Source organism: Vitis riparia, chromosome 14 (assembly GCF_004353265.1).
Source record: "Vitis riparia cultivar Riparia Gloire de Montpellier isolate 1030 chromosome 14, EGFV_Vit.rip_1.0, whole genome shotgun sequence".
In the NCBI taxonomy this organism is placed as follows: Eukaryota; Viridiplantae; Streptophyta; class Magnoliopsida; order Vitales; family Vitaceae; genus Vitis; species Vitis riparia.
The window spans coordinates 22,234,317-22,378,495 of NC_048444.1; the positions used below are offsets into that span (position 1 = coordinate 22,234,317).

Consider the following 144,179-nt stretch of genomic DNA (forward strand, 5'->3'; position numbering starts at 1 on the left):
TGAAATTAAAAGTATAATAGACATTTTAAAGTTATATATATATATATATATATATATATATATATATATATATATATATATATTGTGTGTAAAAAATATAAATTTGTTAAGTGTACATTGATTATTAAATTATATCAAATATTATTTGATGATAATATTATGATATATGATTATAATATGTTTAATTTTAAAATCTATTTAATATTAAAATTATGATACACTATGAAGAAAATTATGATATATTTTACTAATCAATTAAATGAAAATTTTTCATTCAATTATAAAATAGTTATAATTAGTTTGTTCTTTAAAGTGTTTTTTTTTTAATATTTTGTTTATATCCTAACTTTTGATATATATTTGTTTAGTGCATATTATATACCAAAGGGTGAGCTTGCCTTAGTGGTGCTTGAGATAAATGCTAAATATTTTGTTGGGGGTTCAAATCCCCCAACAGCAGCAAGAAAATAGCTCAATTTTGAGCCATGTGTCCTAAGCAGGCAAGGTCATGTCATGGTGCCCTCTTAGTCACATAGGTTTGGCCTTCCATCTGCATCATGCGCTAAGTGTACGCAAGCACAGGACGGATGCGCACGTGGGCATGGGACAGATGCGTGTGTTGTGCTTGTCTGATGTAATACACACATGGCCTGGCCTAGTACGGTGCCAGTCTCCTCATTTCACTTCCTGGGCTTGAACCACCAAATCTCCTCCTCTCCCATATTATAAAAACAGTTTTTCTGTTATGATTTTTTCTTAATAGTTATATTATAAGGTTAAACAACTCAAATTTTCTAAATCTATTTAATAAAAATATAAAAAATAATTGTTGTAATATTTTCTTATGAAATCTTTATAATAAAAAACATAATAAATTTACTTATTTTAATTGTTGAAAATAATTTGTGATTAATTATTATATTATTTATATGTATTAGTATTAATATTATTTTTATTTGATATGTTATTTATAATGATAATAATAATTAGAAAATACAAAGTAAGAAAATGTTTGATTTTAAAGTGAAAAGTGTGATCGTATATTTGACTTTTTGTATTTTAAGACATTTAAAGACCTATCAAAGTAAATGATCCTTCAAGGTTACTATCACACCCAACCCACCTTATATGGTGATTTTCCCATGAAATAATGTTATGACTCATAATTGTTTCCAAGAATTTGAATTTGGCCCATTTGCCAACTGGCCCGAACCGAGCTAACTTTTTTAGTCTAAGCCTAACCCCTGGACTAGCCCAATCCGAACCAAACAGTAAAGCCCAAGAATTTATGCTTAATGTATAACAGTTATTATCACACCCAACCCACCCTATATGGTAATTTTTCCATGACACTATGTCATGACTCGTAATTGTTTCCAAGAATGCGAATTTGGCCCATTTGCCTACTGGCCTGGACCGAACTAACTTTTTAAGTCTAAGCCTAACCCCTTGACTAGCCCAATCCGAGATAAACAGTTAAGCCCAATAATTTATGCTTAATGTATAAATTGTTTGGTAAAACTTAATAATAATTTTTATATTAAACTGATTTACCAAAACACCTCTTAAAAACAATTTTATTTAAAATCGATTTAAGTCATTAAATAATAAATATCAAGCCTTACTTAACACCCATTAAATCCTTTCAAAAAAAGAACATCAAAGGTGATAAAAGAAAGAGGAATACAAAAAATAAATTACTAATAAAAAGAGGAATAAGAAATGTGAGAAAAGTATTATTTTTTCAATTATTTATTTACTTAAATAAATAAATAGATCATGTTGATAGATTATATCCATATTGTATTAAAACTCGGATCTTCCACTAAATAAATGGATCCTCATACATCATAAAATCCGATTATTTAGAATTAGATCTTATCTCCTCAACATGATATTTATGACTTAATTAATATATTTATTCAAATCAAAATTTAAATGAATCAATTAAATAAGTTATGATTATAATCACTTTAATCAACACCATTCTTAAATAGATTAATTCAAATCATATTTATGTTACCGGTTTTCATATGAATTTGATCTAAACACAATTATACTCAACTCAAATCCAAAAAACACGTAAGCTCAGAAGAATGAGAAATGATATCAAAAAATTAAATAACGAAAATCTTCTATCAACAGCAGGGCAAGGGAATAAATATTCAGCTCTCCAAAAGTTTCAAGCGAAAATAAAAAAAAAATCCCATAGAAGCCGAGGATAACTCGAAGTACAGAGAGGGTTCACATCCTCCACTTGGACAGGAACTGTCCTATAACCTCTCCTCTTAGCCAACAAAGAAAATCCACAGGAACCCATTTTGGTATAGCAAATTCTCTCATAAAATATGACAACTTTCTGGATTTTCCAAAACCTCTAGGCACTGTGAGGTTGTGAGTCAGATGCATACTGCGGAATTAAACAGTTGTGGGGGATCCTTCTTAAGTAGATCCCCGTCCCAGGAAGAATTGTCACCAACTGGCAAGAAGGCAGAAACCGTTGAACTTTGTTCAGAGAATAAATCTTCCCTCAGGATCACCAACTAGTGTACTAGAGCTTTGAAGATAGTAAAATCTAAACCTCACCAAAAGAAACTTAATGGGATGAGCACAAAAGGAATCAGGTTTAGGAAACGGTCAAAGCAAACCCGGGAAGTTGAATGCAGGCATGATCATTACCGGCTAAGTAACAAAGACCTTCAAAATCTCCACTAGTCTACCAAAGGAAATACATGAAAATGAAGATATCAACTGGACGAAAATTCCACTAGAACTAGTTAAGTTAAAGCCTAATTTCACGGATTGATTAACAAATTTCTCTAGCTTGAAGAAAACGTTGCTCCAATGGCTCTAGGAACTAGCAACTTTTGTACTTGTTGAAATCCATTTCTCATGACCAAAAAATCTACTCAACTTTATCTTGTTTATACCCTAGGTACCACCATGTTTACCTTAAATTTGCCTCCAAAGGGAGGTTTCCACAGCAGCAACCCCAGAATATCATACAAACTTCAAATCTGAATCCATTTCTATAAGACTAGTTACCATTAAGAAAACGAGAAACAAACAAACATGTTGATGTTCAGAAAGGTTTGAAGCATCATACAAACACAATCACATCAGCAAGCATATAACTACATTGCAGTCAAAAGCAAATCAATCATATGGTTTTACTAATTGAAAGCAGGCCCCCACCAGAAACAGAACATTAAGTAAATGATTATTTGAACACAATCATTCAAGTTTATTGCAAGCATGTAAAGGAGTTTCCTGTGCAATGATCAACAACAGCAGAGAATGGCAAGATAAAATGTCTGTACTGCAGCTAATTAACAAATTCCAAATATATACTACTCATTACATGGTGTGTCAGTCTCAAATAACACAAAGCCCCCTCATTTGCACTCAATCTCAAATACCTAAATAATAGTTACACAATCATTTTCATGTCAAAAATACAAAGCAGGGCCCCCACTTCCTGCCAGATTTACGATTCATCTAAAAAAATTTGCAAGTGAGTAAGCCTTCTTTCTTCCACGTACAAATATCAACAGAGCATTGAAAATCCAACATTCCAAAAAATGTCACCATACCAACAAAGAGCAACACCATGTGCCCACTTTCAGCTGACAGCTGCATTGCTTGCTTCAAAATCGCTAATAACTAAACCCAAAAAGACTAAATTGAAAGAACTCTAAGCTTTTGACCTCCTGAACTCAAACCAAATCTCATAATGATTGAAGAGTAAACTATCATGTGTATGCTTGGCAACATACTCAAGTCCTAAACTTGTAAGCCTCTTTGTGCACTCCTCTCCTCCCAAACGCGAGCAGAACTTTATATTATGTGATACAAAGATCCGACCTTCATAAGGTTTCAATTTATTTGCTAGCCTCTCCAATCCAACCCAAACAAGCTTATCAGGCATATGAAGAAATACAGCACTAGCATATATCAAATCATACACAACTCCAGATCCAAACCTGCTAAAATCCATATCTTCACCTCTCACAATCAGAGGACGCTTGTACAACAGGCCTTGGGAAGGAAGCTCATACCTGAATGCAGCCATTAGGGAAAGCTCATCCCTCTCTAGACAGTGGTAGTGCTCAGGGTTCAGGTATCGAATGAAATGCAAGCCAACACGAAGTGTCCCACACCCAATCTCGAGGACACGGGAGTCAGGACTGAGGTGTACCGACTCAGCAATGAACTCAAACACATCTCGGCCACCTGCCCAGGGCTCACCATAGTTGCTATGGTGCTCTTCTACAAGTAGCTCACCAGGACATGGGAGTGCCGTATGGTTGCCCTCTTCAGGTTCTTCATAGTGAGATATGCCTTTGAATCTAGATATTTTAGGAAATTAAGTCATGATTCAAAGCAAATATGTGATAAATGTGCAGAAATTTGGGTTTGCAAGTTGAAAATTAAAAAGAAGAAGAGAAATGGAACCCAATCACAGTTCAAAAACAAAATTAGTGTCATTTAGCAACTAAAACTGGAAGAGAAAAAAGAAAAAGGGAAAAAGTGGATCTGCTAATTTCAGTTGTTTTTTATTCGCAGACACAAAAATCATCTCAACCAAGCAAAAGCGTTGTGACAGATCACAATTGTGTACAGTTATTAATTTTCTCTACTTCCTGAATTCCAATTACTTCATTTTCTTTTCCCAGGTTTGTCATCATCCAAAGAGACCCTATACGATACCAAATTGTAACTCGAGCAATAGATAGATAGGTCGATAAAGTTATGGTTTTTGTTTTCAATTTTTTCATGTTTGTGTGCAAAGAAATGAAGAGATCAACTTATCCAAGCCAAATTGCTGCATTAAGTTAAACTGAGTGAAATTATATACTTTTGCTCTTCCTAAATTCTAGTTCCTTCCTTTTTCTTTTCCTCGCATTTCTCAGGAACCAAACAGACACTCTGTGAGAGAGATACACTAACCGGAATACACACTAACAAATTTTCCTTTTTTATTTTTATTTTTCGTTTTTCTATGGGGAGGAAAATCTCAGTAAAGTCAAGCTAAATTGTTTTATTGGGTTAGGTTAAATGAACTCGCTGGTTTTCTCCCAAAATATTCAAGATTCAAATCATAGTTTTTCTTTCCTATTGTTTTGGTATACCTGCCCCAAAACCAAATGAAACCCTATGTCATAACACCAGGCAGTACAGATACAAATACAGAAACAAACACGCATATACGAAGAGATGAGAGAGTGAGTGAGTGAGAGAGATTACTCAATGAGATCTTGGAGCTGCTGCTGGCGAGTGCGAGGATTGATGCCCTTACGCAGCACATTGTCCTGCATTCTCAAACCATTCACTTTGATCTGACCTTTCACCCACTCCACATCCTCCGAACTCGTCGATATCCGACCCTCAAATGCCCCACTGCCGCCGCGGCCACCACCACCACCACCATCACCGACATCGCTGCCGACGGAGGAAGGAGCGGGGGGGATGGGGCAAGAGCAGGAGTAGAGGGAGGAGAGGAGGAGGAAGAGGAATACGGCGGCGACAGAGATGGAAAGAACGAGAACTGTAACAGTGCTCACCCCTCCCTTCGATGATAAAGCCATGTCTTCGTCACTCCCAATTCAGATCTCCCTCACATCTGTGTTTCGTGGACTAGTGTTTTCCCAAACGACGTCGTTTTGGGATTCGGGGGACCATGTTTTCTTTGTTTATCGGGGAGGAGATGGGCCGGTGAATCATTGTTGCTTCGAATGTCGCAAGGGTGAAATAGAAAATCTGCGAGAAGGGTTATTATGCGGGAGAGCTCATGGGACTTATCATGTGCTCTACGTTCACACCGCTCATCTATAGCCTGAAATTATTTTTAGCTGCAAGAGCCACCGACGGTCCAAATGGCCTCCAACCACGAAAAGAAATATCATATGCAAATTATCATTTGACTTACAATAAGGAATAAGTATGTCTCCAACACTCTTAATAAAAATAATTATAAAATAGAAATCTTTAAAAATAATTCAAATTGCATGTAATCATCGGATCAAATATAATATCTAAAATAGTCAAAGTAGTACAAAAAATGCATAAAATGTTAATAATTTGATAAAGGTAAAAAAAAAAAATAGATATAATGATAAATTAATTTGATATAAAATTATAATTTAATTTTGATATGAATAGAAAACTCAAGAATCAAATGATAGGCTTCACTATAAACTACAACATAAAGTCCTTAACGATTGAGGGTTTATTTGGTAATATTTTTAAAATCAATTTTTTGTTTTATATAGAACAAAAAACCATGAAAATATAGTTAGCAACTAAAAATTATTTTCTATTTTTTATTCTTAAGAATAGAAAATAAGGTATTTTTATAAAACATATTATAATTGTTTTTACTTTTTGAGAACTGTTTTAAAAAATGATTATACAAACTTGTACAACGATTAAAAATAAAACACTAGATATAAAATTAGTTTTAAAAATAGGTTAAAAACATTTTAGATTTTCAAATAGACTTTTGTTTTACAAAATATCAAATAACAATTTTTTTCAAACAGAGTTTTGTTTTACAAAATATCAAATAACAATTTTTAAAAATTGTTTTTTAGAACTGTTTTAAAAAACAGTTACCAAAGGCAAGTCTCTATCTGTCCTTTGCTTTAAGTTCACTGGGAACACAAGCCAAGGAAAAGGCAACAATTTTATGGGAAAAACAGAGGAATGAAATCAATAGGGTCAGAGAACCTTGAGAAAGGTGAATAAGCAAAATAATGAACTGTGAAAAGCAAAGACATATACCAGACTAAAAAGATAACTTTTTGAGTTACATAATTTCAGGATGTATATAATGAGAATCTCAAAAATAAAGGAAGCCAATGTTTTTTCATATATGTTTCAATAACATGATGTCAACAAACCTATAGGCCCTATGTGGGCTACAAGACAAGGATCATGTAAATGAACAATTGACAGATCCCAAAAAGCCTAAACAAACCATGAGAGTTAAAGGGATCATGTAAACAAATAATTAACAGATCCCAACAAGCCTAAAAAAAGAAGAAGAAGAAAAACCACCCCTTTAGAACAATGACACAAAATCAATCATCCTATATAAAAACCACTGTTAATCAAACATGGACAAAAAAACATTGTACAGAAAGCGCGAAATATCATTAACCAGGAGCAATTTACCCTCTAGATAAAATCAGACATCCTTCTTCTGTGACGGGAAAGTGTAACTCTCAAGTTTGGATTGGAAGAAGTGACAATCTTGCTCCGAGGCATGGAGGTTGTCTTAGAATCCAAATCACTGCATTTGGGACTCTCCATGGCAGGAGTATTCGTTTCCCCGTATCTAGATTTTTTATTTGATCTTAAAATGGATTTGAAACGAAGATCTGAATAACTAAGGGACTGGGAACCTGAGAATTGGATTGAGCTTCGAGTCCCAGTTCTTGAACTGTTTGCTCTGCTATCAATTTCTTTTTCTGCAGCACCTAGCCTTTGGCGACTTGCCACGGTGGAATTCATGAATCGAGGCATAGAATTAGAAAATTTTCTTCTAGTCGTTTTCTCAAATGTTAGAGATGCTCTAGAAACTTGTAAAAGATCTCCCTTAGGGCTTGCAGGGGCCTTTCCTTCATCTTCAGGAGGCTGATATGTGGAAGAGAAGAGCCTTTTGTTTTCGTTTAACAAGAACTCAGCCTTTTGTATTTGATTCCTAACTTTCTGACATTCTTCTTCAGCTTCTCTCATCTCTTCTTCAAGCTTGGCAATTCTCTTTTCCTTTTGCTTCTTTAAGTCCTAAATAAATGCATAGAGATCAGTAAGAGCTTTCAACATTCATACTCCAAGGACATTGGTAGCTAGCAAGAAATTGAAGAGGAGTACCTCAGGGAGCTCTTTAGTGGACTCCACTGCTCTTGCTCTCTTTGCAAAGCTCAAGGAATAGGTTGTCTCCCCGACATCTTCTTCAAATGGGCTTACATGCACAAGCATCAAGATCTTTGAACCATCCCCTAAAGCAATCAGATTAAGAAGTATAAGACATTTTGCACTTTAATCCATCGTCTTCTCAACAGTATTATAGAAAACAAATTCATCTTTTGGAATGGAGTCATCACAAAAACTTGATAATTCAAAATTGAGAGAGCCTCCATTTCTCTAAATCAAAGAGTTTTCACCCCTTCAACAAAATAAATTCATTTTAAATGCAATCAGACAAGTAAAACAATTTCAAGTTCTAAGTAAATCAAAGAGGAAAAACTTTAATTTCTCAGTGGCAGCCAAACAGCCCACAACTAAATTAGAACCAAGAATGCAGTGTCATACCAAGGGAATCCTTGAGAATTTGAGTTAGCTTGCTATTTCTGCAACCAAAGAAACAAAACCCAACCAGATTAGAAGTGCAAATCTCAATGGGAACTAGAATGTAAGAACTTACCTATAGGGGACATGACCTCGCTTCCTTCTCAGGGCTGCAATGACATCACCAAGAGCTGAAAGAGAGAGATTTATAGCCCTTCCTTCATCTAGTGTCTGACCAGTGGCACCTGTCTTTAACAATCTTTCACTTCCTCCAAGGTCAACCATCCACAGTTTGCTTACTTCTGCTTTAGCTTCCGAAGCAACCCCACGCCGAAAAATGGTGATCCTCGTTAAGCTAGATATATAGAACTAAACAGATAACGTAATTACCAAATCAAATTAATCCATCAAAGAAGTTGCAAAAGCCTGAGTAAACCTGGAACCCACCAATGAGACCTGCTAGATGCTTCATTCACGTTAGTCCATGAAGTAGATCTAACCCGTCTCCCCTTGGTATACCACCAACTTGCTTTTGTAAAATCAGAAATTGGCACTTCTGAGAGACCCTCAATTTCGACCAATCCCTTTGGATCTGTTTGAATGTTGAGATTGCTGTAGTAGGGTCAACAAAACACAGTACTGCAGTAAGCAACTCAGTTATCCCTCAAATTCATTTCTATTTCTGGGGCTTTAGGAGGTGTAGGAAGAAATATGATTACCATCTTGATATGGTTTCATATGCTCTGGAAAATGATTTGGGAGCCAGCAAATCCCTCAGACTACCCATGTAAACCTCCAACATGCTCATTGAAAAGGTATAAGACGATGATTTATCCAAAGAGGCATTATGGAAGAGCTGAACAAGGGCTCGAGGAGCAATTCCCAGCTGATCATTTGTACCATCCTGAATAATAATTGCATCACAACATTTATCCATAAGAAACAATGCAGTTTCAAATGATATGAGTAAAACAAAATCTTGATCACTAACCATTGTAAATGTCTTGCCAGTGCCAGTTTGACCATAAGCTAATATACATACATTGTGCCCATCCAGTGCCGATCTAAGAATTGGCTCGACCTCAACAAAAACATCTTCTACAGAGTTTTCAAAAGCAGGATAGAGTCTCTTACTACAACTGGAAACAAAATAAGATAATTAAACTTGAGAAAACAGATGGAGATTTGATACCAACCTTGGCTTGCTTCTTGTGGGAACACCTTATCAAAACTGAACTCTTTCCTACTTCCCCCCGATCTAACCACTATCTTCTCCAATTCAGTAGAGATGGGTTGGTGAATTCTTCTCCTATCTGTCAATAGAATTGGTCTAACTCGACAAAACACTCTAATGCTGCCTGCAGGTTAAAGTCAATTCTTCAATAAACACACTTGTATATACAGATGCAAGATAAACCCATGATAAAGCCAGCCATGACCAGCTACCTTTTATATCTAAGATCTTATTCAGTGCTTCTCTTCGCGTCCGGTCCAAAGACCGATGCTGCAACCTCAATCCAGCAATTTCTCCTGCATAGTTAAATTCAGATTCATATTAGGAGCTCGTCAAAATGCTCCACCTTGTGAATTAATGCCAGAAGACGGTACCTTCTAGAGTCGAAATTGTTTGCTCAAGCTCCTGCTTTTCTTGCTCAGGAACAACAGTCACATCAGTATAGAGGGCAGGAACAGGAACCGGATCGCACAATTCAGTACCCGCCGGAAACCCATTAAGGGAATCCGGGTATGATCCTGCTGGGGAAGTTGACTTAAATGACTCCCCCCCATTCTCCAAAGGCTGTGAGATCTGTTCTTTCTCAGTAGAAACGAACATTTCTCAGCTACCGAACAAACCAAAACCACGAACCCCTTTACAGAAACTTCAAAATTCATGCACAAAGAACACTCCTTATACACCCAAAAATCCAAAATGAAGTAGAAATCAAGCTAAATCTACTCTACCAAACAAAAAAAAAATAAAGAAATAACAGCAACTGCAGATCACAACAAACAACGAGCATAGATTTAACAGAGTATCACCACTCTGAAATCTCTCATTTCCTACTAAAAACTCAATGTTACTCGAACCAACCAACCTATAAAACAAACCCTTTCAAGAAACCCCAAGATTCACACACAAACAACACTCTTTACCCAGAAAAAGCAATGTTCAAACAAACCCTAAAAATTTCAAAAACCCTAGAAATTTGAGAAACCCCAAATCAGAAAAAGTGAAAAACAAAACTGGTAATGTTTTGATTTCAATGATTGATCACTCCACATGGACTCTGATTCAGAGGTTTTTTTTTTTTTTTTTTAATTAATAGTTGTTTCACTCAAATACACCAATGAAATAAAAATATGAAGAATCTTGGGTTGCTTCAGATCTAAAAATCAACCTGGAAAGGTTGATTTTTCTGACAGGAGCGTGGGAGGGGCAAAAGTGGAAATAAAAATATATGCTGTATCTAGGGCTTTTCTGGGAATTTTGGAGGGAAAGGAACGGGGAAATGAATCAGCGTCCTAGATTTTGCCACGTCGGGTGGACTCCGTACGTTATTAGCCAGGATATGACGTGGCAAGATCTCAATAGTGTTGTGAGCTGAAATATAGCATAGGGAATTGTAGCTTTTTAACGGAATTTCAGAAAAGACTTGCCGTTAACGTTAAAGGTGCAATAATGGCGGGGACATCAATTTTTTAAAAATTGGAAAATTATATTCATATTTGTTTATTCGAAGCTTCTAGATTATGAAAATTAAAGTCTACGTTCGATTCTCCAACGTTTGATGAAAAAAAAAAGGAGAAAAAAAAAATCTATAATTGTTTTTGTTTTATTATTTATAGAAAAGCTGAAGAAAAAGAATATAAAAAAATTATTTTTCTGACATTTACAAAGAAAGAAAATTTATATTTTTTATTTTATTATATTTTATTGTTTGTGAAAAACTACATACAAATGCACTTTTCTTCATCTCTACTCACATTTATTTATAAATAAATAAAAAATTAATATTTTCTAATTTTAAAATATTTTTTACATGCAAACACAAGAAAAGTAATCTTTATTTGCTAACTATTTTAAAAAATAGTTCGGTATGTTTTGGTAAAATAAAAATCTATTAAAAATATTGAAATATTATTAATTTGTTTTTAATGTTTTTAAAATAATTTTTTATATTTAATGTTTTATTTTTAATAATTCTATATGTTTTTATAATTATTTTTTAAAACATTCATAAAAAAATAAAACAAAACAATTAAAAAAACTATTTTTTAAGAATAAAAAAGAAAAGATAATTTTTTTAATTACTGAACGTGTTTTTATTATGAATGACAATAGAAGGATTAAGAATGAATAATTCTCATCATAAACTTGCTCGTTCCTATTTAATAAAAGTAATTGTCGTCTCTATCCCATTAAAAAAATTAAAAGAGAGAGAATAGGGTTGAAAGAATATGAATTTCACATTCTGTCTCAACTTGTTTAAATTTTTTTTAAAAAAAAATTTAAAATATTTTTAATTACATTAAAATAAATATATTTTCTAAATAATTAAAATATTACAATTTTGATAACTTATTTTATTTAAAAATATTTTTATTTTTATTATTATATATTAAAAATAAAAAAATAAAATTTTTAATTAATTTAATTTTTAAAATTGATTTTATATATAATAAAAGCTAAACAGAAGGCAAGACAATACCTGAATTTATCTTAAGTTTAAAAAAAAAATCTTAAATTTGTCTATAATTCGTTTATTTAATTTTCAATGGGACGAGATCCCTAGGTGTCTTTTCCGTTTGTTTTTTTTTTTGTTCCCAATAACAAAAAAACCATTTTTGAAAACATAATCAAATTTGCTCTTATTATTCTTAAAGGTTTTTAATACTTACCAAAACCCAAATTATCACATATAAATAGCAATCGACATAACATCATTTTTCTACATTCTAAGGAAAACGTGCCCTTTAATATCATTAAAAAAACACACATGTTTTTTTTAATAATTTTTGTCATCACGCTAATTTAATTAGTAAGACAAAGTGGGATTTCCCACTATTTGTCTGTTTGTCGGTTTTATTTAAATAGAATATGTCTTTTGTTACTTTCTATTATTGGTAAATTTTGGATAATAGTTTATTTATGAGTGACAGAAAATTAAACATTTGTAGTAAGTGTGGTGAATTTAAAGCATTTTTGTCCTGCTTTGCGGTCCATGCTAAGGTGGTCAGGTATGACAAACTCGTACTGATTTACAGAAGTTTGGATATTACCCTTTTTATGTTTTATTTTTTGAAATTATGTTGGAGTTGGATTTCAGCGCCTCGATTCCATACAACAAAATGAAAAATGGGAGAATAGTGTCTAGGAGTTAAAACTACTTAAAAATGGTAATTGTTTTTAAAAACTGTTTTAAAAAATAGTTTTTAAGAACAGTTTTTTAAAATTATAAAAAAAAAAAAAAGACAAATATGTAAAGTTTGAAAGTGTGAAAAGTAAAAAAAAAAAAAAAAAAAAAAAGGTAAATAGTGTTTTTTTGTCTTTCACTATGACTCAAAAGTAAACTAGTGGCTCAAATGCAACGTGATGAAAAAGAAAAGAAAGAAAAGAGATTTACCTTCTGCAAACCTCATGCTTCATACAGACAAGTTCAACAACAATTAAATTATACAAATCATTCCCTTCAACATCTAAGTCAACAAACAACAAAAATTTCTAAATTTTTGTTTTCTTTTGCCCCGGAAGGGAAGATAGGAGAAACAGAAACATTAACATCAAAATCCTCAAAAATTTCCTCAACTTTATCATCATCATCATCATTATCATCTTCTAAATCTTTAGAACAACCTTTTATTATTCCAATAAATGCTGCAAAATCAAATATTCAATTAGCTACACCAACAGAAATAATGTTAAAAGAAATACAAATTAGATTAGATAAACTCAATATTAACGGAATTAAGAATCAAATTCAAACTATGACAAAAGGAAAATCAGAAATAAATAAAATAGAAGAACAATTCAAAATGTCTCCTGATTCAATAGAAAAACCTCTTGCAATAGTCAATTCAATTTCATGCTGCAGGTGCCTTAGTAATAGGATTCACTGGTTTACTTAAAGGATGGTAGGATCATTATTTGAGTCAAAATGATAGAGAATACATATTAAACGCAAAAAAGACAATAGTCAAAGAAGAAGGAATATCAGTCCAATCTTATGAAGAAAATGTTGTCGATACATTAATATTTGCAATAACAAAACATTTTATAGGAGATCCAGTTTATTTTCAAGAAAAAACTTCTGAAATCCTTAATAATCTTAGATGCCCAACACTTCAAGATTTCAAGTGGTATAAAGATATGTTTTTGGTCAAAGTTATGACAAGACATGATTGTGGAAGTCATTATTGGAAAGAAAAATTTATATCAGGTTTACCCACTTTATTTGCAGAAAAAGTTAGACAAAGAATAAGAAATATTCATAATGGTAGAATTCCTTATGAGTCATTAATATATGGAGAATTAATTACTATTGTTAATAATGAAGGATTAGCCATTTGTACAGATCTTAAATTAAAAAGTCAAATGAAAAAAGAAAAACAAAATAGTAAAAAAGAATTAGGAAAATTTTGTTCATATTATGGTTATGATACAATAGTTGCTTCTTCAAAAAGAAAAAATAAACAAAATAAAATAAAAGGTAAAAAACCATACATATAGTCAAAATTTCAAAAGAAGTTTGTAAAATCTACTCCTAATAAATCAAAATCTTCAAATAAAACAACTTTAAAAAAGAAAACACCAACATGTTATAAATGTGGAAAAGTAGGACATTACTCAAGAGATTGTCAATTAGAAAACAAGATCAATTCATTAGAAATAAGTGATAAACTTAAAAATCTAATGATAGGATTAATGATTGATAAAGAAAATGAAGAATCAAGTGAAAATTATGACTCTGTTGAAGATAATCAAATACTAATAACACAAGAATTATCAAGTGAGAGTTCAAGAGCTGAGAGAATTGAGAGCTCAAAACAGAGAAAGCTTAGAGAAGTGCAAAAAATTGAGAGTTAAAAAAATTTTCTCTTGTAATTTTCTTCTTTCAGTTTGAGTCATCCCTTTGTTGTCAACCAGCCTGTAATCATCAACTCTCTGTAATCAAGGTATATTTTCAATAAACAAAATTTTCAAATTCAAATATTTGCGTTATTATGTTTAAATTTCTACAATAAATTAGACAGAATTAGACATTAAATATTTCCGTTTTTATGCTTGGAGATCATTAGACATAAAGTTTTTATGCTTGGAGATCATTATACAGAATTAATTATTGCGTGCATGAACTGTTGTATGTTGTGCATGAATTAATTATTGCATGCATGAACTGTTGTATGTCCTGTTTAATTTCTTTGACCAAACTAGTATGATGCTCAGTCCATGCAGGTGCATTTTTTCTAAGTCTTTTGTATAAGGGTTCACAAATGATTTTAGTCTTTTGTATAAGAGTTCACAAATGATTCTCAAATCTTTGAAGTAATCAGAAACATAATTTAAACAACCTAGAAATCTTTGCAATTGTTTTTTGTCTTTTATTTCATTAGGAAATTTATCAGCAAATTCTATTGACATACAACTGTTCATGCACGCAATAATTAATTATGTCTAATGATCTCCAAGTATAAAAACTTTCCGTCTAATGATCTCCAAGCATAAAAACGGAAATATTTAATGTCTAATTTTGTCTAATTTATTGCAGAAATTTAAACATAATAACGCAGATATTTGAATCTGAAAATTTTGTTTATTGAAAATATACATTGATTACAGAGAGTTGATGATTACAGGCTGGTTGACAGCAGAGGGATGACTCAAACTGAAAGAAAAAAATTACAAGAGAAAATTTTTTGAACTCTCAATTTTTTGCACTTCTCTAAGCTTTCTCTGTTCTGAGCTCTCAATTCTCTCAGCTCTTGAACTCTACCTCTTGAAGATAGTTGAGGCTCCATTTATAGGCGAGGCTTCGAACTTCAAGAGAACATTTGAGTCTTCGATTTTGAAAAATTTTGAATTCTCTTCCACGTGTATGAAGCATGAGGTTTGCAGAAGGTAAATCTCATTTCTTTCTTTTCTTTTTCATCACGTTGCATTTGAGTCACTAGTTTACTTTTGAGTCATAGTAAAAGACAAAAAACACTATTCAAAAAACGCTATTTTCCCTTTCTTTTTTTTTTTTTAACTTTTCACACTTTCAGACTTTACATATTTGTCTTTTTTTTTTTTTTTTTTTACTGGATAATTACAAATGTAAAAAAGATTCTTGATATCTCTTAACTGAGCATTTTTAAGAGATATTTTTCAAAAGTTTGTCTGGCTTCTTCTTCAAGAACATATTCCTTTTTGTACTTATCAACAAGATAAGTAAATTGAGTCTGGAAAAGAAGAGGGACTTCTGGAAGATAGATTGAAGAAATGATTTTTTGAATGTTGTCTTCAGCAATGAGATTATAGTTAGAAGAACTATAAATCTCAGCATCAAGATTTCTTGAAATCATTCTTGACTTCCAATGTCTGATTTGTTTTTTGAGGATGAATTTAATACAAGGCCAATGGGCTTTCTGTACCAAACAATTGATATTTTCTTTGATTGGCTTTGAGAAGGATGAGGTGTTGAGCAGGGTAAACTCCTCCATCATTCGACCATTCAGGAGGTTTGTTTTCTATGATGAGTTCAACTGATTTAAAATCCCTTATGAAGGCATTTAAAACATAGACTGGTAATTTTCTTCCAAATCCATCGGTTTGATCAGGATGAGAGAAAACTAGTTGATAAAGAACTCCATAATCCATGAGAAGAGAATGAGTTAGTTCTATTGACTCATTGTTGAATTTAATGATTATTGGTTTGTAACTGTCTAGGTTAATGTTGGCTTTGCAAATACTGTAAGTAAGAGCACACTTACAGTCATGTCTTTCTAATGGAATTTCCTTACACAAGGGATCTATCTTTGGACAATTATTATAAGTGTTGTCATAATAAGAAATTAAAGTGAAGCTCATCCCTTGAATAGTAATTCCAAAAGTGCTATAGTCAACAAGAAATTGCATGATATGCTCTTGCTTCGCTTCCCCTGTAACTTTAGCCTTTTCGCAGATCATCTGTCTAATGCTTTGAAGAAGATCCAAATTCTTTAGCTTGAAAAATGAAATTTTAGAAATTTGAAATTCTTGGCTGTCCTCAGAAAGTTTTGAATCTTCATTTTGATTTGAAAATTCCTTTTGAAATTCATTTTGAAAAGTTTTTGAAAATGTATCTTTGGATTCTTCTACTTTTTCCCTGCAAATGAAATTTTCAAGATCTGTATCCATTGGGATGCCATATATATCAGAACTTGAAGGGTTAGAAAAACTTTCTAATTTATCATTTAACTGTTTAAAATGAAAAGATAAGACATTTAAAGCTTCCAACTTTTGAATATCACTTTTTGCATTCCAAAGGTTATCTAAAATGCATTTTTGTGATCTGTCTACTCCTTCTATATCTTTATGAATCCTGAATGAGAGATTTCTTTTAGGAATTACAGGAAAAGTAAATTTCCCAAATGTAATCCTTTCTTGCTCCATCTGTAGACAAAATTCAAATTTTAGTATTTCTATTGAAGAATAAAACAAATATCTAATGGTTTTGTTTTTATCATACAATGCAAATCAAAGTAGTAGAGATGAAATATATCTTACTTTGATATATAATAATGAAGAAGAAATCAAAGAAGAGGGTTGAGGAAGTTGAGAGAATGAAAAATAGAGAAAATGAGATAAAGTAAGAAATTTCTTTCTTACTTAGGGATACATATTACAGGGCCCGGGAAGCCCTTTTATGGACTTTCCAAATGGCTTTCATTAATATTCTCATTAATGAATATTAATGGAACTCATAAATAACATTAATGGTTTCATTAATGAGTATTAATGGAAGTCATAAATAATACTTGATTAACATTTATTATAATTAATGCGGTGGCATGCATTACTTCAGTTATAACACTCCACATTGGATGTCCACCACATTGAAGAATATGCCTCATTAAAACCTTGCTAGTAAAAAACCCTATGGGAAAAACCTAGCGAAGAAAAAATAGTACAATATTCTTATAATTCTTTAAATTGCTCTTGGTATGTTAGGACTGCCTCGTTAAAAACCTTGCCAGTAAAACCCAGTAGGACAAAATTTGGACGAAGGAAAAAAGAGTACAGTACACTAACACCCTTTTACAAGCATACTCCCCATCATGTCAATATCGTTGAGTTGACGCATTCCAATCCTGTGTATTAACTTCTTGAATGTTGAGGTTGACAATGATTTTGTGAATAAATCTGCTAGATTATCACTTGAACATATTTGTTGCACATCAGTTTCACCATTCTTCTAGAGTTCATGTGTATAAAAGAATTTTGGTGAAATGTATTTAGTTCTATCTTCTTTAGTATAACCCTCTGTTATTTGTGCAATATATGCAACATTATCTTCAAATAATATTGTCGGGTCACCTTTGATAGAGGAGAGTCCACATTATTCCCGAATATGCTGGATCATAGATCTTAGCCATATACATTCACGATTTGCTTTATGAAATGCCAGTATTTCTGAATGATTTGATGATGTGACCACCATTGTTTGTTTGAGAGATCCATGAAATAGCAATACCATTGCAATTAAACACATACCTTGTTTGTGACCTACCTTTATGTGGATCTGAAAGATATCCTGCATCTGCATATCCAAGCAATTATTGATTTGATTCCTTTGAGTAAAATAAACTCATATCAGTAGTTCCGCGAAGATAACACAATACATATTTGATACCATTCCAATGTCTTTGAGTTAGAGCGGAATTATATCTTGCTAATAAATTGACAGAAAAAACAATGTCTAGACATATATAATTGACAAGATACATAAGTGCACCAATATCACTAAGATATGGTACTTCAAGACCAAGTAACTCTTCATTTTTTTCGCAAGGACGAAATAGGTTTTTTTTCACATCAAGTGATCGGACAACCGTTGGAGAACTTAAAGGATGCGTTTTATCCATATAAAAACGCTTCAAAACTTTCTTAATGTATGTTGATTGATGTACTAAAACTCCATTTGGAAAATGCTCAATCTGTAGGGCAAGACAAAAATTTGTTTTTCTAATATTTTTCAAGTAATTTGTTGTTCTTATGAGCTCTTCAGGAGTTCCAACAATATTTAAGTCATCAACATACATTGCAATAATTGCAAATCCGGTTTCTGATTTCTTAATGAAGATGTATGGGCATATAGGGTTATTCACATAACCTTCTTTTAGCAAGTATTCGCTAAGGCGATTGTACCACATGCGTCCAGATTGCTTTAATTCATACAAGGATCATTGTAACTTGATTGAGTACATGCTACGAGGCTTTGTACTATTTGCTTCAGACAATTTAAATCCTTCAGGGATTTTCATCATTATCCATGGATCCGTATAAATATGTTGTAATAACATCCATGAGACGCATATCCAGTCCTTCTGAGATTGCTAAATTAATTAAGAAACGAAATGTGATTGTGTCCATGACGAGATAATATGTTTCCCCATAGTCAATACCAGGTCTCTACGAGAAACCTTGTGCTATTAATCGTGTTTTATATTTTATGATCTCATTATTCTCATTACGCTTTTGTACAAATACTCATTTGTACCCAATAGGCTTTACATCTTCAGGTGTTTGGATTACAGGTCTAAAAACTTCTCATTTTGTTAATAAGTTTAACTCTGCATGTATAGCTTCTTTCCATTTTGGCCAATAATTTCTATGTCGACATTTTTCTACATTTCGTGGTTCGGGATTTTCATCATTTCTTATGATATCAGATGCCACTTGGAAAGTAAAAATATTGTTAATAATAATATTATTTCAATCCCATTTTTCTCCCATGTGTACATAACTTACTGAGATCTCATAATTTTCAGGTACATGTGCCTCTTTAGGGGCTTTCAGCATTATTTATACCTCTTATAGGGCTATAGATTCATCAATTTTAAACTGATCAGTCAATTTGATAGCCTCTTCTAGAGTGTCAAGTTTTTCTTGGGTTCTTCTCTTTCAGGGAGTTACATCATTTGAGTCGACAAGTCTACCACGCTTCAGGCGTATCTTAGATTCATTTGTTAACTGTCCTACAGGGACATCAATCCGTGCTGAAGTATTTGCAGTCGGGATATATGACTTTGTCACTTTCTTTGTATCAATGAATGCATCTGGTAATTGATTTGCAATATTTTGCAAATGAATGATCCTTTGAACTTCTAGTTCACATTGATTTGTACAAGGATCAAAATGGGTCATGGTAAATGCCTTCCAACTAATTTTTCGTCGTTCTTTAGGAGTCGACTTTTCTCCCCCTAATGACGGGAAAACACTTTCATTAAAATGACAATCTGCAAAGCAAGCTGTAAAAACATCGTCTGTCAAAGGTTTAAGATATCTTATGATAGATGAAGAATCAAAACCTACATAAATCTCAAGTCTTCGTTGGGGACCCATTTTAGTGCGTTGTGTAGATGCAATTGGTACATATACTGCATAACCAAAGATTTATAAGTGAGAGATATTTGGTTGTTTTCTAAGCACAAGTTGTGAATGGGAGTATTCATGGTAAGTTGTAAGTTGAATACGGACTAAAGCTGCAGCATGCATTATAGCATGTCCCCAGGCGGAAGTAGGTAATTTGTTTTCCATTAGTAATGGTTGAGCTATTAATTAAAGACGTTTGATGAAGGATTCTGCTAAACCATTTTGGGTATGAGTATGAGCAACATGATGCTAAATATTTATCCATACTGACATGCAATAGTCAATGAATGTTTGAAAAGCAAATTCGTCAGCATTATCAAGACGTATTGTCTTAATTGGATAATCTGGAAATTGTCCTCGTAATCTGATTATTTGTGCAAGGAGTCTAGCAAAGGCAACGTTACGTGTAGAAATGAGACAAACATGTGACCACCTAGTAGAAGCATCTATTAAGATCATAAAATAACGGAATGGTCCACATGGTGGATGGATAGGCATATGTCCCCATGTATTGTTTCTAAAAAGACTGGTGACTCAGATATGACTTTAGTAAAAGATAGTCTAACTATCAATTTACCTTGTGAGTAGGCAACACATGAATATTCATTGGGCAAAATAATCTTCTGGTTCTTTAGTGAATGCCCATGTGAGTGTTCGATTATTTGATGCATCATTAAAGACCCTAGGTGACCTAGTCTGTCATGCCAAATGAGTCGTTGAACTTCTGGTTCACTACAACATATGATTCAATAGGCTTTATAGTTGTATGATACAACCTAGAGGAGAAAGCCGTGAGTTTTTCCATTATAAGCTTCTGGCCAGATATAATGGAAGTAATGTAAAGATATTTTACATTATCTTCATCCATAGTTTTAATATGATATCCATTTCTACGGATATCTTTAAAACTGAACAAATTTTTTCTGGATTTGCTAAAATATAAAGCGTCATTTATATGGAATCTAGTTCCATTTGGCAACATTATGTTTGCTCTTCTAGAGCCTTCAACTAAGTTTGTAGTTCTAGATATGGTACTTACATTAGCTTTTATTAATGTCAATTCAAGGAAATATCTTTTATCTCGAAGAATTGTGTGCATGGTCACACAGTTTGCGAGACATACATCATCCTCATTCATCTTGAGACCAAATAACACATGGATTTCAGGTATAACTAAAAAAACAAGGCATAATGTAAATAACAAAAGAAAATCAGATGTAAATATAAGACATAATAATATATTATTTCATATATAAAGTAACATCAATCAATGTTAATTTTCTCATCATTTATCAAATGGTCTGTTTTTTCATTGGGACCTCCAAAGAAATCAATGTCATAATAGTTTAGGTCCAATCCATCATCATCGGTAAAGTTCATCTCTATCTCTTTTCCTTTTGCTTTTATTGATGCTTGGTAAAGGTCGATCAAATGTTTGGGCGTACGACAGGTATGCAACCAATGTCCCTTCATACCACATCTATAACAATTATTTTCATTGTTCTTAGGAGGTTTATCTTGTCAACGCTTCCTATTTTCTTGTTTTGCCTCAGTATTGTTCCACTTCTGGTGGTGCAAAGAGGTTTTCATTTTTTGAAAATTATTACTATAAGAACCATGGTATCTGGGATTTCTTCCATGACCACGACCACGTCCTCGTCCATGTCCACGAGTTTGGGACGATATTGCATTCACTTCAGGGAATGGTTCAGATCCAGTTGGACGAGACTAGTGATTTCTCATTAAAAGCTCATTATTTTGTTCAGCAACAAGAAGACATGATATTAATTCAAAACATTTTGTAAATCTACGTTCTCGATATTGCTGCTGTAGGAGCACATTCGAGGCATGAAACGTAGTAAAAGTTTCTCTAACATGTCTTCTTCTGTGATTTTTTTCTCCACACAGCTTTAATTGAGAGCTAATTTTGAAAAGTGCGGAATTGTATTCACTGATAGTTTTAAAATCTTGCAACCTTAGGTGCATCCAATCATATTGAGTTTTTTTGGAGAATCACAGTTTTCTGGTGGTCATATATTTCCTTCGAATTACTCCATAGAGTAAAAGGGTCATTTACCATAAGATACTCATTTTTTAAACCTTCATAGAGGTGATGGCGAAGGAAAATCAATGCTTTTGCACGATCCTACAGGGATGCTTGATTTCCTTCTTTGATCGTAGCTCCAAGGTTCATTGCATCAAGATGTATTTCAGCATCAAGAATCCAAGATAGATAATTTTTTCCCGAAATGTCAAGTGCCACAAATTCGAGTTTTGTGATATTCGACATTGTCAAATAACTTCATATATATGACAAAACAATATTATTAGAATCAATTATAATAACTTGATAGCATTGGTATAACTTTGATTATAAACAAAATCAAATAAATTTGTTTATAACTTTTAACAATATGTAACAAAACAAATCAACAATAATATAAATATGTAAAATTTTATTCTATATAAATAATTTCAAGTTTAAGATACGAGAATTACCTTCAGAGCAATTCGTACTGATAACGTGTTGTTAATCAAGAACAAATACAATGCAAATCAAAGTAATATAGATGAAATATATCTTACTTTGATATATAATAGGGAAGAAGAAATCAGATAAGAGAGTTGAGAAAGTTGGGAGAATGAAAAATAGAGAGAATGAGAGAAAGTAAGAAATTTCTTTCTTGCTTAGGGATACATATTACAGGGGATGGGAAGCCCTTTTGTAGGCTTTCCAAATGGTTTCCATTAATATTCTCATTAATGAATATTAATGGAAGTCATAAATAATACTTAATTAACATTTATTATAATTAATGTGGTGACATTTATTACTTCAATTATAACAATTCTTTTAAAATACATGTATTTTCTGAATTTCTTTTTTAACTTTTTTCTCAATTTTTTTAGGAAGCAAATAAATTTCAAATTAAACTATACTTGATATAAAAAAATTGTTAATTTTGAAAAAATGATTTCAAACTTAAAAACTAATTTAATTAGTATTAAAAAGTTATAGAACTCAATAACATTAGAAAGTTTTTTCTAGAATATTGTTGCCATGCGGTAAAAATAAAAATAAAAATAAAAAGGAGCAACTACATCAATTAAATATATCTTTTTAAATTTTCAAAATTTTACTGTTAAAATTAAAATATATAACAAAAAAAATGTATTCTAATAAGAATAAAACATATTATAACAGTTTTTTATATTTGATTTTTCAAACAAAATTTTGTTTTTTAAAACAATCAAGAATTATTTTTTAGAACTGTTTTTCAAAACTAAGGTTAAATACATTTTACCTCCTCGACATTTGGGATTTTTACACTTTGCCCCATCGTATTTAAAACTCAACACTTTGCTTTTGTTAAAATGCAACATATTACCTCCTAAACTTATTAAAAAGTTAATTAGTTGGTTAAGTAAAAAAACGATGCTAAAATGCAAAGAAAAACAACTGAAATGCAAAGAAAAATATCTAATATCCAAGTTCAACGTCACCACACTTTGCAATAACATGCAAAAATCACGAATAGTCATGCGAAGATCCCTCTAAAATAAAATTTCAGAACTGATAGCTACTATATTTTGAATGCAGTTGAGAAATTTCATTTTAAGATTAGTAATTCAAAGTTGGTTTTACTCAATTTCATACTAATATTCAAATCAAAGTACGAAAAAGATGAATCTCTTTCATAATTTTATGAAAGGTTTGTAATTAGAGGCAAGGTGTTTGTACTTAATAAGTTTATAGGGCAAAATGTTAGGTTTTGAACGTGAGAGGGTAAAATGTAAACATGCCAAAGATTGAGCGAGTTAAGTGTATTTAGCCCTAAAATCTATTCACTTAGCATTGTTTTTTAAAACATTACAAAACACTCAAGGCCCATTTTGTCAATGTTTTTTAAAAATTATTTTTAAAATAGAGAATAAAAAACAATTTTTTATAATTTTTTAAAAAACTAGATTGTTTGGCAAGATATTTTAAAATATTGTTTTTTAAAACAAAAAATAAGAAGTTTGTTTGAATGAAAGAATTTGTATTGTTTTTAAAAATAATGTATCACTTTTATTTTATAAAAATTTTATAAAATTAATTTATAATAATATGAAATCAAATTCAAATTAAGTCTTATTAAAAACTAAAAATTAAATTTACAACTATATATGAGTTAAAGATAAATATATATTTCTTAATTATGAAACAACTTTTTTATTATAGTGAAACAAAAATTTCTATAAGATAAAAATAATTTTAATATTTATTTTTAATACAAGTCAAATAAGTACTTCAATTATTTTTTTTTTTTTTTTTTTTTGTTTGATCATGATTTCTCATTCCTTTTTAGAAACTTTTTTTAAGTTAAAAGAATCAATTTTTTTTTTAATGTTTTATAAAATTAGGATATTTGGTAAGTTATTTTTATAAAAGGATTTTTAAAATAAAAAACAAAAAGTCCTGTTTGAATAAATTGTTTTTTTTTTTTAAAAAAATTGTTTTGATTTTGTAAAAACATTTTAAATTCAATTTATTTAATATTAATTAATTAAATTTAATTGAAGTCTTATTGAAAATGAAAATAATTTTGTAATTACAAATAAATTAAAAAATATATGGTTTTTAGTAAAACATAAATAATAATATTATAGTAAAATCATAAATTATATTTTAAGTAGAAAATATACTATTTTATTATATGTTAGAAAAATGATATTTTATTATATTCATAAATTTCTAGTATTAATGAGTTTACTATTTAAGTTTTAAATTATTTTTAAAAATTAATAGATTTGTTAACAAATCCAACACATTAAGTCTCGTCTTAATTTGCCTAACAAAAATAGAATTGAAAAATAATAATTCTATATAGGAAATAAGTAATAGAGTGTATGTGTCTTTTTATTGTTTTTAAAAATTGGTGAAAATAATTTTTACTTATTTTCTAAAAGGTGTGCTCTTTTTCACTTTGTTTTAAAAAAATGAAAACAGAGAACAATAACCAAACAATGCTATGAATTTTTAAAAATTGTTTTCTGTTTTTAAAAACTCCAAGCTCTTAAGTTTTCATAATATTTTTCTTTTATATAAAGAATAAAAGATTTTTTTTTAATAATTCTCTATTACTATTTTGTTATCTCTTACATTTTTTGCATATCATTTGAGATTTTTTTTTTCCTTTCTTTTTCTAATACTTTTCAAATACAAAGCATTAAGAAACTTGAGAAAGTATTTTGTTTTTGACATGGTATATATCCATTCATAATTTCCCACATCAATGTTTAAAATAATTAAAGAAAGAAAGTTATTAGGGTTTAAAAATAACTAAGAAATTTTCAATTATTAATAAATTAAAATTTGAAGTTTTCTTTTCAATGAAATAATTTATAGTTTATATTTATTTTGATAAATAAATAATTTTTCATAAAATAAAAATATATTAATGAATGGTTATACAAAATAAACCTCCCAATGGCTTAGCTCCCTTACCAAGTACTTTCCAAAGGAGAAAGATGTGCAGCAATCACTTTCTTCCTCACATGGTACTTGCCAAACAAAGAATATGTAAAATTTTTAAGTACTTTCTATTTTAAGTAATTTTAAAATAGAAAAAAAATATTTTCTCCTTTTTAAAAATTTAATCATTTTATTTATGAAGCCCCAAACCTGCCCCTAAAAAAAACCCACTAGATTTTAAAAAATAAAAAATGAAGGGTAGTCAATGAGAATCTCACTAAGGGTTTTTTTGGAACCAAATTTAACTAGGGTTGTTGGATTGAAAATTTTCCTTGAGGGGTTGTTTTGGTATTTCCCTTCCTTTGTAATGTCAAAAGAAGAGAAAAATGGAAGCTTAATTAAATTCAAATGGTGGCATGGCATGTGAAGTTCATTAAATGAGGGAAAAGTTGAGCAGCAAAGCTCTCAACCAATGGTCCAAGTTAGTGGCCAAACACATGGATATCTTTTAGGAATTTGTACTATCACCATCCCCATATCTACTTTTTTTCTCTCATTATTTTCCTTTATTTGTGCTCATTGCTTGTTTTCCCACAAGGGTCTCATTCATTATGTTTTCCATGCCCTTGGCGAAGGGCTTGTTTGGGCACCTTCAATCTTGGATTGTGTTTTGAGCCCAAAATAAATTGGATCCCTTGTAACATCATTTGCACCTCATTTTTGGATTTGTTAAGTTGTTAATTTGTTGGTTTGATGATAGAATTGTTAGAAGTGATAGTTGTCTAAGTTAAAAAGCTCGGTTTTAGGGATATATGAGACATTTTATTTTTACTCAAAGAAGGAATAAAAAACTATTTTTATATTATTTTCTTCTAGTTTTTCTCCCTATTTTCTTGTTCTAATATTTTCTCTCAAATTTTTTACGATCAAACATTGCATTTATCCAAAAGAAAAAAAAAAGAGTGAGAGAATTATAACTCTTGATGAGAAAATAGATCTAATTATTTTTTATAAGTAAAAATGTCACTACTTTAATAATATAATATGGTGTATGGTATATATGAAGGCGAAGGTTAAGCACGAGAATAAAAAAAGGATTCATTAATACGAGGATAATGTAAGATAGACTTTAAATATTGGAAGGCTAGATTAAGTATGTATGTAAGACATCTCACTATTTCTTTGTTTAAGCTACATTAAGTACACATTTAAGGTTTATGAAACATCTTGTATTCTAACCTTAATCCCGATTTCTTTATTTAAGATTTGAATTAAATAATTCAAATAATGTATTAGAGAATAAATTGTTTTGCCAATGAGGCACTTTCTTAACTTTTTAGAAAAACAACATTTTTCTTAAGTCTTAAGCTTATTAGGTTTTTTTGTTTTTTTTTCTAATATTATGATGTCTTGAAAACCTATGATTAATGTATCGAACATAGGAGAATGAAATGTCTCTTTTACCAAAGGATATGTTCATAATTCTTTTAGAATATCACCTTTTAAGTCACAAGTTTATTAGATTCCTTTTTAATGTTATCATGTCCTAAGGAAGCCATAATTATTGTCTTGAAGATGAATGGATGAGCATCTCTTTCTCATTGAGGTTTCTTAATGTTAATGTCTACTCCTTTCACTAACAAACATATCTAGTGCTATCACCTTATAAAATACAAAAAAAAAAAAAAAACCCCGAGGCCACAAAAAAGATGGAAAATAAGAATACTCATACTAAATATCACGTTTATGCCTTTTTATAAAAAAACAATACATCACTCTTTCATTATTACGAGTCTGTTTGATAATGTTTTTTAAAACAATTCTCAAAATACAATTTTTATAAATAGTTTTCAAGTGTTTCCATGGCCAAAATTTTGTTTAGGAACTCAAATATTTGTTTTATTGGTTTGTTCTTAGTGGAATTTCTACAATACTAAAGTTTTTAAAATGTTCTACATATTTTGAATTATTACTTGAGCACTCTACAACATCATAACTAAAAATATCTCAAATGTGTTCTAAAAAACATCTTACTTTCATAACAAATTTTGAAATATTTTTTTATTTATAAAACAATTTGCTATTTTCAAGAGCATAAAACCATTTTAGAAAATAGTTACCATTTTATAAAATAAACCCTAAGGGTTTGTTTGGTAACTGTTTTCGAACATAATTTTTAAAAACAATTTTTGAAATTTATTTTGTTATAGAAACAGTTTTTTAAAACAGTTTTATACAATAAAAGTCTATTTGAAAATAACTATTAGTAAAAACAGTTATCAAATAAGCTGTATTTTACGAATACAAAAGTAAACCCTAGATTAACCCAAATTTCTGTATGGGCTTAGGGGGGACACAAGCCCATACAACATAGAGATTATGGGGGCTGACAATTTTGAATAATATCGTCTGGCATGGGCCAGCCTGGCCAATGTGCAGTAATATTATTACTGTCTTGACAACATTTCCTTGTGGTGCCACCTTTCATTTCCACTTTTGCTTTCTATTCTCTCTCCTTCTTTCCTTTTATTTTTATTTTTTAAATAGTAAATAGTAAAATTTTATAAGGAATTGAGACCTACCTCCATGTCTTCTTTAATTTAATTTCAGAGTAAATATGCCCTAATTCTCTTTTGGCATTCGTCTTCTGCTGGTTATGTTTAGTTTGAAGGAAAATGGAGGAAAAGAAAATATAAAGGAAGAGCAAAAAAAGAGAAAAAGTGAAGGAAAATAAAATATAGATTTAGGTTATATTTAGTTTTTGAAAAATTTGAAGGAAAAAAAATTGAGACGAAAAGTAAAAAAAGAAAAAGAGAAAAATGAAGAAAAATAAAAAATAAAATTAAATCAATAAATTATCCTTATTTACTATTTCAAACTCATTTACTTATTTTACTTGCTCGCGTGAAGATTAAACAACTAAAAAATATATAAATTTTTAATTAGTTTTAATTATAATTGATTTTTTTATATATTTTTTATATAACAATCAATCATGAGAAAATATTTTTTTTAACAAAATTTTTCTCTTTTTAGTATTTTTGGAACCAAACATAACGGAAAATAGAGAGAAAAAATAAAAAATAAGTTTTAATTTAATAAATTATTTTTATATGTTTATTTAAACTCATTTAACTTATTTATTTGTTATAATAAGATTAAATAATTTAAAGATATATAAATTTTAAATATATTTGATTTTCTTTTATTTTTTTACATTAAAACCAAATACGAAAAAACCATTTTTTTAACATTTTTTTTTCTTTCCTTAGTACCAAACATTTTGTTAAAGTCAATAAATTAATTTTATATATTACAATTTTTTTTCACTTATTTAACTCTTTTATATAAAGATTAAATAATTTTAAAATATATAAATTTTTTAATAATTTTAATTATATCTATTTTTATATATATTTTTCATAATAAAATCAAATATGAAAAAAATTATTTTCTTTAACATTTTTTTTATTTCCTTAATAATTTTTGGGAATAATTTATTCTTAATGTAATGTAAAAACATTTTTTTTGAAATAATTATGATTTAATTTATGAATGCAGTTAAATTATTATTATTATTTTTAACAATATATAGAATACACTAGACAGGCATAAAAATGGTATATGTGCTCAAACCAAGGGGTACGCATGAGAACGTATTTTGGGATACGAGGCAGATAACCAAAAAACCATTAAACCGTGGCTTATTCACAAATACGACAAAATACAGGGGTGCCGTTGCAAAAACGACTTTCGCCTAAAAATCATCAACCCCACTCGCACTCCACTCAGAACAACTCTACTCGCTAATCCCCAAACTCCCAATTCCATTAGCTCTTTCGTTTGCATCACAACCGTCTGCCAAAGCCATAAAACCGGTCCCACCTAACAATTGGACGGCTGGGGAAGCGAGTAAGACTACGCCAACTATCTCCGCGATTGTCATTAATTTTTCCTCCGCCTCTGTTGTTTATCTGTTGAGAGCGAAAAGACTAGATAACCCTCGAAGAAAACGGGAAAACCCAGTCAAAGGACTCATCCACACAACAAGATCGAAACTCACAAACCATCTCTCTCTGCACTTTCTCTCTCTAGCATTCTCAGCCATTTCTCACACACTGCCTCTCTCTCTCTACATTTTCTGTGTCTGAATTTTGGAACTTCATCAGTAGAGAAAAAACCAAAGCCGAAACCCCCACCAAATTCTTCATTGATTTTAAGGTTAGGGTTTCATTTTTTTTTCCTTCTCGACAGCTCCAATTTTGGTATCAATATGTGCTTGGATTGAATCTAGTGGATTTCTTAGGTTCTATCTGTGTGATTTTGTCTTTTTTACGATTGATTATTTGGGGTTTGGTTCGATTTTGGATACCCTAAATCGTTTGATCTGGTTGATTGAATTAGGGGAAAGATCGACTGGTTTCAGTGTTTTGCAGTTGATGAGGGTTTTGGGTACTTGAAACCCTTGCCTTGTGTCTGGCTGCTGAGGAAAAGAGAAGGGGAATTTTGAATTTTGGGTTCTGTGGTATTTTTGGTTTCTGGGAAATGTAAAAAGTCAACTTAACTGAAATGTGGAATTCGGCTGTCCTTTATTTTCATGATTCTTATTGGTTAGGAAGCAGATTTTATTACTTTCATGCGCATCTGTGATTGTTTTGAAACTGATTTTAATGCTTTTTTCGAGTATCATAATCTGGGGTTTGATAGTTTAGAGATTTGCTATTGAATTTTTGAAATTTTCCCATTTGGACTATGGCTGTGAAGGATTAGACTTTTTGGTGAATTTTGTTGAGGGCTATGATTATCCGTGACCACCCTATAGAATTTATTTATTTATTTATTTATTTTGGGGGGGGGGGGGTTGGGGTTTGGGGTGTTTCTTGCTTTAGACGGGCATTATTGTAGATAGTGCTTTCTTTTGATCATATTACCATCCTAAGTCGATAATTGCTAAAAAGATCAATAGCAAATGTTGTTAAAAGTCATGATTGAGAATGCCATTTTCAAACTGCTTCCTCGTTTGAGTTCATCACAAATGAAACTCCTGAGTCACTTATCAAAGCAATTGATTTAATCAAGGAAAGACCACAATGAGAAAATGCTAATGTAAAACCTCATCTATATTACCACTTCATCCCTATGTTCTGCATTTAGTCAATGGTTTATATTGGTCTGTCTAGGTTAGAATCTTCCTTGCAGACCTCATTTAGGAATATAATTTATAGTTGTCTTTTTCCTCACACATGCGATGTTTGTAATAATTGATAAATGCTTCATTGTTCACAGAACATATATATATTTTAAATTAATGCAATGAGACTGAAAAATGCAAGTGAAAATGTTCCTTGGTACAGATTAAAACTTTGCAAAGATGATTTTTATGTTATATATGTGATTTTTCAGCTTTTGAAATCTAAAGGGCATTTCAAGGGTACCTTTGGGGTTTCTGCAATTGTATCCATATCTTCTGGTCATCATCATTTGTAGATATGCTTGAAGGTACCTCTTTGACTTGTTTGACAAATCTGCTATTAACACATTTGAAGTGCCAAATTATCTGGAAACTGGAGAACAGTCCGAATGTTTATGCTTATCAGTGACTAATTGAGAAAGGAAGCTTTTAACAGCGAGTGGGTATGGGAAGACATATTTCTAGACTTACTTTTTTCAATAAAAAAAGGAATGAACATTTTCAGACTGTTAATGTTTAATGTCCTAAAGTGGATAGTTTGACTGAAGTGGTAGCGCATGTATTAACTTCTCTGTACTTGTTGTATTGCAATCTCCTCGTTTGAACATTTGAATGCATGTAATAATCATTTATGATTGCTTTCTTGACCTTTTATTAAATTTTTTATAATTTTTTTAATAATTTTATGTATTGTTGCTTGTCAGTAATTGCTGATTGTATAGCTGGTACTGAACTGTACCAGGGTTCTGTTGATAGCAGGACCAACTCGATTCCTAAATTGATGAATTTTTACTTCCATTATATTACACATGGATAAAGGTTGGTCCAAAATTTGATACTGGATCATTCTGGCTCACATATGTCCCATTTCATTCAATCTTGAGGAAAAACAAAAAAAACTGATGCTAAGGTATTTTACTCCAATGGAATGTTATCTTGCTTTTCACTGGTAGGAGCCTGCAAGCATTTCATGCTTATGAGTGTTTCCAAGTAATTGATAGGGAATTGCATTCTTTAACATTTTTTCTTTATTTGACATTTTATTTATATCTGTTTAGGGGTTTCTGCAATGCACCGCGTAGGCAGTGCAGGAAACACATCTAATTCAACTCGCCCTCGCAAAGAGAAGAGGTTGACATATGTGTTGAATGATGCGGATGACACAAAGGTAGATTATTTTGTATTTGTTGAACATGCATGTTAGTTATCTATAAATTTTATCAGGGGCCCCTTTACTACTTGGATGTGTCACCTTCACTTTTAATGTATTGGGTTCTCCGAAATTGTGATGATTGCTGTAACTTGTTTCTTAAATTGAAGATAATTTGTAATTATATATTTTTCCAAATTATTGACGAGTGTCTAACAATTTTTTCCCCCTTTAGTGAATTTTTTATATTTCCTGAATCTTTCTCATTATTTTAGGGTGTTTATGGTTTACAGATTGCCATGTTTTTCTGCCCAATGTGGTGTAGTACCTTGGGTCACATATATTTTACTTTATTTGCTTACGAACCAAAATATGAGAGATTTTTACCCTGATACAACTTTATCACCATCTTTTGTCTCTTCATAGACAGTTCATGCAACTTTAAGTCAAATAACTTGATTCTTCTCCCTCACTGACAGGGGGAAAATAATTCACCAAATAGAAAAATATATTTTGTCATACCTGGGATGTGTGTATTTTTTTTTTTTATCAGAGGGATATGTATGTTCACTAATATGTGTTGCTTCAATTTGGATGAAAAATTGTTATATGCTTGCTCGTGGTGTTTGATTTGTTCTATTTTTAAATGAACATGTTAAGATTGCTGTGTTCCTATGTTACTTATCAAAAAAAAAAAAAAAAAGATTGCTGTGTTCTTATGTTATAGCTCCTGTTTTCAGTGAATCCATTTGGCTTGTTGGAACCCATGCTATCCTCCCCTCCACAAGGAGATACCTAAGCACCCTCCTGCTGCTGTGGCCATGGTGTCATTTTTTTTTTTTTTTTACCAGAGCTATGGTGCCATATTATCATTGATTACTTTTTATACATGTTGTCCTATTTTTTCTTTTTACAATCACGAAGTTCAAGCAATTTACATGCTTAGCTATGCCTATTATTGTTTGTCTTATTGTAACTATGTATGGTTAACCAACATGCGTGTGGGAATCACATAACAAAATAAATCATATGACAGTGTTCTCATTTACACACCCCTCTTGTGTTGTTTTATTTTTCCCAATATCAAGAAGATTCTTTTCCCCTCCTCATCAAAAAAGGAAGATTCCTTTCCCCTTTGCTAGGTTACTGTTCTGTTGATAATTCTTTTACTGTTAGAGGATTTATAAATTCTTATGTGGAATGTTTCCCTATTTGCAGCATTGTGCAGGCATAAATTGTTTGGCTGTATTGAAGCCATTGGCTCCTGATGGGCGTGATTACCTCTTCACTGGAAGCCGTGATGGCACGCTGAAGAGGTGGGAGCTCACTGAAGAGGTGGCTACCTGTTCTGCCACATTTGAGTCACACATTGATTGGGTACTGATCTTGCTTGTGTTAGGCTATTCTTCATCATTTACTTCACACATTGCTGATCTGATTAGTGCCTAATTATTAGAATCATTTACATAAGTAGTTTCAGCCTTTATATTGGTATAGGCTATTCTTTTGCATTGTCAGTTCCTCATGAAATGAATTTATCTAGTTTTAGCCACATAGCATCATTATTGGCAATCTAGCATTGCCAATCATTGATGAAATGGACATTTCTTTTAAAAATTTAAATTTATAGGTTTCCATTTTCAACATTGATAGTTCTCTTATCTTTATATGGGATTGTTTAGTTCATTGAATTCCATTTTTTATTGTGCTGCATACATACATTATTATTGAATTTGAAAGGAAAATTGTTGGTTGTGCAGGTTAATGATGCTGTTCTTGCAGGTGACAATACGCTTGTTTCCTGTTCTTCAGATACTACCCTCAAGGTTTGTCAATTTGAATCCATCATTGTTGGTTTTTTAACCTATGGAAAATCTGATTATTTTTATTGACTTATTTCCCTTATTGAGATACACCAGACCTGGAATTGCTTGTCTGATGGAACTTGTACCAGGACTCTCCGTCAACACTCTGACTATGTTACTTGTCTCGCTGCAGCAGAAAAAAATGTAATTTCTTTGTCAAAATTTTCATGGAATTATTTACTGCATAGATGAAGGGTTCTTGTCAGTGTAATGCTGCTATTTAAGTTTCATGTTCAATTTAATGGTGCATATTTGGGGGCATTGTGTCATATTTTGTCATTATCATTTTCTGATCCTTTTATAGTGTCATGCATTTTAGAGCAATGTCGTTGCCTCTGGTGGCCTTGGTGGGGAGGTTTTTGTATGGGATCTGGAAGCTGCACTAACTCCAGTCTCAAAGTCGAGTGATGCAATGGAGGAGGATTGTTCCAATGGCATCAATGGTTCTGGAAATTCATTGCCCATTACAAGTCTACGGACTATTAGTTCAAGCAACAGTATTTCTCTACACCCTACTCCACCTCATGGATATGTGCCTGTTGCTGCCAAAGGCCACAAAGAGTCTGTGTATGCATTGGCAATGAATGATAGTGGAACCCTTCTTGTTTCTGGTGGAACTGAGAAGGTATGCTATGATATTTATAGTTTCTTTATTGTCTTCATTTTTGAAGGATCGTTAATTCTTCCTTGCATCTGATTTCTTTTTTATATAATAAATTTATTTATAATAGGTTCATTAGGTTTCTCTAAGTACCAATGAAGCCATTTTATGATATAGTTGATTTGCATCTTATATCCTTGACTTTTATGTTGATCAGCTAGTGTGTTGCTCCTGGTTTACTATTAATGGAAAGCAATTTTATGGCAAACTGCTACTGTACTGTAGGTTGTGCGTATTTGGGACCCAAGAACTGGTTCAAAGACCATGAAGCTCAGAGGGCATACAGATAACATTAGGGCTCTGCTTCTGGATTCTACTGGCAGGTGGGTTGCATGAAATCTGCAGTTATTTGACAAGGCAATTGTAAGCATTTTTGCTAAGCTTCAAATTGATTTTGGTCTTTTTCATTTGCAAATTTTTATACTAGCTTTTCTTTTTCCCTTTTTTAGGGTAGGGGCAAAGCATTTTGTGTTGACTAGTTGTTGCATTTATATCATCATTTTTTTGGTGATATCCATTCATGCACTTGATTGAATTTTTCATATATGTATACATGCATATGTAATACAGGTTCGAACAATGTTTCAACCATACCTAATACTTTTGTTCAGTTCTGTAGCACTTGCTGCAATCTTGGTTTGAAGTCAGATTGCTCTGCAGGAGGCATTCCCATATGGATTTTGTTACCAGTTTGAGTGGCCCTTCATTGTTAAGTGCTATCTTGTTTATTATTTTCTTTCGTTTTCTTGTCTTCCTTGCTTATGTAGTTTAGTTGGGCCCAGTGAGTGTATTCCATGTATACATGGATTGCCACCCCCCACAAGGCTTTTTTTAATTCTTTTTTTTTTTAATTTTTTTTTTACTTTTTTTTTTTTGTACTTATCAGGAAAAAAAAGTTTCTTGTGGGTTCTGTTTTGTATGGCATGGCTAGAAATCTATGTATTTATATAGTGTCATGTTATGTATGTCTAAATGGATGTTTCCATGTTTTTGTGCCTATGTATGTCGGTGTATGTATGTATATATACTATGGATTATCTCTGAATCCTATTATCAACATATCATTCAACAATGCCTTTGATTTCCTTCATTGATACACTTATTACTACTGCTGTTGTTGATGGGACTACAGATAAAAGACGATACCAACAAAGAGGGATTACTTATCAAAAAAGTGGAAAAGGAGAGAGAAAGAAAGAGGGAATTTGGTTGTTTTTCGTTTTATTTCGTCTTAAATTTTCTTGGAGTTTGGGGGTAGGAAGAGTTGAGATTTCAGCAGTATTCTTATGGAAAGCACATCAAGTGGCTAGGGTTGGGGTGGGGATGTGAAGGTTCTAGGTTTGATTCCATGTCCTAAAGTTCTGATTGGAGGAATTTGTGATAACATATGGGAATAACCTGGATAAAGTTTGGAAGCCATCGGCAATGATGAAATTGGGCTAAGCTTTGGGTATGATATGGTGTTTGGTTGGTGTTTTTCTTTCTTTCTTTTTTTTTTTTTTTTTTTTTTTTTTTTTTTTTTAAGGGGAGGGAGGAATAAACTTGGAAGTTATGTTTTTCTTGAAACCTTGTTGATAGCTCCTCTTGTTGAATGATAGATAAATCAGTAAATTTATTTGCATGATATTCATTTTACTATAGTTATGCTTTACTTGAAACCTTGTTGATAGTACCTCTGGTTGAATGATAGATAAATCAGTTAATTTATATACTTGATATTCATTTTTCTGTCTTCTTGATCCTTCTTTGAATAGAGGATTACATCTTGGCAGAACTGCTTATCCTTCTTTGAATATTTAACCACAATGAAATTATTGGTTATTATAAAAAAAATTTACTAGGAGAAAAACTTTATGCATTTTAATGTCATATAATACAAATGGAAATTATGTAGTTGAAAATTAAATCTTTTAGAACATAAATAAAATATGTAATTATTGTCAACTTCATAGATTGGCTGGGGTCTTGCTAAAGGAGGGGAGTTGTTTCTTGTGCCCTCTGTCTTTTGGGTTGTGCCTTTTGATGCCTGTTGTAGACAACCTGTATACTTTGGTGTGCTCTTATTGGCACTGTTTATAAATTTGTTTTCATTTGCTTATCAAAAAAAAAAAAAAGGTTGTCATCCCAGTTATTAGGGGTGTGACTCTTAAATACTTGAGATGACCCTATGGCATAAAATATCGCATTCCCTAGGAAACCTCAATAATCACTTTTTTAAGAGTCTGCTATTGCTCAAATAAATGCTCCCCAAACTCAAACAATTGTTGTTCCTAGATCGAGGGATTATGTCTTTATTTTTACTTTAGTTCTGTGTTTACTTCTCTTTTATATCTGTAGTTGCACTTTTCTGTTTAGCCTTTTTTTTTTTTAATAAAAAAAAAGGGAAATATATTTTTTGGGTAAGCTTGTTTGTTTAATTTGTTGTGCTAAGATGACCATTGTCTTACTGCTTGGTACTTACACAGTGTTAGAAGAATGCATCATCCTTCTTTGTATTTTTCTTTTATTATTACATTTTTTTGCTTCTTACTAGAAAAAAAGGGGACATATTTGAGAAGCATGTTAGTTAGCAATTTCTTTTATCCACTGGATTTGTGTTGCTTCCTGGCAAATTCACAAAATCCAAACCTTTAATATTTTTGAGCTTCAAACTTTTTTAATCTTCGTTTTATTTTTTGCAAGTAACATCCTGTATTCTGACAATTTAATTTGTTGCAAATATTTCCTGTTTTTCTGTCACTACAGCATCCCTTATGATTAATTTTTTATTTCAGTACTTTTTTCCTCTTTAATTTTCAGTGTCACACAAGGTAAATTTTAGGACTGTGATGGATCTTGAAATGCATTGGGGAGATATTGGGTGTGTTGCATCATTGTTGGACTGACTAATCATTAGTTGCCTTTCCAATTTGATGAATCATCTATTGCTGTGTTACTAATCATTTTGATTATGTTCTTGTTTACTTCAAGTAAGTGTTTTTTAATTCTCATTGTTGCAGGTTTTGCTTATCGGGGTCTTCTGATTCCATGATTAGGTTGGTACCTCATACTGCTTTTTGCTTTTTCACAATGATGAAACTTATTATCTTATTCAGACATGCAAATTTGCCTTTTAATGTTCCTCCAGTTCCATATGCAGTTCAAATGGTTGTAATGATGCTAGTCAGTCAATTTTTTGTTCCTCTTGGTCATTTTTTATGAGTAGGCCCAATATCAACTACTTGGCTGTATAAATACCAAGGATGAACGTCTAATTTATTTGCTTAGATTTGCATGGGAAATGCACTTTTCATGGGCAAAAAACTAAAGCTAACAGGTACAAATTGGTCTGATCAGATAGGTACCCATTTTGGGGATGTCCAGGGCTAAAGTCACTGAATGGTAAGTGGCAATTCCCCAAATTGAACTCTGTTTTGTATTCATCTATGGGGTTATAGGTGGGACTGAGTGTAACCACCAAGTTTGGAGTGGGGTGGCGTGGTTCCTCAATGCCTGGGACATCAGAATATTGAACCATGAACAAAGAAAGGCATGAGAAAAAAGCCCCATTGGCGAGCATTGTGAAGCCTGATTCTTTACTTGAGGGGACATGAAAGGCATTTGACTTTCCATCTCTGAGAGAGGGGAAGGGCAGAGCTTTTGCTTTCAACATGATGAGTTGTTTCAAAACTAATCTCAACAGTTTTTTGAATTGATCCTCAACAGAATCAAAGTAACTTGATTGATGCACATGCCTTGTAATTCTTTATTGTGTAATTCTTTTTTTTTTTTGATAACCGAGGAACCTTCCATGGCCAAGCCCTTAGTACTCATCATGGGGACCCAAACCTTGGGGTGCTGACTGCCCCGCAATAACCAATCTTTATTGTGTAATTCTTTATTTAGGACCTTCTCCTAGACAAAGAGAGGGCAAGTGTCAAATCAAATTAACTTGATTTATAAGCATACCTTCTAATTCTTTATTGAGTGGTTTTCTATTATAACTTCTATACCTATTATGTTTATTTACCATCTCCAAGAAATTTTTATTTTTTTTATAGGCAAAAAATACGAATATATAAACAAGCACCAAAAAGACAGCAAACCATTGTACACAGGTTGTATACAATGAGCACCTAAAGGCGCAACCAAAAAAGAGAGAACACAAAAAACAACTCCCTCCCTCAATGAGAACCTAACCAATCTGCAAAATCAAATAAAGATGTAGAGCTTATGTCTATGCACATCTTCACCCACGAAAACAAATTTCTAAGGAAGAGTTTTTCAAACCTTGATCTGATTGCTCCTTATCGTAAAAAGCAAGAGTCAAAGCATTCAAATCATATCATCCCTAACCATTATCTCTCCTCTTAGCTGTAACAAAGAGTTGGGTTGAGATTGATAAAAATTGGAGATACATAACTGTGATACTATATACGGGAATGGAAAGTTTGCTATTAGGCTACATTTTTTGTTGAATTTTACATTGCTTAGCAAGTGTTTAGTGCCTTCAAAGGAGCCTAATTTTATATGGAGCTCTATCATGGCTATTAAGTAATGGTACATGGGTGAGGAATAGGCAGCAAGGTGCTGTATGGATGGCACCTTTGGGATCTGTGTCTGAAGTATTTGAGGATTTTCTTAAGGCATCATATGATATCCTGGAATGTCGCCCTAGGATCAGGATCATTATGATTTTAAATTTTTGGGTGACTGAATTCTAGTTTCTGGTATGAAACTAAACCCTGCAATGCTATTTCATATGTAAGTTTGCAGGTTTCTAATATGTGGGAGAGAGATGCCATTCCAATCTTAGAGCACACTTTTTGCCCTACTGTTCATATTGGAGAGAAAGTTCCTAGCATTATATAAGCATTGACTCTTCTTAACAATGTAGACGCGTTTTAAAGTTGTGAGCCCTTTGAGCTTAGAGCGGATAATATTTATATGGTTGGGAGTGGGTTATTACAAATGGTATTAGAGTTGATCCCCGACTTTAGTGTTGAGGTTTGTTTGTTTGATCCTATAATCTTATGGGACACAACGAGGACGTTGTGTTTGCATGAGGGTGATTGTGATATCCCACAACCGATAGGGGAGAAAGTTCCTAACACTAGACGTGTTTTAAAGCTGTGAGCCCTTTGAGCTTAGAGTAAATGATATCTATATGGTTGGGAGCGGATTGTTACAAAGCCTCTACCTATGTGGAGGGGAGAAGAAGGCTCCACTTGGTAAGATGGACGGCTATTTGCAAAGATAAGAGGTATGGAGGTTTGGGGTTAAGGCACTTGAAGGAATTCAATCATGCTTTGCTTGGAAAATGGCTTTGGAGATTTTCTTTAGAAAGGGAGAGTTTTTGGAGGAAAGTCATTGTTGGTGAATTTGGAGAGGGGGAAGGGGGTTGGACCACTAGAGAGGTAAGGGAGTCCTATGGGATGAGCCTTTGGAAAGACATTAGAAAGGGATGGGAGGAGTTCTTCGTCAGAACTAGTATTCGTATTGGAAATGGTAGACATACCAGATTTTGGTGGGACTATTGGGTTGGAGATTCTAAGCTGAAGGAGCTCTTTCCTTTGCTCTTCAGAATTGCAACCCATAATACTGCTGTAGTGGCTGATCTTTGGGGGAGACAAGGAGGTGGTGGCGGGGGATGGGAGGTGTACTTTAGAAGACACTTTCATGATTGGGAATTAGAGGAGGTGAATCGTTTTCTAATTCACATCTCTGCAGTAAAGGTCCAAGAAGGGGAGGATTCTCTAATTTGGAAGATTGAGAGGAAAGGAAAGTTTAGTGTTAAATCTTATTATCGGTCTTTAAAGGTGGAGAACAGCCCCTTATTTCCAGCAAAGGAGGTATGGGGTTCGTGTGGCCCTTTAAGAACTTGTTTTTTTGCTTGGGAAGTTGTTTGGGGTAAAATTTCTACTGTTGATATGTTAATGAGGAGGGGTTGGTCTATGGTTAATAGATGCAATCTTTGTAAAGAGAATGAGGAATCGGCGGATCATATTCTAATTCATTGCGGTAAGACAAGGGAGCTTTGGACTGTGGTGCTCTCTTCTTTTGGGGTGGTGTGGGTGTTCCCGAACTCAGTGAGAAATTTGCTTCTTGAATGGAAAATTAAGGGTCTAGAAAAGAAGAGGAGTGTAATTTGGAAAATGACGCCTATTTGTTTGTTTTGGTGTATTTGGGGAGAGCGGAATAGAAGAATGTTCCAAGAAGAAGAGAAGTCAGATACGAGCTTGAAGAATCTCTTCCTTCGGGCTCTTCTTGAATGGTCTCAACAGTTCATGGACGTGGACTATCTCTCTTTTATGAATATGTTGGGTGGTTGATTTGTTGGTCATCTTTGGCATTTTTAGGTTTTTGTTTCTCCTTTGCTGCCTTGGGTGAGGCCTTCTTTGTATACTGCCGGTGTACTTAGGGAGTGCCCCCTGTTTTGGTGTGGTCTAATATGATTTCTTCTCTTGGTTTATAAAAAAAAAAACCCTCCTTTTCATATCACTATTGCCAAAAACTTCCACTTCTGCAACACTATTGTTCTCACACTGCTGCCACCCATGCCACCATTGCTAGAAACCATGTGGTTGCCACTTCTCCCGCCATTGCATTGCTGACACTGTCAGTAGGCCACCACCATCATGGTCACTCCAATCCAACCACCATCACTGTTAAGTACTCATCTCATCCATGCCACATGCTTCACCACAAGATCATCACGAGTGCCACGACCACCATCTTCATTTATTGTGGACTAACACAATCATTGTCACACCAAATGCCACCACCATAACCACTGCATCCCCTTTCAGAATTGTAAGTGATCTGCAAGGATATTTTTTTGGGTCCTAAACAGAAGAGGGGCACCTCTGTTGGGGTTGGTCCAGTCAATCGTGTCCAACATAACCATGCATCTCCTTTCAGAGTTGCGAGTGCTCCACAATGGGTGTATATAGATATTGGGTTCAAAACAGAAGGGAGGCGCACATCTCTTTTGAATTTGGTTCGGTAAATTGTGTTAAATTAATTGGTTTTCTGAGTGAAATACAATTTTTGTTAACCAAATGTGGTCTAAATGCTGTTGTTAGGATTTACACCCCCACAAGAAAAAGAGGAAGGCAGCAATGAGAAACAAAGGAAATGCCATAATAGAACTGCTATTATAGCATCCTCCATTGATGTAGAACAACCTTAGGATAGTTGTCTACAACCAAATAAGGTGGGCTAGGGCTTCAATTTTTTAAGATTTAAGGAGAGCTAAAATTATGGCAGTGAAGAAAATAAAATAAAATCATAAACAAGTCATTAAAGCCTTCTTAGAGTCTCACCTAAAAGAAAAGTCATGGAGTCTCACAATTGAAAATTGCAAGGTATGTAAAAACTTTAATATAATTCGTCATCAATCCCATAATTAAGTAATTAACCTTATTTTCAGGTTTTGGAAAACTCTAAAAATTGAATAAAATTATGAAAACAGAAACCTAGTCCATTTAGTAATTAAGGGTTCTATTCTTTTCCTATAATGATTAAATCTTCTAAATAAAAAAATCTAAAAGAAAGTAAAAATACTTTTTTTAGATTAGAAACTTAACTTTATATAAAATTCTTTTTCTTTCCCTAATATGCTTCAAGAAAGAATATATGTGTGTGCGTGTGTGTGTGTATAAAGAAATAAGCACTAGAGATACCAAAGTGCACACAAAGTACGAAGAATAGGTAAGAAGAAGACACAGGCAAGTTTTGCAAGGAGCAACATGTTATGCTCCATCATATTTTGAAACTATAATGTGATGAAACTTCGAGTAACACTTGCATGGCCCTCTGCTCTGTTACTTCATTTTTTTCATTAGAGTAATTTCTTTAAAGCTCTATGCAGTTTTCTTTATTTTGTAAGCTACATATCATTGATGGGGAAAGCTACAAGTTGGTTGAATCCTAGAAGTTTTCTCCAAGAATTATATTTCTACTCGAGTTTTGCCTTGTTTTTTTTTTCCATTTACCCTTAGGGGTGAGGTTGAGGTTTGTGCTTGGATTCATGGTTGTTAACTTGCAAAACATATTATCATTTTTCTATTCTTTTGTACAATGTATCATAAGTTTTTTTATATGGTGAAAAAATAAATAGAAAAAAAATGTATACATGCACATATATATTGGAAGCATGAATTGTGAGGTAGTATATAACCAATTTCATAAAAGATATTGAGATTTAAAGAGTTAAACTATATCATACCATATGAAAACATTGAATGCTAGAGCTTTAAAAAATTCAATTTAACAAAATATGAGTTTAATGCATAGATTTCTCATAACATCCACACAAATAAGCTTTTTAAACTTTTACATATGATTTTAGTTCCAAATTCTAACTAGGCATATGTATTTGTATGTGTTGTGGATATTTATGCCTTATGTTTTATCCCCAAACTTCTAACTTTTCATGTTTGTCACCATTCTTTTTCCACTAAAAATAAAAATAAAAAACTGATTTATTGCCTAAAAATTTTTATTTATCAATTACCATCATTTTCAATGTCAATAAATATTGTTAGAATAAATTTAATTAACTTCCAACATTGTTTTTGACAACAAGGATATAGTTTTTCATATAGGATTATTTTACCTCTCTCTCTCCCTTTTATGACTACTTTCTAACCTTACCATTCATTTTAAACAATTACTATAATAATTCTTTCAAAAAAGGGAATTTTATTTTTGTTAAAATTATGAAAAATAGTTGAAGATGTATATATTGTTGTATTTTGTATTATATCATGTATTGTATATGTATTGCAAGATACGTTAGTGATAAAATATGAATTACGATATGTATTGATTTTTGTTAAAAACGCAATGCATCATTGTATTGTATTATGTATTGTAAGTTTTGAACGCTTCTTCTCTTGTAAGTTTCTTTGATTGGTTAGGCTTTAAGGGAAGGTGATGTGTTTTGTTTCTATCCCTTCCCCTTCGGTTTGAGCCTTTGGGCTTCTTTTGTATACTCTGAGGGCACTGTTTTTGTTGCTTCCTCTTTTTGTTTAATATACATCCTTTTATCTATCAAACAAAAAAAAACAAAATGTATTGCAAGTTTTTAACAACTATGCTTGGATTTAGTTGTGCAAGGTAGTTGCTTCCCTCATCCCTCCAGTCTCCTTTGTTGCTGCTTTTGTATTTCTTCCTCTTAATAAATTTTCTACATTGCTTGTAGGCATTGTACGTTTTCTTTTAGTTTCGCAGCTGAGCAGCTTTAGTTTCTTTTGGGGTTTTTCCATTCTTACTCTTTTGTCAGTTCTTAATTTTTTGGAATGATACCTACTTCTTTGTATTTTTAATCCATTTCAATGAATTTCTTTTCTGATAAGATAAATAAATTTTCTGGTTTCTGATTTTTAATCACGCATCCAATATATGTTTCGTTTATTTCCTTATAATTAATCCTTTTAGTGCTTCATGTGGTTGATCAACCTGTACATCTCTCTTCACATTTCACAGGCTATGGGATCTTGGTCAGCAGCGATGTGTGCATTCCTATGCCGTGCATACAGATTCTGTCTGGGCACTTGCAAGCACCCCAACATTTAGCCATGTTTATAGTGGTGGGAGGGACCTTTCCGTGAGTACAGTTTTATCCCAGAACTCAACCAATGCAAATATTCCCCTGCCTCTTTCTTATGTTTTGCCATTATTTTTTTCCTTTAGCATATGATGTTTTCTCCCTTTTTTCTTTCTCTCTCTCTCTCTCTCTTTTTTTTCTGATCTTTTTCTGCAATACTCATCCTTTGATGCCCAATTCTGTTTATACTCTCAGTTATACTTGACAGACTTGGCGACAAGAGAGAGTATTTTGCTTTGCACAAAGGAACATCCTATTTTGCAACTGGCATTGCATGATGATGGCATATGGGCTGCAACAACTGACTCTTCTGTACGCAGATGGCCAGCTGAAGGACGTAACCCTCAAAAGGTTTTTCAGAGAGGCGGTTCATTCTTGGCTGGAAACTTGTCCTTTTCAAGGGCAAGGGCTTCCTTAGAAGGATCAACACCTGTAAGTCATTCTTATTCCTGTCTGTTCTGTAATTCACAAAAGATGTTAATGTGTATACTGAATCCTTATTGTGCATAATAATATGAATGGTAGGCATCCTTTAAAAAACACTTGTTCTCTTTTGTTTATTTCTTTTTCCTTCTTTCTCCAAAGAGGTATACCTGAGCTTCCTTAACCAAGTTAATATACTTTTTCCAATGTTGTAGGTTCCTGTTCACAAGGAACCATCCTTTACCATTCCTGGAACCCCAGGAATTGTGCAGCATGAGATTCTAAATAATAGAAGGCATGTCTTGACTAAGGTAATTAAGATGCATCCTCTTATTTTACAATAAGATAATTATTACTTTTATGATCAATTTCTAATTCAGATTTGAATGGTTATTTTGTTGAATGTGATTTTGCAAATTGACACTATACTTCTCCACAATAGGATACAGCTGGCTCAGTGAAGCTATGGGAGATCACTAGGGGCATTGTTGTTGAGGACTATGGACAGGTTAAAAGAGCTCATTTTTTTGTCTATAGTTTTTGTGACTCTAGAATGATATGATTCGTGCCCCTGTGCTAAGGCCTGATTGGGTTGCAATTGTCTTGCTGAATTACGATGTACGGCTTTTACGTTTGAAGATTTTCTTTTGGGCTAATTCCTAAACATTTGTGCTTTTAACTTCCTTAGGTCTCATTTGAGGAGAAGAAAGAAGAATTGTTCGAGATGGTATGGATTCCTAATTTATATTAAATATTTGTTGTAATTTGAGTGAAACATTTTGGTGGATCTTTCTTTTGATTGCATTATCTTGTCCAGGTGAGCATTCCTGCATGGTTTACTGTAGATACGAGGCTGGGAAGCTTGTCTGTCCATTTGGATACCCCACAATGCTTTTCTGCAGAAATGTACTCTGCTGACCTTAATATTATTGGAAAACCTGAGGATGATAAGGTAAATCCGTCATTATTCCTTATTATCATCTCCCCTTGAGAAAGTATTTTGTTGCTTTGTTTGGTTGGAGTGATTTATTATTTTTTTTTGGGTTTTTTTAATTTCTTTTTTTTTGCTTTTATTTATTTTTTCTCCTAGAATGGGTGGGGCTTTTGGGTTGGTTGGTGTTGTTGTTTATGTACCTTTACTATGGTTTTTCCATTATTTGTAAAAATTATGATAAAATGGAAACAAGATTATCAATTAAAAATTCTTTTCCTATGTCTGACTCTCAGAGATATATTACCCTTTATTCTCTTATGAAAGGGTACTCATGAAGTGACCAGATCTCTTTTACATCATATAATTATAAAATTGAATTTATTCTGGTGAGATTTCTTATCTTTATTCTCAAAGTTTTGTATCACTATGTCATTGAATTTCTGAATTTGGTAGCAGAAATCCCTTGGGTACATCTCAGCTATATCTGTACATTTTTGGGCACTTCATGTAGATAGCTGGAGTGTTAGAATTTTGTTTTTCTTCAATTTTGTTTTTGTAAAATTTTCTGACTTTAAAAGGCATTTTAGACAATGTGAGGTAGGAAGCCAAAGGCTTTCCACCAAGTAGTTTTTGCTTTACACTGTATGATTTATTTATTTATTTATCTTTTTTTTGAAGGATTTCTTATCCTTCTTCCTTTTGTGTATACTCCTAATATACAAGTATAGTTTTTCCTCAAAAAAAATAAAACATTTTTATTTTTTTGCTGTTATATATCATAAAAGAAGTTCTATAATCATCATTAATTGGAATGTGTTTGGTAATCAATGTATCCTGAAATGGTGTAACTTTGCATTTTCATAGGTTTAATTGCAATAATTCATTTATTGTATCATCTTAATGTGATTCTGCAGGTTAATTTAGCACGGGAAACTCTTAAAGGTCTTTTGTCTCATTGGTTAACCAAAAGAAAACAAAGATTTGGGTCCCAATCTGTAGCCAATGGGGAGGTTGCTTCTGGGAAGGAAATTTCTACTAGAAGTATTACCCACTCAAGAATGGAGATAGATGGTAATGCTGAAAATGATTCCATGGTTTATCCTCCTTTTGAGTTTTCAACAGTTTCCCCTCCTTCCATTATTACTGAGGGCTCGCAAGGAGGCCCATGGAGAAAGAAAATCACTGATCTAGATGGAACGGAGGATGAGAAGGACTTCCCTTGGTGGTGTCTAGATTGTGTACTGAACAATCGTCTACCTCCCAGGGAAAATACCAAGTAATTCTTTGACCTTGTTGCATTTGCTTTTCTTTATTGGTTATTATTTTCCCCTTTTTTTATAGGCTTTTCTTTATTGGTCATCTACTTGCAAGATACCTTGCATATAAGAAATTGCTTATTATTTGTTTGCTGTTCTGTGATTGAAAGATGCCTGCTGCTTGCTGTAGTAGGACCTGTTAAAAGATTGCGATCATTTCTGGGATGTGAAATAAGTGTCAGTGGTTGGGGCCATATATTGGATTGCTTTAAATAAATTTATGCATCCAGAATGAAACAGTTGACTGTCGAATTCTTCTACTGGAAGCTATTGGAAGTATTATGGTGTTAATGAGCCCTTGACATGTTGACATGTTTGGGAAATTAAAAGAACTATATTTTTGTCACGTTTGATGTTGCTGGTGCTCAGGCTCCCTGAAATTGTGAACTATCTTTATTTTGTCCAATGAAAAGTAATGAATGATTGTCATAGGAAATCAGACATTTTCAGTTATTGGTTGCCTAGCGTTATAGGACACTGTTCATTTTTTATTTATTTTACATAACCAATTTAGTAATTTTCATAAAATTTTATGTAAACTACTGCAGGTGCAGCTTTTATCTACAAGCATGTGAAGGTTCAACTGTTCAGATCCTTACTCAAGGGAAACTGAGTGCACCTCGTATATTGAGAATTCATAAAGTAAGTTTTTCTTTTGGTTCTGCTAGTTTGGAAAAAGGTAAAGTTTTCAACTTCGCTTGTTTGGGTACAATAACACATGTATATTTTATGTACATGTGCATATATGCCTTGTGCATGCATATCATAAATGCTGCTTGTGGCTTTTGTCTGATATTTGTTTTCTTCATGTGTCATTCATTATTGAAGTTGAAAGTTCTTAACTATAATGACCAACTCCAATGTACATATGAGATAAATGGGAAATGAATGTTGTACTGTATATTCTCTCACTTTATAGCATATGCTTTGTGAATAGTGAAACAAAATGAAAATTGAATTGTGTTTCATTTTCTCTGAGGCAAGTTGAATGCCTTGTTGGATCTGTTTATTTGATGTAAAATTCTTCCTGCCTTTTTTTTTTTCCATGTAAAATACCTTTTCCACCTGTCTACCTTGAGCACCATCTCACTCTTCATCTCCATAGCTTCCAAGCAACACCAACTGCTCAAAATTTTTGAGCACTTTTCTCTTGAAAAAGCTGGTAATGATTTTTCTGGGAACCTTTTTCTTGAGCTATGGTCACCTTTGGGAATCCACTGCTGTATCAGCCATTCTCTGTGGAACTTGATGCTTTATTTGCCTATAATTCTATCTCCACCCCACTGATTTCTGGCAATATTGTCCTTTTGAAAATCTAGTACGTTGACAATCTCTGCTTGGAATCATAATCAGTGATTGATTTATATAAATTATGTAAAAAACCTCACAGAATTTTTTATGGATCAGGTTCACAGTCAATCTGAAAGCATGGCAAAAATTGGGGAAAAAACAAAGTCAGTGTTGAAATTATTAAAGAAAATAGTTCTCTTCATTCTTTCAATTGATATTTCCAGTTAGGGTTTTTATTTATTTATTTTTAATTTTAAATTTTTCTTTTTGGTTTTTACTTTTTTATTTGTGAAGTCGAAAGTGAATGAAGGTGTCCAAGTTGATTGTAGATAAATAAAACCCCTACATTTATTGTGTTACCTGAATACATGATGACCAGGAAATTCAAGTAAATAAAAAATGGTGCTTAAATCCTTGACTAATAAAAAACAGTCGGTGGTGATTTTGAAGATGAGGGTTTAGCACCACAAATGGTTGGTGTCATAATACTCTGTCTTTCCTTCGTAACACACTGATTAATGATTGTAGAATACTTGAACATTTTCAAGTTTCATACCAAACAATGAAAAAACTAAAAAAATTGGTGTTTTACCTGTAAAGGCTTTAAATTTGAAATGTTTTCCCACCATGAAGTGCTTTATGTCAAAGCAACTGAAGTCATTATCTAAAATATACTTTAGTAGATACACAGAGATGTATTAGACTGCTGGCTGAAGCATCAGGGAAAAATGTTCAGAGGTTAACTTGGAGCATGTCTCATATATATTATCCTCCTCAGTGTGCTCTGTGATGGGAGATCAGATTATCCTGTCCTGCCTAGGGGCCTGAGACTTCTAAGTACTTGGGCATAATTTTGTAGAAGCATTCTGGTGTCTGTTTCCTTAGTTGGATCACATTGTTTAAATGTATATATTATCATCTGAATGGATGAAAGATGTGAGGAGCATCTCTTTTTGTGCATCTTGACATGTGTTCACACCAGGTTGTACAAAACTGCATTTACTTCATGCTTTTAGAAGAATACTGTGTGATGAAAACAATTCTGTGGATTTTTTTCTTTTAGGTTGTTAATTATGTTGTGGAAAAGATGGTCCTTGACAAACCAATGGATAATGTAAACCCTGATGGAACATTTGCCCCGGGCCTCCCTGGTGGGCAGTCACAGCATTCAGCGGTTGGTGGAGATGGATCCTTCAGGTCTGGGTTGAAGCCTTGGCAAAAGCTTAAGCCCTCAATAGAGATCTTGTGCAATAACCAGGCAAGTTGATATACTTGGATGAGTATAATGTTACTGATCCATTCACCTTTTGTTAAAGCAGTATTTCAAACTATGAACTGCAACTTTGTGCTTCTTGAAATGCTGAATTAAAACAGAAGAATTAGAATTTGGAAAAAACAGTAAAGTAGAATGGATAAATATATTAATGGTAATCGCTATGTGATATGGAGTGCCATTCCCTTGGGTTTGAGCTAGACTGTCAGACTGCACACTGGTCTGAAATGTTTTCCCCTAGTTTTCTATCATTCCTTTTCTTGAATTTATTTTAATTTTCATTTAGTTGTTTACTCTTTGATTTCATTCCCATTCATGAAATCACTTTCATGTTTATTTGAGGGACTTACCATATTATTCGAGATGGACTAGGGGCGGAGGAAAGTCTGCCAATTGGATATTCACTTTCTCAAGGAATTTAAGAAAACCCATGATAGTTTTCCCTGTTATTGTTCTTCTGTAAGACATGCTTTGATATACTTCTTGCTGGAAATATATTGGATGTTTATTTATGGGACCTACCATGTTATTTAAGAGTACACTTTTGCCCTGATATTGTTCATCTGTAAGACAAACTTTGACATCCTTTTCATGAAATTATTTTTGGAATGACCAGAATGGACTATGGAGTTCTGAAATGCCTGGTAAACTCTCTGATAGTAGGAGTTTTTAAAGCTTCGTTTAGATCATAGAAAGAACAAGGGAAATGGGAGGGAGATGCTGATAATAGTTTGAGAAGGATACCATTTTGAAATTTTCAGCATTTTCCCATTTCCTTTCCCCTTCTCTGGGGATTCAGAAAGAGCCTTGGTATTCTTGATAACAATGTCTTTTATTTGTTGTGTTTTAGGTCTTATCCCCTGACATGAGCTTAGCCACAGTCCGCGCTTATATATGGAAGAAACCTGAGGACCTGGTTCTTAATTACAGAGTGGTGCAGGGAAGATGATTCCAGATGACATTTTGACGGAGGTTAGTGCTGATTTACTTAGATGTGCATATGCATTATTTTTATTTTTGTTTTATTCAAGAAACTTTGTCATGGACCTGAAATGTACATCAATGGAACATCTTTGAGTTCATTCTGATGAATTAGTGGGAAATGATTTTGTGAGTCTTAGAACATGGCAAGCATAGAAATAGGTATTTCTTGGTCAGTAAATTTGTGAGTTGGAATATATGATTTTCACTTGTTCTTTAATCTTGGAAAAGCATTTTAGAGTTCAGCAAAATTTCTAAGCCAGAGGAACAGCATTCTTTGCTGTGGGTGCTCATCTATTCTATCTGGTACTATTTAATTCTAGATTTATAAAGATGGCAGCATCCTATGATTATTGGTCCAATGGATTTATTTATTCATTTTCTTAAAGCTATTTTCTTTGATTGAATCAGAAGATTGCAAGTTTGTGGTTGAACAGTGTGGAGCTTGATTCACACTTAGCTTTGTTCAAAGTTTCTCCTGTTGCCTCTTGAAGCACTTCGTCTGTCCTTGTATTCATTTGTTTCTTTAACAGCATGGATTCTTGGTTTGTATGAGGGAAGAAAAAATAAATAAATAAAAACCAGTGTAGCAGCTATTTTTGAGTGATACCCTCTTAGTTACAGATACTTGCAGGATTGGAGTTCGAGGCCCATGGTGATGAAGATCTTGTGCTTTGTGTAAAATACTTGGAAATGATCAAATCTTCTTGGGGGTTGCTTGTGATGATCAGTTGCAAATCTTGATAATCAATCCATTGCTGAGTCAAATCGGTATTCTCAAAAATTTGATGAGAGAACCCGGTTAGCTGTTTCATAGTTGGATGGTGGTATTATAAGTTTTGGCTTTGTGTAGCTCTTCTCATGCAAGCTTTTACTTGACATGATGGAGTGTTTGTTGTAGTCCCTCTCTCCTTGCAGGCGGGATTAGAACGTGTTTTTTTGACTCTGAAGGGGAATTAGCATGAAGGAACTTGGAGCAACACCCAAGTTGAATATGATGTCGAAAGCTTTGTAGATTTATATTGTTGGGGCACAGTAGCAAAACCATGTTATGAAGGTCATTAATATTTTTTCTTTCATTTTCTCCTTTTGAAAATAAAATACCATTCCCATTTGTGTCTAGTTAAGTCACTTGACATATATATATATATATATATAGTACTAGATATTAGATTTTTTTTTCTTTCTTCTTTCTTCTACTGGAAGTTCAATGTCTGAAGATCAGTGGCTGGTAAGGTGTTGGGATTTCACAGTATCTACGGCTCTTCCAACTGGTGACTTGCAGCCGTAGTTTATGAATTGGTTATTGTTGCTGCTGCTCTCTATATACATATACTCCTTTGAGATGAAGTTAAAAATTTGATTTCATTGAATGATTCAGAGCATTTGCTTCTTTTTATCTATTGTTCCCTAATTACTAATATATGGCAGCTCAAAAGTGCAAATACAAGAGCATGTAACTTGATCTATTGTTATTGATGCTTTAACAAATTTTGAAGGGATGATATAGAAGTAGGCTTCTAAGTCTATTCAACTCAAATCATTCCCAGTCCACCCAACTTGAGAATTGTGGAAATTGACTTGATGAGAAAAATAGAGAGGAAAAGGAGTGGAGAAAAAGAGAAAAAAAGGGAAGAAAAATTAAAAAATTGATTTAAAATTAATAAATTATTTTTATATTTTATTTTAAATTTATTTTATTTGTTTAATTCTTTTATATGAAGATGAAATAACGTAAAAATTTGTAAATTATTTAGTAATTTTAATTATATTTGATTTTTTATTTTTATTTTTTATAATACAACAAATGTGATTTATATATATAGACTGATAGGGTTTATAATGACTTCAACCGAATAAAGTAAACCTAGATGGGCTTGACTTGATTCTTGGAGCACATCGATTCCCTCGTCCAAGGAATTCCATGCGGAACATAATTATTATTGTTTATATTTACTGGAAAGTTTTGTTAAATACTATGTTCAATCCCAATGAATTCTTTTCTATGATGAACTCTTGTTAATCTTTGATTGTTGGAATGATAATTTTAATTAGGTTTTGTTTGGGAGGTGTTTTTGAAAATTGAAAATAATTCTGAAAAATAATTTTTGAAAACTTATTTTCTAATGTTTTATTAAATAAAATTTTATTGGAGAATTTGAACTGTTTTTAACTTATTTTTTATACTTTTAAATATGTTTTTAAAATGTTTTTTTGTATGTAATATTTTATTTCATATTTAAGAATGTGGTGCAGAAACTTAAAAAAAACCTACATCAAGACAACCTTCAATCCATTCAGTCAATTGAAGACGGACCCAAGAGAACTGATCCAAGAAGCTTCCAATTACACCCTTAAGGCAAAGAGTAGACCCAAGAAGCTTTGTGCATGTGCATCATCTTGAGTTTTAGAGAGAGAAAAAAGGCATGTGTTGGAGAAGATGATGTAAGGGCAAAAATGGAATAAATTGAATAGCACTGTATTCCTACCGCCGGGAGGATTAGGGTTTGTTTCCTTTTTGAAAATTGTTTTGGAAAATAGTTTTTGGTGTTTTCGAAAAAAAAAAAAAAAAAAATTTTTAAATTGAATTCTGAAAAACATTTTTTGTTCTAAAAAAAAACATGTTAGAAGATTATTTTTTTAATTAATAAAGTATTTTCTTTTATTAACTTGATATTATAAATATATAAATAATTTTTATATGCATAATTCATTTAAATTTAAAAAATATTTTATTTTGAAATTTTTACATCAATTATAATTTTTTTAAACAAATGATGACTTTGTAACCATGTAAGTATATTAATTTCAATAATTTAAGGAAGAAAAAAGGGTTTACGGGTGAGAATGTGGTGGTTGGGTGGAACTTACTTTTGTAAAAACACAAAAAACAACTAGGAAAACATAAAAAGAAGGAAGAGAAAACACAAAGAACAATCTATTATTTTAAATAGTGAAAAAACAATAAAAACATGTTTTTTATTGTTCTCAAAGAAGTGGTTTTTGAGAACACAGAAAATATAAAAAAAAAAGTAAAAACACACCCCCTCCCCCAAACTACCAAAATTTAGGTAGTTTCATAATTGGGCTCTTTCACTTACTTTTCCTAATTTTCTTTTCTAATAATGTATCCAATTGAAATTTTTTACACCTTCCTCTAGAAACTATGAAACACTTAAAAAAATCAATTGAAAAAAAAATCTATAGCATTGTCTCATATCATATCAAACTTTTTAATTTGGGTTGTAGATCAAAATTTAAAGAGTAGCTGAATAAGGGTATTAAGATATGAGATGGGGTTTAGATTAATGACACCAACTACCAAAATAAGTAAATAAATGCAACAATAAAAAGAAGTAGAAAGCAATAAAAATTAAATGGCAACTTAGGGTAGACAAGTGGCAAAATTTGTTGTTGGTAGGTTTAGAGGTAATGAGAGGGTAGCTTTCCAATTGAATCAATTGTTTATATTACCCAAAACCTTGTAGATTGAAGGCTAATGGATGTGTTGGTGATGGTGATAGTGACGTGCCCCTAATATTGGGTAATGATGTTGTGAGTAACCCATCGTTTCCTCTCTGGATGAAACCTAAACTTATGTCATTGATTCTCATCATGTCTATTTAAGTGAAGGTGAGCGACCAACTGGAGCTTCATCTCCATGATTCAAATCACTCCACCCCACCTCTTAATTTTTTCTTCGATGCATGAATCACATTTTAATTGTTGTAAGCATGGACCACTGGCGGCTGTGCAGAAGTTAATAGTCCTGATTAACCTAAAAATGGCTGTTTTATTTTCCAAAGTAAGAAAAAAAAACAAAGATGAAAAAAACAAAGGTAGGAGCATTTTTGAATACTTCGATAGTTTTATTAACCACAAAATGCCAAATGAAGATAAAAAAGGGAAACATCCATTGCAGGGCCACCAATCTCGTGCAGCTCCAAAAGGTGGCTGACACTTCTACGGTGTGAAAACTGAGGCTGAGAGGGGACTTGGGTGGCTCAAGAACAACCAGACAAACAAGCAGCATGTGGACAACCGCCCGACCCAGTGACAGTTCTCTCTCTCTCTCTCTCTCTCTCTCTCTCTTTCTCCATCCGCACACACCCAACTTATCAGAATGGCTATCTGACAACATAGTTCAACCCCACATGGTTAAAGGTTTAAAGAAAAAAACCCATTAATTTTATTTTCATTTATTTATTTCAACGTCCATTTTTTCACTTCCCAATTACTGCTTCCCAATAATTTCTTTCCCTTTTTTACTTGTTGTGGAAACCCCACACTTCATTTTGCTTCTGGGTTTCTCTCTAATTCCCGTTTTGTTCCCATTTGGTTTGTTCTTTTTTGTATATTAAGCACATTGTATATAGCCTTTCCTCTTGTCCTGAAAGTTCTTGAAAGAAGGGGGGTGTATTGGTGTATCGTATATTCCATGCCATGGCATCAGTTTCAAGTTTCCGGGTGGCTCTGCCTAGTTTTGTGCTCAAGTCAGAGTGTAAGTCTAGGAATCGAGCACAAATTCAGTGTTTAACGGGCCCTGATTCGTCCATGGTGTCTTCTGATTCAGTTTTAGTAAATGGAGCTTCTGTTGTTGGAGATAAGTCCAAAATTGAGCCTTTGATCAATGGTGAGAATAGGAGGTTAGGGTCTAAAGTTGAGGAGAAGAAGAGTGTGAAAGATGATGTCAAGGAACAGTTAGAAGTGTTGTGGGATGATGGTTATGGGACTGAGACTGTAAAAGATTACCTTGAGATATCCAAGGAGATGATTAGGCCAGATGGGGGGCCACCCCGGTGGTTTTGCCCAGTGGCCTGTGGGCAGCCTTTGAAGGATTCCCCTGTTCTTTTGTTTTTGCCAGGTAACAAACTCTGGGGACAAACTCTTAAGTTGGTTTCATGTTTGTGATTGTTCTAGAAATACTGGGTACATGTAGATGGCTCTGGTTATGGTGTAAATTTCAGCCTCTCAAAGGTTCTCCAATTCTTTTGGCTTTTCCTAGTAACCGGCTTGTTATAAACTCTCAAGTGGATTTTGAAGTTAGTCAAGTCTCTATAAATAAGGGGCACATGTAGATGGCTTCAATTTCTTATATATTTTACTGGGTCTTTGAAAAATTCCCAATTCTTTTGTTTAGGCCTGGTATCGACAGGGGTGATCAACTCTTGTTAGAGTTTTAGGCTTGTCAACACTTTAGGGGCCCATGTAGATGACTTTAGATTTTTAAATATCTATCTTAGTTTCAAAGAAGTGCTTTTGTTTTCAAAACCGTCTATTCACCGAGAAAATTGAGATTTGAAATTGAAAAAATGGATGTTATGCATGTTTAATGGTTTCTCGGTCACTTTAAAATGAATACTTTCAACAAAACTTAGTCAATATTTATATCATGGTCACCAGAATAGAGTTTTCTGTTTCTCTGGTCATGTGGTGACAAATTTTAGTTTCAAACTATTTACTTTTTTTTTTCTTTTCCATTTCCAATTTACTTGGAATTTTTGTTTGTGTTGATTTTCTTTTTTTGGTAATGATTTTATAGATTTAATCACCAGTTACTGGGTTTTGAATCACAATTAGGGCTGATATATTTTTGTTTTTAATGTATGTAGGTATAGATGGTGTTGGATTGGGCCTCATTTTACACCATAAAGCTCTTGGCAAGTAAGTCATAGTGTTCTCATTCTTTCATTATCATATGGGCAAATAAGTTTTTATATGTATATTATTTTATAGGTAAAATGAATATCTGTTAATCTGTAGCTATATGTAGTTGTATTGGATAAAGTGATAAATGAATCTATTCAAGAGTTTCCCTTGACATGGTGGATCTGAAAATATGTCTATTATGTCCTGAGATGATAATCCAGTTTTTTCTTGAATCTACTCGGTCAGGTAATTTTCCAGCTAAAAATTTATCTTTATGCCTCTAGCTTCCGATTGTCTATAATTGGAATTTTTTACTTAAAAAAATGACTTCTTGGGTTTTTTTTCACTTCCTTTTTAGGTTTTTGTTCCCTTCTTTTCCCTTCTTTTTTCTTTCTATAGGACAGCAGAAACATAATGTTAATAGAACTAGAGATGGGACCTTACTAAAAGGAAGCATGAGCCATCCTTCAGACTGGAACATAAAAGTAAAAAGAGAAGAAAGGCCAAATCTTTGTGCTACCTGGTTGTCAGCCTAGGAATCCAAACAAAGGAACAGGTCAATAATCTTACAAGTCCAAAAATCTAATTTGTATGGCCATTTGAGTAACGTGTGAGAGAACAATCTGTGAGTTCCCCTCTGGTAAGAGATTACTGCCACCCAATGGGGCCACCTTGATCAACTGTTTCAATAGAGCAATGATTTCTGCCTCAATGGTCAAATCATAGCTAGTTGATATTTTCTCCAAGCCTCTGTCTCTATTATCCTTGATCACTTTGCCGATTCTCATTTGTCCTATGTTACCTAACGGACAATTGTCAAAATTCAGTTTAAGGCACCAATAAGGTGGCAATGTTCATTTAATGTCTACTCCTGCATGGTTTCTATAATCTTTTGTACGAAGACGTGAAAATTAAAATTTTATTAAATCAAATGGAAATTACATTTAAATAGACTTAGGTTTGAATAAGAGTTTACAACCAAGTCCAAAACCTACTCTTAATATCTTGGCAGTTTAGTTTCTATCAACTAACCTGATTTATTTTAATTTAAAAATAAAAAACAATAACTCCTATTCTAGATAAATGGAAATAACAACCTAAACATATTGACTTATTTAAATTCTTCCTAAAAACTAGATCTTATCTGTCAACACTCCCCCTCAAGCTTGGCCATAGATGTCAATGAGCCCAAGCTTGCCTACTAAGTACTCAAATGTTGGTCCTGAGAGACCTTTGGTGGGCATCTCTGCAACTTTTTGGTCTGTAGGAATGTACTCTATGCTGATTATTCTGTTATCTAGTTTTTCAGTAATAAAGTGTCTATCCACCTCCACATGTTTGGTTCTATCATGATGAACCGGGTTGTGTGCTATGCTGATTGTGGCATTGTTGTTGCAATAGAGCTGCATAGGGAACTCACAAACTGATCCGCAACTCTTCTAGCAATTGTTTCAACCAAATTGCTTCACAAATACCATAAGTCATGGCTTTGTATTCAGCTTCAGTACTACTCCTTGCTACTACGGACTTCTTTTTGTTGTGCTGAGTCACTAAATTCCCCCAAAGACGTGTGCAATACTTGGATGTTGATTTCCTATCATTGATGGATCCTGCCCAATCTGCATCTGTAAAAATTTCCACTTTTTTGTTTCCTTCTTTACCAAAAAATAATCCTTTCCCCAGAGTCTTCTTGAGATACCTCAATATTTGATAAACGAGATCAAAGTGTCCTTGGCACGATGAATGCATGTATTGGCTTACTACACTTACTGCAAAGGTGATGTCAGGTTTTGTGTGTGAAAGGCATATTAGTTTTCCCACAAGCCATTGATATCTTCCTTTATCAACCATATCTCCTTCAATTAATTTTGCCTTGCCTTCTTGTTCAATTGGAGTCTTTATTGGTTTGCAGTCGAGCATACCTGTCTCTTCTAACAAGTCTAGCGTGTACTTCCTTTGTGATATAGAAATGCCCCTCTTACTTCTTGCGACTTCCATTCCCAAAAAAGATTTCAAAGTTCCGAGATCTTTAACCTCAAACTCCATTGCCATCAATCTTTTAATTTCCTCCATTTCTTTGAAGTTGCCTCTAGTAAGTATTATATCATCTATGTATACTATTAGGGTTGTGATTTTTCCATCTGATGAGTGCTTAACAAATAACGTGTGATCAGTTTGCCCTTGTGAGTATCCGTGGCTCCTAATCACCTTCAAAAATCTATCAAACCATGCACGCGGAGACTGCTTTAGCCCATATGGTGATTTCTTTAACTTGCACACCATTTTGTTTTTCTTATCTTCTTCAAAGCCGAGTGGGAGACTCATGTATACTTCTTCCTCCAATTCACCATTTAAGAAAGCATTCTTCACATAGAGTTGAAACAATGGCTGATCTAAATGTACTACTAGGGATAATAGGACTCGGATTGTGTTGAGCTTTGCCACAGGAGCGAATGTCTCAGTGTAATCTACTCCATAAGTTTGTGTGAAACCTTTTGCAACTAGCCGTGCTTTGTATCTTTCAATCAATCCATCTGGTTTTAATTTGACAGTAAATATCCATTTACATCTGATCACACTCTTGCCTTGTGGTAATTTCACCAAACTCCATGTGTCATTCTTCTTAAGTGCTCGCATCTCTTCAAGGGCTGCATTTTTCCATTCAGGAACAGCAAAGGCTTCTTTTACTGACCTGGGAGTATTAACACTAGATAGATTTGTGGTAAAGGCATGAAATGATGGAGACAAGTTATCATATGACACAGATTTAGAAATAGGATGTTTTGTACATGATCTAACACCTTTCCTATGGGTAATTGGCACATCTAGTGTTTCAAAAATGTTTTCGGGATTACCTGAAGATGAGGAATTAGTTCCTATCACAAGTTCAGATTCTGGACAGTGCATAGAGTTCATGAGCAGCTTGTTTCCTTGAGAATTCTGTTTCTGAGAATAAACACGGAGCTCTTGCTGATTAGGAATATTGAGATCTCCCCCTGTTTCAAGGAGCGGTACTGCTTGTGTTTGCTGTGGCATATTCTCGGATGGTGGTATAGTTTTGGATGGGGTGAGCTCGGGTGTGATGGGTGTAGTAACATCAATCTCAGTCTCAAATGAGGTGAATTCGGGTGTGATGGGTGAAGCAGTAGTGGTTTCGGGTAATGAGGTGGCAGACATGGATGGAGTCTCGGATATAGGTAAGGCAATGGTGTCTCAATCCCACACATGAGCTTTTTGGTTGTGGTTCTCCCCTTGAAGCGAAGTGGGGGAATAGTATGGCACTTCTTCAAAGAATGTGACATCTCGGGAGATAAACATTTTTTGGTCTTGGGACAGTAGCACCGGTACCCTTTTTAGGTTGGAGAATAGCCAAGAAAGATGGTTTTTATGGCTTGAGGGTCAAATTTGGTTCGGTGTTGGGAGTGAAGATGAACAAAGGTGGTGCATCTAAATGTCTTGAGGGGAAGATTATTTACGGTTTGAAGGTGTGGATATGTTTTGGTAAGCAAGGACAGTTGGGAATTGAAGTTTAAGGTTCGATTAGGTAGGCGATTTATGAGAAACGTAGCAATTCAAATGGCATTTCCCCATAGGTATTTGGGAATGTTTGTTGTAAACATGAGAGCACGGGCCACTTCCAATAAATGCCTATTTTTTCTTTCTGAGACTCCGTTTTGTTGCGGTGTATCAACACAAGAACTTTGGTGAACAATTCCCTGTTATAGCAAATATTCTCCCAAGATAGATTGAAAATATTCTCTCCCATTGTCAGTTCTTAAGACACGGTTTTTTTCCTGAAACCGAGTTTGAATCATGCTGTTGAAATTTTGGAATACTTGGTAGGTTTCAGATTTTTCTCGAAGAAGATATACCCAAGTTATTCGTGTATGATCATCAATAAATGTCACAAACCATCTTTTTCCATTCATTGTGGTAACCTTAGATGACCCCCATATGTCGCTGTGAATTAAGGTTTAGGAGAAAATGGTACCTAAGTGTGTTTTGCAAATTGGCCGATGTCACAATTGAAAGAAACAAGAGTTTTTCTTGAAGGATGATGGTAACAAATGTTTCAAATATGAAAAATTAGGGTGGCTGAGTCTATGATGCCACAACATTATTTTCTTATCACTAGAAAGAGAAATAGGCGAAATACTAGTCGCAAAGGCTTGTCGCCTCTCATTCTCTGTGTCCTCAAGGAAGTAAAGCCCCTCATGAACTCTAGCACTACCAATCATCCTCCCTGATGATAGGTCTTGAGAGTGACACATAGAGGAATGAAAATTAGCAACACAATTATTATCATGAGTGAGTTTACTTATTGACAACAGATTGCATTTTAAGGCGGGAACATGAAGGACTGAATTAAGAGTTAGGTCTTTAGATACTTTTACTGAACCTATTCCTGCAACAGAAGACAAGGATCAATCTGTAATTTTCACTTTAGTAGAACTAGGACATGGAGTATAAGAGAGGAAAAAATTAGAGACACCTGCCATATGGTTGGAGGCACCAGAATCAATGATCCAAGGTTCCTTAAAGTGAATGGTAGATTTTAAGGCTGAGTGATAGTTACCAGATTGAGCTACAGAACATAATCCAAGGCTTGGAGTTGATGAGGATGGGGCAGGTGACTGATCGAGAAGGCGACAGAGTTGCTTAATCTGTTCCTTGCTAAACATAATTGAGGCTTGATTTTCTGTTGTTGCTTCATTGTCTTGGTTTGATTGAGTTTGACATGCATGTCCTTCAGTTTGTCTTTGGGGAACCCAATTTGCAGGTTTGCCATGAATTTTCCAACATATGTCACTGGTATGTCCATGGCGGTTAAAATGGTCGCACCACATTTGTTCTCCTCGTCGTGGTGTCCTAGAATCATTGTTGTTCCTTGCTAGTTGCAAAAGCTGAGCTTTCTGTTGGTGGGTGCACTAGGAGATCCTTCCTCTGGCAGCATGACTTTCCAGCTTTTTTCTTCTCTATGAACTTCAGCAAATGCTTCTTCAGTTGTTGGGAATGGAAGACGACTCAAGATATGTCCTCTGACTTCATCCAGGCCTCGATTTAATCCAGCAAGAAAGTCGTACACACGTTCTTTTTCAAGAATCTGTCTCTGCTTCACATTACAGGTTGCACACACTGAATCTTCTTCAAGGAAAAGATCCAGTTCTTGCCAACTGTCCTGTAGATCAGTGAAGTATTGAGTAACAAATTTGGTACCCTGTTTCATCTCCTTCAGTTTTGAAGGAATTTTGAACACTTGTGAGGCATTGCTGAGATCGGAATTTGTTCTTCTAGCAGTATCCCATACATCTTTAGCTGTTGGAAGGAAGAGATATCAGCGGCTGATCATGGGTTCCATGGAGTTGATAAGCCATGTGTGTACAATGGAGTTTTCTGCAAACCATTTCTTGTATGCAGGGGCAGTTGGAGCCGGAGCTTTAGCTTCACCGGTGATGTATTTGAATTTTCCTCTGCTGCAAATCACAATTTTTATTGATTGAGACCATTGAAGATAGTTTTTTCCGTTACGTTTGTGAGCTGTAATCTGGGGTGAGCTGTTGTCGCCGCCGGGAAACGCTGTGACTGGCTGATCAGCGTGAGTCTTGTCGGAGATTTCTGATTTGGGATTGTCTCCACGTAAGGACCCTGTCATGGCTGTTTTTGCCATGGAAATTATCAGAGTTCTAGCTCTGATACCATGTATGAAGATTAAAATTTTTATTAAATCAAACAGAAATTACATTTAAATAGACTTAGGTTTGAATAAGAGTTTACAACCAAGTCCAAAACCTACTCCTAATATCTCGGCAGTTTAGTTTCTATCAAATAACCTGATTTATTTGAATTTAAAAAGAAAGAACAAACTGATAACTCCTAATCTAGATAAATGGAAATAACAACCTAAACATATTGACTTATTTAAATTCTTCCTAAAAACTAGATCCTATCTGTCAACATCCCTGCATGCTCCTCTCATTTTCAACATAATCCCACTGGTGATGGGGACACCCCAAAAACTCTAGCTGCATATTCCCAAAGGAAGGTAAGGTAGTGTATGGAATTCTAGAAGACATCCAAGGTCCTCCACCTATCTTCAAAGATTCTAACATTATTCTTAATCCATATCCTCCAACAGCCCCCCACTATAGCACTTGTCCCTAGTTTTTTTTCCCCCAAAACCATGAAATGAAATAACCACAATAGCTGCAATTTGTTCAGGAGGAGCCTGGGAAATATCTGCCAATCTGAAATTTCAGCTCTTGAGAATACTTTCTGCCTTTGCCTTGCCATAATCATGAAGGAATGTTTCTACAGATTTTCCCATGAAACGATTAGAGGCTAATCAGACTTATGGCAAAGATTGGGGAACATATAAACAATTTCTTCGCATTTATGGCACCATTCTGAGATTAGATAGTTCCTCTTATAGAGCAAAAAGCAACTTCTTTAGAGTCATTGCTAACTGCCTTGTGTGTGCTTGTTTTCTATGCTGCAGTTTTGAAATCAAATTGATAGAATAGCTAGAAAAATTACAATTGCATTACACTTGGGAAACACTCTGATACTTGGAACTTGTATATGTTCTTGTAGTTTATTGTTAGTTGCAAAAGCAAGATTCTTTTGAAAAGATTTCTAAATTAATTTTTTTGGACTGCCTAGCTTTATTTTATTTATGCTTTTTAACAAGGTTATTTTTGTTTTTCCTTATTTTCCTCAATGGGTACTGTTATCCATGTGAGAATTGAAGTTGTATTGACAAGATCATAGTTGTACAAATGCATTGCTTTCATGGTCTTCTTTTGCTTTCTTTTCTTGCTTAGTATGTGTATGTGCGGTTTTCCAAGATTTTTTTTTTTTTTTTGAATCCATATGTTCCATTCAAAATAATGAATCATATCCACTCTAGGGATCGCACTTGTCCTGTTCAGGAAAATCCTCTGAGGCTTTAGTTCTGTAAAATTTGGGTTAACTTTAAGTAAATTTCTGATTTTGAATTGTTCAATTTCAGGGTTTTTGAAGTTCGGTGCATGCATATTCCTGTTTATGATCGAACGCCATTTGAAGGTCCTAACTGCAAAAGCTTCTAAATATAGCAGAGAATTTTTCTTGAATTATTTATAGAGTTCACTTATTTATGGAGTTCATTATAATATTTTTATATATTATTTCCCTTAGTTTTGAAATTGATACCGTTATATTGTATTATATCTTAAATCTTTGGAATTAGTATTTATTGAGAGATTTTTTGGAACTTTCCTTTGCTGGATTTATAGTGCTTAGGATTTGTGCTTTGGTGCCTAAGCAATGTGCATTTCTGCATGTACACTTGCATGCACCCTATGGTCATGCTTTTGCAAATTTGTTTTTCTATTTATAAGATTTTATCGTTTTTATCAATATAATTTGATGGTAATCCCTTATGGGCAGCTCAACTGGCAGGCACTCCTGCTTAGGGATGGGAGGTCCCAGGTTTTATTCTGGGCATGCCTAATATACAGTCCTTGTTCCTGCTAAGTGGAAATAGTGGGTTTCTGTATTATAAAAAAAAAAACTTAATGCCAATTTGTTTTCTTCTTTTTCTGGTATGAAGGTCTGGTGAAACTTGTGGAAAAAACTGTGAGGCTTGAGCATGCTTCATCTCCAAATAAACCCATTTATTTGTTAGGAGAGTCATTTGGAGGATGCCTGGCACTTGCTGTTGCTGCTCGTAATCCTACCATTGACCTGGTAGTGATATTAGTAAATCCAGGTCAGTTTCCAGATTTACAGTTTAATTTTATCATCATATTTTATTTAGATGCGTCTGGTTGAACAACTCTGTTCACTGATACATGGTAGTAACTGATGTCTTTGGTTGTTCATTTTAGCAACATCATTTGGGAGGTCACAGCTGCAACCTTTGCTCCCTATAGTGGAGTCTTTGCCTGATGGACTTCATTTCACAGTACCTTATCTGCTCAGCTTTATTATGGGTATGTGCTTTCAAATTCTATGTTGAGTTTCTTTATTTTTTTGAAAAATTATATGGAAATATTATGAAATAGACATTCTTAAAACTATTACTGTTTTTATGAAACAAACATTATGTTATTTGATGCTCTGTGCTGCTTCTCTAAGCATGAATTCCTGATTGTATTAAGTTTTGGCTGCCTTCTAGAAAGCATGATAATGAATGATATTTCTTTGTCATTCATTGGATGAATTTTGTTTCATTTACAATCTTAAATTCAACCTGAACTGTTGATGAAAAATTGACATTGTTGAAAAGCCTGATATATATTATGAGCCTAAATCTTATCAGCTTAAACGTTTAGGAAAATTAGTAGCCTAATATGGTATCTGAGCCTCAGGAGGTGGTGAGTTTGAACCTCACCATATTTCCCTAATTTATTGAGTCCATGTGTAAGCCTAAAGAAGGCTTTTTGCTGTTTCTTTGCCTACAGGTCAGTTTGTCTCTCTACATAGGTATGAGGCCGTACATGAGGGAGGGTGTTTCTTAGGAAGACTGGTTGTCCAACAGAAGTACTTTAAACCACTTTTATAAATATATGGACTTACCAGTAGTGTTAGAAATCACTGTTGAGCCAAGCAAGGGACAAGTCTTGTCAATCTAGTTGTACTATTGTTTGGTCCTTGATAATCTTATCCATGGGATGAAGTGGTAAATCCACTTTCATGCTGTGGATTGGTGGATTGCAGCAGGTCCACCAAATTCATGGATTGAAATCTTTTGGGTGCTTGAATTTTGTTAAGTCTGTTTGATAAACTTATAATTTCTTCCTAAAAAGATCTAAAGAAACCTCAAATGCTAGAAATTACAATTGGCTCACTGACTTCTCACTGAAACCTACTGAGAAATGAAAATTGAGAACTTTTCTGTCAACTTTTCATGTCATATGGCAATCATGATTTCTGAGTTATATGTACCATTTGTTTGGTTGGAATTCCTATACATATATAATCATATTGATATGCATGCAAACACAAATATATTTGCAGGCTTAGATATATTTTCAAAGGCATAAATGGAAATATCTACAGTAATATTGAGTTTCAGAAGATATGGAGATATTAATAACAAGCTTTTTATTGATAATCTAAACATTTGAGTTATTGGTAGAGATATGCACAAGTAAATGGATTTTAAAGCCATGTATGCATTATTCTGCATGCTATACAAGCTCTGGAGCATTAATTCCATCTCTGCACTCCCCCCTTATACCATCAAATCACTCTCTTGAGCTCTTGATCCTGTGCTTGCATCTTCTTTTGCTAGTTGCTTCAATGGCATTTACTTAAAGCTTGTGTATTTAGTATCTTGAAACTAAAAATGTATAACCCACAATTTGTTCCGCTTTAATGTTGCATCCTTTTTCCTCTCAATGAGGGTTAATTTCTGTTCCCAACAGCATCATTATCTCCCATATTGACATCAACAATGACAAATCCTCCGTGTGTGTGTGATAGCTGCAATAACCATTCCTTGGGGATTTTTAACGATGTTCCATTGAAATATTCTGTGTGCACCTCCTGGGAGTTTTACTATAACCTATTTTGAACTTGTATTATCTTGGAATATCTTGCTGGTTGAGTCATCAATATGTTTTGTTTTGAGTTTATTTAGAAGTTTCTCCAATGATTTGCTGAAGAACCATGAAGTACCGTTCCTTAGGGATTTTGAGTGATCTTCCATTCATTTGCACCTCTTGGAGTTTTATTGTAACCCATCCTGAACTTGTATTGTATCAGAAATATCATGTTGATTGAGTTATCCTTGTGTCTTGTTTTGAATTTATTTTGAAGTTTCTTCAATGAGTCGCTGAAGAACTCTGAAGTGGGAAGTTCTTGCATTTGATAGCCTTTTGGATGTTCTGTGTATGCATCATGCAACTTGATACTGCACTGGATCTTGGATTATGGGATTGATATGCTAAATTCAGGGTTCACTTTTTTCCCCCTTTTTCATTCCATTTCATCAAGCAACAATTAGCATCCTAAGCATTTCCTTTTCTTTATGTTCTCAGATGCAAATAGGCCCATGAATTGGCTTGTATGTAAATTTTCTAGTTGTTCCATTTCATCAAGATACTTATTCATGGAATCAATCTTATGGTTCATATATTTGTTTTTATTTTGTCGATACAAGCTACTAAATATTTTCTTTATATAGCTTGTTTATAAACTTTATCATTTATTATCCAATTCAGTTTTTAGCTTCAATTTGCTCTCATCTTATGGTTGCTTACTTTCTTGACACCAGGAGATCCAATGAAGATGGCAATGGTCAATATTGATAGTACACTTCCTCCTCCATTTGTAGTTGAACAATTATCTGGGAACCTCACTGCTTTGCTACCATGTCTTTCTGTAAGAAGTCCTCCACTGCTTATGCTTTCTCTGAACTTTTTGATTTCAAATTTTTTCTATGGTGTAAGAATTGCTTTTGGTACTATTTATTTTTGAAATTTACTTAAGATCAAATAACAGTTCAGAATGGAGTTAAATACATTTTACTATCAGTTGTTGGAAGGATGTTGGAGGGAGCATTCCAATATAATCTTTTCCCCTGGAACATTCAATTTGTTATAGATTGAAATAGATCTTGAAGTTAACAAAGAACAAAAAAGGGAAAAAGAAAAAAAAAAGTACAGGAAAGGCAACTGGTTTTTCATTGTTTATCGATGGGGCGTAGTTCATTTAGTTAGTTTAGATGATAGTTGTACACTGAACTGGAAAACTCTTCCAACTTTTCCTTGGTTAAATTATTTTGAACATTTCATTGTGGTAAGGTAAAATTTCAGGTTGCAGATATTGCAATAGGTTAAAGCCTTGCAGGAAAATAGAACAGGTGGGTGCATTGTTTAATGTAGGCTAGGTTGATTTCTTGTGTAACACTATTGCGGTACAATCCTATCTTGTTCATAAAGTTGTTAATTGATTTATCTGAGGATGAGGATGTTTGGATATTTTCTGGGTTTTAATTTTCTTCCTTTCTTAGGGCTTGTCTGACATCATACCCAAAGACACTCTTCATTGGAAGCTGAAGCTGCTTAAATCAGCTGCTGCTTATGCTAATTCCCGCCTCCATGCTGTTAAAGCTGAAGTACTTTTGCTTGCTAGGTTTTTGTTCTCTCTTGCTTTCATGTGGATCTTTGTTATATTCACCATCCATGAATATTTTATATTGAATCTCTTTTTGAATTTTTGTTTAGTGTGTTCTTTTTTTCCTTTATTTTCTTTTTTTACATTTGGTTTTGATTTTGTGGTAGCCATTCAACTCTATGATCCCCTTAGTGGTTGTGTTCTGCCTCTAATTATTAATCTCTGCTTACAAATTTTATATTTTTAATTCTAGAGTTCACCAAATCAAGTTATTATTGATTTTAGAGTAGGCATATGGTTTTTACCTTGAGAGGGAGAAAGGAATATAGAACGCATTTGTAACATGGGCTTGTAGCAAGAATGATTATGATTGGATGGGAGACTGATTGAGTTTCCAAGTCTTAGTTGTCTTACATCAAAAGGTTGACACCAGGTGACACTGCTCTTATATTTGTCACAGATGCAGAAACCGTCAGATAAATTAGGTGGTTATGTTGTGATTCTTTTCTGATGATTTATTTTCTTTGTCCACTCTGTCTTTCTCTGTCTTTGTGAGTTGTACAAATCTTTCCATTTTTCAGTTTGATCGATCTATTCATTTGTGGAGCTATTTACTGGATTGCAGACATTTCTAGAGCACCTTTAATAGAGGGACAAATTGACAATTTTGAAAGAAATTATTCTCAACCTCTTTTAGATATGAATCTGTCTAATTCAGAAGAGACAAACTTCCATTAGTATCCCAATTTCAATTTAAATATGGGTTTGATTCACACTTAATATTCAGAGAAATATTTGCCATTTGAAGAGAGGGAAAGTATTGAGAAAGGGTAGATGTATATAACCTTTCAACGAGATAGAGCCTTTTCAACTCTCTTAAAACATGTCTCATGGTTCCATCTCTTTCTACTCTCACTTTTTTTTTTTTAATGCCCATGTGTTTCTATTTATGTGCATGGGTTTCTTAAGATTAAATGAAAATTATGGGTTAAACTCTGGAGATATTTGACAGTCTTAAATTGGGAAATACTAGTGAAGGTCACAAGGTTTTGAATATTGTGAAGAGGAGATTTGTTTTGATCCTATCCAATTGAAATGTTCTTATTCCTCATGGAAGTTTAGATGTTCAAGACCTCATTCGATTGAGAGGTTTTGTTTTGATTTTTCACTTATGGTTCTATATAGATGTATAGGTCTTATTAACATACTGGAGTAGGTCAATATATATATATATATATATATATATATATATATATATATATATTTTTTTTTTCTGTTTAGCTTTTGTAAATATGGGGAAGATTCCTTATTCTTCTCATGTATTTGCTTTACCTATTTCTTATACATTCTATTTTCTGATTAAAAAAAAAGAAGAAAGAAATATATGAATTTTGGGTGTAGAGTACATTAAGGAGCGAGAGATTAGAGAAAATGATGCTTATACTTCATTGCACTTGCATAAAAAAAGAGTAAGATCAACAAAATTTTAGATTTCAGACTATCAACCTAGTCACTATCTTGTATAAGATCATAGCTTAAGTCTTTTTAGGTTGTATCCGAGGAGTCCTTCATGAAACCATTCATATTTCCCAAGGAGCTTTTGTTGAGGGGAGGCAGATTTTGGACATAGTTCTAAGGTCCAATGAAATGGTGGATGAGAACAAATGTTCAAGAGAGAAAGGGGTAGTCTTCAAGATTGATTTTGAAAAGGTCTCTAATCATGTGAACTTGGGTTTTTGTGATCATGCACTAAAGAAGAAAGAGGCTTAGTGCAAGATGGGTGTCATGGATGAAGGGTTGCTTGTTTGTGACAAATTTTGTGGTCTTAGTGAATGGAAGCACCAAAGGATTGGTTAAAGCAATCAAAGGTTTAAGATAAAGAGATCCTTTTTCCCCATTGCTCTCACCATTGCAATGTCAAAATACTAAAAAAAACTCCACAGAATCTGAGAACTCTGATCAGTTTTTTTATATTTCACTGCATCCATCTATATACAGATATATATTCTATACACGGAGTCTAACTGATTCCTAAATTGTATATGGTAACATTAACAAATACATGGTAAGCCAATCTGTCAATCTTTTCCTATATGTACAACCAATATGATTCCTAAATTGTATATGGTAACATTAACATTCCTATATGTACAGCCAATATGATTCCTAAATTGTATATGGTAACATTAACATCCCCCCTCAAATTGATGCTTGTAAGTCAACCAGCAACAATTTGCCAATAAGAAATTGATGCCGTTGTCGAGTCAAAGCTTTGGTGAAGATATCAGCCACTTAGAGATCAGAAGAGATGTGAAGAAGAGATATCACCCGACTTTCCAAGGTGTCTCGAATAGAATGACAATCAACCTCAATGTGCTTGGTACGTTCATGAAAAACGGGATTGGTGGCAATCTGAATAGCACTAGTGTTATCAGCATGAAGAGGTGTAGAAGTAGTCTGAGGAAACCTAAGCTCCTTAAGAAAACCGCGTAGCCATACAATTTCAGAACAAGCAGTAGACATGGCATGATACTCGGCCTCAGTAGAGGATTTAGAAACACGATCTTGTTTCTTACATCTCCAAGAAATTAAGGCATCACCTAAAAACATGCGCCAACCCGTAGTAGATCGACGTGTATTTGGACACCTAACCCAATCAGCATCATTATAGGCAACAAGTTGAAGAGAGGAGCCGGTAGGAAAGAATAACCCACGAGTAGGTGAACCTTGAAGATAGCGGATGATGCATCAAACTGCAGCAAGATGGAGATGTTGAGGAGAAGTCATAAACTGACTGACCTAATGAACAACATAGGATATATCAGGTCGAGTAGTGGTCAAGTAGATAAGACTCCCAACCAGGCGCCAATAGAGAGTAGGATCATCCAGAAGGTCCCCTTCATCCTTCCTGCATTTGACATTTACCTCCATAGGAGTATCAACAGAAGAAGTGTCCTCCAAACCAGCAAAAGTGATAAGATCTTGAATATACTTATGTTGGTTCACAAAAATACCACTAGCTCGATGATGAACTTCCAATCCTAAGAAGTATGTGCGCTGTCCAAGATCTTTCATATGGAAAGTTGTATGTAACATCCGCTGAAGCTTAGTAATCAAACCACAGTCAGTGCCAGTAATGATAATATCATCCACATAAACCAAGAGAAGGACTATACCTAACACAAACGTGTGGAAGAAGAGGGAAGAATCATACTGACTTTGGGTAAAACTGAAGGAAAGAATTGTACTGCGAAACTTCTCAAACCAAGCTCGGGGCGCTTGCTTGAGCCCATACAAAGAACGTTTTAGGTTACAGACATCATGAGGAGAAGAATTAGTTATACCAGAGGGAAGCTTCATGTAAATCTCTTCCTGGAGATCACCATGAAGAAAAACATTCTTTACATCCATCTGATGTAGTTGCCATGACTGTGAAGCGGCAATAGCTAAGATGGTTCGAACCGTGGTCATTTTGGAAATAGGAGCAAATGTCTCCTCATAATCAACCCCATATTCCTACTTGTTACCTAGAGCTACGAGGCGAGCTTTGTACCAATCCAAAGAGCCATCAGAACGAAGTTTTACAGAGAAAACCCATTTACTCCCAATAGGTTTGACTGTAGGAGGACAAGGAACAATATCCCAAGTATGATTCTCCTCAAGTGCTTGAAGTTCTGTTTGCGTTGCATTTTGCCAACACTTATGTTCTATGGCCTGTTTGTAGCAAGAGGGAATAGAAATAGTGGATAAAGTAGCAACAAGAGAGACAGGAGAGAAGAATCCATACCAATCAGGGGGTCGAGAAAGACGAGTAGACTAACGAAGAGTGGTGGAAGCAGGAGCAGGATCAGGTGCCTAGTCAAGATCGAAAGGGGGCACAGAGGAAGTGGAACCAGACTCATGTTGACTACGTCTCTCATACACAAAACTGTTAGCTGTACATATCTGTACATACCATAATGTGGTTGTTTCCTTAGGGATAACACCTTCCTAATCAGGTCTCTCAATTGTATATATATATATATGTATTACTCCTCTGATAAATAATAGAAATTAAGAAGTACCTTGATTTGGTTACATGGTATCAGAGCCATTGGCTCAAAGTCTGGGAGGTGTCAAGATCGGCCGGTACCCGAAGTCCGGCGACCTGAAGCTGAACGCGTGAGAAGCAGGACGCATCAACTCACGCGCCGGCGCGTGGAGGAGCGTAGCAGCTTCTGTTGGCCAAGGATCAGTTGCGTGGGTGTCGCAATCCCGTTCTCTGGCCAAGGTGATCTCGCTCCGCTCTTGTTCTTTGAGATTCTGACCTTGGGGTTCCGTGAGTGAACCCTTTCCTGATCCCGATCTCTCTGGTTACCGCGAGTCACCGCTGCAATCCTCGAGAAAGAAAGAGAGAGATTTGTGGATGGTGTTGAGATTCTGCCATTGGGACGCGTCGACGGAGATTGGTCAGATTTGTCACCTTCGCCGGAACCTTGCCCCTCGATCCACCCTGCCCCTCGATCCACCTTCCTGAGACGCCTTCTTCTCAGATACGCGTATTGTCGTCCGATACATCAGACGTTGGTGATGAGACCCAGCCATCACGAGTTTAGCGAAAATCAAACCTCACTGCCCTCTTAATTTCTTCTTCCAGGATTCGAACCCCGGTCTCAGATCCCGACACCCTCTCACGCTTTCTCTTCGACGCTGATCACCGGCGTTCCTCCTGCTCCGCCGCAACCCTAGATTCGCACTTTGCTCCGAATCTGGCCGGCTGTTCCCTGTACATCACAGTCGCCGGAAACCGACGGTTGTGATTCTCCTTCCGCCCACCTTGGCAGCCACGACAGCAATCCATTTTGTCAAGGGGTTTTATAGTTGCTTTTGACGCAATCTTTGACGCTTTTGCCCCTTTGTGTAAGAAAGGTACTTGTCTCTTTCTTCTTGCTGTGTGGTGAATTATAATTTCTGGGCTGATTACTTTGGAGATTGAATTTTATCATGGAAGAGAATAAGCATTCTGTTGCTGATATAGTGCCCATTGTGTCAAAAATAACTGAACACAAATTAAATGGGTCTAATTATATTGAATGGAGCAAGACTATCAAAATTTATCTGAGAAGTGTTGCTAAAGATGATCACTTGACTGAGGAACCTCCTACTGATATCACTAGAAAACTTTGGTTGCAAGATGATGCACGGTTATTTCTGCAGATGAAAAACTCTATTAATAGTGATATTGTTGGTCTGCTGAGCCATTGCGAATTTGTTAAGGAGCTAATGGATTATCTTGATTTTCTGTATTCTGGAAAAGGAAATGTCTCTCGGATGTATGATGTATGGAATGCCTTCCATTGTCCTGAAAAGGGAGCTAAATCCCTCACTGCATATTTTATGGACTTCAAGAAGGTATATGAGGAATTGAATGCACTTATGCCTTTTAGTCCGGATGTTAGAGTCCAACAGGCTCAACGGGAACAGATGGCTGTTATGAGCTTCTTATCCGGTCTCCCATCTGAGTTTGAGACTGCCAAATCTCAGATTCTTTCTGGTTCTGACATTGGTTCCCTTCAGGAAGTTTTCAGTAGAGTTCTACGAACTGAGAATGTCTCATCTTCTCAGCACACCAATGTTCTTGTTGCCAAAGGAGGAAATGCAGAAAATACAAGAAGGGTGAATAATAGGGGCGGAAACAGGGCATTCGAAAATCGTGGCAATGATCCAAGTACTATTGTGTGTTTTTACTGCCATGAGGCTGGCCATACCAAGAGAAACTGCAGGAAATTGCAAAATCGAAATCGGAGAATTCAAACTGCCAATGTTGCTACATCTGATACTGCTACGTTTTCAGACTCCTCAGACAAGATCATCACTATGACAGCAGAAGAGTTTGCCAAATATTCACAGTATCAAGACACACTGAAAGCATCTACTCCTGTTAGTGCTCTGGCAGAGTCAGGTAAAACATGTCTTGTCTCCTCCTCAAACAAATGGATAATTGATTCAGGTGCCACAGATCATATGACAGGTAATCATAAAACTTTCTCTACCTTCCGAACACATTCTGCTCCCCCTGTTACTGTTGCTGATGGTTCTACCTATGAGATTAAAGGGTCTGGGACTGTGAAACCAACATCTTCTATTACGTTATCGTCTGTGTTAAACTTACCAAATTTGGCCTTTAACCTAATCTCTGTCAGTAAACTTACCAAAAATCTGAATTGTAGTGTCTCATTTTTCCCTGATCATTGTGTGTTTCAGGATCTTATGACGAACCGGACATTTGGTAAAGGACATGTATCTGATGGGCTCTATATTCTTGACGAGTGGGTACCTCGACCAGTTGCGTGTGTTAGTACTGCCTCTCCTGTTGAAGCTCATTGTCGGTTAGGACATCCTTCTCTATCGGTGTTGAAGAAATTATGTCCTCAGTTTGATACTTTACCTTCATTAGATTGTGAGTCGTGTCATTTTGCGAAGCATCATCGTAGTTCTTTAGGCCCAAGGATTAATAAACAGGCTGAGTCTTTGTTTGAGTTAGTACATTCTGATGTTTGGGGTCCATGCCCTGTTACTTCTCAAACTGGGTTTCGATATTTTGTTACCTTTGTGGATGATTTTTCTCGAATGACTTGGATTTATTTTATGAAGAATCGTTCAGAAGTGTTTTCCCATTTTTGTGCTTTCTCTGCTGAGATTAAAACCCAATATGATGTGTCTGTGAAAATATTAAGAAGCGATAATGGAAAAGAATATGTGTCTAACTCATTTCAGAATTACCTGAGTCACCATGGGATTCTTCATCAAACATCATGTGTTGATACTCCTTCTCAAAATGGGGTTGCTGAAAGAAAAAACAGGCATTTACTTGAGACAGCTCGTGCACTCATGTTCCAGATGAAGGTTCCGAAACAGTTTTGGGCTGATGCCGTTTCCACAGCTTGCTTTCTGATCAACCGTATGCCCACTGTAGTGCTTAAAGGTGATATTCCGTACAAAGTAATACATCCACAGAAATCACCTTTTCCCCTTGAACCAAGAATTTTTGGATGTACATGCTATGTTAGAGATACAAGGCCTTTTGTTACTAAACTTGATCCTAAGGCGTTACGGTGTGTTTTCTTGGGGTACTCCAGACTGCAAAAGGGCTATAGATGTTTCTCGCCTGATCTCAATAAGTATCTAATTTCAACGGATGTTGTGTTTTCCGAAGACACATCCTTCTTCTCTTCACCCACAAGTTCCGCAAGTGAGGAGGATGAAGAATGGCTCGTGTATCAAGTGGTTCATTCAAGACCAATTGCTGGACAATCAAGTGTAGTTGATTCTGATGCGTCTCTTGCTCATTTGGGTCCTGTTGTTACTATTCCTCCTGCTCCAGACAAACCACCCATTGTCCAGGTGTACTCTCGGCGCCCAGTGACAACAGATACATGTCCTGCACCAGCTCCTTCGTCATCTGATCCTTCCAGTGATCTCGACCTTCCTATTAGCCTTCGAAAAGGTAAGCGACACTGCAAATCTATCTATTCCATTGCTAACTTTGTGTCTTATGATCACCTGTCAACTTCCTCAAGTGTCCTTGTAGCCTCTATAGATTCTATTTCAGTCCCTAAAACTGTTACAGAGGCCCTGAATCATCCTGGGTGGAAGAATGCAATGCTTGAAGAAATCTGTGCATTGGAGGATAATCATACATGGAAGCTTGTTGATTTGCCTCCAGGAAAGAAAGTTGTTGGCTGTAAGTGGGTCTTTGCGGTAAAAGTTAATCCTGATGGCTCTGTGGCACGACTGAAAGCCAGACTTGTAGCTAGAGGATATGCTCAGACATATGGAGTAGACTATTCTGATACTTTCTCTCCTGTTGCCAAACTCAATTCAGTTCGACTATTTATTTCTATTGCTGCTTCCCAACAGTGGATGATACATCAGTTAGACATCAAGAATGCTTTTCTTCATGGTGATCTAGAGGAAGAGGTCTATCTGGAGCAACCTCCTGGGTTTGTTGCTCAGGGGGAGTATGGGAAGGTTTGTTGTCTGAAAAAAGCTCTCTATGGATTGAAGCAGAGTCCCCGTGCTTGGTTTGGAAAATTCAGTAAGGAGATTCAAGCATTTGGCATGAACAAGAGTGAGAAAGATCACTCCGTTTTCTACAAGAAAACAGCTGCTGGTATCATACTTCTTGTGGTCTATGTCGATGATATAGTTATTACAGGAAATGATCATGCAGGAATCTCTGATCTTAAGACATTCATGCATTCCAAGTTTCATACAAAGGACTTGGGTGAACTGAAGTATTTCCTGGGAATAGAAGTATCAAGGAGCAAGAAAGGGATGTTCTTATCACAGAGGAAGTATGTGCTTGATCTGCTTAAAGAGACCGGTAAGATAGAAGCAAAGCCATGTACTAACCCGATGGTGCCTAATGTACAACTTATGCCAGATGATGGAGATCCCTTCTACAACCCTGAAAGGTATCGGAGAGTGGTTGGGAAGCTAAATTATCTCACCGTGACGCGACCAGATATTGCATATGCAGTAAGTGTTGTTAGTCAGTTCACATCTGCGCCTACAATAAAGCATTGGGCGGCTTTAGAGCAGATTTTGTGCTATCTAAAGAAGGCTCCTGGTCTAGGCATACTATATAGTAGTCAGGGACACACTCGTATTGAGTGTTTTTCTGATGCGGATTGGGCAGGTTCTAAGTTTGATAGAAGATCCACTACAGGTTATTGTGTGTTCTTCGGCGGGAATCTAGTGGCTTGGAAAAGTAAGAAGCAGAGTGTTGTATCCCGTTCGAGTGCAGAATCTGAGTATAGGGCCATGGCACAGGCTACTTGTGAAATCATATGGATACATCAACTCTTATGTGAAGTGGGATTGAAGTGCACAATGCCAGCAAAGCTTTGGTGTGACAATCAAGCCGCTCTTCATATTGCTGCGAACCCAGTCTATCATGAAAGAACCAAACACATTGAAGTTGATTGTCACTTCATTCGTGAAAAGATTGAGGAAAATCTAATCTCTACTGGCTATGTGAAGACTGGAGAGCAACTTGGGGATATTTTTACAAAAGCTTTAAATGGAACTCGAGTTGAGTACTTTTGTAACAAGCTGGGCATGATCAACATCTATGCTCCAGCTTGAGGGGGAGTGTTAGCTGTACATATCTGTACATACCATAATGTGGTTGTTTCCTTAGGGATAACACCTTCCTAATCAGGTCTCTCAATTGTATATATATATATATGTATTACTCCTCTGATAAATAATAGAAATTAAGAAGTACCTTGATTTGGTTACAAAAACCAAGTTTGAACCTTTCCACAATTGTTGGGGATTCAGAAAAACTAGGCAGAAGAGATACAGATGTAGATGGCAGCTCAACATGAGATGGAAAGAAATATTGATTTTCAAAGAAAATCACATTCCGGGAAACTTGTATACGACGAGCATGGGGATCATAACAAACAGAACCCTTGTGAGGGATAGCATAACCAAGAAAAGCACACTTAATAGATTGAGCAGTAAGTTTATGTTGTTCATGAGTAGGTAGATGCACAAAACAAACACAACCAAATGTACGAAGATCATAATATAAAGGAGAATGACCAAACAACTTAGAGAAAGGAGAAACATGATTTAACATAGGAGAGGGTAAGCGATTGATCAAATGAACTGCAGTAGAAAGTGCTTCACACCAAAAACGAGGAGGAAACGATGAGTCAAGTAAAAGAGTTCTTACCACATCAAGAAGATGACGATTTTTCCTCTCAGTAACACCGTTTTGTTGTGGTGTCGAAGGACAAGAACGCTAAGAGATGATCCCTTTGCTTTGAAGAAAGTCTTGAAACTCATTAGATATGTATTCTCCGCTAGAATCGGAGCGCAAGACCTTGATGTTGGCAGATAATTGAGTCTCAATAAGTGCAAGAAAGCACTTAAGGACTGAAAAAACTTCAGCCTTAGCTTGGAGGAAGTAAATCCAAGTAAAGCAACTAAAGTCATCAATGAAAGTAACAAAGTACTTGTAATGTGCATGAGAAACAATAGGTGCAATCCCCCAAACATCACTATGTATAATATTAAAACATTGTGAGGCACGAGATGTGGAATGAGGAAAAGGTAGAACTTTACTTTTGCCAAGTTTGCATGACGTACGATCGACAGAAAGATCAAGAGAAGAACATGCTTTATTTCCCAATAATCTAGAATTAAACAAAGTACGAAGTACATCAGAGTTTGGGTGGCCAAGACATCTAAGCCACATCTTATGTCCAGAACCAACAACATTACATGCAAAGGAAAGTAAAAGAAAACTAGGAATAATAGTGGAAGGAGAAACATGAAGAGGAAAGAGTCGTCCCAGTTTAGGTCCCTTCACGATCATCTTCCCAGACACTTGATCCTGTACAACACAACCAGAATGAGAGAAATTGACATTACAATTATTATCAATCAATTGACCAACAGAAATAAGATTTGTGGAGAGGTCAGGAGACACAAAAACATCAGTTAAGGAAGAGGAAAGATCACCAACAACACTGATAGGCAGAGAACTGCCATCAGCAGTGTTAATTTTCAGATTTCTGTCATAATTTCTGACATTGGAAAGAGAAAGAACAATATTTGTCATATGGTTAGAAGCTCTAGAGTCAAAATACCATGGCTTAGAAGAAACCGTATGATTACCTGAGAGCCTAAAAACATAAAAAACAGAAATGATCATTTATTGTACCATTTCAGGAGTGAGTGTGTTTGGGTTTGCTAAGACTGTAGGAGCAGGAATAGGAACAATCGACGAGGCAGCAGACAATGCAATAGAACTAGAGGCACCGGTGGAGGCATGATAAGCAGTACCTTGCTTTCTTTCAGGCCGAATGGGACAAACAGAGATGATATGACCTCGTTTCTTGCAGTAGTTACAGAACTTCTTGGGACAATCCCGAGCAATGTGATCAAAATCTTTACAACTAAAGCACTGGACAACATGCATGTCTCAACCCTTATTCCGCCCCTATGCTGCATAAGCCACAGAAACAGGTGCACTAACATTAGCTCGATGTTCCATGGTAGCTTGAGTTACGATATGTTGCTCCTCACGTAGAAGTTCACTCAAGCAGGCATCTAGAGATGGTACGGGATGACGATTCATCATATTAGACCGTGCAATTTCGAAGTCGGGTCGTAGCTTCATCAAGAATTGATCTCGCTTGCTGGTTGCATGCACTGCTTGGACAACAGAGAGAGCTGCAATGGGAACATTAACATAAACAATGTTGGAATAATCAATCCAAAGAGTTTGAAAACCAGAAAAATATTCCTCAATTGAGAGACTTCCTTGTGTGAAATTAGCCATCTCATACTCCAATTGAAAACGCCTAGCAGAGTTGTCTTGATTGTAAACCGTGTGGAGATAATTCCACATAGTAGCAACAGTTTTATAAGGCCTCAGATTGAGAACAAGGTGAGGTTCAACCAAGCTAAGGATCCAGGTCATAACCTGAGCATCCTTAATTTCCCACTTAGACAAAGCCTCGGCATCACGAGGTGCAGGATTACTCCCATCAATATGACCCCATAATTCCTTTCCTTTGACAAATAATTTAAATTGAAACTCCCAAGCACAATTATTTTTGCCAGTAAATCTAATAGGAAACAATTCCAACTTATCTGATGACATGATGCAACCGAGAGACAAAGGAAATAGCCCACCAGAAAATTAGAACAGAAAAGGCCAAGAACCAAGTCGCGATGAACCCGATCAACACTGTTTTCGATGCCAAGCATTTGATTCGTAGATCACGAACTCCACTCAGAAGGTGTCGAAATCTTGCTCTGATACCATGTCAAAATACTCGAAAAAACTCCACAGAAACCGAGGACTTTGATAAGTTTTTTTATATTTCACTGGATCCATCTATATACAGATATATATCTTATACACGGAGTCTAACTGATTCCTAAATTGTATATGGTAACATTAACAAATACATGGTAAGCCAATCTGTCAATCTTTTCCTATATGTACAACCAATATGATTCCTAAATTGTATATGGTAACATTAACATTCCTATATGTACAACCAATATGATTCCTAAATTGTATATGGTAACATTAACAATTGATATTTTAAGTAGGATATTGTTGTGAGCTAAAAAGTGGTTTTTTTAAAGGCTTCTTAGCAGGTTAGAGTAGGACTAGAGAGTCACATTTGCAATATGCAAATGACACCATGTTTTTTTAGAGCTTGTATGGAAGATAATCAAAATTTGACACTTATATTATTGGTTTTTTGACACATATTAGGACTTAAGATCACTTTAAATAAGAAAACTCTATCTGGTATTAACATGAGCTAGGATTAGATTACTAGACTGACTACCATGCTTGAATGCAAAGTCTCTTATTAGCCCTTATTCTACCCGGGCCTCTCATTAGGGGGAACCCAAAGGTTGACGCCTTTTAAGATCTAGTGATTGAAAAAATTTCACAGAGATTTGATGGATGGAAAAAAAAACGCTTTTGTCATTAGGTTGAAGAATAACTCAAATAAAGTCTTGCTTGTCTCACATTCCTTTTTTTTCTAGATTCCATCATTAGTGGCTTCTAAGATTGGGAAATTTAAAAGGAATTTTCTATGGTTGGGGAAGGTAAGAGAGATCATCTTATTAGTCGGGGCATAGTATGCAAGCCTAAGGCAAAAAGGGTCTAAGGTTTGCGAAGATTTCTTTGAGGAATCAAGTGCTCTTAGGGAAGTGACTTTGGAGGTTTCCTAGGGAAAGTTTTGTTTTTTGGCATTAGTCATATTGAGTATCTATGGGACACACCCCAATTGGTGAGATGCCAACATTCTAGTCAAGTGATCGCATTGTTACTCCCAGAAGGCAATTGCACAAGTTTTTCAAGATTTTTTCAGATGTACTCGCTTTGTGATGAGTGATAGGATAAGTATTCGTTTTTGTGAAGACATGTGGTGGGGGGATCAACCATCATGTTCTTAATTTTTAAGTCTCTTCACGTTTGTCATAATTAGAAAACTACTTATCTCATCTATTCTTGGCATCTCTTCCCATTTTTCTTGAAACCTAAACTTTCCGTTAACCCTCATTGACTTGGAGTAGAGAACCTTGAAATACTCATGTCTTCTTTTACTCGTGTGTACTTTTCACCATTTGTTTCAGATGTAAGAGTTTGGTCATTATCTTTTCCAGGCTCATTTATGATGGAGTTTTTCATTTTAAACTTGTTCAATTTATTAGATCCAGTTTCTTTCTCTCTAGCTAAATTTATTTGGAAAGCTAAAGTCCCATTTAAGATCAAAGCCTTTGCTTGGTTAGTGGCTAATAAGAAGGTTAGCACTAACAACATGCTATAGTAATAACTAAGAGCATTTGGAATATCTAAGCTAGGTTTTCATGTGGTTTGAAGCGATATTTTGTTTAAGGATAAAAATAGAAAAAAGTGAGCTAATTCTAATTGGAGAAGCCATAAGTATGGAAGGTCTAGCCTTAGTGTTGGGTTGTAGGGTTAGGAGTCTGCCTACTACATACTTGGGTGTTTTGTTAGGTGCACCCCATAAATCATTAAGGGTATGGGATTTAGTGGAGGAGAGATTTCAGAGATAACTATTCTTGTGGAAAAGATAGTATTTATCCAAATGAGGGAGACTCACTTTGATCAAAAGCACACTGTCTAGTTTGCTAATTTATTTCATGTTTCTTTTTGCCATTCTAAGGAGGTTGAGTTTAAGACTTGAGTTGATATAAAGGGATTTCCTTTGGGGCGAAGGGGTGCTTGAGAAAAACCTTATTTGGTTAATTGGTTTACCATTTGTTTAGGGGAAAAACATAGAGGGCTTAGCATTAGAAATCTCCATACTCTGCATAAGGTTCTCCTTAGTAAATGAAGTTAGAGATTCGCTTTCAAGAGAGTTCCCTCATGGAAACAAGTCATATCATGGAAGCACGGGACAGATGAGGGGGAATGGTGGTCAAGGGTGGTGAGGAATGACTATGAGGTGTGGTTGTGGAAGGCTATTAGAGATAGTTGGAAGTTTTTAGAAGTAAAACTCACCCTCTTTGTAGATAATGACAGAAAGATAAAATTTTGGAAAGACAAATGGGATGATGAATCTTCTTTGGAAAAGTCTTTCCTGGCATTATTTTCTATAGCCGTTGATAAAGACTCTTGGATAGTAGAAATGTGGGAATGGGTTGGGGAGGGGCCCGATAGAGTTCTTGTTTTCACAAACAATTCCATGATTAGGAATTGGAAAGAGTGGAGATTTTTTTTTGAAGACTATTGAAGGGCGAAAAGGACAAATTGAGTTAGAAGAGAGGTAGAGACTATGGCTCTCTCTCTTTTTGGAGTTAGAAGATGGCTCTCTAGAAAAAACTATGGAAACCCTAACCCTTAAGGGGGGATTTATAGCGTTCCTCATGGGTTTGAGTGATTTGAGCCTATTAAGAGCTTGGGTTACTTAATCTAACCCAAAATGGGTCCAAATCGATTAATTAACCTAATAGGGCCTACTAATTAATCAATTAGCTCAATCTAGAGACCTTGTTCACTTATCCTTGTGCAAACTTGAGTAATTACCAAAACACCCTTATACACAAAAGTGAACCTAGAGTTAATCCGATCATAACCCATGCTAACAAGGCATATGAGCTCAGAGTGGGGACATTAGGACCCATAGGAGTATTGACTCTATTAAAATTAATTTTGAAGTTGATTCAACATCTTAATATAGAGAATCAACTGAACTCCAATATCCTATGTAATTAACAATGAGACACTATGTGCTAGGGTCTGTGACCTGCTATCCATTGTGTTCAGTCTCTTTAAGAACTGATGTCTGTAGTCTAACAAGTTGAAAACTATTAGCCTTTCAAGACTATTTTTACTGTCCTATTGTGTGTTCAATTGACATGTTTTAGCTCTTAAAGAGTTAATATCAAGTTCCACTTAAGGAACTATTATGAACATAGTTTTCATGAACATAGTTTTCATGAACACACCTCCTTAGGATCACCTAAGGGGATCCTTTGTGTCAATTCCATGAGATATCGTGGTGCCTCCATGGAGAATACTTATTACTATCGGTTTCCATCAATAGTGAACCAATTCATAGAGAATATATAATTAACTTATGATGTCACTCGTATGTCAAAACTACCACTAACCTTAGCACAAACTCAATATTCTCTCAAGGTTGAGAGACAATACAATGAAGTAGCTTGGTGAAGTCATGACTACTTGATAACTTTAAGTCATAACTCACCATAGGTCTTGTCCAATGTGTAACCATACACACTAATGTACTCGTCATGGGAAATTCATCTTGATGACCAAGATTGACCATCCCTCGAATTAGGAGGTGGTACACTACAAGCTCTAATGCGTTGTCTAGACCCACAAACCAATTGTGAACAAGTCATGTATTTGCAAGGAACCCGTAACTTAGATATTCCGTGCAACTCTTAATGTACCCAAGTCACATACAATGCAAAAGATGCAAGCTAGAGTGCTTACAAGGTATAATGTATGGAAATAGGATAAATAAAAATGAATTGGAATTTTATTAAATAAATAATAAAATTTAAGAGTTTATTATGTCATGTCATGCTTTTAATGGCTTTATCCTAACACTTTCTATGTCAATGATAGACTTTGTAAATTGGTTGATTTCGAGGTAAGGAGAGGGAGATTGTTTTTTTTTTGTATTCTTTCTTCCTTTTATTTGCTTGTTTCGGGCATTAATTGTATATATTATGTGTACCTTGTTTTTGTTTTTTTTTTTTAGGTACTTTCTTTATAAATATATCTTTTGTTTTCCTATCCACAAAAAAGGACATGTTACAGACGAAAAGACCTTACAAACCCTTAGTTATAACTTTGTGATCAATTTCAATCATTGTGATGACATCCTTTGTGTTTTTCATTTTTCATGGATTTCGATCATTACGATAGCATTCTCGAGCTTTTTTTTCATTTCCCCTTGATTGCAAACACATCCTTGGAGTTTTTCATTTCCCATTGATTCAGGTCATAACCATTGCATCCTTGGTATTTTTTCATTTCCCATTGGTTTCGGTCATCTCTATATATTCTATCGTCTGTTATTTTTGGAGCTATGACATAGGCTATTCAAACTAGCTAGCTTGGATTGGGTTCTTCCCTAAAGTATATGTGATAATGACCATCTCCTTTAGTGGTTTGAGGAGCCTCACTAGAGCTAAAGTCCTATGGTAAATCACCTATCTCATGATGATTTGGATTGTGGTGAGAAACAAATGCAAAATTTTTTAGGACAAGTGGAGGAAGACTATGGGATCTAATTTGTTTCTATTCCTCTTTCAAGGCCTCTTGTACAACAATCTTTAAGGGTACTCCTCTCAATGTTGTTCATCTCAATTGGTATGCAGTGTGTAAATCATAAGGGTTTGTATAACAAGGAGAGAAACATTGATTCGATTTTGAAGGTTGTTTTAGCCCTCATGGAGTGATGAGTTGTTTTATATTATATATCCTTTTGTGGTACTGTACCGATGTATGGGTCTCCTTTGTATATTGGAAGAGGTTCAATCATCTATTCTTTGATCAGTTTTTGTAAGGATTCCTTATCCTTCATATGTGCCTTTATCCATATCAAAGCATATTTCTGATGATATATATATATATATATATAGGGAGAGAGAGAGAGAGAGAGAGAGAGAGAGATTGATAAAACTGGATTAATTTTCAGGAGTATACTTGAGCTTGTCAGTTCCTAGGTATGAATTTTGTTTTTAAGTTGGTATAGTTCAAGATTAATGCTAATATGAACAGAATAACTTTAGTATCTTTATCTATTTGGTGGCTGAACAAATTATCAAGCACTATTTATTATTAATCATCTGGATTAAAATTTTGATATTATATAGTTTTGGGAAGTAATTTGTTGATTTTCTTTTTCTGTTTCTCCATTCTTATATGAGATATCAATGTAAGTTACTTTTAAATTGGTATATCTTGATGGAATTTTAGGTTTGATGGTGTATTTGCATTTTAGTGGCAAGGACAACATGCTTCCTAGTGGAGATGAAGCTCGACGACTTTGGAATTTACTACAGAATTGTAGAGTTCGTTACTTCAAGGACAATGGGCATACCCTCTTACTGGTAGGTTAAATGTATGTGTTGTTATGCTGCTACTAGACTCTCTTAAAATTCTCTTCATTAGGGATTAGCTTTTAGATCAATAGAGCTTCTCAACATATCAAGATTTGACATACACTGTTGAATTTCAATTTGAACTCTTTGTCAAGTATGCCAATTATTTACTTAAATTTGATAAAGTTCTCTTTCCATCCTTTGGTGATTCTGCCTGTAATGTTAATTTGTCAATTGGTGATTTCATGACATGTTCTTTATAAAGCAATAGATTAGGTTTTTCACTGAAACGAGTCCTTAAGATCAGTCTTGAAGATGTGTTTATGTTGGGTTCAAGACTGGTGAAGTTTTGGTTGAGGACCAAGACAGATTCATCACTGAAGGTAATGACTGGTTGGAGTAGAATTATTCCAATTTTTCACAAGACCAGGTTGTAGTCTTTCTAGCATTTCTTAGATATCGTAGACCTATTAGGATCTCCAAAACATGCCTGGGAGTTAGTTTAGCTTAGGTCAAACATAGAAGATGAGAGAGCTCAAAGAGCAGTTCTTTTCACTTGCTCCCAGCAGTGTAGAAGCAAGATGGATTCTGGAAGCCTTGCAAACTGCCTAGAGGTTTAAATGGTTCAGGGTGAGCAGTTTGAGGATAGAATGCCCTTAAACCAGGTCTGTCCAAACTGCCCTGCAGTTTGTTGTGCCCAGGCAAAGTGGTTTGATGACAGAACAGGAGCTTTTACATGGATTGAAACTGCTTGGTCTGAATGTTTTGTGTCTCAAAGAGTATTATTGTTTCTTGCAAACGGCCCCATGGTTTGAAACTGCTTAGGGGGTGCGGTTTTGCTTGATTTTGCGGCTTCTTGGTGCTTTTCTAATGCCACACTATAGAACGTGCTTGGGTCAGTATGATTTGGTTTGGGACTTTCAATTTGGAGTCTTTGAGAACCGATTGGACCGTACCACATGTTTTTTTATTTTATCTGAGTCTTTTGCCTGTCAATAAATCCTTAGATACGATTTTTTAGCGACTTTTGGAGAGGACTTTCTTCTCATTTGTTCCAATTGAGAGAGATCATTTGAGAGCCTCTTCTAGGTTAGAAACCTAGGTTTTTAATTGATCAATCCAAATCTTGTGAACATTGTAATTGAATCTCCTCAGTTGTGATTTTGCAATGGATCTGATATGTTGATTTTTCATTTGTTGTGTTCATTGATTCTGGAGAGATTTTGGAAAGCTGATCCGTAGGGCTTTAGGAGTTTTAGTTGAAGTGATTCAACATCTGTTGTGAAGCTCAGTTTCAGTGTGATTTCAAGGTGCTTTCTGAGATGAAGAGCATTTGGCAAGTTGAAGATCAAAAGTAGAAGAATTCAAATGAGACGAATGTTGGGATTGATCTTAAGACCCACGTTCACTGAGACCAATCTTGTACTTTGAACTTTGGTTAGTGAAGTTTTGGGTGCCATGATTGTTGCTGTGGTTTTTGACCTCTTGGTAGAGGTTTTCCACACGTGGCATGCCAATTTTGGATATTTTCTTGTTTGCTGTTATTGAACCAGATTAATAATCAATCACTAATCATCAGAAAGTTGACTTTAATAATTAGCAAATTTCATTCATAAAATGAAGCATATCTTACTGAATCAATCTATTATTTGAGAACCCATAGCTTAAGATGATCAAATCACATCATATCATGATTTTTCACCACCCTACCGAGTTTTGATAGATACCTAACATGAGATAACATTTTGACCTTGCAGCCACAAGGTTCCTTGTCTGTGGTCCATGTCAGGTCATAAACTTGACAAGATTTCCTCAAATGATGAATAGGACATGGAAACATGGATATTGCATGAATACCCTTTGTATCATGAAATAAGATCAAATAACTAAACATTAAGATTCTGTGGCACTTGATGGTATGAGTGAATGCATTATCATTTTATAAAGGATGAGGGTAGTCTAATTGCAGTATGTGAACTTGTGAATATGTTGGTTCACTGGGTTTCTTAAGACAACGGCTACATCTTTATCACTCAGTTCTATGGTTCTTACACTTGAATTTTGGATATAATTCAAGCATGTATGTTTTAAATTTTTTTCACCTAAGATAATTGCAAGCAGGAACAAATGATTAATTGATGTTCAAGATATGAAATTTGGATGAACTTTTCCTAAAATTTGATATTCCACTTTTTTTTCCTCCAGGGTATTTTGGATTTGTAGAAGTGGATCACATAATCTAAGCCTCTCTAGTTAGGAAAGCATTTTGGAGATACACTTTGGAAGGAGAAGCATTTTGAAAAAAGGTCATTCAGGGAAAGCATGAAGAAGATTAGGGGGGTTGGTGTTCCTACAATGTAAGGGAAGGGTATAGGGTTGGAGTCTGAAAAAACATCAGAAAGGATGAGACTTGGTTGGCAATAGAGTATCCTTTGAGATGGGAAACAGAAGGAGGGTGAAGTTTTGGAATAGGTGGTGCAGGGATGAATCCTTATTTACATCTTTCCCCTCCATATATGCCTTAGCATTGTTAATAGGGGCTTGGGTGGTGCATGTGTAGGATGATTTGGGTGATGGGGGCCACTAGAATCCTTGTTTCACTAGATACTTAAATGATTGGGAGCTAGATAATATAAAGGCTTTCTTCTCAAAGCTTCAAGGAAGGCCCGTGAAGAGGGCATAGAAGGATAAAGTGGTATGCATGTATTCTAGGAATGGGGTCTTCTCCATCAAATCCTTATTTTCCATTATGGATCCGGAGGATGCACTTCTTTCCCAATGGCCTTCATTTGGAATTCATGGGTCCCATTAAAAGTGAGTTTTTTGACATGAGAAGCTAGTTGGGGTAAGTGGTGACTTTGGATTAGCTTCATAAAAGAGAATGGTGTCATTGGCAAACAAATGTCTCCTTTGCAGCAGCGAAGAGGAATCAATAGATCACAGTCTTCTACACTCTGGCAATTTCTGTTCTCTTTGTTCGGCATTGCATGGATCCTTCCTTCTACACTCGGGGGGACTCTTTTAAGTTGGCATAGCTTGTTTGTGGGAAGAAAACACAAGAAGGTTTGGAGTGCTGCTCTTCTATGCATTTTTTTTTTAATAATTTAGAAGGAAAAGAATTAAAGAGTGTTTGAAAGTGAGGAGCAGTCACTTAAAGAGCTAAAATGTTCTTTCCTTAGAAATATAGTGTTTTGAGCTAGCATGTACATAGAAGTAGGCTCAATGCCTTTAATTGATTTTGTTGATTAGGTTCTAGCTGAGGAAGGGAGTAGTTATTTTAGAGTTCTCTTTTTCTAGCAATGTCTTTTGGTACCCATTGTATACGTCCTGTGTATCTTGGTGTATAGCTTTTTTGATATTTATTGTATTTTCTTGCTTGCTTATGCATATGAAAAAAATCTAAATCTCTTTGCCTATCAAGATGAAGCCTACTCAATTATTAGTAAATGTGAATGTCTTTTTCCATGTAGGTTTTAATTCTAGATACCAACTGTTGCATCTGGAATTGAGCATTGAATGGGATTTCCTGTGGTTCAAGTTTGGGTTTAGGTTCAGGGAAGGGAGTAGAGGCTATCTAATAGGTCAGAATCATGTCCGTGGACCAAAATGTGAATGGAGTTTGGGCATTGGATTAGCCTTTTTGAGACATAAAACCCTCTTTGCCTGGTGGTTGTGGAGGTTTCCTATGGAAAGTGATTCTCTCTAAGATTAAAATATCTGCAGTCTTACTTCAATGGTTGTGATATCAACATTCAGCTTAGGAGGTGGATTACTAAACTATATGTTCTTCCCATGAAAACAATATTATGCTCATGTGGTTTTTGCCTCTTCTTATGCTCCTCATTCTTTTCTTGTTGAATCACACACACTAGCTACAAAAAGGTATTTGTTTGATGACATTTTTTGACTTTTACTGTGTGGCCCTTTGGGAAGTCCATAGCACTGTAAAATTTGATCACTGCAGTGGAACTTATTCTCTGCACGATTGCATTGTGAAAACTTGGTGAAACTTCTGACTGCAATGTTTATTGTGATAGTGCAGGAGGATGGAGTTAATCTGCTGACTATTATTAAAGGTGCTTTGAGATACCGCCGTTCAAGGAGACATGATTACGTTTCTGATTTTCTGCCTCCTAGTATGTCAGAACTGAAACGTGCATTCGATCAACAAAATAGGTAATTCGACAGAAAAATCGGTACTATCTTATTTTTTAATGGAACATCACTGGGAATCAAGGTTATTCTGAATCCAGACTATTATTGTGACTTGATCTTCTCTAATATAAGTTATAGTACATAATGTTGACATCTCCCTCAGTCTTGCCACACCTTTCTGGTCCCTCATAAGGTGAAATTTAAACCTTTTCATTCTCAAAATAATTTTTACTTGTAATTCTTTTGCTACAAGTAGCTAAATGGAGTCTCACATTTCTCATCTTGGTGTGTGTTCTTTTATTTTTTTTGAAGGGGAATATATTATTGTGGAACAAAGGTAGAACTTAAGAGTGTTTTTTCCCCATTTTTCAATTCTGTATCTTTTTTCCTTAAAAGTTAGCACTTAAAAAGTTAGTCTTTTTTCCTTCAAATTGTCAGGTTCTCTTACAGATTCCAGTGTGACATCTATGTAAATCAGCACCAATCCCTTTATATGTGCCCCAGTTTGAACGGATCTAATTTACATAGATTAAACTGGATCTAATTTAGTTGAGGTGTGTTAAGGAGATAATAGATACATTGGTTTAAAGCTTGAGTTAGCTGCTGGGTAGTTTTTTCACCCTCATGTTTAAGCTTGGGTTGAGCCCCATCCTCAGCCAGGGTGTTAGTTGCACTCTTTTACATATTTTTAGGTATGTGAATCTGAAGCTGATGCTTTATAATGCCATGAGTTGCAGACTACTTCGCTTTGGTGCTAGTCCAATAATGTTCTCAACTTTGGAAAATGGAAAGATAGTGAAAGGCATTGCAGGAGTTCCAAATGAAGGTCCTGTCTTGTTGGTGGGCTATCACATGCTGATGGGATTAGAACTTTCTTTCCTCATAGAAGAATTCTTGCGTGAGAAGAATATTATGGTTCGTGGCGTAGCACATCCAGAGTTGTTCTTAGAGAGGCGTGCAAGTCCATCTGATGAATTTTCCTATTTTGATTGGACAAGAATATATGGTGCAGTACCTGTAACAGCAAGCAACCTTTTCAAGTTGTTTTCAAAAAAATCACATATTCTCCTTTATCCTGGTGGTGCACGTGAGGCTCTACATCGCAAGGTGTGTCATACTTCTGTTCAGCTTGACTAGTTTTATTCTTCTACAGCTGAAAATCACCATATTTCTTAGTGTTCTTATTTCTTGCGATGTCCCATAAAATCTGCACAATCATTTTGTTATAATTTTTTTATTTTGCTGCTGTCTTTTTATAACTGGAATGATAAATTCAAAACTCCAACATTAAAAGACATTAATATTCTAACTGAAGTGCTTTTTTGGCTTCGGTTTATGTCAAATGTTGAAGTGTAAGGTGTAGAAAATCAGAGGAGAAACTGATGTTTTCATAAAATTGATCAAAAAACGAAATACAACTAAGGCCTAAATAAATAGAAATCGGGAGTCAGTTCAAGTTTGAATCTGACCAGTTTTCTTTCCTACTTCGATGGTACTAACTTTGAAAGATTCAAAGTTTACAATTATTTAAATTTGGATAACAATAACTAAAATCAAATAAACTTTAAACTAAAACAAGATAATATCCTAAAATAATTAAACAGAAACCAGATTATTCAAACGCAGGTAATTCGGGATTATCTTCAGATTTGATTTTCCACACTCCCCCTCAAGCTGGTAAGAAAATATCCAACATGCCCAGCTTAGAACAAAGGTCTTCAAAAATCGGCTTAGGTAGACTTTAAGTAAACACATTGGCTACTTGCTTGGTGGTTGGGACAAAGGTCATGCTAATGATCTTCTGCTTGATTTTTTCTTTTATGAAATGATGATTGACTTCCACATGTTTAGTTATGTTGTAGTGAACTGGATTATGAACAATACTTATGTAGCCTTGTTGTCACAAAATAATTTCATAGGACCATTAAATGGAATTTTCAATTCGTTTAAAATCAATTTTAACCATAATAATTCGCAAGTCCCTTGAGCAGTGGATTGAAACTCCTCTTCTACACTACTCCTTGTGACAACTGAGTTTTTTTTTCGCTTTTCCAAGTTACCAAATTTCCCCAAAGGAACGTACAATAGCCCATGGTGGATCTTCTATTGGAAACTAAACCAGCCCAATACATTGGTGAAGACTTCCACACTTCTCTCTTCATTTCTTCCAAAAAACCAATCCTTTTCCTGGTATTCCCTTTAAATATTTCAAAATTTTGTAAATGGCTTCAAGGTGTTCTTCTCATGGTGAGTGCATAAACTAAGTCACGTAGCTCTCGACAAAGGCAATGTCTGGTCTTGTATGTGATAGGCATATTAACCTTCCTAAGAGTCGCTAATAACTCCCTCGATCAACCGGTTCTCCTTCTTCTGCATGTTTGAGTTTTAAGTTTGCATACACCAGTGTCTTTGTTGGTTTGCTTCCAAGTGTTCTGGTCTCCTCTAGAAGATCAAGGTGTATTTCCTTTGTGAAACAGAAATAACTTTTTTTTTATTTTATCTCACCACTTCCATGCTAAGAAGTTCTTTAAGTTTCCGAGATCTTTTATCTAGAATTCTTGTGCCAAAGTGCTTTTTAATTTCTCCATCTCTTTAAGAGCATCTCCTGTAATAATAATACTATCAATGTACACAATAAGAATGGTGATTTTTCCATTCTCATTATGTTTGAAAAACAAAGTGTGGTCCATCTATCCTTAGTGGAAGCTGTGATTTTTAATGGACCTTGTAAATCTCTTGAACCATGTTCTCGAGGATTGCTTGAGATCGTATAAAGACTTCAGTAGTCGACACACCTTATTGTTTGAAAAATAAAGTGTGGTCCATCTATCCTCAGTGGAAGCTGTGATTTTTAATGGACCTTGTAAATCTCTTGAACCATGTTCTCGAGGATTGCTTGAGACCGTATAAAGACTTCAATAGTTGACACACCTTATTGCTCCCAAATTTTTCTTCAAAACCCAGTGGTGCATCTATGTACACTTCTTCCTCAAGGTCACCATTAAGAAATGCATTTTTTTTATGTCAAATTGCGAGAGTGACCAATCAAGATTTGCAGCTAGTGAAAGAAGAACCCGAATTGAATTTAGCTTTGCAACTGGAGCAAAAGTCTTCTGATAGTCAATGCCATAGGTTTGGGTGAAACCCTTGGCAACTAAACTCGAACATGTAGAAGAAGGAGAATCGATTGATTGAGGGAGTTATATTTTGCTACTGGGAAGGTTAATATACTTATCACATATGAGACCGGAGATTACCTTTGCTGTGAGCTTAGTGAGTCAGTTTATGCATTCACTGTAAGAAGAACACCTTGAAGCCGTTTACATAATTTTGGGATATTTAAAGGGAACTCTAGGAAAAAGATTTTATTTTATTTTTGGGTGGTATGGAAAGAAAGGAATAGATTAGCTTTTAGGGGAGGTGTGTTAGATATACAGAAACTCAATAACTCTTTTGTATGTAACTTGTGGAGTTGGGCTAGGGTGTATATTGGAGAGGAGTCCTCTTCGCTCTTAGGCTTTTTGGACTGGCTAGTGGCCACTTATGGGTGGGTAAGGGTGCTTGTTTTTTGTGTTTTTGTTTTAGGCTGATTTGTATACTCCCTGTATGCTTTGTGGCCTTTGCCCTTTAATATATTTGTGATTATCTATCAAAAAAAAAATATCTACACCATAAACCATGAGCCTTGTTTTATTGAATATCTTCCACTCTTCCTTACATCTATACTACCTTATATAGTCTTTACAAACTAATCTTAGCTTCATAATTTTTTCCTGTTGTGACCTAGAATATTTCTAAAGATATTCTCAACACATTTCCTTATTTATAAGGAGATCTATTTTTACAAGGAATAATAATATATGTTATATTCTATACAATATTCTTACCAAAAAGAATATATACCAAATAGGAATTTGAGATATTTTCCAACTGAAAATGGGAGAAAATTTGTTGGAAAGCACCTAATAGAAAAAAAAAAAAAAAAAAGGTGCCATTGGAACATATCAGAAGTATACTAGGCACCCAAAGACTTGAACAAAACCAAAAAAATGTTATGCTTTTGTCTTATATTACCCATACCATTTGCAAAATCTAGAAAAGAAAATTTACCATTGCCTACCACCTCTTTGGTCTATAATAATAAAGCCTCTAGAAACAACCCCTTTAAAGCCACTCCGCCTGGTTTACTCTTGAAAATTCTTATGTCATGCTCTCTCCAAATTGACTAATAAGGCATAAAGTGGGCAACCTACAAAATGCCTCACTGCCCATGGAGTCATTGTTCAAAACTAAGCAACATCTTTCTTACTTATTAGAGGACCCAAGATATTCTTAACAAGGTGAATGCTAAGGCCCACAAAGTAGAAGCTCATCTATAAAAAATGAAGATATGCTCCTAAATCAGAGCTTGCTGACTTAGCAAGCATATGCTTGCAGACTTAGCAAGCATATGCTTGCAATGCTTCAACTTAGCAAAAGCTCAGATATAGGAATAGAAATTGTAAGAGGATTAAAAATAGAAGTGGTTGGAAGATAGCAGTAGGAATATTATTATTATTTTTTTTATTTCATTAAATGGTTTAAACTGATGGCCGATGGTTTTCCTAATTTCATTTGGAAATCTAAAGCCCACTCTAAGGTAAAGGCTTTTGCATGTCTTGTGGCTAGTAAGAGGGTTAACACTAATAATATGCTTTAGAAGTAGAGTCCTCTCAAAGCCGTAAGGTACTTAATTCAAAGTTGTGCATCGTGTGCAAGAAGAGTAAGGAATCAATTGATCTTCTTTTTCTTCATTGCCTTAGTAGCTTTGGGCCTATGACATAGAATATTCATCCTTGCGGGACTAGATTAGGTGCCATCATGTTCAATGGTGGAGATGATAACTAGTTCCTTTAAAGATTTTAGGAATCATGCAAAAGGAAAGGTTTTATGTTGTATTGCAAGCGTTAGTTTGATTTGGTCAATATGGTGGAAAAGAAATCCGAGGATTTTTTCGGATGCTATGAGGACAATGGATGCAGTTTGGGACCTATTTTGCTCTTCATCGTCTCTTTGGGCCTCTACTAGCAAGGCCTTTAGAGTTACACCCTTGAGTCTAATATTACTAGATTGAAGTCTTTTATGCAAGTCAAAGACGGTCAGGAAGACCTCACAAGTATGGTTAGTGCTAATTGAAGGAGTAGTTGAGTAGAACTTCGATGTATGTTCTTTGGGCACCTCAGGGCAACTTGGGATTGATGGTGTGATTAGAGATCATCGAGGTTCAATAGTCAAAGCATATTCTAAACTTACAGGTGATGGTTTTGCTATTGAGGTTGAGGTTGTACCACTTATGGAGGGGCTTGTGCTAGCAAAAGCTTTGGGTAGGTAGTTTATGTTGTTAGCTCATGGGTGGCTTAAAAAAAAAGAGGTTCATGGAGACTTGACAGGTGGTTGTGCCAAATATTCGAAAGATGACATAACTTCCATGAATCTCCTTTAATGGATGTGGCAAGATCCCTAAAGAGGGACTTACTATAAAGGAAGCTTCAGCAAAGAAAAACACAAAAATTATGTTGACTGTATATGCATATCCACCAGTCATATACGCGAATTTGCACATGATGTGAACTTGTGCACTGCACTATGCTCGTTCTGAACTCTTATGCTGTCTGAAGAGAAATGAAAGTTGTCCAATGAACTTTGAATGAGCTGCCAGAAGCTGCAATTGCTACAGAGTTGAATGCTGAATATTTTGGTTTGGCCCTGGTTCTAGGCAAATCCAAACTGCTCTATACTTCGAAGAAAATTTTGAGGACTTGGATTTGAAATGTCATTACAACTCCAGCAAATTCTCCTCTCAAATGTGCAAAAGCTTTTGTTGAACATTTGGTGTCTCATTTAAATTTTAAGCCCTTTTGGTAAGACTATTCAAAGAAACTAGAGTCAGTTTGCAATGGCATATCAGAAGATCAGGCACAAGCATGATAGCTCATCACCCCTAAACTAGGATTTCACTAGTCTATAAACTTGGAAGTATTGAGCTTCATCAGAGTTCTTTTTGCCTTTTTTGATAGTCTTGCCCCATATTTCCTTACTATGACAGAAAAATGAGAGTGTAGACAGGCTGTTGCAACAATGGTCTGTCATTTATAAGGCCTTCTCTTTCTTCCTTTACCTGGAAATTATAGAAACACAAAAGAGATTAATATTTTGAATTATGTCTTCACCCTTGGGGACATCAAGAACAAAATCTCTAACAAACTGGGATTAATATCTGGCCCTTTTGAGGTGATATTCATTCTATGACATTCCAAAACCATAAAATATAGTGTTGAGATTGTCCAATGAGATAGTGCTGAGGCAATAATTTTCATTATGTTATGAGCAGTGTTCTGTAATAGTTAAGGTTTTTGTTTTGATAGGTTCTGTAAAAGTTAAGTTTATGTATTATCTAATGTTGTGGTTTATCTATGGTATTAGGGTGAAGAATATCAGTTATTTTGGCCTGATCAGCCAGAATTTGTGCGGATGGCAGCACGTTTTGGTGCCACAATTGTACCATTTGGAGTTGTTGGAGAAGATGACATAGCAGAAGTAAGTTTGTGCTTTTGTTTCTCTTAAAAATTTGTTTAAATTTTAATAGAAACAACCTTTTCATGGTGGAATATTATTCTAATTTGTCATCTTAGATTGGACTAAATATTTTTACATGATTTTCTTTCTTTTTTTCCTCCCCTTCTATTTCTATAACTTTTGTTGGCAATGATTTATTACATACTTACGAATTAACCCATACTCAAGGTTACTAGAATTGAGGAACTTTGGTAGATCATTATGGAAGAATTAGCCATTGAGAGTTACATCTATATATAGTAACATTATAAAAGAAACATGGAAAAATTGCAAAATAGAATGATGCAAAATATTTAAAGAACATTTTTTTTTTCTTCAGTACATGGAACCATACCTGGAACTTTCCTATCCCTACCCAGGCCTTGAGCCAGGGCTGAGGCTTCTTAGAGAATATATTGTTTCAATATATACAAATAAGAAATAATGAGCAATGAAGTGGAAATTTGCAAATTTTTCCTATTTTAAAAGTATGTGAAACTATTGAAATAAAATTTGGCAAGTATGAAAATATTAAAGGGCACTCTTATTGGGATGGAAGGACAAAAACTAATGATCTTTACACAAGTTATTTCACATGGTTGTGGAAGATATATATTGACTTTCATTGATGACCACTCGAGAAAGGTCTGACCATATATCTTGAAGCATAAGAATGATGTTTTTGGGAAGTTCAAACAGTGGAAAGCTACGATCAAGAAGCAGAAACAAAAATAGATCAAATGCTTGAGAACTAACAATGACAATGAATTCTATGGGAAAAAGTTCAATTAATTCTATATGAATGAAGCTCTGATGAGATACTGCATAGTTAGGCATACTTTAGAACATAATGACGTTGCAAAACAGATGAATATAAATCTTTTAGAGAAAGACACTTTCAAATGTAGGTTTATTGAAGGAATTTGAGTTGAAACAATTAATTCAACTTATTTTCTTGTAAAGTGATCTACTTCAATTTTTATTAATTGGAGGACACTTGAACAGGTATGGTTTAGTTCTCATGTTAATTATACAAATTTAATGATTTTTGTTATCTTGTTTATTCTCATATGAATGAAGGTAAGTTAGAACTAAGAGTAATGCAGAGCATATTTTTCTAATGTATGAAGATGATGTATAAGGGTTTAGGTTATGATGTCTAAATTCAAAATTCTCTAGATTTATTAGTGGAGATGTGACCTTTGATGAGTCTATAATGTTGAGTCCTAGTAAGGACTAATTTGATGGAGAAAAAACCCCGGTGTCAGAGAAGGCAAAGTTTGAGCTTGAAACTTCAAGAACTATAGAAAAAGAAGCTTTTGGCAAAAAAGACACCGTAAGAGCAACAATACAATTATTATTTTATTTTTCTTCGTTTTTGATAAAAAAAAAAAAAGAGCAACAATACAATTTAGCTTGGAAATAACGAGGAGGAGGCAAATTAAACCAACTCAAAGGTATATGCTAGTAATAGTAGTGTTGCTTATATATTTAGTGTGACAAACATTAAAAAAAAAAAATCATAGTAGTGGAGAGTCCAATAAACGTGATTACTAAATTTGTTCCTACATTTAAGTTCAGAGATTGCTTGAATTTTAATGGTGATTGCAGTTTCTAAAGGCCCTTTAAGGGTGTGGGAGTGAAGTGACATGAAATACTTTTGAGCTTGTTTAAGACATGGGAATTTAAGCTAAGGTAGAAATTGTTGGAAAGTATCTCAAGTTCTCTTTTAAGTTAATTTTTAACTTTGATATTTTCCTATTTGAATACATTCTAGTTAGGGACATTCCTATTATTATGAAGGAAATATTCTATTGTGAGAATTTTTTTTTATAGGAATAAGTACTTTAATAATTAGACAATTAAGTTTTTATATGTAATCAAGAAAAATATACAAAGAGATTTTGACTGAAGATAGAGTTCTTTGTTTTGGGTGTAATTGGGGATTTGGGATTTGAGAGCTCTAAGATTGCAATATCTTTTAACAATAGTAGTTTTTTTCATCTTCACTCATAGATGTGGGCTTTAAGCCTAATCATGTAAATCATAGTATGTTTTATGTATTTTCCATTTTCTTTTCCTCATTTTCTTCTTATTGTTGTTCTTTGTTGTGGTTTTATATAACCAAAAAAGTGATCATCATTTTATTGAAGTGGGATTGAATGTTGATTGTGAAACTACTAAGTCTATCATGAATCAAAACAAAAGGTTGTAGTTATTGTTCTGATTAGGATTATCTTAGATGGATCATGGGGCTATATTCATTCTTTCGGAAAGAAGAAAAAAAAAAAGAAAAAAAAAAAGGATGTAAATTTCCTCTTCCTGAGAAAGGTATTAGTTAGAGAATACATCCTTGTAGGAAGGAATTTGTCACAAGAAGGATATTTGGGTTTCTCTTTCCATTTTTCCATCTTCTGTATCTGAATCAGAATATGCTTAAAACTGTGTTTCCTGTATGAAAAATCCTGCCTACTCGTTGAAGGGTGAACAATTGGTCATACCCTATATATATATCCGTTTATGATTTTATGATAATGCAGGGTAGATTCTTCTTTGGTTTATATTTTTATCTGGTTTTTCCTTTTATGGTTGGTACATCTAGTCTTGCACACATGTTTCTTCTAAAGATCATGAAAGTTGTGATCACTGCTTTCTCCATTTCTTTACCATATTGGTACCAAGAGAAGAGATCAACTATAATATCTTATATCAAACAAGGGAAAAAACTCTTCATGCTATATATACAGGGGCTTCTCTTAATCACGTAGACGTGTTTTAAAATTGTGAAGGACCTTTGGATCAAAGTAGGCAGTACTTGAACAGTTGGGAGGGGTTCATTACATCAGGACCCAACTTTTGAGGTTGTCTTGTTTAATATATAAGTTCTTGAAAATTTAAATATATTTGATGAGGTTTGACCATCCAATTTGAGAATTAATTTCTCCAAAAATTTTATAAGCTTCTCCACCATCTATGAATTCAATTCAATATGATTACAATCAAAATGCAAGATCATCAGATGAGCTGCTTTTTAGTAGAGCTTATGCTTAGTAAATGTGACCCATTATCTTAAGGAACTTTAACCACATGTACCCAAATATGAGCTCAAGTTTGCAGTTAACATTGTACTTGCTTATGACCTCTGCTACTTTACGATTGCCTGATATGGTCATTTCTGGCATGGCAGCTTGTTCTCGACTATGATGACCTGATGAGAATCCCCTTGGTTAATGACTATATTAAAGAAACTACTCGGGATGCTGTAAGACCCAGGTAATTCTCTTCTTTCAATTATAGTTATTACTTGGTTCAAATTAGTTTTGCATGGACCCTTCTTCTATAGATCAAAATATCTCATAAACCAATGCTTCAACTATTAACATGGAACATGTTCTTGTTATAGGGCTGGTTTCAGTGGCGAGGTTGGTAATGAAAATCTCTTTGTACCAGTGCTTTTTCCTAAGGTTCCTGGACGCTTCTACTATCTGTTCGGGAAGCCAATAGAAACAAAGGGAAGAGAAAATGAGCTGAAGAACAAAGAAAATGCAAATGTATTGTACTTGCAGATAAAATCCGAAATTGAACGTATTATGGCCTACTTGATTAAGAAGCGAGAGAAGGATCCTTACAGGGGTATCATTGATAGAACTATATATCAGGCGATTTCTGCTCCCCCTGGTCAAGTCCCAACATTTGATCCATGAAAGAGCCAGTTCAGAAGGTAGATCACATACCATTTTCTACATGTAAAGTGGTGTATGTACAAATATATAATAGTGTGGTGACTGTACTTCATCTCCTGTGTTACATGTAGTCTATTCATGATCTAAAGTATATTATAATACATTCTGTGAAATAAAAGTGGATTAAAATTTTCCTGATGGATGATTCTCCTGCAGGTTTTGAACGTTCTGGGATAATTCTTGGTCTATCTGGGAATGCTATCTACTGTTTAACAATGATCTGCGATTATTACACAGGGCCTTGGTATTGGTTCATCCTCAGCCCTCTTCTTCTCTTGCAATGGTGAAAGCACCATCTATGTAAGCGAATTCACATTCATTTGGAGTGTGACTCTCCCTACTCTGTTTTACCCTGCCGACCTTGGCAGCCATTGTGGATGAAAGTTGATGAGGAAGACATTCCGGTACATGCGTGAAGACCGACACTCAAAATTCAAGGGTTGAGAAGGTAGTGGAGGTCGCCATCCACAAGTAATTATCAGATTATGTATTGTTCTTACAACCATTATTTCACCGGAAGCACGTGAATGAATCCACTGGTGCATACTGAGGTGCAAGAAAAGTGGAATATGATCCTTGGAAGAAAAACGCAACTTTGAATCTAAAATATAGCGGGGGATTGAGATAGAAGTTGACACTAACCCAGAACACCCAATTTGACACCAGATTCCAGTTTCTGAACCAACCTTAGGATCAATACCTGTTGGGTTGTTGACCCAGAACTACTGTTGCCTTGCCAAAGAGAAGCGAAATATTCACATTATTTTTCATGAAGTCGAAGTGATTGTCTCCCTTCTTTCATTCTCAATCACAGGACCAGTTGTAACTCCGGTTCAGCAGTATCGATACAATCAAGAATGGGGTGAAGGTGGTCACACACCAATCACCATTGATAAGAAGAATATGATTCGTACTGTTTAACTTTTTCATTCAATGGAATGGCCTGTAGAATCTTAAAAGGTGTTTGCAAAAAGTGGCGTATGCTCTTTGCTACTGCGGCCGTAAGCAAAATAGAGCAAAAAATTTTCTATCTAAAGAGATGTTTCTGCATGTCTAATATGTAAAAGAAAATCCTTCTGCTAAGAGTAGTTAAGGGAAAGCAATGGCTGAGTGGCTACACGAGAGGAGACTACACCACCTCCAGGATGTTTTCACGGGCCGAACCCACCAGCAGGAATGCCGGTGCTGCAAATGGCCTTGTTAGGGTTGATTCCGTCGGAATAACGCAGCCTGTCATCTATTTCCCAGACAGCTATGGTACAAAACCATTTGTGGAACAACGTGCGGTAAATAGAAGGGGTAGGCCTTCAAACCCAGTTGATGATCGTGACTGGGGGTTCTTCACCAAAATCCAAACTGAAGTAAGCCAACCCACCAGGTCTTCCCCCTACAGCACCATGGATTTGCGTCAGCCACCATATTCGACAGGCCACAATGGCAGCAGTGGCTATGGTGGGTATAGTGAGTACAGCAAGAATGATTCCTGGAACAGGCCTAGTGGTAATACCATTAGAAATGACGGTTTCGATTATTACCACCGCAGAATTGATGGCGCCATGGAAGTGATGAACACCAGTGGGGGGGTGGGGTAGCAGGCCAATTAAACAGTGGAGGACGGTCTGCAACGTCCGGCTCCTCACTGGCCAAACCAACAAACAACATTGGCGAGGCTGTGGAGATTCTGAAGGAAGCTACCAGGTCTACATCTTCACGACAGGGGGTTTCACAGCACCAGTTTCAGCAGGGCATACATATGCTGAAACCACCGACAGTATGGATGCCACAAGGCGATATGGGAACTTTAAATTAACTTCTAGGTCAACCAAGAGCGTAGGGTTCTACTGAACACAACATCTAGACATGATTACACATATATATGGATCTATGGACTATAGCTTCATGCAGCTTCTCAGCTGGAATGCTCTGTGAGTTGAAGGTTTGTTGGAACTTCATCTAGCTAGCTAGACTATCAGTATTGTATGTTTTCCGTTTTGCTGTTCGTTTCAGTGGAATGTCTTTGGTCTCATAAACAGGTAAGTGGTGGTAATTAATGGCCTTTGATGCTCTGCCATTGCTAGTATAAAATAAGCTTTCCTTGTAAGCAGATTGCAATGAAGTATCTCTCCTTTTTATTTATGGTTTTTTTTTTCCCTAAGGATTGATTCACCTCGGATCACATGTGGCTAGTACCCTTAAATATCCATTATGTTTATCTTTTTATCAAAAAATTGAAGAGATCTCACATATGATAGGTAACTATTTTTGAAAATAGTTTTGAGAAAACCATTTTTGAGAACAAATATTTTGTAGAATAAAAGTCTGTTTAGATAATTTTTTAAATATATTTTAAAAATAATTTTTATGCTTAGTGTTTTATTTTAATTATTTTACATGTTTATATAGTTATTTTTTAAAACAGTTATTAAAAAACAAGTGAAAAAAGTATAAAACAATTAACAAATATTTTTTTAACAACTTTTTTTTATTGTCAAATCGTGTTTTCCTAATTTTTTTGTTTTGAAGAAAAAAACTGTTCTCTAAAACAGTTATCAAATTATTTGAATAAAAATTAATGTAAAAGTATCAAATTTAAGATAAAATTTAAAATAATACTTGGAATTTGTTTGCATATTAGATTAAAATTTTAAAATAAATTACTTTATGATTTAAATTTGACTTCATCATTTAGTATGAGGCAATTTTGTTTTAAAGAAAAAAGTCAATTTTTTTCCATCTTTGTCTTATTGGAAAAAATAACTTCTTACATTTTATCTTTTTAATTTTTAACTTCAACAACATCCAAACCCAATTTCTCAAATAAAATAAAGCCAAATATACTTTTGAAAATTTTTGTTAATTCTTAACTTAAAAATAAATCAAGTTACCCAAATTACAAGTAAAGTCAAATGTGAATGATAGATGAATTTCTTATAAATTAATAAAGTAGTTGTTCCCATTTCTTAAGCAAATTTAGATCTAAATCTTTTGAATAATCCTTACTAAAATTGAAACCAACAATCTAAGAGTCAATTAATTTGAACAAGAAACAATTCCAAAATAAATGTACAAATTTTAAAAACTGAAATGAATATTCAGTCATATATAATCAATATTTTTATCTCATAACTCATTCAATTCTCAACGAAAATAAATTCTTCACCTATCCCACTTAAAAAAAAAAAAAAAAACTTGACTTGAATGATGCTATATTAAGAGGTAAATCAACTAAAGGACAAATATGCGTACATAATTCATCATTATAGACTTGTATTATTGTAATTTATTTTATCATTTAGGGACAATTGGAAATATTTTAATTTAAATTAGTAGGGTTTTTATTTATTATTTATTTTTTATTTTAATTCTTAGTTTTTAAATTGCTTATCTTAATTGTATAGAATAATAAAGTAATAAATTTTGGTATTTTGGGATATTTGAAAATATAATAAATTACTTTTTTTTTAATTATCATTTTCAAATATATTTATTTTAATTATATGAAATAAAAAAGAAATAACTATGTTTCAACTTTCAAGTAATTTTTTATTAATCATATAAAAAATAAAAATAAATAATTATTTTTATAATGATAGAATTTTTTATTTAATTTGTAAAAAACATTAAGATATTATTAAAATTAAGTCATTTAACACTTAATAGTTCTAACCTTAACAAAAATAAACAACTTAAACACTTAATTCAATAGATTTAAATTAAGATATATTTAGATTTGATAAAAATAAACAATAAAAAAAAAATGCCACATTAGTTATAAAAAAAAATAAACAAAATAAACGAACCATCTGTGAGTGATGTAATTTTAATAATAGTTGAAAACTTTAGCAATTGTGGAGTAAATAAGAAATTCTTTTATTTTTTATTTTTTATATTAGTTTATAAATTTGGTTTTTTATTATATAATTATTCTACACTAGACTTAATTTATCTTATTTGAAAGTGGGTTCCTTAATGGAGTAGTCCCAATGCGATGGTGAAAGATTATTAGTTTTTTTTGAAAAAATATTATTAAAAATATAAAATATGGCACTTTTGGTTTTTTTTTTTTAACATTAAATTCATTTTTTAAAGCACGAGTAGTTCACCCTTTATATTGAATTCATTTTATGAAAATGTAGGTTTTTTTTTTTTTTTTTTTTTTTTTTTTTTTAACATTTAACTCATTTTTCATCTTTTTCTTACAAAAAAATGAGCTCAATTACATTTTGAAATTTTTTACGTTGGATTTATGTTTTCAAAAAACTAGTTTCCATCTATAATAGCAACAATTACATCAAAATAAGGAAAATTGGAAAACTTTTATTGCTAATAATTATCGAAATTGCGGTTTACAAACTCTCTCTCTATTTCTTCCTCTTCTTCTCCCTCTTCCACCTTCATTTTGCATTTTTAATCCATTACCATTGACTTAAACAAGATATACTTAAAACTTTTGTTCTAAGCCAAGGACACCCAACTTTTAATCTATTCCCCAAGTAGCCATGAACCAATGGTAAGGTTGAAACAACAAAAGAACATGTATGTATAATCCTTAATTGCTAGACAATGCATACTCCATCGAGTTAAGGGTAAGTAGATTGACGATATATTGGAGAGAATAACAGTAAAACAAAGAACACCCTATTTTGAATTATAAGAAAAATAGAATACAAGAATATATATATATAACCTACAACCCCCCTATTTATAGACTTAAGCATATGTTGACTATACCTCATTTACATTTTTTTTTTACTCAATCTTCTTCACTCGTACTCTATATAATTATCATTGCTTTCTTCTCCCATTTCTCAACTTCATTTCAAGGAGAGGACAATTTTGTTTGATGTGATCCAACTTCTTGGATAAGTGGTATACATTCTTCGTCTTGTTATCTTCATTTGATGATGTTGTCTTTGGTTGAAGTTTTATTTCCTTACTCTTTCGAACTTCATAATCTTCTTTAAATTTTTTTCCAATGAAATCAAGATCTTCATCTTTTTTACTTTTCCTCGTCATTATTGAGGCTTTAAATCCAATGTTCTTTTTAATTCTTATGGTCTTCAACTTCTTGATGACTTTTCAATATGATCTCAAGAATCGTAAGTGATTTAATGAGTTCTTCAACTAGGAGCTTCGTGATATTATTAACCTTTTATATGTAATAACTTTTGCCTCCCATTGCTTTGGTTGAGACCTTAGAATCTTCATCATTAATTTCTTCAATTTGGTGTGGACTTTCCTTAAGAACTATAGACCATTTACGATGTTGGTGAACCAAGTGAACATCTTAATAGTGGTCTCATTTTTCTCATCTTTAAAATTAATAATTATGCATAAGAAAGTTAATTATAGACATTTTTATTTGATTGATGTCCTTTTAAATAACCTTAAATGACCTTCATATATATTTAGTTGATCCATAACGACAAACTTTAGTACATTCATTTCTATATCTGACATAATACAAGTAATAAAAAGCCCTTGCATTTAATCGAACCCTTCTCTTATATATCATGCTAGGTTTGAGGAGTCAAAACCTATTTTTAATTCTAGTAGGCATATGAGGACCATTTTGAATGACTTGCTATAACTCATAATCAATTAATTTTTAAAACTAAGTCACTCTATTTTTCCAATAGCTATAACTGTGTTAGACTAAAGTTTGATTAATCCTAGTTTTGATTTTATAATTGGAAAACAAGTTTTAGAACTAATGGTTCTATTCTAAATATGATTTGACAAGAAGATTTCTTAAAAGACAATTGATGAGAACTCAAACTTGACACTTAATAGCTCTAAAGAGTTTATTTCTATGCGTTTGACGTACTCAAAACTAATCCAATGCTTGCTTTTATTGTTAATGCCTTAACCCTTTATATTTGATGATTTTTGCAAGTATTTTATAGGTTTGAAGGTGTTTTGAGGTGTAGTAGAATCCTTTGGAGGGCTTTGAAAATGTAAGAATGCCTGATGAGGAAAGAAGGAACTTGATAAATAGTTGGTGCACTTGTTTAATGTGTATGGCCAGAGTCTTGTGGCACACCTCTATTGTGTGCCATGTTATTGATTTGGGTCGGGCTCGCCAGCCCGCATTTACGAGGATGCCGCCTGAAAGGCCCCCGGTCTTTTGGATGCTATAACAGCGGGCTCCCAAATTAAAGAACCCATCCAGATCTTTCATGATGCAAAAGCTTCATTCCATGATTCAGTGACAGGGCTCCAAACATCAATTGCACACTTCCTTCTTCACAGGTACAAGAAGTGCACCTCACATTGTGAATCAAACTGACATTGTGCACCTCTTTCCTTCAATTAAGCTGCGCTCCTCCCCTGCAATTCAAGTTGCACACCTCCTCCACACTACTTAATTATGCGCAATCCATTTGCCACTCAAAGCTGCATACCTGCCAAAGTTGAACTAAAGCTTTCCATGCTACTTCCACAGAAAAAACATGTGTACCTCTTTCCTTTATGCTGATTGCCAAAGCCTTCAATGCAAAGTGTCCTTAATTCAATTTTACACTTGATAATTAAAGGTATTTGTGAACCTGAACACCTTCTCAAGTGTTCTTCTAACACTCGAGTAATACACTCCCACACAAAGTATAAAAGAATAATAGCTTGAAGAAGTACAAGAATTAGTCTAGGTCACCAACAAATGTAAGAGAAAAGATAGCTAGATAGTCATTATGAGGATGCAATCAATAGGAAAGCAAGTCGGGAGTAACTGCACTCAAGCATTGAAAGATCCAAATAAATTCTCACTAATGATATTTACGCGATAAGTAATTCATAATTGAAGTTTAGATGTTATAAATATGAGATTTTTGTACAACATAACTATTAGACACAAATTCCAACTCAATTAGTCAACTACCCAATCAACCCATCAACTAGTTGTTGACATGTATGTTTATGTATGTAGGTGACCAATGAGCTGACAAGAGTTTATTTGACATTGATTCTAGGAAATACTTTTATCCTGAAAATTATATATATATAAATAAAGATGTTTAATAAAATTTAGAAAACACTTTTAGAAATTTGAAAAAATCACTTCTAGTATTTTGTTTTTTGGAGTTTGCTTGAATTTAATTGGTGATTGTAGTATCTAAAGGCCCTTTAAGGGTGTGGGAGTGAAGTGACATGAAAGACTTTTGAGCTTGTTTAAGACATGAGAATTTAAGCTAAGGTAGAAATTGTTAGAAAGCATCTCAAATTCTCTTTTAAGTTCATTTTTAACTTCGATATTTTCCTATTTGAATACATTCTAGTTGGGGACATTCCTATTATTATGAAGGAAATATTCTATTGTGAGAATTTTTTATTATAGGAATAAGTACTTTAATAATTAGACAATTAAGTTTTTATATATATGTAATCAGGAAAAATATACAAAGAGATTTGGATTGAAAGATAAAGTTCTTTGTTTTGGGTGTAATTGGGGATTTGAGAGCTCTAAGATTGCGATATCTTTTAACAATAGTAGTTTTTTTTTCATCTTCACTCATAGATGTGGGCTTTAGGCTTTAGGCTAATCATGTAAATCATGGTATGTTTTATGTATTTTCCATTTTCTTTTCCTCATTTTCTTCTCCTTATTGTTGTTCTTTGTTGTGGTTTTATATAACCAAAAAAGTCATCATCATTTTATTGAAGTAGGATTGAATGTTGATTGTGAAACTACTAAGTCTATCATGAGTCAAAACAAAAGGTTGTTGTAGTTATTGTTCTTATTAAGATGTTATCTTAGATGGGTCATGGGGCTATATTTATTCTTTCAAAAAGAGGAAAAAAAAAAGGGAAAAAAAAGAATGTGAATTTCCTCTTCCTGAGAAAAGGTATTAGTTAGAGAATACATCCTTGTAGGAAGGAATCTGTCACAAGAAGGATATTTGGGTTTCTCTTTCCATTTCTCCATCTTCTATATCTGAATCAGAATATGCATAAAACTGTGTGTTTCCTATATGAATATTAATCCTGCCTACCCGTTGAAGAGTGAACAATTGGTCATATCCTATATATACCCGTTTATGATTTTATGATAATGTAGGGTAGATTCTTCTTTGGTTTATATTTTTATCCGGTTTTTCCTTTTATGGTTGGTACATCTAGTCTTGCACACATGTTTCTTCTAAAGATCATGAAAGTAGTGATCACTGCTTTCTCCATTTTTGTACCATATTGGTACCAAGAGAACAGATCAACTGTAATATCTTACATCAAATAAGGGAAAAAAACTCTTTATGTTATATATACAAGGACTCTTTTTAATCATGTAGACGTGTTTTAAAATTGTGAAGGGTCTTTGGGCTAGAGTAGGCAATATCTAAACAGTTGGGAGGGGTTCATTACATCAAGACCCGACTTTTGAGGTTGTCTTGTTTAATATATAAGTTCTTGAAAATTTAAATATATTTGATGAGGCTCGACCATCCAATTTGAGAATTAATTTCTCCAAAAATTTTATAAGCTTCTCCACCATCCATGAATTCGATTCAATATGATTACAATCAAAATATAAGATCATCAAATGAGCTGCTTTTTAGTAGAGCTTATGCTTAGTAAATGTGACCCATCATCTTAAGGAAACTTAACCACATGTACCCAAATATGAGCTCAAGTTTGCAATTAACATTGTACTTGCTTATGACCTCTGCTACTTTGGATTGCTTGATATGGTCATTTCTGGCATGGCAGCTTGTTCTCGACTATGCTGACCTGATGAGAATCCCCTTGGTTAATGACTATATTAAAGAAACTACTCGGGATGCTGTAAGACCCAGGTAATTCTCTTCTTTCAATTATAGTTTTACTTGGTTTGCATGGACCCTTCTATAGATCAAAATATCTCATAAACTAATGCTTCAACTATTAACATAGAACATGTTCTTGTTAAAGGGCTGGTTTCAGTGGCGAGGTTGGTAATGAAAATCTCTTTGTACCAGTGCTTTTCCCTAAGGTTCCTGGACGCTTCTACTATCTGTTCGGGAAGCCAATAGAAACAAAGGGAAGAGAAAATGAGATGAAGAACAAAGAAAATGCAAATGTATTGTACTTGCAGATAAAATCCGAAATTGAACGTATTATGGCCTACTTGATTAAGAAGCGAGAGAAGGATCCTTACAGGGGTATCATTGATAGAACCATATATCGGGCGATTTCTGCTCCCCCTAGTCAAGTCCCATCATTTGATCCATGAAAGAGCCAGTTCAGAAGGTAGATCACATACCAATTTCTACATGTAAAGTGGTGTATGTACAAATATATAACAGTGTGGTGACTGTACTTCATCTCCTGTGTTACATGTAATCTATTCATGATCAAAAGTGTATTATAATACATTCTGTGAAATAAAAGTGGAAGAAATTTTTCCTAATAGATGATTCTCCTGCAGGTTTTGAACGTTCTGGGATAATTCTTGGTCCATCTGGGAATGCTATCTACTATTTAACAATGATCTGCAATTATTACACAGGGCCTTGGTAGTGGTTCATCCTCAACCCTCTTCTTCTCTTGCAATGGTGAAAGCACCATCTATGTAAGCAAATTCACATTCATTTGAAGTGTGACTCTCCCTTGTCTGTTTTACCCTGCCGACCTTGGCAGCCATTGTGGATGAAAGTTGATGTGGAAGACATTCCGGTATATGCGTGAAAACCGACACTAAAAATTCAAGGGTTGAGAAGGTAGTGGAGGTCGCCATCCACAAGTAATTATCAGAATATGTATTGTTCTGACAACCATTATTTCACCGGAAGCACGTGAATGATTCCACTGGTGCATACTGAGGTGAAGAAAAGTGGAATATGATCCTTGGAAGAGAAATGCAACTTTGAATCTAAATATAGTGGGGGATTGGGATAGAACTCTTTCTCCACCTTTGCCTTGCCAAAGACAACGAAATATTCACATTATTTTTCATAAAGTCGAGGTGATTGTCTCCCTTCTTTCATTCTCAATCACAGGACCCGTTGTGACTCCGGTTCAGCAGTACCGATACAATCAAGAATGGGGTGAAGTTGGTCACACACCAATCACCATTAATAAGAATATGATTCTTACTGAAACTTTTTCATTCAATGGAATGGCCTGTAGAATCTTAAAAGGTGTTTGCAAAAAGTGGCATATACTCTGCGCTATTGCGGCCGTAAGCAAAATAGAGCAAAATTTTTTCTATATAAAGAGATGTTTCTGTATGTCTAATATGTAAAAGAAAATCCTTCTGCTAAGAGTAGTTAAGGGAAAGTAATGGCTGAGTATGGCTACACGAGCGGAGACTACACCACCTCCAGTAGGATGTTTCCACGGACCGACCCCGTCGGCATGAATTACGGGGCTGCAAAGGGCTCTGTCACGGTTGATGGCCGCGGAAAAACGCAGCCTGTCATCTATTTCCCAGACAACTATGGTACAAAACCATTTGTGTTACCTGAGCACAAATACAGCTCTCCTGCAAATAGATGGGGTAGGCCTTCAAGCCCAGTTCATGATCGTGATTCCCAGAGAGCTGGGGAGTTCTTCACCAGAATCCAAACTGAAGTAAGCCAATCAACCAGGTCTCCCCCCAACAGCACCATGGATTGGCGTCAGCCACCATATTCGACAGGCCACAATGGCAGCAGTGGCTATGGTGGGTATAATGAGTACAACAAGAATGATTCCTGGAACAGGCCTAGTGGTAATACCATTAGAAATGACGGTTTCGACGACTACCACCGCAGAAATGATCGCGCCATGGAAGTGATGAACACCAGTGGGGGGTGGGGTAGCAGGCCAAACAGTGGAGGATGGTCTGCAACGTCCGGCTCCTCACTGAGCAAACCAACAAACGACATTGGCGAGGCAGTGGAGACTCTGAAGGAAGCTGCCACGTCTACATTTTCACGACAGGGAGGGTCAGCACCGGTTTCAGCAGGGCCTAGATATGCTGAAACCACTGACAGTATGGATGCTGCAAGGCGATATGGGAACTTTAAATTAACTTCTAGGTCACCCAAGAGCGTAGGGTTCTACTGAACACAACATCTAGACTTGATTACACATATATATGGATCTATGGACTATAGCTTCATGCAGCTCCTCAGCTGGAATGCTCTCTGAGTTGAAGGTTTGTTGGAACTTCATCTAGCTAGCTAAACTATCAGTATTGTATGTTTTCCGTTTTGCTGTTCGTTTCAGTGGAATCTCTTTGGTGTCGTAAACAGGTAAGTGGTGCTAATTAATGGCCTTTGATGCTCTGCCATTGCTAGTATAAAATAAGCTTTCCTTGTAAGCAGATTGCAATGAAGTATCTCTCCTTTTTATTTATGGTTTTTTTTCCCCCTAAGGATTGATTCGCCTCGGATCACATGTGGCTAGTACCCTTACATATCCTTATGTTTATCTTTTTATCAAAAAGTTGAAGAGATGTAGCATACGATAAGCAATGATGAAAATATCAGTAATCACGGATATATCGGTACTTCGATTATACGGATATATCGGACATATCGGAGATATATTGGCGGATATTTTGGAAAAAAAATATCGGTATGCTTAAAATTATTAAAAACTCATGGAAATGTAAGGAAAACATCATAATAATATAATTAATAGAAGTATAATAGACATTTTAAAGTTGTTTTATTGAAAAATTTAATATACATATGATATAATTTGCGATATTAGATGTAATTATATCATGTCGATCTATAAGAAATATTAATTTTGTAATTGTTCTCATTATAAAGACATAAAATACTTCATTTCATTAAATATCAATAATTTGTACACATTAAATTCATTAAATAAACATATTTCATATTCAAAATATACTAGTTCATGTTAATTAAATTAATTAAATAATTTAGCATGTTAATTAAATTAATTAAATAATTTAGTTAAACTAACTAGTTTAATTTAATTCTAAATGTGAAAATAAATCATAAATAATCATCTAAAATAAACATATCAATTTATAATTAAATAATCAAATTAACCTAAGTTAATTCAATAAAAAAAAATTAATTACAATTGAATATAAAAATAGCATTACATCATCCATATTGCAAACATACTAATTAATTGAAAATACATGAATTAATTACAATTGCAAACAAAATTAATTACAATTTAAAACAAATATACCTTAAAATGATTGAATAATTGGAGAGCAAATGAAGAATAAAAGCAAAAAATGGATGAAATGGATGAAATTTGGGTTATTTATAGAAGAAAATTGGGCCAAAATAGCCATTGGAACATTAATTTACCGTTGAAAATCAATTTTGGCCATTAGATAAAAAAAACTGGGAGCAATCTAGCTATTGGATCGTCATATTACCGTTGGAATCACATCTAGGCCATCGGATCAACACGGGCGTGATCTGGGCCGTCAGATCACGTTGCATGAAGGAGGAGAAATATCGCCAAAAAATCGACGATTTATCTCCTATTAATCGCATATATATCTTTTATTAATCGCATATATATCTTCAATTAATTGTCGATATATCGTCGATATTTTGCCACCAAAGACGATTTTTTCATAAAATCGCCGATTTATCTCCCCAAGCCGATATATTGGCGATTTTTGCTAAAATATCTCCCCTCCGATTTTTCTCCACGAAATATCGTGTCGACCCCTCCCGATACACAATATATCGTCGATATATCCCGACATTTTCCTCCTTGATGATAAGGTAACTATTTTCGAAAATAGTTCTAAAATTAGTTTTGAAAACAATTTTTTAAAACTGGTTTTTAATATTTTATATAACAAAAGTTTATTTGTATAATTTTTTTAAATAGGTTTTTAAAATAATTTTATATTCAGTGTTTTATTTTTAATCATTCTACATGATTGTATAATTATTTTTTTTAAATAGTCTTTAAAAAACAAGTAAAAATGATATAAAACAACTAAAAGATATTTTTTGAAAACACCATATTTTATGTTTTTAAGAATAAAAAACAAATTTTTTTTAATAATAATTACCAAACAAGTCCTTAAATTTTGAATAAAAATCAATACAAAAATATCAATTTTAAGATAAAATTTAAAACAACACTTGGAATTTGTTTGCATATTCGACTAAAATTTTAAAATAAGTTATTTTAAGATTTAAGTTTGGCTCTATCATTTATTACGAGGTAATTTTGTTTGTTAATTTTTTCAATCTTTGTCTTATTGGGAAAAATAACTTTTGCAACGTCCAAACCCAATTTCTCAAATAAAATAAAGCCAAATATACTTTTGAAAATTTCTGTTAATTCTTAACTTAAAAATAAATCAAATTGCCTAAATTACAAGTAAAATCAAATGTGATTGATAGATGAATTTCCTATAAATTAATAAAGTAGTTGTCTCCATTTCTTAAGCAAATTTAGATCTAAATCTTTTGAATAATCCTTACTAAAATTGAAACCAACAATCTAAGAGTCAATTACTTCGAACAAGATATGATTCCAAAATAAATGTATAAATTTTAAAAATTGAAATAAATATTCAGTCATATATAACTAATATTTTTATCGCATAACTCATTCAACTCTCAACAAAAATAAATTTTTGTCCTATCCCACTACTATACATATTAAGAGCTAAATTAGTTAAAGGGCAAATATGCATCAAATAAGTGAGTAGACAAAGAAATTTAACTTAAAACAATTTTTAATATTTCTTATTAACCAAACATAATTGGAAAACTTGATTACTAATTAATTTTTAATTTCATAACTAATTACATAATTCACCATTATAAACTTGTATCATTGTCATTTATTTTAGCATTTAGAGACATTTGGAAATATTTTAATTTAAGTTAGTAGGGTTTTTTTTTTTCAAAAAAAAAAATTCTTAGTTTTTAAATATCTTATCTTAATTGTATAAAATAATAATGTAATAAATTTTGGTATTTTGAGATATATGAAAATATAATAAATTACTTTTTTAATTATCATTTTTAAATATATAAAATAAAAAGAAATAACTATGTTTTCAGTATATTTTTATTAACTATATAAAAATAAAAAATAAAAAATTACTTTTATAAGTATAAAATTTGTTTATTTAATTGGTAAACAACAATATTAAGATATTATTAAAATTAAGTCATTTAACACTTAATAGTTCTAACATTAACAAAAATAAATAACTTAAATAATTAATTTGGTCGACTTAAGTTAAATTAAGATATATTTAGATTTGATAAAAAAAACAAAACAGATGAACCATCCATAAGTAATGTAATTTTAACAATAGCTAAAAACTTTTAGCAATTAAGGAATAAATAAGAAATTCTTCTTTTTATTGTTTCTATTATTTTATAAATTTATTTTTCTTATTATATAGTTATTCTACACTAGCTTTAATTTATCTTATTTGAAAGTGAGATCCTTAATGGAGCAGTCTCAATGCCATGGTGAAGGATTATTTTTAGGAAAAAAATATTATTAAAAAATATAAAAAATAATCTATTTATATATAGACTAAGCAATAAGTTAGTGAGGATTCTCATTTTTCTTAGAAAAAACACACCAACTCAATATGTATCAAAACATGGGGTTATTGAGAGCATGGAGCCAAACACCATTCTAAACCAAGGTAACTAAACTACCATTACTAACTAAGCTGAAAATTCCTAGAGGAGTTTTGTGAACCCATTTGCAACTTAGTTCATTGAAAGAACATCTTGAATAAAATGATGGTGCTGCTCAATGTTCTTTTTTATTCCATTAAAAACGTGTTTCTTTGTCATAGAAATTGTTGTCTCAATGTATTAGAAATTCATAGAATATATATTGTTAGTTGAATTTTACAGAAATATCGAAAATATTATATAAACATTAAAAAAAAATGGTGAAATGGAAAATTTGAAATTGATCATTTTTCCCATTAAATTTGAAATTTTTTTATGTGCTATTGCTTGAAACCTTTTTTTAAAAAAATAATAATTTTCATCACATATTTTATTTTTATGAGATTTGTAACTAAAATCCTTTTTATCAAAATTAATGCATTTTTGGCAAGCTAAAATCATGTTCAAAGTCTTTCAGCCATTCGAAAATTTTAAGAAATAGTATTCAACCATTTATTTTTATTTTCTAAAATATTATTTACTTTCTAGAAGTTTTAGCCTTCTTATAAGTTTCAAAATTTTATCAAACTCATTTTGAAGATAGAATGTTCTATATCATTATATAATTCTACAAAAGCCTGTGCAACTTATCATAGTTTTGAATTAAAATTTGCATTATCTACTTTTTCTTTAATATCCATGAAGCATGTGTTGACCATGTTATTTACATTTTTTTTTTTAATTCAATCTTTTTCACTTGTTCTCTAGCTATACAACCGTCATTGGTTTCTTCTTCCTTTTCTTAACTTCATTTAAAGGAGAGGATAATTTTGTTTGATGTGATTCATCTTCTTTTATAAGTGGTATACGATATCCTTCGTCTTTTTCTCCATTTGAGGATGTTGTCTTTGGTTGAAGTTTTCTATTTTCACTCTTTTTGAACTTTATAATCTTCTTGAAATTTCTTCCCAATGAAATCAAGATTCTTCATCTTTTTCACTTTCCTCATTATCATTGAGGCTTTGAATGCAATGTTCTTATTAATTCTTGTTGTTTTCAACTTAATTCTTAATGACTTTTTCACTATGATCTCATGAGTCATAAGTGATTTAACAAGTTCTTTAACTAGGAGCTCTATGATATCCTTAACCTCTTATATATAATAACTTTGGCCTCCCTTTGCTTTGGTTGAGACCTTAGAATCTTCATTATTTTCTTGAATTTAGTATAGACTTTCCTTAAGAATTGTAGACCATTTACGAAGTTGGTGAACCTAATGAACATCTCAATAGTAGTCTCGTTATTCTTTATCTTTAAAATTCATAATTATGCATATGAAGGTTAATTATAGACATTTTTATTTGATTGATCTTAAATAACCTTCATATATATTTAGTTGATCCATAATGACAAACTCTAGTACAATCATTTCTATTGATGACATAATACAAGTAATAAATAGCCTTTGGATTTAATTGAACCGTACTCTTATCATGCTAGGTTTGAGGAGTAGAAACCTATTTTTAATTCTAGTAGGCATATGAGGACCGTTTTGAATGACTTATCATAACTCGTGGTCAATTAATTTTTAAAACTAAGTCACTCTATTTTTCCAATAACTACAACTGTTAGACTAAAGTCCGGTTAACCTTAGTTTTGATTTTATAATTGAAAAACAAGTTTTAGAACTAATGGTTCTATTCTAAATATGATTAGACAAGAAGATTTCTTAAAAGACAATTGATGAGAACTCAAACTCGACACTTTAATAGCTCTAAAGAGTTTATTTAAGTGCATTAATTAAGGTACTCAAAACTAATCCAATGCGTACTTTTATTGTTAATGTCTGAGCCTTTTTATGTTGGATAATTTTTACAAGTATTTTGTAGGTTTTAAGGTGTCGTAGAATTACTTTGGAGGGCTTTGAAAATGTAAGAATGCCGCATGACGAAAGAAGGAACTTGATAAATAGTTGTTGCACTTATTTAATGTGTAGGGCCGCATCAGGCTCACTGGCATGCATTAACAAGGATGTCGCCCGAAAGGACCCCCGGTCTTTTGGATGCTATAAAAGCAGGCTCCCAAATTAAAGAACCCGTTGAGGTCTTTCATGATGCAAAAGCTTCATTCCATGATTCAGTGACAGGACTCCAAACGTCTTTTTTTATCTGTCATGCAATTGCACACTTCCTTCTGCACAGGTACAAGGAGCGCACCTCACACTGTGAATCAAACTCACATTGTGCACCTCTTTCCTTGAATTAAGCTGCGCTCCTCCCCTGCAATTCAAGTTTTGCACCTCCTCCACACTACTTATACATGCGCAATCCATTTGCCACTCCAAGCTGCACACCCACCAAAGTTGCGCAAAAGCTTTCCATGCTGATTGCACAGAAAAAACATCTGTACCTTTTTCCCTTATGCTGATTGCAAAAGCCTCCAATGCAAAGAGTCCTTCAATGTACACTTGAAATTAAAATTGAAGGTATTAGTGAATCTGAACACCTTCTCAAGTGTTCTCCTAACACTCAAGTAATACACTCGCACATAAAGTATAAATGAATAGTAGCTTGAAGAAGCACAAGAATTAGTCTAGGTCACTGACAAATGTAAGAGAAAAGATAGATAGATAGTCATGAGGATGCAATCAATAGGGAATGCAAGTTGGGAGTAATTGCACTCAAGTATTGAAAGATCCGAAGAAATTCTCACTAATGATATTTAGGCTATAAGTAATTCATAACTGAAGTTTAGATGTTATAAATATGAGATTTTTGCACAACATAATACAATACATCAGTTTGGAGATGATAAGAAAAGTAAAGAAGAAACCGGTGAGGAATTGCTGAAGAATTTGATAATTTGGTAATAGAAGTAATGTGTATTTTATTGTTTCTTTTCAAAAATTTATACAAGAATGCATTGGGAATTATAAAAAGAAATAAATAATAAATATCCTAAAATTAAATAAATGAACATTATTTCCTAAATTAGGAGAATCAAATATTGTTAATATTTGATTGCTCTTGATTTATTTAAAATAAATATCCTAAATTAAGAAAATAAAATATTATTAATATTTTATTGCTCTAAATTTATGAAAATATTGACTAAATGGATACTTAATATTTTTTGTGTCCTACCATTTTATACTCCTTTGTCATTCTGTGTCCATGTCCTGTCATTTTGTGTCTTGCCATTATATGTCTTCTTTTATTCTTTCCCTTAATTCACCCCCTCAAACTGGAGTGGAATGAATATGAACTCCCAACTTGTCTCAAAACTTGGTGAAGACATCCGTGTGTATGTATATATATAACAATAGGATTCACTTGAATCTAAAATTATGAAATTAAAAAATTCAACAGGATTTTATTTTCATTTATTCACTTTTTAAATAAATGATAGGAAGTTTCAGAAAATAGAAATTTCTAAATATTTCTTTTGTGCTTCATTTTATTATATACTAATTTATAGAAGTTCGGATTCCTTTTTCTATATTTTTTTAAATTAGTGAGTCAAGACCCACTTTTTCCTATATTATATTATATATATTAATAATTGTAACACACTCAGAAATGGTGAAACCTCTTTGCCCTAAATTGAAATTTCTACCTTCTCAACCATTCCAATTATGACTATGTTGTTTAAATAAAAACTTATGCATGCTCTAAGAATATTTTCTCTCCTCTATTTTGGTAGTGAGTAATTGATTATGTCCTTAAAGAGCTACTATGATTTTGGCTTTATCATAAGCCATATGAGAATGGACAATATATATAATAGTAACGCATAGAAAAGGTGAAACCTCTTCCCCTTAAATTGGGAAATTTTTGCCTTCTCAACCATTCCAACCATGATTATGTTGTCTAAATAAAACTTGTGCATACTCTAGGATCATTTTTTCTCCTTCATTTTGATAGTGAGTAATTGATTATATCCTTGAAGAGTTGCCACGATTTTGGCTTTGTCCTAAGCCAGGTGTGAATGGACAAACTTTGTCTTGGTCTGAAATTGGCTTTGATTGCATCGAGATGTTACATATATTTTTTAAGTCTCTTAAATATTCTTTTAAGAACTCTTTTTCTTAAATAAGCAATTGCTCTTTCAGAGAAGTTCATACCTCATATACCGTGTTAACACCAAGGATCATGCTAAAAACATCTTCTTTCATTGTTCCAATAACTCATGAAGTGATAAATTTGTTACTGTTGATCGTATTGCAGGATAGAACATTTGCTCTTCTCATCATTAATTTCTTTAGCAAGTTTCCCCACCTAAGAGATATTAGAGAACATCAATGTCATAAACAATGATTTGATTTTGCCATAGTAGGAAATTTGTGGTGTTTAGCTTGATTGAAATCAAACTAGAAATAACACTAATGAAAGGCTAGAACATTGAAGCCACGAAGTAAGTTAAAAAATTCATGGTGTTTAGCTTGATTGAAATCAAACTAGAATGAATATTATTGATAGAAAGACTAGAACATTAAGGATTTTTATTTTTTTTTAAAAAATTAATAAAACGAAAACATGGTTTGTGTGGATGGGTTGACCCTTTTAGAGCATTCAACTAGCTATGGAGAAAACCAATAGATATAAGGTGTATTTTATTATTTCTTTTCATCGATCATATATTTATACAAGAATGCATGGGGAATTATAGAGAAAAATAAATAATAAATATCCTAAAATTAAGGAAATAAATATTATTTCCTAAATTAAGATAATAAAATATTATCAATGTAATGCTCTTGATTTATTTAAAACAAATATTGTTTTATATTGTCTATGCGTCCTGCTATTGTCTGTGTCCTACCATTATATGTTTTGTCTCCTGTCATTCTATGTTTTGCCGTTATGTGTACTTTTTTATTCTTTCCCCCAGTAATTGCATCAAGAAAATGGGCAGGATCATTAGGAAAACATTTGCAGGCCCCAGTTAAGGGAATCACATCCAAAAAAGATGAGTATGTTGGAAATTAAATCTGACAATGATGAAGGCAGTGATTTTGGTCAGTCAAAGACGGGTAACATTTGATAAAGAGAAAAATCTCTAGAACTCATACAAGGCCCTTCAAAGATTCAAATTCTATTGAAATATAGTATAGTGCAGACTCTGAGGGTAGAAAAATAGCTGGTTTTTACTGAAAAGCAAATACTATTTCATGAGCCAGCACTTTTTAATTTTTTGGTTCCTGCCTTGCCAAAACAGAATGGAACATTCAAATTACAATTCATGGAGTCAAAAGTAATTCTCTTACTTTTCTTTATTCTGTAGTGATTGCTGCACAACCTGCTTTGCAATCATGAAAGGGCCAGTTGTAACTACAAGGCATCTCCTTCATCTTAGCAGAACCGGTAAAATCAAGGAATATGTAATGGAGGTCGCACACTCCATGGATTAGTAGAATATGATTCTTGTAGAACTTCTTATCGGATGGTAGGGCCTAAGAATCTTGAAAGTGGGAAAAAGCAGCATACAATCCTTCTATCATATTATGTAAGGAATACAGCATAATTAATTTCTCTATATAAGAAGATGGTGTGGCAAGTTGCATGTATGAGAAGGAACTCATTTTATTAAGACTTCTTTGAGGGAAAAACATCTTGGTGAATCAGGCAATGGCTCATGAGTATGGCTACTGGAACGGAGGCCGCAGTGATGGAGGCTACACCGACGGAGGCTATACCACCCACAATGGACCGCGGGAGGAGGAGTGGAGAAAAGGCGCTGGAAGTGGGCATGCTGATCATGTATGCCGCCCAGTCATTGTTGATGCTATGGGAAGAAAAAGGCCTATAGTTTGCTTCAACCCCATCAGTAACACAGAGACCTATGTTGCACAAACTGAAACAATTGTCTTCCGCACTCCAGCTGTCACAGAGTACAGATTCAGCGCTCCTGGAAGGGTGGGTGAGCACAAATACAGCTATCCTGTAAGGGTGGAGGAATACAAGCTTGGCTCTCCTGGAAGGGTGGATGAGCAGAAATACAGCTATCCTGTAAGGGTGGAGGAATACAAGCATGGCTCTCCTGGAAGGGTTGATGAGCACAAATACAGCTATCCTGTAAGGGTGGAGGAGTACAAGTCTAGCTCTCCTGGAAAGGTGGATGAGCACAAGTACAGCCACCCTGTAAGGGTGGAGGAGTACAAGCATAGCCCTCCTGCCAACAGATGGGGTAGGCCTTCGAGCCCAGTTCATGACCGTCCTCCCGAAGTCGAGCAATTCATCACTAAAATCCAAACTGAAGTTAGCGAAGTACCCACCAGGCCTGGCCCCCTCACTGCCATGAACTGGCGTCAGCACCATAATCCCCCCAAAGCTCCTAATGGCACCGGCGGCTATGGCGAGTACAGTAACTACGGCAAAGACGATTACTGGAACAAGCCAAATAGTAATATTATAATTCGAAGTGACCCTTCTGATGGTGATGATGACTATTACCACAGAAATGATGGCACCAAGGAACCAACTATCACGAACAGCAACGGCTGGGGTGGTCGTCCAAAACAGGCAGAGTGGGCTACACCCCCCGGCAGCAAGCTGACCAGACCAACAAGTGACATAGGAGCAGCGGTGGAGATTCTGAAGGAGGCCGCCATGCCTTCATCTGGACAGCCTGTTCGGTTCGCAACACCAGCTCCTACCGTGCCTAAATACGCAGAAACCATTGACAGCAAGGAAGCCGCAAGGCGATATGGCAACTTCAAACCAACTCCTAGGCCAGACTTGACCGGAGGGACAATCATTGACAGCAAGACGGCCCAGGAAAAGTATAAGGGCGCAAAAGTCTGACCACAAGCTTGCAGACATACAGGAGTCTCCGGGATAATTATAGGTTTTGCTGGGACTTCGTCTAGCTATACTTTCTACCGGTGTGCCTGTTTTCTCCTTTGTTGTTCATCTCTGTGGAACTATATATAGATAAATATGGTGTGGTAATTAATGGCATTTTATGCCCTGATGTTACTGGTAAAATAAGCTTTCTTCGTAAGCATGCAGTTTGCTATATATTAATTTACTAAGGTGGTGTTTGTTTTTTTACTTAATTCTAAATAGAACTTTAATGCTTAATAGTGTTAAATATTAGGTTGTTTGTTTTTGCAATATTTTATTTCTATTAAGTATTAAAAAGTAAAAAAAAATCAATATATTATTTTTTCTATTTAGAAAAAACTACATATTTTAATTTTTTCTATTTAATAAAAAGTTTATAATAAGTTATAAAAAAGTAGAAAAACAAACAACCTAAATTCTAAAACTAAATTACTTTCAGTAAAAAGCCAAAAAAACAAACACTGCCTAAGTATCTTTTCTTTTTGTATATAGATTTTTTTTCTCATATTTTTTTTTAATTTCCTTTATGCCAATGGTTATGGTGCTACATTGTTGAACTTCGATGTTAATATTAATATTTGTCCACTTTAAATTGAATTTAAAAATGAATTTATCCAATAGAGTAAACTTAATGGATCACTAAAAATGTAATTGGTTGAAAAGTTACTTATCAAAAAAGTCAAGTATTTTGGCCTTTTTTTTTTTTTAACGTAATTCATTATAGTTATATTTGTTAATATCAATATATTACTTTTAATGAAATAAAAAAATAAATAAATATTTTAATTTTTTTTTATTCAATCAGAAAACAAACACCACCTTAATCATATTAATGAATAATTTGACCCAAATACTAATTTCCATGGTGCATAATACAAATTGATCAAGAATTAAATTAATTTTTCTTTGACATTAAACTCAAAAGATGTAGGGCACCTTGTATTATTATATATAGCATGACCTACATAATGATATTGGGTTTAATAATTGTTATTAATTTTAGGTATATTTACAAAACTTGCTATGGTGTTTATTTTTTTTATTTTTTTTATTTCATTAAAAACAATTTATTGATATCAATCAATATAACTAAATTGAACATATTGATAATAAACTCAGTTTAATTATATTAATTTATTAATATTAATAGGTTACTTTAAGTGGAATAGAAAAAACTAAATATTTTAATTTTTTCTATACGGTTAAAAACAAACATAATCACATGTTAATTAGGATTGTGCGAAACTACTATTAATGATTATAAACCAATGAACATATTGTCATATGAATTATAATATAACAATCTCTTCAAATCATATATGAATAAAGGAGGATATGTTCTTGATAAAGATCATATACTGTAGAAATGACAACAATATGGTTCTTTGCTCATAAATGATATGAATATGTTGTTGAGACAGCCTATCACAAATTGTGGAAGAATGTATTCTCCTTGTCACTAATACAAAACCCAGAAAATGAACACATGCAGCTGATCATGGCTATACTGTACGTACAAACAAGAATAATATATTCAAACAGCCAGTAAGAGTATAATTCTTGGAAATATTTAGCAAGTGGGAGGCCTTGGAAACACAAAAAATCGTGGAAGAATATGATTTCAAAAATTGTATGAATATATTTTGGTATAAATTGTGGTAGAATAAAATCTCTTGGAATATTTAGACGTATTAATCTACCATGATATTGACAAGAGTATAATATTTATGCCCAGAAATGAAGAACATACACGTAATAAAATTTACACTCAATAGATAAACAAGAATATTTTCAAATGATCACCAGAAAATTAAAGAGGGACGAAATTAATCTATATTGATAAGAATAATGGAATGTCACATGAAGTGTTGTAAGACAGCAAGATCAAGCTTATGGTATTCAATCACCACCCATAGTGTGGATAACCCAGAAATAGACAAGTACCCAAGAAAGTTCACATTTGATAAAGATTAGTGCGCGCTCCTGCAATGGAAGGATTTTGAGGGACTTCATGAATTAGCTTGTGTTGGATTGTTAAACCCGGATTAGTATTATTGACGTCGGGTTGAACTGCTTGGTCAGCTTGCAGGAGTTGAAAGCCTCTTGGATAATTTTTTTTAATTATGTGATGATCGATGAGTTTGCTTTTATTATATATTTTAACCTTTTTTGTTTTAGGGTTTTATTTTCTATAAAATACAGTCGTAATTGAGAGTTTTTTCAAAAGTTTCATCATTATAACTCTTTTCATTCATTTTTATTAGTGAATTGTTGAGTGTTGGCGTATTCCATAAATATAGGGATCACATTGATCGTCAAACCATGTTAAAAATTTTGTCTTCTACTTTACTTACTACTAGCATGTGTACGTTATTTGATTAACAACTGACAAATCTTAGTTTTCGATGGCCAAGCCATACACTATGCTACCATGATATAGGATGTTAGCCCTTTACTTAACATGGTACCAGTCACAGCTTTAGTTAATTAACTAGAGTTTTGGGTTAGTTTCTTCATGTATTTGATCTATTTATTATATATATATATATATATATATATACACAAACACACACTCACAGGTTACTTCCTTGAAGAGTGATATAAAGTCACAATCATTTAACAAACATCTAGGAGTCTATTGTAGTATGTAGCTCATATTGTGTAAAAGATATATATGGAGAAAAATGGGTAAATCCCGGAGTGGAACGAGGGGAGCGTAACTCACCAAGTGGAATAGTGAAGATTTTCAACCTTGTTCCTGTGTATGTAGGCATTCTGCCGAATCATGTGTTTTCTTTTGTTTTCTTAAAATTTCTCCATTAGGAATTGCTGCAGGAATCACAACAGAGCCATATCTATGGATTGTAGGTACATAAAGCCCCTCTTGAATGCTTTCTCTGGGACTGGTTTGTGGTGGGAGTTTATCTAGCCACCATAAATGTGATGTTCCTCTTGTTGTTCATTTCAGTAGAACCATACATGTTTTCATCTGGAAGCAAGTCTTGCCAGATGTGTTTTCCTTGTAAGCTGTTACCTCTAATTTTTTTCTAAATATATTTTCTCACATATTCATGAGAGGTTTTGAGTGTGATTAATATGTATGAGAAAGTCTTTCAGGAGTCATTTGAAGGGAAGCATCCCCACAGAAATTGAGCAATGGTTGTTATCAAGTCATTAATGTCGATGAAGATGGAAGAAAAAGGCCTATCATTTCTTTCAATCCCAACCATAACACAGAGCCCTATTCTACAAAAACTGAGACGGTTAAAGTAGAACAGGTTCATACACCTAGCTCTATCATGAAAGTGGAGCCAGTACCGCAGGATTATGAATCAGTTGTCAGCAGTAGGTGGAAGCCCACAGCTTCATCACCAATTCAAGTTATAGCCAACCCACCAAAGCTGGTCACATCGATGGGATGCCTTATTCCACTGGTTGTGGCTGCACCACTGACGATGGAGGGTGCGGTACTGAATTCAGCAAGCTCCATTACTAGACCAAGCCAAGTGCTGAAATCATACCTAATGACAACTTTGACTATTATTTCCATGGAGCTGAGAGCATCATAGATCACTACTGTGGAACTCCACGAGTAACCTCCCAATACTGCACCAAATTCCCTGATTATAGTAACAATCAACAGAGTTAACTCTAGAAGAAGCAGCAAGCTAGGTTATAATATATGACAGCCATGGATAGCAGAGAGTTATATTCATCCATGATATATCCATCTGAAGCTCTTCAAAGGGGGGGTAAGTCTTGAACAGCCAAGTTTTCTTACTAAACATATGCGGAACGAATTTTCAGTGGAAATAATACTCACTTTTAACCATTAGAGTAGTTTGGGAAGTGATTTTGGTAGAAGTGATATTTACTGTGGGTCTGGCCGTGTCTATACTCGAAATATTTTTAGTAAAAATATTTTTGCGGTAACTGTGTTTAGAATAATCACTCTTTAAAAGTGTTTTTCCTAAAATCCTCTTGAGGTAATTTTTCAATAGTATAGGTGATTCTGTGTATTTTTTAAAAGTGTTTCTTAAATTTCATCAAACACATATTTAAAAAAAAAAAATACTTTTTAGGTTAAAAATGTTTCATAGCAATTCAAACGGACTTTTATAGTTTGTTTGGTAATTGTTTTCGAAAACAATTATGAGAAATAAAGTTGTTAATGATTTTTATAGAATAAATGTCAGTTTGAAACCTAAAATGTTTTTAATATTTTAAATATATTTTAAAAATAATTTTATATCTAGTTTTTTATTTTTAATCATTTTATATGTTTGTATAATTATTTCTTAAAATCATCCTTAGAAAATAAGTAAAAACAATCAAAAGATATTCTAATATCCAGTTTTCTATTCTTAAGAATAGAAAATAGAAAACAGTTTTTAGTTGTCAAATATATTTTCTGTATTTTTTGTTTTGAATAACAAAAAATTATTCTCAAAAATCGTTCCCACACACACATTAATCTCTAATATTTTTTTATTAGTAACACATTGATTAGAAATTGGTTTAGGGAGAGTAAGTTAGTGTTTGGATATAAAGAGGAAAAAAAATGGAAAAGTGGTATAAGTCAATAGAAAATTTTGAAAAATATGTTACTTGCTTTTATATTTCATTGCAAATGACCATAACACATCTTATTTCATAACATTTTTATCTCATAAGGTATGAACTCTTATTGGCGTACCAACATTATCATCTTTTATATATATATATTGGATGATAGAAACTTTTAAAATATAAATAAAGAAATTTGAGATTCTCAAATAATAAAATTCTTTAGAAATTTGTAGATGTGAAAATTCTTTTTTGTCAGAAAATGTTTAATAATAAATAATTGTATAAATACTCGTTCTAAAATATGTTAACATAGATGAAGTTAAAAATATTATTAATTTTTGTGATTAAGCATTATCGTAAAAAATAAATAAATACTTATGAGAAAATAGTTTGTCATAAAAAGTAAAGGTTTTTACAATTTAAAATTTTATTTGTTTGTGATGTGACATTATTACCACAAAATAATTATTATAAATAGTAAATATATTTTTGAAAAAGAATCGAGGATTTGGTGAATAAAACTATTTATTGTTAAAAATTGAAAATTAATGACAAATAATTTTATCTCAAATATATGTTTATTTTTCCATTAAAAAAAAATTCCTCCACGCAGCGGAAACAACAATTTTGACATTAACTCTCCAATGGTGAAATATTTTAAGACAAAATTTCATTGTAGCGTATGATTCATAATTAGTAACAAATTTTTAGTCATTAAAAAAATTATCACTAAATCTCACATTTGTTGGAGTGCTTCCACACTCATCCACCACTAAACCTCGACAATTGTTACGGCTAATAAAGATTCCAATCACCATAGAACAACATTTTTGTCACGATCTTCCCGTCATCCATATGTTCAAGTATCACTTCAAAATTAGAGCGTGAATATATAATTTATTTTAATAAAAGTTGGGCATTTATATTTACAAATGCCCAAAACCTATTTTCTGACTCCACCGGTGTACACAACTAAGCAAAGAAAAAAAATATTAATCATTGAGTTTTTCTTTCTGACAATAGAACTTTACTTTATTTTCCAAAAAATGTGTTGATGTTACCTATGGCAAGTGTAAAGAAGAAAATCACAAGGCCCTGATAGGCTTTAGCATTTCAAGCCTGTGGTCACTCAAGACTGAAACCAGCCTCATGCCCAAGCATAGCTCTATCCCTGATCAGTACAACAAATATGGTTTTTTTTTACTACAAAGCAATTTATGACTAAAAGAGGCCTATTTCATGGTAAAAAGATTTATGCCATGCAAAACTTTTTGTGACAAGTTCATGCTTATAAATTTGTGGACTAGGTTTTTTTTTTTTTTAATCACAAGGATGATGTTTGTTGCAAAATACTTAATATATATACCTTATATTTTGGGTGTTATATTTAAAGTGTAGTTTGGTCCCACTTCTAAAGCTGCTATTTTAAAAACTAAGAATATAAGAGTCTATTTGTTTATGTAATTTAAAAACAGTTTTTTGTATTTAAAAATTGAAAATTGTCTTTAAAAATTTATAATATTGTTTGGTTGTTATTCCTTGGAAACAATTTTTAAAAATAAAGTGAAATAGAGAACAATTTTTAAAGAATAAATATGAGTTGTTTTTATCAGTTTTTAAAAAACAAAAGAAAAATATGGGCCAATTTGACCATATTTTCTTAAAAATTGTTTTTAAGTAAAAGGATAAAAAATAGTTTTTAAAAACAAGTTTCATAAAACATGACCAAATAGACCCTAAGAGTTAGTTTGATCATGTTTTTTGAAACTTCTTTTTAAAAATCAGTGAAAACAACTTTTACTTATTTTTTAAAAACTATTATCTATTTCACTTTGTTTTTAAAAATTGTTTCCAGAAAACAATGGTCAAACAATATTATGAATTTTTAAAAACAATTTTATATTTTTAAAAAGAGAAAATTGTTTTAAAATCAAACAGCCAAATAAACTCTAAATATTTTTAAATTATATTTTTGACTTGGGCTTTGGGATCACAAGGTTCTATCTATATCATATTGAGTTATTTAAATGATTTTAATACATAAAGTTTGATTTGAAAACATATATATATATATATATATATATATATATATATATATATATATATATATATATATATATATATATATATATATATATATATATATATATATATATAGTTAGTTAGTTAGTTAGTTAGTTAGTAGGGTTATTTTCCAAAAGTGGGAAGTTGCGAGAGGTATAGGGATCGATACCCTACATCTCCACCAGTCCCACTAGACCATCCAAGCAAGATCAAACTCACAAACCTTACAATCTTTCTTATAGTGGCCTACTTTACCACACCTAAAGACTCTTGAGATGCCAAGGTTCTTTTTACACTTTGGTATGATCCAAGTAGCAGCCAAGCCAAATGATTCCACTCTTCATCACTCAATTTTTCCAACGTTTCTTAGGAAACTTTAATTATGTATCAGAATTCCTTAAGGGCTTCTAAAGGTGGTAAATTTGGGGACATACTGCAAGAACTTGCTAAAAGTCTTGTCTTAAGAGATCCTTGTTAATCTCAAATTCTTTACTTACATTGTTAATCATTTGTGAATATGTGGGAGAAATATCTGGTGATTCATCTTGTTATGATCCTTAAGTAGACTCTTTTTTCTCAATGTAAAAAGGTCTAGCTAGGTTGGTGTAACTCTTGACACCTATTAGCTTAATATTCTTAGGATTCATTAAAGTGGATCATTCCTCCATCCTAGAGGTTCTTATTAGGATAGATGAGCTTGATGCTCTGGAAATCTCATAATCTGAAATTCTAGGATTACTAGAATGTCTAAAAGAGTTAGAGAAAACCAAATCTCCTCCTCCATCTAGATATTGGACGATTTGTTCAATTCTCTCAAATCTTTGTTCTATGGCTAGAACAACATTGGTGAAATGCCATGAATATGGAAATTCAACTTCTTTCCATAGGATTTTCTTAGGGATGATAAAGTTGGACTTATGGACTGAGTCTGATTGAAAGAGAATAGTTTCTGCCTTAAGGCTGGTGCACAATGCTCCAGAACCAACGTTTGTGGTCATACTCTTATAGGCAAATCTTGTGATGATGGAAACATGATTGTTTCCTTCCTTAAACTTAAATCCATGGGTCTTAACATGGAGGACAACCGAATCATTGGAAGTAAATAGGACCATCATTCAATCCTATCTGGACTACTCCAACAATAGAATCTCGGTAATCAAGATGTCTATTATCCCTTGAACACATGACAATTGAGGTGTTTAAACCTATTCTTGTCAAAGGCTTGGCTACTACTTGGATCATACCAAAATGTATGAAGTTGTAATCTTTCTTATGTCCCTCTATGGATCTACTATCCAAGAGTCTTATCACTTGATCTCCCTACTCTAGGCTTATGATTTGCTCAAGTGTCTTAATAGTGTAATCTGTGAAGAACTTAAAGGTTCTTTTTTTTATAAATTTCTTGATTAGATACCTTCGGTAATCTCCAATCATCTTACTCATTTTGAGTCTTAGGATAATTGATATCTTCACTATTTAATACAACTTCTTGAGAATCTATGGATTTCCTAAACATGGTTCAAAAAACTGAATCCATCTTAAGGTCTTAATCTAAAGCCTAATAGTAGATTGACAAACCTAAGTAAGTAATCACCCAAAAAATCTTGCCCTAACAACGCTTGACCTCGGCTACAACGGGCACAACCTGGGATCTCCTTTAGGCACACTGCTACTTCCTACGATAGATTAAAAACTTAAAACAAACCTGACTTCCCTTCCTATGATCTTTGTTGAAGAAAACTAAATCTCCTCCTCCATCTGTGTAACAACCTGTACCCAACTATGTAGATATTGTTCACTCTGGGCTCAAATGAGCTTTCACAGCTTTAAAACGTGTCTACACAGTTAAAAAGAGTCCATAGCCAAGAACTTTCCCCCCTATCCGATGTGGAATGTCACAAACACTCGCTTATACAGACACAACGTCCTCGTTGTGTGCCATGAGATTATGATGCCAAATAAACAAACACCCCATAAGGGGCCAAACAAACCCCCACACCGGGGTTAGGGATCGGCTCGATACCATTTGTAACAACATGTATCCAATTGTGTAGATATTGTCCGCTCTAGATCCGAAAGGGTTCTCATGACTTTAAAACGCATTTACATAGTTAAGAGGAATCCATACTTATATACTGTCAGGAACTTCCCCCCTATTCAATGTGGGATGTCACAAATACCCCTCATACAAACATAACGTCCTCGTTGTGTCTTATGTGAATGCGGGGTCAAACAGACAAACACCTTCTACAAGACCAAACAAACTCCCACACCGGGGTCGAGGATCGACTTTAATACCATTTATAATGACCCGCACCTAACGGTATAAATATTGTCCGTTATTAGCTCAAAAAAGCTCTTACGGTTTTAAAATATATCTATATGATTAAGAGGAGTCCATACTTATATAGTGTCAGGAACTTTCCCCTTCATTTGATGTGAGATGTCACAATCTGAGTATTGAAGGATGTGTTCAATCCTCCTCTTAGATCTTTGTTCTATGGTTGGGACATCATTGGTAAAATGCCATGAATCTGGAAATTCATATATATATATATATATATATATATATATATAATTATTGTCTCAAATAATTATCATCCATGTGATTTTCCACTAAAAACATAAATTTTGTGACAAAATATGAAATTTATTAAATTTATAAAAGAAAAAAAATCTATGTACTTACCATAAAAATATTGTAGAATGTGACTTTTGTTCATAAACAAAAGAAAATGATATTTAAAACTTATAAAAAATATTTGTTACATAGAGATATCATGGTTAAATGTGATTTTAATAACTAACATAGATTTCATACTAAAAGTTGATGGAGTCCATAGATGTCATATTTTTTGCCATAAATACAAATTTGATCTTTTATAAAATTATGTAAGCTAGGTAGTGTTTGTTTTTTTGGGTAAATAGAAAAAACCAAAATATTTAACTTTTTATCATTCAAGTAAAAATAACTTATCGATATTAATCATCATAACTAAACCAAATTTATTGATAACAAGTTCACTTTAATTATATTAGTCAATATCAACAAGTAATTGTTTTTAGTTAAATAAAAAAAGTCAAATATTTTGAATTTTTCTATTTAACCAAAAAGCAAACACCCCTTTATTGACATAAATAAGCATCATAATTAAATATGACTTTTTACCCATCAATATAAACTTTACAATAAACCATTTTGAAAAATTATGTGCCCCAAATAAAAACCATGACTAAATATGAATTTTCATAACAACCACAAAGTTTATAAGAAAAAAAAAAAAGTTAATTCAATTCACCTCCCCTAAGGTTTTTGTTAAATACATTTAGTCCTCATAGGTTTGAAATTTCATCATACACCTCCCTTATTTTGATTGAAATGGGAGGTGGGTGAAAATAAGAAATGAAAAAAATAAGGGAGGTATTTGATGAAATTTCAAACTTATAGGGATTAAATGTATTTAGCTTAAACTTTAAGAGAGGTGGATGAAATTAATCCAAAAAAAGAATTATTTTTGACACCAAAATAAAAATAATGGAAAAAAAAAGTCTATTTCAACTACAATAATACCTTGCTGGCAAAAATTCTTCTCATCACAAAAGGTAAATATTGTTGTGGTGATTTGCACTAGACTTATTACTTGAAAAGGGAAAAAAATGAGCAAATAAAGGATCAATATTAAGACACATAAATAATGTACAAGACACCTAATCCTGCATGGTATAAAAAGAAAATATGCATGCATATGAAAGGAAGAAAATCTGTGAATGGATTGTGGTTTTGAACCTATTCATCACTAACCAAACAACCTTCCTTTTTGTACAAATATGCTACCAGGTTTCAGTTCCTTACCATCATAGGTGAATAGATACCAAATATATATATATATAATGTACACACACGTGTATATATATATATATGAACCCTAGCTGATTGCCAAACTAACTAATCAGAAATGGAGAAAGCTTCACTGAAGGTGGTATTCATGGCAGTCCTACTAGTTATTGGATGTGGTAAGCATCTATATTTGCTCTTCCATGCACAGATTTTTCTGTTGATTTACAATGTACTTATATCACATAATGGAAAAGAAGTGGAGTTATGAATATATTATTTGATGAGTAATAATGGAAAAACTGTTGGCAGGTCTGCAGTTGAGAGTTGAAGGAAGGTTAGAGAAGGAAGCTCAAAATGAAGCCATGGTGGGAGCCACCCGTCCAATGGAGGAAAAAAAAGTGCAGTGCAGAGTCCCCAGTGACTGCATCCAAATCTGTCATGGCTGCCAGGTGAACAAGTGCACTGCCGGCCTTTGTGTTTGTGGCTGTTAACAACTGACCAAAACATATATATATGTTATGGCAACTCCATTAATGTCTTGGTGAATAAGGGTGGTTCCATGCATGTTCGTCATTGGCATGTACTCCATCTTTGTAATAAGTAATGGAAGCTAATAATGGTATTGCTTTTACCATTTTGCCAAGTTTTGTGATTTTGATGAAAGGGTGAGGATCATATGGGGCCATATTCTAGTTGATGAAAGTTTCCACAATTGATTCTCTAGTCTTGCTTGCCTTTCTTAGCTGAAAATTTTCTAAGTCATAAATTAGATAGAGGATTGAAAATAAGAAATTTATTCCATTCCTTATTCAACTATTTTTTTTTTTTTTTTAGGTTATTTACTAAAAAGAAGAATGGAAATAAAAAGCTCATTCTCGAAATTCACTTTTAGAAAGATTTTAATTTATATTTTTTATATGGTATTGTGATTTAATTCTATTTATTTTTAAACTTGATACCAAATGCACCCATTGTGAATTATAATGGAGGTTAGATATATAAGGGGATTTTATTCAAATAAAGTTTTTTAAAAACCAAGATGGTGACAACAATTTCAAGTTAAACTTATTTTAAAAAAAAATTATATTTTTAAAAACAATTTGTTAAACATTTTTGTTTTTATAAAGCATTAAAAAATTGTTTTTAAAAACCAACTATTAGAAACATAGACATGAATATCCACCTTCTATAACTTACAATTTGGCATCTAGAATGATTACCAATTTTTCTCAAATATGTCTAAGCATGTGGACATCTTGATATGGAGTATGGTGTATAAGTTAAATAAAAATTAAAAGTATATTTGATAGTGATTTTACTAATCTTTTTAACATTTAAAAAAATTCAAATATAACTAAATAATAAAATGGAAATTAATTTTGACCAAAAATTACAAATTCATAACTCTAATTAAAGTAACTACGTAAAATCTCAAATGTTTTATATATATATAGATATTTTGTTTGATTAATTGCACAGAATTTTCTTTTCTTTCCTTTTTGTTAGTTTTCTCCTTACTTTCTTAGTAGCCAAATTATGAAAACTAACAAGAAATTTGATCAAAACACTTGCCTTGTCTTTTGTTTTCATACTAAGAAATATAATTACTAATTCAACTTGGACATACTTAGGTTATCTTTGATTCCAAGGAAATAAGAAAAATAATGATAAAAAAAATATTTTTTTCATATTTGGTTGTACTACAAAAAATAAATCAATATAATTAAAATTAATTAAAACTTATAGATTTTCAAATTATTTATTATCTTTATCAAAGAATTAAAATAAGTAAAATGAGTTTCAAGTTGTATATAAAAATAATTTATTAATTTTAAATTTATTTTTTTATTTTTTTCATTTTCTTTTATTTTTTCTTTGTATTTTCCCGAAACCAAACATATTCAGATGGTCAAACTTTCTTCTCTTTTCTTATTTTATTAATTCCATGATAATCAAATGGAAGATAACGGGAAACCAAATCTAAACTTTTGTACTTTCTCTACTATTTTCATAATTGGAAAACCAACCCAACCTCATTTAATAGACCAATTTGAGTGTAATAATCATATCTAAAGTTGCAACTTTTCTTTCTCTTTCCCATCGATTTCCCAACAACTAAAAAGTAAACTAAGATAAAAACCATGGAAAAAATTATAAATTTGAAATTTGAGGGGATAATCTCCAATATGCCCCCTGATTATTCTTATAAAGACAAAAACAACTTTTTAAGCAATTTAGTTCTTAATTTTGGATCAAGATAGGTTTTATCATAAGTCTTTCAATAAATAATAATAATAATAATAAAATCTTCAAGTCTCCATTTTTTCAAGAAATCTTCGAATTTTTTTCAAATCTTCAAGAAATCTTCAAATTTTCTTGAGGTTTTCAAGAAATCTCGAGTCTTCAAGGAAAATCTTCAAAAGCTCTTCAAATTTTCTTCCATCTTCCAAGCGTTCCTCAGTTGAAAATTTTATTTTGATATTATTTCTTGATTTTTCTAGAGATAATAATCGTATTTGTTATGATGATTATCATTTATTTTAATTATTATAATGTTTTAATTATGATAGTTATAATACTTATTTGATTTTTTATTTATCAAATTATTTTATATTACATGTCAATTTATTATTAGTCAACCATTGACATGTAGCAATTAATAAGTGGACAAAATCCTCCACAAATGCCCCTTTTAAAAATTTGTTCACATGCACAATTTGAGAGTGGAGTTTACAATTTTTTTAAACTTTGCTTTACTACTTTTTTTATTTAATTTTTTTTATCTCCAATTAAAAATCAAAACACAATCAGCAACCATTTGGCTTGATTCTTTCGTACTTTTTATTTTGCTCTTGAAGAAAGCCATTTGGGTATCCTTTTCTTTTTGACCATTTAAGGAATTTGTTCTTCTAGTTGAATTAAGTTTGTCATCATGACTCACATGATGGTATTAGAAGACATGATGATATTAGAAGAAGTACATGATCACTTGTTGGTTGTATTACTTTTAAGGTCTCACATGGAGATAGTGGTGTACATCAATTCCTAGACTCATTGCCTTTTTTTAGTAGAAGAAGATTTTAGAGCTACTTCTTAAGACTTGGCTAGTTGTGATTCTACTTGTTCAACCATGTTATTTTACTTTGCCCTCGGGAGTTCTAAGGAGATTCCTAGATTTTTAGGAGAAGTTACTTCAGAAACCACAACTATCTTAGAAAATAAAGTAACTTTCACTCGGTTATCATGAAATTAGAATTTGCTTCAATTCTAACAACTTTGACTATATTATAATGAGTAGATATAATTTCTTAATGACTAGATTTATTTTTTTAAGACTTCATATAATGTAGTATACATTTATTATAAGGAAATCTTAATTTTAGATTAAAAGAGGTTTCGTCCACAAATAATAGATTATGAAATCTTCTAATAAAAGGAAATCTTCATGTTTTTATTTCTTCAAGAAATCTTCAAAATCTTCTCCGATTCTTTAAAAAATCTATGAATTTTCTTGAAGTGAAATCTTGAGTTTTCAAGGAAAATCTTTATGAGCTCTCTAAATTTTTTTCAAACTTCCAAGTGTGCTTTGAAATGAAAAGAACCCTCTATTAAGAGGGTTGAAAATCTTATTTTGATAATACCTCTTGATTTTCTAAAGATAATTATTTTATTTATTATGATAATTATAATTAATTAGTATAATTATAATATTTATTTGATTTTGTATTTATTAGACTATTTTATGTGACATGTCAATATATCATTAGTCAATAATTGACACATGACAATTAATAAGTAGACATAATTTGTCCCTCTACAATTAGAAAATCTCTTAGGAGTAGTCATTTCGCTTTAGAGCCAAATGAGCAAAGTCACATAAAACTAGGCTATGTCATCCCCATTTCGCTTAATTTTAATTTTGAGGTTGGTTGAGGGGATTAGAGATGTCCAACTAAGCCTAAACCTTTTTTTTTTTTTTTTTTTTTGAATTCTAGACTCATTGAAGAGCAATCCCACAAATTTTCATGAGATTTAGTTATAATTTACCAAAACAAAAAATTATAAAAAGATTCATTAAAAATGGGGAAACGTTAAAGATGCTTTCCAAGCTAGGACATCCTCCAATTCACACTCCACTCCTAGTGTGTAGTTCCTCTACAAACACTTCAAAGCTTCATTTCTAAATGAGGAGCTCATAGATGCCCTATTAGTATGCACCCCTACTATTTTGCACCCTACTTGTTCTCATGGGTTGAATCAAATTGTATATTTTGGGTTGAGTCCCTAGGTACAAAGATTTCAAATTTACTACTTAACAAGTACGGGCAAACCTAAGGGATTAGGCTTTCAAAACAAATATTATGTTTTTAGAGTTACTTAAAAGGTATAAAACCACAAATGAGTTTGCAATTTAGTTTTCTCAAAGTGGATGGTAATCAATATGAAGTCTAGCCCTGGGGTCTCATCTCAACCTAGTTATATTTTCTAGAATACATACCCACTTACTTTCCCTAATGGAGTAGCCTTGTTCATCCAACAATTTGAGTCATGTTGAAAAGGGGCTTTACTTCACCCAATTGTTTGCTTTACTCAACAAAACAATTGAATCAAGTAGATGACATTATGGCCACTATGAGTGGCTAGAGCCTTTAAGTCAAGAGCAGGGAAGGCATGGGTCTCTCTGCTCAAATTAAGCGACATTAAAGAACTTGAGGTCTATCAATTCCTCATTTGACTTGTTTAAGAACACTTAAGAGCTTATTTGACAATAATTTTAGGAAATGTTTCTAACATTTCTAGCATTTTTAACAATTCTAACACTTGAAAATTGTTATTAGAAGAGTTGTTTCCAAGTATTAGAAAATCCAAAAATGTTTCCTAAAATTACCACCAAATGTATTCTCGGCCAATGAATGCATGAACACATCTCACACTACTTTCATAATATCTCAAGTCACTTCAATATGCCTTAAGGTTGAATACGATTGGGGTGTTAATTGGTTTAATGAGCTAGTTATTTGTGTGCCTTGTATTGGGCCACATAGGCTAGAAGAACCTCTTCATTGTGTTCTAGGATTGGATTTGATATCGGGTATAATTGAGTTAGTGACTAATTCTATATATTACGAGATAATTGAAAGGAAAGAAGACCCTTTACGATCTATTTTCTTTACCTTTATCATTTCAACATCTTTTATATTAAAACGTTATACTAATTTATTAAATTAATTTTGAAATTAATATCATGCTTATTTACTAATTTTCTATAAAATAAAGTACTTAACACTAAATTTTTAAAAACATTATTCACTTCGTATCTTTTGTATTAATATTTATGTTATTATGTTTTAAATTCTTTTACCTATATATTTTCAAACAAGGAAAGTTCACTAAATATGTCTTTACTCAGGTTTCATAGATAGTCTCGGTTACTAATAATATATTTAAATTTACTATTTTTAAAATATTCTACCAAATGGGTCAAAGATACAATTATTTATTTTATGTATAATTTTAGATTATTATCTAAATTTATTATAAGATCTTTTATGATATTTATTTCAATAAGATCATATTTCATGGCTCTTGTCATTATTATTTAACAAATTAATAATCATTGATTAATAATTAATAAATAACAATTTCCATTTATATATTTTTAATACCTTTTGCAAATTAAACCATAATTATTTATTTTATGTGCCTAATAATTAACATCTTTACAAATAAAATAATATATTCATTTAAATAATATTAATATTAATATTAATATTAATATTTAAAAATTATAAAAAAAAAAAAAAAAAAAAAAAAAAAAAAAAAAAACACCCAAAATGATTGAAAAACACAATCATTTTCTTTTGGAAGTCTATAGTTTGGACACATGGTAAATATTAGATGTAAGTGGTTACATTACGTCGGCACTCAAATAAAGAGAGTTTGGAGTGGTGTGAAAATTTTTAGTTTGTTACTCAACTTCATTTTCTCAGCAAAACATTTTCCGTCTTTTTCCTGAGAAAATTTTTCTGACACTCCCTAATAATCACACAATTTCAAGGACCACAGAGGTCAGTCTCTTTCTCCAGAGTTTCAAACGCTGGTCACTTTTGTTATTGGGCTACTTTTTTCATTTTGTTAGGGTTTTCTTTTTTAGTGGGTTTGGGGTTGTGCTCTGTTTGGTTGCTGAGAAAAGGAAGTAAAGCTTTGGGAGTGACGTAATGCAATTATTTGACTTAGTTTGGAGTGTGCTATTCACTTGGAAAAATGGATAATGTGAGGATCGAGTTTTCTTCTCTTTTCCTTTATTTTCTCCGCGACCAACGGTGGGCGGCTTACGGTATATTCAGTCATTGTTGGATCTAAATGAGGTGGGGTTTAGAGGGTTCATGCGGATTGATTCTATCTGAAGCTCTGTTTGGTTCCTGAGAAAATGCGGAAAAGGAAAGAATGTAAATTTTTTTAGTCTTAGATTTTTCACTATTTGTGATCCGACAAGGCAAGATTCCACTGAATTGAGAGCAATTCAACTATTTGGTTAAGTTGGAAGGTGAATTTTTAAGCTTTTGGAAACCGAAACATTGAGATGAGATTTCAACTTCTGTGTTCGTCTTAGTTTTCCTTGGTAACCAAACAGGAAAAGGAATTATTAATCTGTCTATTGAATTCTTCTTTATGAATTGATTTTATGTTAATTTTCAATGTCTTTTTTATGATACTGTGTTTGTTTGCTGAGAAAATGCATGAAAAGAAAGACTTGAAATTATGGAGACGAGAAATTAGAATCTTCATCATGCTGAGCCTCATACAATCATTTGGTTTGGTTTACTGAAATTTTCCTCTTTTTAATGGAAATTCGGAACAATGACTATGCAAGATTCAGAAATTCATTTTTCTTCTTTTCCCTGCTGTCTCAGGAACCAAATAGATGGTTACTGAATTTCTTTAAAGGGATAGAAGACAATTTCATATGATTTTTTTCCCTCTTTGAACCACCTTTTGCAGAGAATTTTTATAAATTTAGTACTTATGCATGATTTCCTTCTAAGTCATTGTAGTTTTCCCATCAATTTTTTTTTACCTTTTCTCCTCTTCTCGGTTTTCCCTTTTTCTTTTTGTGTAGCTGGTATGCTTCCTGTATGGCTGCTATACATTTGTAGCAGAGAACACAGTGGTGTAAGTTGGGATTGGGTTCTCCTTCCATTTTACATTGAATTTTAAGTTGCATTTTTGTCAACACAGTGTTGTTCAGTTGGAGGATTTTTGTCAACACACTGAGATTTGGGGACACTTGTGGTTGTTGTTTTTTCTTCTTTTAAAAGTGGGAAAATCTAATTTCATTTGTTTTATATGTACACTGGCGTGTATACAGGCATGTATAAAAACCAATTGCAAGAGTTGGCTCAGAGAAGTTGCTTCAATTTGCCATCTTATTCATGCATCCGGGAAGGACCAGATCATGCCCCAAGATTTAAAGCAACTGTTAACTTCAATGGAGAGACATTTGAAAGCCCTAGCTTTTGCTCTACTCTGAGACAGGCAGAACATGCTGCAGCTGAAGTTGCTCTGAACACACTTGCAAACAGAGGCCCTTCTAAAGCTCTGGCTGCCAGAGTTTTGGTAAGCATTCAGCTGAAATACTTTCCTTCTCTTGCTAGTCTCAGAGATCTTTTTCTAGCCTATTGTTGGATTATGTGTGTATTTCATGCTATCAGGCATACCAAAGGCCTAGTTAATTCAAGTTTGAGGCCATTCTATCCTCAGAATGCTCTATTAGAGTCTCACATTAATATTTCTTTAAAAAGAAATTGCAGATTTTGGATCTGATGGCTTTTTACATCCAATCAATGAGATATTTACCATGCATGACCCTCATGAAAGAGAAGAACTTTGCAAAGCATGAGCCCCTCCCACATGAAGTCATGAATGGTGTAATTTGTAAAGTATCACTGTGTTATACTAGGTGGAATTTGATCCCCTACATGTGTGTGTTTTCTCGCATTAAAACACTGAATGATTGATTATTGAGTTCAGATTTCTAATTTGAACGCAAAGTAAGTATTTATATCTCTCAGATAATGGCTCAAAAGCAGATCCATATTTGAATTTAAATCCTAGTAATCTTGCAATGAAACTAACAACTCTTTGTACTTCAGAGGCTTCAAGCCTTCAAGCCTTCTTCCTTCTCCAACAAATCTTGATCATGGCAGTTCAACTTCCATGGAAACCTTGTTAACCTATGGATTGAGAAGATATTGCTTCCTTTTTAGGATCCATTGAGAACGTGGTGTTATCCCTATCTTCCCCAGTGAGAGATGTTCTATAGCCATATCAGGTTCTTTTTCTTTAAAATCTTTCTTTCTCTTCATCTCTAAGAAGGATATCTTGACTTGTTTTATCCAGACAAATTAGCTTGTAACTCTAAATTGCACCACTTCCAACCAAATCTCCTCCCCTCCCCCCACCCTCTCGTCTTCTCTTGAAGTCTTCACATGGGCAATGTCACATGAAAGTGGATATTAACAATATTGTCCCATTGAGTAGAATTCAAAGGGCAATCACCCCTGACAAGTGTGTTCTCTGAAAACAAAGTGGCCAAATGGTTATAGTGTCATAAAGGTAGATATTAACAATATGCTTCAATTTGGGAGAACTCCAAGAGCTATTGACCTTGACAATTGCATTCTTTGTCAACAGAATGGGGAATCTATTAATTACATGTTCCTCCATTGACCATTTTCTGATAGCTTGCGGCAATGCATTTTCATTTTTGGAGGTAATTTATGAGCGATTCAAGAGCAACTCCAAACATGCTGGTCATTGCTTATCCAAAACCCAGGAGGGTGGTAAGAGCATTCTTTAGCATTGTGCATTTCTTGCTAGTATGTGGATGATTTAGATTAAGCGGGGGATTATGATTTTTTAGGACAGATAAAACGTCTCTAGAAGAGTTGAAAAATCAAATTTAATATTTGAGGTTTCTGTGAGCTTCCCTGACCAAGGAATTTGAGACTATATGTCTTAGTTTGATTCTGTCAGACTAGGGACCTGTCATTCTACCTTTTCAGGGAGTAGGTTTATTTTTGGACTTGAGCTTTTTGCTTTTAGTTGGGTTCTACTCAGGGGTAGGATTTAGTTGCTTGTTGGGAAGGGTATCTCATTCTCTTTTGTGTCAAGATTTCCTTTGTGAATAACATTTCTCCACTTCTATATTTGGGGGATAATTCTTCTAGAAAGAGTTGTTAAACAAATGGTGGATGAATTAACTGTTTGGGTTCAAGATGAGGTTCCTTATAGGATGACAATCATTGGTGGCATTTTGATTGATGAGACTAAGTAAAGAAATGGTAAAGGAACGTCCTAAAATTAGGAGAATTTAGAATGGCTTGTTAGATAAATATAACTTTGATACAACTAAATTTATATACAAGGCATGGTCTACGATTTATTACAAGGAATGCTCCACAATGGGAATTTGGTATGCTGTTTCTGATTAAAGGAAAAAAAAATAGTGATGATTGATAATGATAAAATAGAGAAAAATGGAAATGTTGGCTAAAAATTTGCGAGATGATGGTTGGTGGTGGTGTTTTTCCATGGTGTTAGGTGGTTATTGAATTGCAATCAAATTGATAAATATTAAGTAGTCTGTAACTTGAGTTGCCGTGGTTTGAACTGATCTGATATCCTTCTCATTCTGTCAACCCAAACCTGAACCAATATGTATATGTGCTGAATCCAAGAAGTGGGGTTGAGATTTTATTGACCTGGAGGTTTCACCACCAATTCATTGTTATTTTTCCTTTTTAGTTTTAATTATAGTATAATGACTTGAAATATGAAATTCAAATGGGTTTTGCATTATAAACATATAAAACCTATATTAAGTTGATGTTAATTTTAGACGTTTGACATTTGTGCCTGCCAAATATCATGTCAATCAGAAACTGAACCGAGCTTGAGCTAAATGTGCATATAAAATGAAACCAAACTGACTGAAGGTGGAGTTGGCAGTCAGTTCTCAGGTTGTACTGACACAAATTGCAGCCCAAGTGAAAGATGCTAAAGCTGATAGATTGAAGTAAAAAACTAAAATTGTCTTGGGAAGTGGCTATTGAGATTTCCTAGGAAAGTGATGCTCTGTGACACAGATCTATTATGATCATTATGGTTTGAATTCGAACAGCTGAGATGCTAACCATAATTAGGTGGTTGCACCATTGTACTTGGAAAGCTATTACCCATATTTTCTCTTCGCATTTTTTATCCAGTTGGTGATGGATCAAGAAAACCTTTTCTGGGAAGATTTGTTGGGGGAACAAATCTCTTCAATCTCAATTGCCCCACCTTTATTTAATTTCAAGGCCTATGAAGTCCACCATTGGTTCTACCCTTGAACAGTTCTCCCCTTCATTGTCTTTGAATTTTAACTTCTGTTTAATTTACCCAATCATGATATCATTGGGTTCTTTGTGCTTTTTTCATCTTTACTACATGTGTATATATTGTCTTCTTTCTCCTGAGGAGAGGTTATAGTTTTTTATTTCCTTGGGTTCCTTCTCAAGTTGGTCGTTCTATTGTTCCTTCGGAATCCAACATGCTCTAACCCAGCCAGTCTTACTCAGTTAGCCAAAGACCTATAGTCAAAGTCTTCGTTAGTCGATGACAAGTAAAAAGGTTAACACCATTGGCATGATGTAGTTTAAGGGACCAAGTAAGGCCCTCAACCCTGATTAACATGTTATGTGTTTGAGTTGGGGCAAAGTGGGTGATCATCTCCCTCTTTACTGTTAAGTGTTTAGGCTTTGGCACAGGGTTTTTAGATTTGTTAGGATTGATTGGATTACACCTAGGAGTGTGGTTGGCATGATCATAGTGTTTTGGAGCTTTGTGGTTAATCCATGGGCAGAGTTTTATGGCAAGTGGTGCAGCAAGTGGTCTAGCTCACTATCATTTGGGTGATCTGGCTTTAGAGGAATGCCAAAATTTTGAAAAATAGTTTGAGGATTTTGGAAGCCATGTGCTAGTTCACTTTCTTTCTTCCTCTTTGCATATGCTTTGGATGCTTTCTTAGGTCAACCAATGAGTTTTGATCTTGCTACATTGAAGCCTTGGCTGCAACACCAAGAGAAGCTTTTGGAGGTTCAAGCTTAGTGGGGATCTCCTGTGGGCATCCTCCAGTTGAAATTTGATGGTTGCTCTATGTAAATACAGGACAACTGGGGATAAGGGTTGTATTTAGATATCACAGTGATAACAAGCTGAGAGTCTTCTTTTATCCATTGGATGAGGCTTTTTCCCTTTTGGAAGGCTTCCTATAGGCAAAACCTTTATGAATGTTAAATTTCTGGTGGAGGGTGATTCTGCTACTATCATCTCTTGGGTATCAAAGGAGAAAGAAAGGATTTGGGAGTTTGAAAATGTAGTTACACCCCGTAAACGATATTGATATGAGAATTGGGTTTTCTTTCTGTTGTGTCCCTTGTTCAGTATGAGAATTGGGTTTTCTTTCTGTTGTGTCCCTTGTTCAGCAAACTATATAACGGATCTCCTGGCTAAATTGGTGGCCTTGCAGTTACTATCCTTTGAAGGGGATGGTATTTCTAATTGCTTAATCTATTCCTTTTTAGTGGAGTTGAGTTCTCAGATTTTTTTCCCTTCACTTCCTTTGTTGGTTAGATTGTATATTCAGGAAGAATATCTCATACTTTTGTCTACTTTTCACTTCGACTCAATAAATTGATTGTTAAACAAAAATATAGAGTGGATCAGTAAAAGGGTTGAGAAAGCTCAGACTTCCAATGATGTTTACTGCAAGAATTTTATGAAATTCATGTTACAAGAATGGCTATGATAGGTAATCTTTGTTGGTTGATGAGGCTAAACCATGGAGGAATGCCTTCAAATAGTAGGGTTTTACGCTAAGTTAAATTTATGTCAGCCACGTGGAAATTGCTAAAGAAACAAAAAATAGGAATTAAATTTCTTGGATCTTTAAGTTCCCCAAAACTTTCTTTTCCAGTATTTGGTCATAACCTTTAGAAGATGTAGATTTCTCCTGAGCTTAAACTTTCCCTTTTATGACTCCATATTTTGACATCCACTTCTCAAACTCAGGCTTGAAGGAATGTGTTTGAGCTACATATTTTCAAAATATGATTGATTATGGCCCCATTTAGGCACAAAAGCCGATGGGTTGATGGCCATGGGTAGGGATTTCTATTTACCCTTGTTGGAAAAAGAGGAAATGTTTTCATCCTTCTCTCGTATCTTTTCTTCTATTAATACATTCTCTTCGTTTCTGATCAAAAAAAAAAAGAGAGAGGAAATAATCCTACCTATGACTGGGAATGGTTGCTATTAGGAATGTAAAGAGATGTTTCTTGAATTTCTCATTTTAGATGTAAATGTTCCTTGTATTTGCTTCCTCAATTCTCCTTCTAGTATGTGATGGCGTTAAAATCTCCATCTGAGGACCATATCAAGAACTAAGGCCCAATATTCCTGCTAGCAAACCCACCATCTTTGGTCATTTGAACCATAAACCATGGTGAGCCTTCATTTATGATTTCTGGACCCAGCTTGTACGTGGTTGAACCAGAAAAGATTCTCAACTTGATCTTTGGCAACTTGTGTTTGTTTGATACTAAAAAGGATTCTCAACTTAATTTTCCACAGCTTGTATTTGGTTGAAACCAGAAAGGAATCTCAACTTAATTTTTCTTACAATAAGACACTGGAGAAAGAAAAAGAGAAAGCATAGCGAAGATAACAATCTTTTTTCACCTCCCTGGTTACAATGGACATAAATTATCCTCTTTAAGATGAGCCCTTTCATGATGTGTTATTCTTCAATATGATGCACCAGATGAAATTGGAAAATGGATTTTACTTAGCAAATCAAATGTTTTGTATTTTTCTGCTGCATAGGATGAAACTGGAGTCTACAAGAATTTGCTTCAAGAGACTGCCCACAGAGCTGGGTTGAACCTTCCAGTTTATACCACTATTCGATCTGGACCAGGCCATGTTCCTGTCTTCTCATGCACGGTTGAGATAGCAGGAATGAGCTTTACGGGGGAAGCAGCTAAAACCAAGAAACAAGCTCAGAAGAATGCAGCCATGACTGCTTGGTCTGCCTTGAGAAAATGTATGCATCATCACTTTCTCTATAACTTTTCTTCAGAGTGTTCTGGTTTTATATAATGAAGTAGGCATTGCTTGGTCTGGGTGAAACAATGCATGCATTTTCTCCATAGTCAATGTGTCTTTATATGATCAGGGCACTCTTGCAGCTTTGAGTTTGATGTTGACTATTATTAGATCAGTTAAAGAACAAGGAATAGGAGAAGAGAATGTGTTTTCTCCCTTCTTTCATTTTTGCTATTAATTAGAAAATAATAAACTGTAGTAGCAAATATATATATATATATATATTGCACCATTATAATAAACCTAATATACACTCAAATAATCTTTAACAAGGTAAATGGTGGATTTTCTTCTCAGTATGTCATGGTGTGTTGGATGATTGAGGTCAACATTATTATGTTAGAAATTTGTAAGTATTTCATTTCTTTGCAATTAGTAATCATGAACTATATCTAGAATGCGAGCTTAACTGAACCTTAACCTAGCTATTTGGATTTGGCTACCTGAATTCCATATTCCATTCCACTTCTCTCCAAGATCATGTTTTCTGTTGTGCTAGTGCATCCTAATAATTTCCATTGTTTGTTTCCCATGATGTCCGACCAGATAGCTTCACCTTAGCAATCAGGGATGTCCCTCTGAGGCTTTCATACACAATCCCATAAAATTTAAGGTGTGAACTCGATTCAGATCAACTACTTAGAGTCTTGAAACTTGAATATTGATTCTG

The 144,179-nt window shown here is 33.6% G+C and overlaps 6 protein-coding genes and 1 pseudogene across 16 annotated transcripts in view; 4 read left to right on the plus strand and 3 right to left on the minus strand.

Annotated features, from left to right (window-relative positions):
• Positions 1 to 3,296: 3,296 nt before the first annotated feature.
• Positions 3,297 to 5,728, minus strand: LOC117929584. The gene is made up of 2 exons (XM_034849909.1): positions 5,248 to 5,728; positions 3,297 to 4,349 (listed from the first exon to the last, which is right to left on the minus strand). The coding sequence occupies exons 1-2, from the start codon at positions 5,586 to 5,588 to the stop codon at positions 3,695 to 3,697; spliced, it is 996 nt and encodes a 331-aa protein (XP_034705800.1). The 5' UTR covers positions 5,589 to 5,728; the 3' UTR covers positions 3,297 to 3,694.
• Positions 5,729 to 6,844: 1,116 nt separating this feature from the next.
• Positions 6,845 to 10,679, minus strand: LOC117931111 (kinesin-like protein KIN-14U). The gene is made up of 10 exons (XM_034851985.1): positions 9,901 to 10,679; positions 9,739 to 9,822; positions 9,489 to 9,650; positions 9,284 to 9,390; positions 9,012 to 9,196; positions 8,740 to 8,904; positions 8,429 to 8,647; positions 8,317 to 8,354; positions 7,876 to 8,003; positions 6,845 to 7,788 (listed from the first exon to the last, which is right to left on the minus strand). Exons 1-10 carry the CDS (start codon positions 10,124 to 10,126, stop codon positions 7,180 to 7,182), a joined length of 1,923 nt encoding a protein of 640 aa, XP_034707876.1. The 5' UTR covers positions 10,127 to 10,679; the 3' UTR covers positions 6,845 to 7,179.
• An 18,725-nt stretch (positions 10,680 to 29,404) lies between these two features.
• LOC117930973 (WD repeat-containing protein 48) lies at positions 29,405 to 51,420 on the plus strand. Of its 6 annotated transcripts, none has more exons than XM_034851797.1 (20): positions 29,407 to 29,585; positions 30,768 to 30,863; positions 31,614 to 31,723; positions 32,924 to 33,082; positions 33,466 to 33,531; positions 33,625 to 33,714; positions 33,890 to 34,195; positions 34,457 to 34,554; positions 37,231 to 37,266; positions 43,703 to 43,823; positions 44,019 to 44,255; positions 44,462 to 44,557; positions 44,689 to 44,754; positions 44,935 to 44,973; positions 45,064 to 45,198; positions 46,095 to 46,456; positions 47,045 to 47,138; positions 48,850 to 49,044; positions 49,910 to 50,031; positions 50,659 to 51,420. In XM_034851797.1, the coding sequence occupies exons 2-19, from the start codon at positions 30,854 to 30,856 to the stop codon at positions 50,006 to 50,008; spliced, it is 2,319 nt and encodes a 772-aa protein (XP_034707688.1). In that variant the 5' UTR covers positions 29,407 to 29,585; positions 30,768 to 30,853; the 3' UTR covers positions 50,009 to 50,031; positions 50,659 to 51,420. The 6 variants fall into 6 exon arrangements, with proteins under 6 accessions (XP_034707693.1, XP_034707688.1, XP_034707689.1 ...); XM_034851798.1 differs by having other exon boundaries at positions 50,665 to 51,420; XM_034851799.1 differs by having other exon boundaries at positions 50,675 to 51,420.
• A 2,759-nt stretch (positions 51,421 to 54,179) lies between these two features.
• LOC117930974 (acyltransferase-like protein At1g54570, chloroplastic) lies at positions 54,180 to 100,555 on the plus strand. 4 transcript variants are annotated; one of them, XM_034851805.1, is made up of 14 exons: positions 54,180 to 54,204; positions 55,653 to 55,704; positions 62,699 to 62,754; positions 63,281 to 63,439; positions 63,558 to 63,662; positions 65,951 to 66,057; positions 66,689 to 66,810; positions 83,832 to 83,940; positions 87,974 to 88,107; positions 88,824 to 89,193; positions 94,549 to 94,662; positions 97,868 to 97,953; positions 98,084 to 98,401; positions 98,580 to 100,555. In XM_034851805.1, the coding sequence occupies exons 1-13, from the start codon at positions 54,195 to 54,197 to the stop codon at positions 98,382 to 98,384; spliced, it is 1,725 nt and encodes a 574-aa protein (XP_034707696.1). In that variant the 5' UTR covers positions 54,180 to 54,194; the 3' UTR covers positions 98,385 to 98,401; positions 98,580 to 100,555. The 4 variants fall into 4 exon arrangements, 3 of the variants coding, with proteins under 3 accessions (XP_034707696.1, XP_034707695.1, XP_034707694.1); XM_034851803.1 differs by lacking the exon at positions 54,180 to 54,204 and adding an exon at positions 54,306 to 54,904; XR_004653957.1 differs by lacking the exons at positions 54,180 to 54,204; positions 98,084 to 98,401; positions 98,580 to 100,555 and adding exons at positions 54,300 to 54,904; positions 96,292 to 96,375 and having other exon boundaries at positions 97,868 to 97,954.
• Positions 71,320 to 71,406, minus strand: LOC117931474 (annotated as a pseudogene).
• Positions 100,556 to 118,547: 17,992 nt separating the features above from the next.
• Positions 118,548 to 120,041, plus strand: LOC117929792. Its single transcript, XM_034850200.1, has one exon. The coding sequence runs from the start codon at positions 118,612 to 118,614 to the stop codon at positions 119,785 to 119,787; it is 1,176 nt and encodes a 391-aa protein (XP_034706091.1). The 5' UTR covers positions 118,548 to 118,611; the 3' UTR covers positions 119,788 to 120,041.
• Positions 120,042 to 136,254: 16,213 nt separating this feature from the next.
• Positions 136,255 to 144,179, plus strand: part of LOC117930413 (double-stranded RNA-binding protein 2-like) — a 10,048-nt gene continuing 2,123 nt past the window's right edge. The window contains exons 1-3 of one of the 3 annotated variants that reach the window (XM_034851069.1): positions 136,255 to 136,368; positions 137,670 to 137,917; positions 143,228 to 143,447. In XM_034851069.1, coding sequence (XP_034706960.1) covers positions 137,672 to 137,917; positions 143,228 to 143,447 — 466 coding nt within the window. In that variant the 5' untranslated portion in view covers positions 136,255 to 136,368; positions 137,670 to 137,671. The other 2 variants (XM_034851068.1, XM_034851070.1) reach the window with 2 other exon arrangements.

Bases quoted from the DNA above. Each gene is read 5' to 3' on its own strand.
- LOC117929584 (XM_034849909.1), bottom strand. From the start codon at position 5,588: ATGGCTTTATCATCGAAGGGAGGGGTGAGCACTGTTACAGTTCTCGTT. The intron at 4,350-5,247 runs GTAATCTCTCTC...TAAAATATCTAG, and splicing joins CAGCTCCAAGATCTCATTGA to ATTCAAAGGCATATCTCACT.
- LOC117931111 (XM_034851985.1), bottom strand. From the start codon at position 10,126: ATGTTCGTTTCTACTGAGAAAGAACAGATCTCACAGCCTTTGGAGAAT. The intron at 8,004-8,316 runs GTATGACACTGC...TGATTGCTTTAG, and splicing joins AATTCTCAAGGATTCCCTTG to GGGATGGTTCAAAGATCTTG. The intron at 7,789-7,875 runs GTACTCCTCTTC...GCATTTATTTAG, and splicing joins CCACTAAAGAGCTCCCTGAG to GACTTAAAGAAGCAAAAGGA.
- LOC117930973 (XM_034851797.1), top strand. The intron at 34,196-34,456 runs GTATGCTATGAT...ACTGTACTGTAG, and splicing joins TTTCTGGTGGAACTGAGAAG to GTTGTGCGTATTTGGGACCC. The intron at 44,755-44,934 runs GTTAAAAGAGCT...TAACTTCCTTAG, and splicing joins TTGTTGAGGACTATGGACAG to GTCTCATTTGAGGAGAAGAA.
- LOC117930974 (XM_034851803.1), top strand. From the start codon at position 54,484: ATGGCATCAGTTTCAAGTTTCCGGGTGGCTCTGCCTAGTTTTGTGCTC. The intron at 66,058-66,688 runs GTAAGAAGTCCT...TTCCTTTCTTAG, and splicing joins CTTTGCTACCATGTCTTTCT to GGCTTGTCTGACATCATACC. The intron at 89,194-94,548 runs GTGTGTCATACT...CTATGGTATTAG, and splicing joins GTGAGGCTCTACATCGCAAG to GGTGAAGAATATCAGTTATT.
- LOC117929792 (XM_034850200.1), top strand. From the start codon at position 118,612: ATGGCTCATGAGTATGGCTACTGGAACGGAGGCCGCAGTGATGGAGGC.